The following is a 143863-nucleotide window of genomic DNA, read 5'->3' as shown; positions in this document are numbered from 1 at the left end:
TATAACTGATTGTTGGTTTTGGATCAATGTTGACCTAAGTCTCAGTAGGCTTGTAGAGGATTATATATTTAAAAGTATTTGTTGTTACTGTTGACTATAACATGAACATTGTTTTTACAATAGGAGTAGTTATGCTAATGATTATATCCTAAAAGTAATGTTTGCCATTCAAGTGGTCAACAAGAATTTCCATCTCCTGCACAATCTCACACTTGGCTGCAGTATCCATGACAACTATTTGAGCACACTTGGCACTTCAGATGCCTTGCTGGATATTCTCTCCACTGGAGAAGCCAATGTCCCCAACTACGGCTGTGGAAGGAAGGAGAACCTCCTGGCTCTTCTTGATCAAGCTGGAAGGGACATCTCCATCCAAATGTCAACATTAGCAGGTACCTACAAAGTCCCACAGGTTTGTGTGTGTTATTTTCTATCTGGTAAAGTGAGTTGGGTGGTAGGGGGTGAGCAACAGATCCAACCATGTCTTCTCCATCGAATTCAAGAGCTGTTTTTCAGAATATTGGTGAACATGTCAACTATGTTTTAGTCAATTATGTTCACGTTCAGATTCACCATTAAAGGCCTGAAGAGCCATAAGGTCCCTGTAGAGGATATTCTACTGAATATTCAACTATTGAAAATATACCCAAGTTTTGAGGCCTTCCATTACAATCTGCCTTATCTAATTGGATTGAAGTTGGCAATAGTATGGTCTGTGTATATATAAAATGGAATCAAAAGGTCTCTAGCAATTACAGACCAGTTACTCTAATAGATACTGGGGCTACAATATATGCTACATTCCTCTTAGGTAAATTTGAGATAGAGTAGAAGAAAAGTGCATTACTTGCAGTGGAATAAAAGGTTTTAGGTACAATTAAAAGTTATATAAATTTGTATAATAAATAATGCCTAAATGAATACTATGACAACAGATTTGGCTTGAAATATCTAATCACAAAGTATGTCAGTTGGGTAAACCATGGTTTGTTTCCTTTATAGTTGTTAGTGCAACATTTGACACAGTGAAAGGAGAAATATTATGGGGGAAATTGATTGCCCTTAAAATGGAGCTCAGGCTGTTGGCGCTGATCCAAGCTCTTTCTCCAAGCCCTTGTTTGAGAGGGAGGTTTGGGCTCAATGGAGCCATGACAAGAAGGAAAAATACTTACCAAGGAGGAAGGGAAGGGTGCATAGTTATTCAGTCTAGACATTAATGACTTACCTGCACTAATGAAGGATCCTGAAGGATCTATGTCTATGGTAATAAATATATATGGAAACACCTTGATTTACGCTGATAATAAGGCATTATTATCATACTCATAAGTTGGACTGTATAGGCTATTAAGAAAACGTGGTGCCTACTGTCATAGTAATTGTCTGATTATTAATAAATCAAATTCAAAAGTTATGGTCTTTGGAAAACAACATCATAGCCATAGATGCCTATTTGATGGTAATCCAGTAGAGCAAGTAACACCTTTCCTTACCTGGGTTAGTTTTCCCTGAGACTGAATCTTGGATCCCTCATCATCAAAGGAGCTCAGTTAGAGCATGGACAAGAGTGAATCTAGTGCTTAAAAAGAAATCATAACTCTCTAGCTTCCTTTATCCCCAATTATTAAAGAATGTAAGGCCAAGGTAACCCATGAATTCTTATATCAAACTGATATTTGGCATTTAACGAATGCCACTACTGGAAAAACCCAATCACAGCATCGGAGGAGAATCTTTGGGGTGGATAAAAGAATTTCAGTTTCTGCCCCTGAGAGATGAATTGTGGATTTACACAATTTCTGCTTTGTATTAATTCAGGATGTATAAATATTGGTTTAAAATTAAAGTTATTGAAACTGGCCGACTCCCAAAATTGTGTCTGTTAAAACAGACAAAATTTAAATTAAAGACCAACCTTGGATTACACAACTGACAAATCGTATTAGGAACTGAAGTATCCCTGTTTCTTGTACAACTGGAGAAGCTGAAAAAATGGTTCCACAAGGAATCTGTGATATAGAAGCAGAGAAAGAGGTTTCAGTCCTCAAAAATAACTTATAATACCACCCTGCATTAGATCAAAACACTTTATCTGACATTTGCAAATTTGAATCTAATTGCAGTAAATTGTAGGAATGATACATTATTGGGTTTTTTTTTACTTAATTTGCTTTTTTCTTTCCATTTTTATATACAATCTTGTTAATATTGTTTTAAATATTTTAAACAATGACTAAGGAATAAACTATTCTAATACGTTCATCAGAACAAAGTTGGATTTGTCAATATCTAGTATTTTGGAGTTGATCTGACCCAGATTATAACACAGCATTCTTCATTACTTTTTTAGATCAGTACTAAAATTGCCTCAGAGGTTCTGACTGATAAAAGTCAATTCCCCTTTTTCCACCAGATGTTCCCCAAAGAAGGATTCCACTACCCAGCAATTGTCCAAATGCTCCTCCATTTCAGATGGACCTTCATTGGCCTCTTTGCTTCAGACACAGAGAATGGAGAGAATTTCATGAGGATTTTCACTCCTATGCTTGTCAGGAGTGGAATTTGTGCTGTTATATCACAACGATTTTCAACAACTGGACATACAGCCCCCCTCAGGGATGCCCTCTCTGAGTGGAGACAAGTCAATGTCTTTGTTCACTTCATGGAATTTGTTTCCCCTTTCGACAGAATCCTTGCTTTCCATGAAACACTTAAGAATTTGCCAGGAACTTTTGAAGGGAAAGTCTGGATCTTCACAAGTATTTTAGTGTATAAAATAAAGAAGAGCCAACTTCTCAAATACATCCATAGTATTTGGAACTTTAGGATTGGAAAAAATGTAAGGCCAAATGATGATGCCTTTGAACCCTATTTCTTTGTAGAAAATCAGTTTCAAGATCAGTATTTTCGCTGTTCTCTTTCAAAGCACGTCTTTTCTGTCAAAGGCAGGAGAAGATGCACCCAGAAAGCCCCACTGGAGACCCAGGAGAAAAGGAACACGATCCGGATCACAAGTGACTACCATGATTATAGTCTCATGAAGACTCTGGCCCAGGCCTTGAATGCAGCATATTCCTCCAGAAAGAGGAGGGGCAGGAAGGAGAGTGAAAAGATGTCGGGGTCTCCAAGGCTGCAGCCTTGGCAGGTATGGGATCCCGATATGGATCCATTAATCTTAGATCTTTTGAAGAAGGAATCCAGAGGAAAAGGAGGGGAACCATCTCAACCTTTTTATGCTGCAAAAGGTCAACTGATTTGGACCATCTAATTGCTCATGTCTGACACTCTGGAATAACAAGGAGCAGATCTTAAGTTTCTGCCTAACCTCTTTCAGTTGTTGGAAGAGTGTTGTATCGTCCCTTGTCCAACTGGGAGATTTTGTAAGTTGGAGAATCTGCTCTCAAAATCTCCTCCTTGTCTTTCCTGAAGACTCACTTTCCATTTGCTGTCTAATACAATTTTGGGATCATATTCATAAATATGTTTTTTTTTTAAATTTTGAATATCTCATGGCAAATGTATCCAACACAGTTTCCTCCTTCAATCAATCAATTTTTATCACAGTCATAGACCAGCATTGCAAACAGAAACATTAAAAACAGTAAAAATAGAGAAAAATAAAAATAAGATATATTGGAGGTGGTGACCCTTTGAGATTCAATGAAATTTCATTTTAATATACAGTATGCTGATGTACATTTAAAGTGACAATAAAGTTATTCTATGTTCTATGTAATAATAGAGAAAAATAAAAATAAAGAAAGTCAATAGGCAGTTAGAGCCTGCCTAATTTTGCATACAGCATAACAGAATTTGGCCCCATTCAGAGAATCTGATAACAGTAGTTGCATGTAAAAGAGGTCAGTATTTCCCGGATATTTGATTAGGAGAGGTGAGTCCGTGAGTCCTGATAGAAGATGCAGCCTAGGAGGAGGCCATGAGCTGCAGTTCCAGTGGCCCCTTGTCCACAGGGACCCAGTCTCAGTTCATGTGCTATTTCCTTGTATCGGCCCTCTAAGACTGCTGTGGGAACTCAGTTGCAGCACACTGTTTAATGTCCTTTGGATTTTTGGCATGGTTATTTGATATAAATATCTCACTGCTTTAAAAGGGGGAGCTTGGCTGCTCAAATAAACATTCTTGGGAAGAGCAACCCAATCTTGTTCAGAATTTCAGAATAACAGATTTGGAAGGTACTTTGTAGGTCACTTAGTCCAACCCCCCCCACCCTGCCCAAGCAGGAGACCCTACACCATTTCTGACAGAGGGCAGTCCAGTCTCTTCTGGAAAGCTTCCAGTGATGAAGCTCCCACAACTTCCGAAGGCAACTTCTGTTCCATTGGTTGATTGATCTCATTGTCAGAAAATTTCTCCTTATTTCCAGATTGAATCTCTCCTCCTTTAGTTTCCATCCATTATTCCTTCTCTGGTGCTTTGGGTGCTTTGGAAAATAGCTTGACCCCTTCCTCTTGGTGGCAGCCCCTCAAATATTGGAACACTGCTATCATGTGTCCCCTGGTCCTTCTCTTCACTAGGCTAGTCATGCCCACTTCCTGCAACCGTTCATTAGGTGTTTTAGCCTCCAGTCCCCTAATCCTCTTGGTTGCTCTTCTCTGCACTTTTTCTAGAGTCTCAACATCTTTTTATAGTGTGGTGACCAAAACCGGATGCAGTAATTGGTTGCCCACTAAGATTCCAAGATCCCTCTCACAGTTAGTGTTATTAAGCCTGGTTTCTCACAATCTATATGTGTACTTTTGGTTTTTCTTGCCTAAGTGTAAGACTTTACCTTTCTCTACATTGAATTTCATTTTGTTAGACAGGGCCCAGTGTTCAAGTCTGTAAAGATCCATCTGGATCTTGAGCCTACCATCTAGGGGTGTTAGCTATTCCTGCCAGCTTAGTATCATCTGCAAATTTGATATGATCCCCTTCTATTCCCTCATCTAAGTCATTTATGAAGATATTGAAGAGTCCTGGACCTAAGACGGAACCTGCTTATTTCCCTCCATGTAGACGTAGTACTGTTAAGGAATACTCATTGAGTACGTTTTGTCAGTCAGGTACAAATCCATTTGATGATGATGCTATCTATCCCACTTTTTTCTAGTTTACCAAGAAGTTGTGGTCTACCTTGTTGAATGCCTTGCTGAAGTCTAAATATACTATGTCCACAGCATTTCACTGGTCTACTAATGTATATCAAAGAATGTAATGGCAGCTGGGCCCCTTAATCATGACCCACGGATTAGCTGAGCTGATTGGGAGCTGCCTTTCTGTTCTATCCCTCCCCACTGTTCTTGGTGCTTGCCCGCCTCCCATCCATCCCCCTCGCCTGAAAATTCCCGCCCCAATCGCAAGAGAGCAGCTGCCCAGCACCTCTTGCCACGTGGTGCCCACCCAGTGGACACCCCCCCTCTGGCCAGGCAGACCGCCACTCACCAACCGAGCAGTATCCCAGAATCATGATGTGGACGAAGCCAGTGAGCACCAGATCCTTGAGGAGTCCACACCGCCGCCATCCCAGCACTGAGGATGGCTTCTTCTGTGGCTTCCAAACCCCGGCTGGAAGCCGCTGGAAGCAGAGAAGAGGCCAGTTGGGCCAGCCGCCTGCTGCTGAGTCTTCTGGGAGCTGGGGCAGCCGCATGGAACTGGAACCATAGAGCGGGAAGCACATTCCCAGAGCGGCCGCTGTCAACAAAGAGAGTCTTCTGGCAGCAGCCACTCTGGGAGTGCACTTCCCATGGGGCTGCCCTGGCTCCCAGAAGACTCAGCAGCAGGCGGCTGGCCAGATCGGCCTCTTCTCTGCTTCCAGTGGCTTCTAGCTGGGGTTTGGAAGCCGCAGAGGAAGCCATCCTCAGTGCTGGGATGGCAGCAGCATAGATTCCCCATGCGGGGCTGTGGCTCCCTTCACCCTTCGCCACCTCTCTGCCCCAGCTACCAGAAGACTCTCTGCCCCGGCTCCTGGAAGCCTTGGCAGCAGGCAGCTGGCCCAACCGGCTTCTTCTCTGCTTCCAGCTGGGTGCTCACTGGCTTCGCCCACATCGACATGGTGAGGCCTGGGAGGCGTGCAAGTGGGGGGAGGGGAGACAGGGACTCATGCAGCTTGGCACCTTCGTGCTGCTCGCATTCTACCACCCCCTGTGGGAAGAGACGGGCTTGATGGCGGCGTGCGGAGGGAGCCTCTCTCTGCTGGACTCCTGGCTATGAGTGTGCAGGCTGCCCGGTGGGCACCACATGGCAAGAGATGCCGGGTGGCTGGTCTCTTGCGAGCAGGCTGACAAAGAGCAGGGTGCAGGGACGTGATGACATTGGCATAGCCTCGGGAGAACAACTGACAAGTGGCTGTGTTACCCTGCCCGGCACAGCAGCGCAACACAGTAGCAGCCATGAGCACTCCCAAAATAATAAGACCCCCCAATAATAAGGCCAAGCCCTTAGTTCAGGGTTCAAAAGAAAATAAGAACCTAACTTATTTTTGGGGAAACACAGTACACACACACACACACACACACACACACTTTTTAAAAATTATCTTTGACTTTTATTGCCAGTCTTTGTTCATTCTGAGCCTTTGCTTTCCTGACTTTGTCTTTGCAGATTCTGGCTATCTGCTGATATTCTGCCTTAGTTATGTGTCCCTCTTTCCATTTTTTGTACCTGTCCTTTTTGTCTTTCACCCTTTCCAGAGGAGTAAAAGAGGAGCAGCTGAGCACCAAAAATTAGTTGTGTTCACTTTCCCCACCACAACAACCCTGTGAGGTGAGTTGGGTTGAGAAAGTGACCGGATCCAAATCACCCAGCTGGATTCCATGACAAAGGTGGGGCTTGAACTCACAGCCTCTTGCTTCCTAGCCCGGTGCCTTAACCACTAGACCAAACTGGCTCCCTTACATACTTATCAAGCTTGGCACCAACCTTCATCCAGAATTATCCATCATAAGAATTAAAATTCTTATATGAGATACTATAATTTATCAAATCCTAAAACTCAGGTTTTTTCTACTGCTTTTCCTTTATGCAGTTGTTTCTATGAGGAAATCATAAATATTCTTCTGGAAACTTGGAAATATGTAAATAAGATCAAGTTATATTTGTCTGAGAGTTGATATAACTGAGATTTATCAACTCTATTAATAACAACATAGAAAAATTGATAACTTAGGACAAATTGTTTTTCATAACTTCCTACTGTTATGATAAAGATGAAAAAGATTAAAAATTATTTGAGTACCATTTTTAAGACAGTTTTTATCTATTTATCATACCATCCACCCCTCACCTAACTAGGTTTCTAATCACATCACAAAATTGTTTGTTACATTTCCTGAGATCAAGTTATATCAGCAGTATTTTCATAATATATTTCAGAAATGTAATAATAAGTGAGAATGACACATAAATATCACATACATTTTATACCACCTTTCCTATCATCTATTTAGGAAGTGTAATGGTTTGTGAGGAAACCTTTTGGGAGAAGAGATGCTGCCTGGGGAAGGGTCAGAGAAGGGGGGGGGGAATCCTGCAGCTGCATAAAGGGGCAGAAACTGAAGCTCAGAAAGGCCCCTCCCTCACTTCTCAGGATAAGAAAAGAGATGGTGGGAGATTTACACTTTCAGACTTACAACATTCATTATAAACATTCATTACTTACAAATTAGCAGTACAATAAAGTAGAATTAGCACATCTAGTTGTGTTTCCCATCTGGATTACCAGGGAGAAGATCAACCTGGCAACTTTGTTCTTGACCAATCCATGCTTTCTGGTCGTCAAATTGTTGCTTGCAAGGACTTTAAAAATAATCTCGTTTTTCTGTTCTTCAATTTATGTGTCACCTGCTCTAGAATGTGAATAATAATAGACCAATTGTGTCTATTATATTCTTCTCAATATATACAGTATATGATTGATTTTTTAAAATCGTTTTTGTTCACTTATGAAGATAGTGGCAATACTTGTTTTCCGAATTAAGCATATGTGTAAATTGGCAAAGTGTAGAAGAAAGATTAAAATGTGGGATAAGAAATGAAGTTTTGTGCTTTTAAAAGTCCTGAATGTTTCGATCCTAGTTTCATCCATTTCTGAAGAAAAATGAGTTTTTCAATTTTTCTGAGATCAAACTGTACTTGGACCCAAACAGAGAGATAGCAGCAGATCTGTTGATTGACAGCTTGTTGGTTCTCCCCAAGGAGGATCCCAGGAAGGAGACTCTGGGGTATCTTAAAAGACACAGACTTATTATCAACGAAGTTGCTCTTTCACAGCTAAGGTTGCTCAACAAGGTGAAATAAATTTTAATGTCTTTTCTCCATTTCCCAAAACCTGTGGACCCATTTCACGTGGGCTCAGCCTAGTCCCCAAAGGTGGTTGACCATCACTGAGAACTGAATCTGGGGAATAGAAACCAGATTGTCTCCTGAGACTGCTTGGGAGGCTCTATGAAGAAGGGAGGAATATGTGTTTATAAGACCATGAAGAGGTTGTCACTGGTTGTCATGGAATTCTTAAATCTCTTCTCAGTTCCATCTCTCCAGATTTTATTAAGTAGAACAATCCTTTATTGCAATGTTACATGCCAAAAGCAAAAGGGAAGAAATAAATGAAGAATCTGCCACTAGTTATATCTTCTACATCTGTTTGGAATGAGCCAGAAATTTCATATTTACCTCAATGAAGACCAGAAGCTACTTGTCTAATGTCCATGTCTATCTCCATTTTCCATGGACGGAGAGTTCTAACACATTTTCTTTGCCATTCCTTGTTTTTCTGCTCAGTCCCTGCCTGAGTCCAAATGTGTGGAAAGTTGTCATCCTGGATTTGTCAAGAGGGCTCGAGAAGGAGAGCCAGTTTGCTGCTATGACTGCGTTCCTTGTCCGGAGGGGACCTTCTCCACTCAGGAAGGTGGGTGATACCAAAGGAAAGGAAGCCCTGGTGGAAATTGAAGCATCTAGAGCTGTGATGGTGAACCTATGGCATGTATGCCACAGGTGGCACGCGAGCATTGCCCTACCTCAGCTCCAGCACGTGCCAGCTGATTTTTGGGCCTTCTGGGCCCACCGGAAGTCAGGAAATGGGCTGTTTCCACCTCCGGAGGGCCCCCGGGTAAGTGAAGAAGGCCATTTTCACCCTCCCCAGGCTCCAAGAAAGCCTCTGGAGCATGGGGAGGGTGAAAAATGGGACTACCAGGACCACCGGGCCATTGTGTGCTAAAAGTGTGTGTGTGGGGGTGCGGGCAGAGCACACGCATGCACAGGGGGATGAGGCGCATTGAATTATGGGTGTGGGCACGTGAGTGCGCTCTCCCCCCCCCCCGCAGCTTCCCCCCGCTTTTGGCACGTGACAGCAAAAAGGTTAGCCTTCACTGATCTAGAATGTCTTCCTGACAGTGCAAGTTGAAGAATAGATTGAAGCTAACCTATTTTATTGTTTATTTTCAACCTGCACAATTTCTTATCTAAAAGGAAGTAAACCAAAAAGACTTTGAAGAGGGAAGAGATGGGAGGAAGGGGTGGCAGAGTGGGAAAGCTTTACTGATAGCAGAGGAAATATTTCTCCTGCTTTATATTGTGGATGTGTCTTGCTAGGTTTACCTTTCTAGAAACATCTGAGTTCTTTTAATTGTCTTAGGTCCACCTCATGAAAGGATTGCAAATGGGTTCTACATGGGCCTCCTCTTGAGGATCCCTGAGAAAGTGTTGCGGGTCCACAATGAGGTGATTTGGATTGTGGTGGGTGCACATCATTGCATCCATATTACCTTTTCTTCTCAGCTTGGTCAATTAGGAAAAAAGAACCCCAACCCATGATTAGCCAAAATTACACTTTACTAAAGCCAAAGTGGTTACAGAAGAGGCATAGCTGGATCTGAGATTTTTATGCACAAAAGGTACAGCTAACTTCTCCTTGTTCCCAGCCAACCTCCTGGTTATCAGTCAGTCTCCAATTAGGTGTTAACCAATTGTTTGAGAAATGGTCCCTGTCTTTGTGAGCTCACTGGCTCTGCATTCTTTCGGTGTGACCTTGAGATGGCTGGTACGTCTCATGGGATGGGACTGCTTGGTTTCCATTCCTCCTGGTTCCCTCCCTGCATCCCCATCCACACTGCTCTCCCCCACCCCCGTTATTGATGTCAGGATGTCAGCTTGGAATGCGTAGCTTAGCAGAAAGGCAATCATGACAATTTCTCAAAATAGGTATCCTCCAAGACCATAATATTAAAACATGTCATGTAGCAGGACTCAGAATGTTTGCCTAGAAAGAGGATCTGATTCATTATTTATCTCTAATAATGTACCTTCCTATGAAGATTCTGCAAATAACACAAGAAATAATTAAACTAGGATTATAATATGAAATATTATAAAATAAATATTACTTTTTGTTTTTCTCAGATACAGAAAAATGCACCAAGTGTCCAGATGAAAAATATCCAAATGACAAACGAGTCCAATGTATCCCCAAAATTATAACCTTCCTGTCTTATGAAGAACATCTGGGCATCATCCTGGTCTCTTTTACCCTACTCTTGTTCTTAATCACAGACCTTGTTTTAATCATCTTCATTAAATACCGAGAAACTCCCATTGTCAAAGCCAACAACCGGGACCTCTCCTACATCCTCCTGGTTTCCCTCCTCCTTTGCTTCTTGTCTCCTTTTCTCTTCATTGGTCAACCAAGGAAAGCCACCTGCCTTCTCCGACAGACGGTTTTCAGCATCATCTTCTCAGTTGCTGTTTCTTCTCTCTTGGCCAAAACCATCACGGTGGTGCTGGCTTTCCTGGCCACAAAACCAGGAAACCGAGTGAAGAGATGGTTGGGGAAGAGCTTGGCCAACTCCATCATCCTGTCTTGTTCTGCTGTCCAAATTGTCATCTGCTCCATCTGGCTGGGAGCTTCTCCCCCATTCCCTGACTCTGACCTCCACTCCCAGCCTGGAGAGATCATCCTGCAATGCAACGAAGGGGCCGTTGTCATGTTCTACGTCACCCTCAGCTACATGGGCTTCCTGGCTGCCATCTGCTTCACGGTGGCTTTCCTGGCCAGGAATCTGCCTGGGGCCTTCAACGAAGCCAAGCTGATCACCTTCAGCATGCTGGTCTTCTGCAGTGTCTGGGTGACTTTTGTGCCCACCTACCTGAGCACCAAAGGGAAATCCATGGTGGCTGTGCAGGTCTTCTCCATCCTGGCCTCCAGTGCTGGTCTGCTGGTCTGCATCTTCATCCCCAAGTGCTACATTATCCTCCTGAGGCCAGACCTCAACACAAAGGAGCAGCTTACGGCCAGAACAAATGTGGAAATGTGAGACAAAGGTATTTCAACTCCAAGCTATTCTCCATGCATGAATGAGGCAACAATTTTTCTTCAAATAAATAGTGTGTCTGGAAAATTGTGAGGAAACCAATTTCTTGGAGGAATGAGAATGTGTAACAAGATAGAAATAAAGAGTTAATGGACATGCAACCTTTATATGCTCCTTTCTTAATACATTTTATCCAAAATGCTTTGGCAATACAATTGATATTTTCCTTTTTATTTAAACAATATCTTTTTCTTGAGGATAGTAACAGTGGGTGGGCATGAAGGTACGTTGGTGCATGCTAGTTATGAATATTCATGATTATATCATCTATTAGATATTCATATTGATGGTTATCATTTTGTCCTCCTTTCCAGAAATGTATAAATATGAATGCATCCTTTGGTCTGTGGGAATCTTTCCTGCTATGCTGTGGAGGGAAATTCCTCCAATTCCTCCTGAATAAATAATAACTGCAGTGAGCCTGGATTATTGGGTTTTTCAGCTCCTTTGTTTCTTTCCAAAGAAACTGGTGTCAGAAGTGGGATTCACAATCTTTGCTCTGCAACCAGGGACAACAGCTAGGGCATCCCATGCCCCTTCTTGACGCCACATAAAGGCACCATTGAGGAGTCTGTGTCTAAGAGTCTGTTGTGGGCCTCTCTCCATTGCTTGGAAGACCGGAAACAGGGCAGGGCCAGGAGACTTGCGGGACCCCCCTCTCTTTGAAGACCCTGCCGGTCTCTCCAAGCCAGAGAGCATGGAAGCATCCTGGTCCTCTCCTTACGATATTGTCATCCAGGGAGATGAAGCTGCCCCTCCCCCTTTTCCATAGCAGTCCCGTCACTGAATCCAAGGGATTCAGCAGCCCCCCCCCTCACCCCATCATTATTTGGAGATCTGTTCCCTGTTGGGAGGCAGTTGTGCCTTGATGGCATTATTAAGAGAAACCTTATTCCCATTCCGCCCCAGCGAGGCTCCCTCTGCTGCCCCCGCAGCCAAAGGGCTCTGCAGCCCCGGAGACGCTCCAGTTCCCCCACCCTTCGGACTTCAGCCCCGCCGTTTGCGGACAGAGCCAGGCCAAGCTGAAGGGCCAGAAGGAATCTGGGCATGTGCAGAGGGCCTTTCCGTGACAGCCGTTCAAACAGCTCCGTCGTCCCAGGAGATTCTTTCTCCCTCCGGCCAAACGCCTCCGACTGGCTCTCCCTCTGGAAGCCTCTCCTCCACGGTGGCTGCCTGTCGTTGAGGGGAGGAAGGAGGAACGGCTGAGCTTTCTCCACCAACACTTCCACGTACCCAGAGGTCGGGTGGGGGGCATGGGGGCAATTGGGCAGCTCCTGGCCAGTAGCCCACCAGCGGTTGAGAGAGATGGAGGCAGAAGAAAGTGGGCTTTCCTGGCGTTGAGGGGCAACGGCCCTTGACTCGTCCAGGGGCTTCTCGGCAAGCAGCTTCCAGGCAGAAGCACCGCCGCCCTGGGAGTGCGGTCGGAGGAAGGTCGGGGTAGAGACTAACGGGGGGAGGCAAAGAAAGCCGGGGTGTGTTGAGATCATGGGGGGGGAGTTGGGAGAGGTCAATTCTGTAGCTCCATTAAAAGCTCCGCCTTGATGCTCTTACAACCTCACTTGGAAGCAGGTAAAAAAGGGGGAGGAATGTTGACAAACCGCCCCCCCTCCTCCAGCCAGGGAAGGTTTCCCTGCTGCTCCTCGCCTCCCAGAAGTGCCGGCAGTCAAGCACAGAGCTGGGCGCGTTTTTGCCTCAGCCCGAAGCAGGGCAGCCTGGAAGGGAGAAACATTTGCGAGGCTTCGTGGACTCCGGTGGTGGCCGATCCTCCTCCTCCTCCATCCTTGCAGAGTTCTGTGAGAAGAAGCCAAGGAGGCTCCCCCTCCAGCCGCCTTTGGGGTTCGCATCGACTCAAGGTCGAGGCCGCCCACCTGCTGCTGTTCCCCGTGTGGGTCTCCTCGGCGGGGGCGGCCGCAGCCTCTGGAGACGGAGCCCCGACGTGGCCCGGGAGGGAAGAGGCGCAAAGCTGCCCATGCCTTTCATCCCCGCAGCCGGGCTGGGAGGAAGCCCGTCCAGGTGCCCCCAACTCCAGTCCCCTCCCACCTGCTGTTCTCTGCCCGGGCTTCTGGCAGGGTCTGGGGCAGCCCCGAGGGAGGGGGGAGCCGGGGGGGCTCAACAGCCCACTGCAGCCTCCGCCTGAGCTGAACCGCTGGGCTGCTGTGAAGCCCCTGCTAACTCCCAGCAGAAGGAGCGTTGGATGCTTGGCGAGGGGCGGTGTGCTTGGAGAGTGGGTGGGTGGGCCTGGATCTGGGGCTTTGGCGTGAGGGGAATATTGTTTGGGCGGTGTTGTGTTGTGGTTGCGTGTTGTCTGTGGGTGAAAGGGGAGCATTTGAGGAGGGGGGGGCTTAAAGCCAGGGAAGGAACGAGAGCAAGGGCAGCGGGTGAGGAGTGGGCAAAGCGGAAGAGGAGCCGCAAGAGGAAGCCAGTTGAAGTGGTCCAAGAACCGCGGTTCTCGCGGAGCAGCTTCAACGGCTCGGCATCTCCTCTGGATGGGCGACCAAGGCGAGCATTGGGAAAAAGCCAAACCCCAGGTAAGTATCACCCTCCCTCTTGCACAAAACCCTTCTCCAAATCGCAGCTCCTCCTTTCACTTCGCTCCGAGACCTCTTGCCGCCCCCTGCTGGTCTATTCTATTCTAGGCAGACCGCTGCGTCTCATATAGGGGGCGCACTTCCCATTAGCTGAAGGTTTCGGCTCCACCGAGGCTCGCTCTGCCGCCCCGCTGCCACTGCTGCCTCCCCCCAAGGACTCCGCAGCCCCGGAGACACTCCGCTTCCAGCGCCCTTTGTAGCCAAGCAGCCCGGGGGGAGCTGAAGGACCCCTCGGGGAGTCTGCAGGTGGCCCCTTCTTGGCTACAATTCAAAGAGCTCCGTCCTCACAGGAGGCTCTTCCTTCCTCCTGCCAAACTTCTCCACCTGGCCATCCCTCTGCATCCCTCTCTCTTCCACCGTGGCTGGGACTCCATCTTCCCGGGGCTGATGGATGCTCCTGGGGATTTGGGGTTGGTTGAGTTAAACTGACAGGGTGGGTTTTTCTCTGCTGTGTAAGAGCTGCATAATAAGAGGACGTCAGACAGTTTGTGGCAGCTGATCAGGGAGGAAAACTCAGTGGAAGGGAAGGGAGGGAGAGGGAGAGGGCCGGCAAGACCCAGCTGTGTGAGTCCCTTCTGAAGAGGCATTCTGATTGGTTTGCTTTCTGAAATTGTGAGTGGGTCAGGCTGATTCTTTTTCAGTTATTTGTAGTTACAAAATAATCCAAAGGGAAGGAAAGGTGAAGGGATTTGTTTCAGTTACCATTCCTCTCCTCCTCCTCCTTTTCCCTTTCTCTTCTTCCAATTCCCCTTCTGCTACCTTTTCCCTTTCTCTTTCTGTTTGCTTCCATTTTACTCCCTACTTCCCTTTCTCTTCCGATGCCTCTACTCTTTGCCTTCTCCTTCCAATTTCCCTTCCCTTCCCCCTTTCGAAGTTCAAAGCCAGAGAAAGCATAAAAACCCGGGGACTCGCTGTATCTGCCCCTTTTCTGTTCAGGAACTCAAGCCATGTGATCCTGTCCACCATTAAACCCTCTTTCCAAGCAGACTCCATGTTTCCAGTGTCTTTTTCTCCACTTGGAGCAGAACCCAGAAGGATATTTCTTCCTACATTAGGATAACCTTGATTATTTCCTTGGACAGGAGATCACTCACCTTCACTTTTATTTCTTTAACAGAGTGATATGGACATCCATCATAATTTTAGACATAAAAATATGTATCAGAGATATAAAAAAGGAGCAGAGAAACGCCCAACATGGGCCCCCACTACCATTTCCACATTATTATTTGTCCAGGGCTCCCATTCAGAAGATCTCCCAGTGCCCGAAGTGTTATGTCCTTATAAGGGCATCCGCCGGGGATTGGCTAATCCTCCGGCGGGAAATTCAAAGAGCTGTCATTGGGCGGCTGAGCTTATTACTGAGTACGCATCAAGGCAGGAGATGAATGGAAAACAGCATTCAACTGCCCCCTGGGTAGTTTCCAGTTCAAGGTAATGCCCTTTGGATTGCAAGGAGCCCCGGCAGTGTTCATGCAGTTGATAAATGAAGTCCTACATGAGCACCTTTACAAAGGGGTCCTCGTCTACCTGGACGATATTCTCATCTACACGGAGACCATAGACGAACATATACCCCTCGTCCGCCAAGTACTGAAAAAACTGCTGAGGGCAAACCTGTATGTCAAACTGTCAAAATGCGATTTCCACCAATCATGGCTAGACTACCTAGGCTACCGAGTATCAAACGAGGGGATAGAGGACTTCCGGTTTCCCTGTCTTCGGCGACGGCGGCGCCCTTTGAAGCTCCGCCAGCCCCGCCGCCCGTAGAGCCGCTCCGAGACAAGGAAGCGGCTCGAAAACTTCTAAATCCGTAGGATTGGAGAAGGAGAGATCGCAGGGCACAGGTCGAGCCCCTGTAACCCCCCAGGGAAGTTTCTGGGGAGAGAACAGGCGTGTCTCCCTCCCAACCTGCTGAAACTCCGGGCGACGTGGGACAATTCTGCCTTTGCAGAACAAGCCGGCTGCAGGAAACTTAAAGCGAAAGAACCAGCTTTAATCAACAGTGAAACTATTTGAATCCTGAATTTTGGAAACGCAAGTATCAGCGCTTTGTTGACTTTTCAACCTGAGAAAATGCGAATGAGTGAAAGTGCTTAGAAAAAACATGGCGTTTAGTCTCAGAGTTAACGAGCCAGCGAGTGTGGATTGGTGAAGTTATTTTGCTTTGTTACAAAGTTTCCAAGTTGCTACAAAGTTGCTTTGCTTGTTATAAGAGAAACAATTGGAAAATTTCTCCCTTTCAAAATTTGACTTTGCTTTACTTCAACCTTTATTTGATTAAATCTGGGGGACTTTTTTAGAAGTCTTTGTGCAGGAGGGAAAGGAAAAGGAACTTCCCTCTTTAGAAAACCTAGATCACGTGGCAGGATGGCTTCAAAGAAGCAGGAAGGGAAGGCAACGGGGGGGGGATCCCCCACACATAAACATGAAACGCAACTTCCCCCTGCTCAGCAGTTACAGACCCAGAAAAAAGAATTTGATGTGGGAGATTTAAAAGAATTTATTTCTAAAACTTTGGATGATAAATTTCAAAAATCTCAACAGGAGATAGATGATAAACTTCAAAAATCACATCAGGGGATAGATGATAAACTTCAAAAATCACATCAGGGGATAGATGACAAACTTCAAAAATCACATCAGGAATTTATGCAGGAAATTAATGAAGTTAAAGATATGGTGAAAGATAAGGTGACCAAAAAAATATCAGAAGTGGCATCTGGCCTGGCAGAATTTATTGGGAAAGTTGATTTTAAAGTTGAAGAATTTAAATCAGAAGTTAATGTTAAGATGAAAGACAATGATTATAAAATTGCTGATGTTGACAATAAAATGCAGAGAGTTGAAGACGAGATTGTCATGATACAATTCAGGGCAATGGAGTTTGCTATACGGATTCGAGGAATTCGAGAGGAGGAAAGACAGGATTTGAGACAAGTCTGTTCTGAGGCCCTGGCTAAGATTTTACAAGTTAATCCAGATGTGGTTTTTCACAAAATAGACAAAATTTACAGAGTGAACTCTTGGGTGGCCAGACAAAGACAACTACCTAGAGATGTAGTCATATATTTTACAGATAGAGAAATAAGAAATGATATCCTGCAAAAATCCTTTTACACTTCCGTACAAGTGGGGGGCTCACGAATTGGAATTTATAAAGAATTACCTCCTAAAATGCTGAAAGCTAGAAAAGAATATGGTTTTCTCGTTAAGGAATTGCAAAATTTACAGATACCTTTCCGGTGGGACGCACCAGTTGGCATAATTTTCAGATACAAGGGACAAAGATACCGTTTGAATACCGTGGAGAAGGCACAGCATTTCTACACTACTATTCTCAAGGAAAGAACACCATCCCCACGTACATCTACAGTTTTGGAGATTAAAGAGAGTGAAGAGAAGCAACCTCAACGAGAACTGCAAGAACAGTCTAAGCAGGAATTAGAAGAAGTGCAAGGTGCAGAAGGAGGTTTCCTGGATGAGCCATTGCTGGAATCTTCTCCAATCTTGGACCCGGCTCGGATGATTGAAGTTAAGGATCAACGTATAACTCGAGCTCAAGCTAAGTTACTTAAACAAAAGCAACAACAACAACAGGAAAGACAAGACAAGGAGGCAGATAAGAGTACTGCACAAGAGATTGGATCTATGGGAGGAGCGAGATCGAAGCTTTCGGATGATCTTCAATTATTTTGCTCTTTGCTCCAGAAAGAGGCTGATGATGCTTAAGTGTTTATCTTGGAATGTTAATGGGTTGAATTCAGCACAGAAAAGGAAGAAATTATTTACATATTTGAAACAATTTAATAATGATATAATTTGTTTACAAGAAACGCATATCACAACGCAAGATCAAAAATATTTGATAAACTCCAAACTAGGAACACATTTTATATCTTCAACTTCGCAAAAAAAGAATGGAGTGGTAATTTATGTAAATAAAAAGTTAACAGTTAAAGTTATAGAAACAGATGAAGATGGTAGGTTTGTAGCAATTGAATTGTCTACCGCAAATGGCCAAATTCTTCTGATGGGGATTTATGCTCCCAATCAACAACAGGACTATTTCTATAAGATGTTACATACTAAAATATTGCAATGGGATTACAGATCTATTTTAATTATGGGAGACTGGAATGGAGTAATTGATTCTAAATTAGATAAAAAGAGTTTGGCAAAGTCTAGAATCAGATTACCACAGACCTTTTTTGACATGAAAGAAGATATGGAACTAAAAGATGTTTGGAGAATACATAACCCAAAAGAATTGGACTATACTTTTTTTTCTGACAGACACAGATCCTTCTCTAGGATTGATTTTATTTTGTTGACAGATGATTTACTTGTTAAGACAAAAAGAACAAAGATTTTTCCAAGAACTTTGACTGACCATAGCTCAGTATGGATAGAAATTGAGATGGACAAGGTTGAGAGACGTTCTTGGAGATTAAATGAGAATTTGTTTAGATATGAAAAAAATATAACAGAACTTAAAAAGCACTTGAAAGAATTTTTTGAAATAAATTTGAATAAAGGTACCCCAATTGAAATTGTGTGGGATGCAAGTAAAGCTTATATGAGAGGGGTACTTATCTACATGAACTCTAAACATAGACTGTTCTGACAAAAGAAAAGATCTGAACTGGAAATAGAAATAAAGAATAAAGAACAGATACTTATTAAAAATCCAACAGATGAAAGAATATGTAGTGCTATAAAACTTCTGAAAGACCAATTTCAAATGTTTATGGCGGAACAAGTTGCAACAAATTTACAATATGCAAAGCATAACACATTTTGTAACGCTAATAAACCGGGCAGATGGCTGGCTTACACATTGAGGAAAAAACAAAGTATACGGACTATTGATAGTATTGATATTGGAGGGAAAGAAATCTTTCAACAAAAATTAATTAAAGAAGCTTTTGTGGACTATTATACTAAATTATATGCTAAAGAGGAGGTGCAGAATGGACTTATAGAAAAATATTTAAACGATAAAAGAGTTACAAAAATTACTGATCAACAAAAGGAAAGAATGAATTATCCTATAACAGAGGAGGAGATAATAGTAGCAATTAAACAGTTAAAAACAGCCAAAGCTCCTGGCACGGATGGCTTGACTGCAGTGTATTACAAAACTTTGCAAGCTGAAATGGTGGAACAACTTAGAGATTTATTTTGCAATATTCAGCAAGGGGGTAAAATACCCCCATCATGGACAACAGCTTACATATCTTTGATACTAAAAGAACAAATCGGTCCTAAAAAACCAGAGAACTATAGACCAATATCTCTTTTGAATACAGATTATAAAATTTTTGCGAAAGTACTAGCCAACAGGTTGATGCCAGTAATTCAGAAGGTGATTCATGATGATCAAGCGGGATTTATCGAGGCCAGATATATGAAGGATAATGTAAGGCAAGTAATAGATTTATTGGAATATCTTGAGAAGAATAAACAGATCCCTGCAGTGCTGGTCTTTTTGGATGCAGAGAAGGCCTTTGATAGAGTGGATTGGAATTTTCTATTAAAGACTTTGAAAAAGATGGACTTTGGGGATCAATTTATACAGGCGATTTCGGCAATTTACCAAGAGCAAAAGGCACAGATCATAATTAATGGAAGTCTGACAACAGAGTTTAAAATTGAAAAAGGAACAAGACAGGGATGTCTGTTGTCCCCACTTTTATTTATTTTAACACTAGAAGTCTTGCTAAATACAATACGGGATTCTAATATTTTGAAAGGTATAATGATTAGGCAAGAGGATTACAGAATAAAGGCATTTGCAGATGATCTGGTTGTTACCCTATCACAACCAATGGAATCAATAATCCTGATGAAGGACATTATACAAGACTATGGTAAAGTTTCAGGTTTTAGACTGAATCCAAAAAAGACTAAAATGATAGTTAAAAACATGACACAAGATCGTAAACATGAGCTTGAAAGGAGGGCAGGTTTTGAGACTGTACCTAAGGTAAAATATCTAGGAGTTCAGGTTGCAGAATCAAACATGAAATTGTTTCAAAATAACTATGAGGTGTTATGGCGAGAGGTGCAGAAAGATATGGAGACTTGGAAAAAACTGCAGCTGTCTTTACTTGGAAGAATAGCAGCAGTTAAGATGAACATTTTGCCAAGATTTCTTTTTTTGTTTCAAATGATTCCGGTGCTTAAAAGTGATAAACAATTGAAAGTTTGGCAATCTGGAGTGAATAAGTTTGTCTGGAACGAGAAGAAGCCGAGAGTGAAATTGAAAATTATGCAAGATGTTCCAGAAAGAGGAGGTCTTAAACTTCCAAACCTACAGCTATATTATGATGCAGCAGCCTTAACTTTAACAAGTGATTGGTTTGGAAGGAAAAAGACTGGAATATTGAATGCAGAAAGTTTTGATCTTGAATTTGGATGACATGCTTACTTATTTTACGACGACAAAGTAGATAAAGTATTTAAAAGTCATATACTTAGAGATTCTTTGATGAGAGTTTGGAAGAAGCACCAACTCAAATGGGATTATAAAATACCGCTATGGTTGGATCTTGGTCATACTTTGTGGAATACAAATATAATGTCACTCGGGGGGTTTTTATATAAAGAGGTTCTTTTTACAGATGCGGGCAGATGGCAGCTGAAGACATTGCAGACACTGTTGGACGAAGGGATTAATTTAACTTGGCTACAATATAATCAATTACAATTGAGATGGAAAGAGGACCAAAAAACTGGTATTATGTTGCATGAGGAAGAATTGGTTAGACATATAAGAGAGAAAGGTCCAATGCATATCAAAAGGCTTTATAATGTTTTGCTAGAAAGAGATTCAGAAACCGAATTAGTTAAAGACTGTATGATTAAGTGGGCACAGAATTTTGAAGAACCAGTGATGCTGGAAACATGGGAAAAAATTTGGGTTCAGAATGTTAAATTTACACAGTCGCAGAATCTGAGGGAAAATTTCTACAAAATGTTTTATAGATGGCATTTAGATCCCAAAAAGTTGTCATGTATGTACCCTAATGTTCAGCCAAAATGTTGGAGATGTGAATGTTTGGATGCTACGTATTATCATGTTTGGTGGACCTGTAGGAAAGTTAAGGCTTTTTGGATAAAAATTTGGTGGGTCATGCAGAATGTTTTGAAGAAAAAAATTCAATTTTCTCCACAACTGTTTTTATTGGGTATAGTTAAGGGTTTTACATTGGGTGAAACAAAATTGATATTGTATATGATAACAGCAGCAAGATTGTTGATAGGTAAATACTGGAAGAATGAAGCTTTGCCCACTATCGAGGAATGGACTTTGAAGATGGCCAGTTTTGCAGAGATGGCCAAGATTTCAGCATATTTAAAAGATTGTTCACAAGAGACTTATGAATGGGAATGGAAAAAGTGGATAGAATATGTTCAGAACAAATATCAAACTAGAAAGTATCAAATAGCTTTTATTTGAAAATAATGTATTGGAAATTTTTTAATGTAATGAGGTAAAGAGAAAAATTATACAGGGGAGGGAGGGGTTCAAGTTTATATATAAGTGTTATATTAGGGTTCTTTATGAGTATGAGTATATTATAGGGAAGTCTGGGGGGAGGGGAGGGTTAGGGAGGGTTAGGGAGGTTGGGAAGTTTGGGGGGGTGAGAAAAGGGGTGAAAATGTAATTGTAAAACTTTTGCAATAAAAAAAAAAAACGAGGGGATAGAAATGGACCCAGCCAAGGTCCAATCAGTTCTACAATGGCAGCCCCCTTGCACCCGCAGACAACTGCAAAGCTTCCTAGGCTTCGCAAACTTTTACAGACAATTCATCCCCTCGTTCGCAAAAATTGCCAAACCTTTGACAGACCTCCTAAAGACAGGAAGCCCAGCGACGAAACCCTGCCCGGGACAACCCCTGCAGTGGGACCTGACCTGCCAACAGGCATTCGAGATGCTAAAAGGAATGTTTGCGAAAGAACCTGTCTTAAAACACCCTGATCCTGAACAGCCTTTCGTCATCCAAGCAGATGCAAGTGATATGGCAATAGGAGCCATGTTACTCCAAAAGAACAGCCAAGGTGATCTACAACCCTGCGCCTACACCTCCCACAAACTCACCGACACAGATAGGCGATGGGCGGCGTGGGAGAAGGAAGCGTTCGCAGTAAGATGGGTGTTGTTGACCTGGTGGCACCTACTAGAGGGAGGCCAGAAACCATTTGTAGTCTGGACTGATCATAAAAACCTGGAGGCTCTAAAAACCCCACGGAAACTGTTGCCCAGGCAAGTCCGGTGGGCTCAATACTTCAATCGTTTCAATTTTGAGCTTAAGCACATCCCAGGAGGGAGGAATTTCCTGGCTGATGCCCTCTCCCAGATGCCCCAATACAACAGTGAGCGGGAGCAGGTAGTGAATGCCATCGTCCCCTCCACCCAAGCAGCAGCTCAAATGATCACCAGACGGTAACAACATGACCAGCAGGGCCAACTTGCAAGTGTCTTAACTGCAAAATTAAAAAAATGAAACACTGACAGACCCCTGGTTCCGAGACAATCAACATCTCTTGACAAAAAGAGATGACCTACCATGGAAGGGGACAAAGCTCTATGTCCCACAGACTTTACGCACCCTGATTCTCAAGAGGAGCCACAACGTTAAACCAGCGGGACACTTCGGGTTCCTAAAGACTCTGCACCTAGTACGAAGGCAGTTCTGGTGGCCCCACATGAGAAAGGACGTGGACAGTTATGTAAAAAGCTGCACCATTTGTGCCATGATGAAAACAAGATGAGGTTGCCTGCCTGGACTGTTGCAACCAGTAGCTGAGCCGTCAAGACCATGGGAGGAGATTGCGATGGACTTCATAGTAGACCTACCGAGGAGCAGTGGAAATACAGTGATCTGGACTGTAATAGACTTATTCTCCAAACAGGCACACTTCATTCCTTGTAGCGGACTGCCTTCAGCCCGTCAGTTATCCAAACTATTCCTGAAACACATCTACCACCTGCATGGAGTCCCCAGGAGAATCATCTCCGACCGAGGGGTCCAGTTCACAGCAAAGTTCTGGAGGGAGTTTCTACGATCCATAGGTTCATCCCAAGGGCTCAGCTCAGCATTTCACCCGAGCACCAATGGGGGGGCAGAAAGACTGAACACTATGATAGAACAGTATTTAAGATGCTACGTCGACTACCAGCAGTCCAATTGGGCAGACCTCCTATCTTTTGCGGAGGTCGCATATAATAATGCTGTCCACAGCAGCACGGGGCTAACCCCGTTCAAAATAGTGAGTGGCATGGATTTTGTTCCCATGCCAGAATACCCGAGGGAGCCCCCTTCCTCAGTCAGTTTGACCGACTGGATGGCAATGTTGAGAGAAACTTGGGAGAATGTCAAGAGGGCGTTGGCCAAGGTGGCTCAATCTTATAAGAAACAAGCAGACAAGCACCGAACTCCCCAAAGACCATTTCAATTGGGAGAGAAAGTCTACCTTTCCACCAAGTACTTGAGACTTAGACTCCTGAGCAAGAAATTAGGCCCAAAATTTATAGGACCGTTCCCTATAGTAAAAATAATCAACCCCGTTACAGTACAACTGCAGTTGCCACGGCTCTTGGGGAAGATTCACCCCGTTTTTCACAGTAGCCTTCTGAAACCTGTAGTGGGGTCTACCTTAAGGCCGACGCCACGTGAGCCCCCTGGGCCCCTGGTTGTTGGGGGCCAAACTCACTACGAAGTGCAGTGAATTCTTGACTCAAGATGGCACAGGGGGCACCTCCAATCCTTAATTAAATGGAAGGGCTACCCGTTATCAGAGGCTTCCTGAGTGAAGAGTTCAAACATCCAAGCTGACCGCCTTATAGCAAAATTCCATGCAGACCACCCGGGAAAGCCGGGAGGGGGGGTTCGCAGCAAAGAAGGGGACAATGATACTTATCTTGTTGTGTTTTTCCTATGGGGCAGGTTATGTCGGAGAAGTGAAGGGAGAGAGGCCGGATGTCAGCGTTCCAAATTGTGATCTCTTTCAGCGCTGACATAAAAGACACAGAAAGACTTGCTTAATGCTGGGATGAACTTTCACCTAGTTCCTGGTTCTTCAGCAGATAGTGTTACTTGGGCAACAGAGGGAGGGGGGAATTCCTGTGAAAAGAAAGTGTATGGGACGAAGAGATTGATCTGCATGGTGGCCAATGAGACATTGGGGTTGAAGAACGGAAAGGGAGGGGTTTGGAAGGAGGTGCCAATCTTGGCTGCATCAGAGTTCAGGCATGTCATTTTTCCTATTCTTAAATAAATCAGAAGATTCATTAGAGACTTTGCATTTGAGAATGAAGTTTGTTTAAGATAGCAACGAAACCTCCCCAAAGATAATGGGGAAATTTATATGGCAAGGGAAAAAAGCAAGAATAAGTTTGAAATTATTACAAGATATGAGGTTGCAAGGGGGATTTGGTTTACCAAATTGGGAATTATATTATCAAGCAGCAACATTGACATGGTTAAAAGAATGGATTGAACTAAAAAATATAAGGTTGTTAACATTGGAAGGACATGATCTGCAACTGGGTTGGCATGCCTTTTTGTGGTATGGTAGAAATAAAATACATACATACTTTCATAGACATTATATAAAAAATGCTTTGTTATTGGTCTGGGAGAAGGTTAGAGATAAATATTATGTGAAAATACCGATATGGTTATCAACGATGGAAACTTTAATACACCCAAATGTTTTTAATTTTGGAAATTTTGTTAGATTTGTTAACAGATAAGGGGGAATTGAAAGAGAAACGAGAACTGGAAGAACAGGGGATTGAGATAGATTGGTATATGTATATGCAGATAAGAACAAGATATGGAAAAGATGCAAAGTTACATGGTTTTTATTTGGAAAAGACTGAGTTAGATAGGATACTCACAGGAACAGAAGAAAATTTAATTTAAAATTTTTATAATGTTTTGTTAAATATTGAATTGGAGGAAGAACAGGTGAAGGGAACAATGATAGCTTGGGGAAGAAATTTTGGACATCCAATTGATCTTGAAAAATGGCAACAATTATGGGAGAGGAATTATAAATTAATGATGTCCATCACATATAAGGAAAATCAATATAAAATGTTTTTATATAGCATATGCCACCGGAGAAGTTAGCAAAAATGTTTAAAGATAAATCAGCGAAATGCTTCATCATTTCAAGTAGACATGGATTGGGATTTTTGCTGATGATAACACCGATAGAGAAAATTTCTTACAGAAAATGCAGCCCTTACTTTCAGAGAACAGAATCTGCTCAGCATTCATAGAAAGGCTTGCTTAACATCTCCACTTGGAAAACTTCCCAGAAGTAATTCAAAGAATCTGAATTATTGCCATGCATTGGATAAATAGCCGAGCCAATGCATTTCTTGTCTATGGAGAATCAATGACAATTATGTGATTGAGAATTGTCACATTTATGACAGATCCTGAAAGCAAGGAAATTGCATTATTTAGAAGGGTATGGATCATGACTGCACAGATTGATTTCATATTATCAGGATTTCAAATCAGTAGGGTATTTAAGATTTATTCATATTTAAGCCCATCCCAGCATCCATGTTGCTGTATTTCCATCATTTTCCAAAATTCTTTAACCTAATCCATTCTCCCTTTCAACACTCTTGTTGAACTTGACTTTGATCTAGTTTTGTTATTTGCTATTAGGATATTTCAGATATTGACTCAAATGACATTTGAGTCAATATCTGAAGTGACATTTTCCTGGGTTTTACACTTTCAATTCCTAAAGCATCATACAAATATAGTAAGAAGCTGACTACCATTTTATGAATATATATTTAATACAGTGTTATAGGATATTAGGTAGGATTTGTTGAGGTTCTTTGAAATGTGATATACATTGAGTTTGTGAATCCTGAATATTTAACTGTATTGAAAGAAATTGGCTTTCATACTGGGTCATATCCATTCACTCTCTACCCATAAATCTATTTCCACTGTAAACTGTTATCAAGTTTAGTTTAGTTTAGTTTATTGGATTTATATACCGCCCTACTCCTGAAGGACTCAGGGCGGTGAACAGCCACAGAATAAAACACAAAAATACAAAAATTTAAAATAGAATAAAAATGAATTAAATAATTACAAATATGAGAAATTTATTGAAATAAAATTTTCCCAGGCAAAAAACCATACAATCCTAGAAAGCCTTAATAGAGGGATAGAATCAAGATCACATGAAGTTCAAGTATTACTTTAGAAAGCCTTAGTAAAACCACACTCAGAAAATTGTATCCAGTTCTGCTCACCGTAGTATAAAAAAAGAGTGTAGAAAGCAGCAACAAAAATGATTAGGAGCTGGAGGCTAAAACATATAAACAACACTTAGAGGAACTGGGTATGACTAGTCTTATTTATTTATTTATTTATTTATTTATTTATTTATTTATTTATTTAATTAATTAATTAATTTGTATACCGCCCTTCTCCCAGAGGGGACTCAGGGCGGTGAACAGCCAAAATTAAAAAACATACAAATACAAAAGTTAAGATAATTAAAAAAGAATTAAATCATTAGCTTCCCAATTTAAAGCCCCCAAATCCATAAAATTTAAAATCCCAATTAAAAACCATTTAGGCTAGGCCAGCTTGATGGAATAAAAACGTCTTCAGGGCTTTACGGAAGGTCCGGAGGTCCGGGATCAGTCGTATTCCAGGAGGCAGCTCATTCCACAGGGCGGGTGCCCCCACAGAGAAGGCTCGCCCCCTGGGGGCCACCAGCCGACATTGCCTGACCGACGGCACCCTGAGGAGGCCCTCTCTGTGAGAGCATATTGGCCAGTGGGAGGTTATCGGTAATCTAGAGAAAAGAAGAAGTGGAGTGACATGATAGCACTTTCCCAACATTTGAGGTACTCCTACAAAGACAAGGGGGTCAAACTATTTTTAAAACCCCCAAAAGGCAAGACAAGAAACAATGAATGGAAATTAGCAAGGAGGGAAGCAACCTAGGACTAAGGAGAAATTTCCTAACAGTGAGAGCAATCAACTCATGGCTTGCCTTCAGAAGTTGGGGGTGCTTCATCACTGGAAGCTTTGAAAAAAAGACTGGACAACCAATTGTTTGAAATGGTATAGGATCTCCTGCTCAGTGGGGAGGGGTGTGTGGACCAGAAGACCTCCAAGTTCCTTTCCAACCCTATTGTTTTATGTTCACCCGTTATTCAAAATGTATACTGACTAATGAACATAATAAAGAGCCTGGCATTTTTCAAGAAAATCAAATATGAATTTCAGGCCAAATTCTAGAACAAATGTGCATGGCTATCTGAATGAAGGAGACATCACAAACATGAAACTTGTTTCACGTGAAACTACCTGGGTGGGGTGGGGGTGGGGGTTGGAAAGGTCTTCCTGCGGACTGGAGGACTGTAGTTTCATGTATCCCACGGACAGGGCATCTCTTGTTTGCATGGCTTGGTTTCTGGCATGGCCAGGGTTGGGGATCTCTGCTTTAGGTTATGTTAAAGTGTTCGCAATAGAATGTATGAAACTTCGATTCAGGGAATCTTCTGAAGGTTTTTACCTTTAGCTTAAGGTAATTAAAAAAAAAGTTCTGCATTGTTACTCTGTGAAAAAAAAAACATACAATAAATGACTGATACCTACTGGATCTGTTCATATTTTATTTTGTGAAAAATTGGTAGAAAATAAGTGTGGTACTTTGAAAAAAGCATTATTTTAAACCATTAAATTTATATTCAATTGCAAATCTTCCATAGGCTACTTTCATTGTCATTGCTCATATATGTATTTTAGAAAAGTTGAATTATCAGCTACTTATTATCTCATCCAAACAAAATAATTACATCCCAGAGGAATAGGCCAAAACATTAAAGGCTGCACAGAAGGCTATTGAAATTCAACGACAAATCACAGGGAGTTTGGTACAAGGGGTAATAAGATCTCTGTCAGATTCATTGCTTCAAGTTTCTATCCTCTGTTCTTTTCTGCCAGAATATCTGTTCAAATCCTGGCGGCATTCAAGATACCAATTTGCACTCACATCAATCTTCAAATAGAAAATAATAGATTTTCTCATTAGGTGCATTCTCAGATACAAACCTTGGATCAATCTCTAGATGAAGTATTGGATTATATGTACTTTCTGATCGGCAGGATGGGAGGGAAAACATTTTCACGATAACAAAAGCATGAAGATGTTTTTGGTGATGCTTTTGGTGCATAAAGTAGTTACTCTGAGCTGCCCTGCAAGGGATGCTTTCCTTATTCCACATGAGTGGTACCAGCCTGGAGACTTCATCATTGGTGGCATGGCATCTCACTTTGGTTACCACCTTTATGAAATTAAATTTAGTGAAAATCCTTCTAAGAAACCTTATGACATACCAGTGTAAGAATTTTTTCCTCTAACATGGCTTACTCAGATTTTCAAAAATACTTTATATGAATAAAAGCTATTTGCGCATAAATGCAGAGTTTTTAATGTAATCTATGCCTCATTTTTCTTTCAATTGTATCTGGTTATGAAAGAAGAAGTAGCCTTCTTTACATTATTTTTAAAGCCTTTCACATGAAATGTACCAAATTTCAGACCAAGAAGCCTCTGTTTGAAGATTTACTGGGATAAAGTTAATTTTTAGAAAGATTTGGCATTATCTCTCCTCAGAAACCACACATATGGTAAATAAGTGATACCTCCTGAATCTGTTCATAAACCATTTTTTGAAAATGTCATAGAAAATATAGTACTTTGAAAAAAGTCACTACTTGTTGCAGTGCATATTTCTTGGAAGTCAGGGAAATGCTTTGTAAAATAAATTTGAGTTCTGAGAAATTACCAATAAAGGAGAAAATTTTTAGTTCAGGATGAAAATGAGGGGTCCTCTGACGTGGATCGTTTTCTTGCAGATAACATCATCAGTGTTGGGATGTGATGATGTTACCTATTTTGGGTAGTGAAATTTCTGCAGGAAAGCAACCAAGCTCAGAGAACACCAAGGACCCCTCTGTAGAAATTTTAGAAAGGCTATTTTCTTTGTATTACCGTCACAGAAAGAAAACTTTGTTATTTATACAGAAATGTTGTCACCTTATGAGAATTGTCAATTTACACTTTCAACTATTGAAATTGTTTGCAGTCTAATCACCAAATTTCATCAACATGTCCTTGCTTTGGTGTTTGCTGTGAAGGAGATCAATGAAGACTCCCAAATCTTACTTAACATCACTCTTGGGTTCCACATCTATGACAGTTACAAGAATCCGAGGATGACCTATCGCACCACTCTGGACCTACTTTTCAAATCCCAGGAATTTGTCCCTAACTACAAGTGTGACAACCAGAAGAATCTCATGGCTATCATTGGAGGACTGGATTTTGATACATCATCTTATATTGCTGAAATTACAGGATCTTTCAAAATTCCACAAGTAAGTTGTGAAAGGGCTAAAGAGAACAATTCTTTATTATGTTCTTGATTTTGTTATGGATTAATCAAGGAGCAATAAACATTAGCACTAGCTTTGTATTAAGATGTTCTGCCTGGCTTAGGGACTATTAATTAGCATAATTTTGAAACTACAAGAAGTGAGTATCTAGAGAGATTCCATACCTAAGGAAAGATTTGAACATAGTGTTCTTTGCTCCTATCAAGATAATTGATCAATCGTATGTATTTGAAATAATTCCAATAAATTCATTTCCATATTAATACCTAGAAGAATTTCAGGAAAACATTTCCTTCCTTGCATATATTTTGTATGAAAACTAGATCAGGATAATTGCACTTGATCTTACAGCTCAAGAGAACATTACTCTACTTTCTTGCAGATGACATATGGCTCATTACCCCAAGAGGAATTTGAGACCAGTAAACTCTCTTCACTTTATTTCATGGTCCCCAAAGAGGACCATCAGTACATTGGGATTATCCAACTGCTTCATCATTTCAGGTGGACATGGATTGGGATATTTGCTGTTGACAACAACGATGGAGAAAATTTCTTACAGAAAATGCAGCCCTTACTTTCAGAGAACAGAATCTGCTCATCATTCATAGAAAGGGTTGCACAACTAATCCACTTTGAAGACTACCGAGAACTAATTCAAAGAATCTTAATTATTTCCATGAATTGGGTAAATAGCCGAGCCAATGCATTTCTTGTCTATGGAGAGTCATTGACAATTATGGGGCTAAGAGCTGTCACATTTATAACAGATCCTGAAAACAAGGAAACTGCATTATTTGGAAAGGTGTGGATCATGACTGCACAGATTGATTTCATATTATCTGGATTTCAAATCAGTTGGGATCTCCACATGTTCCATGGGGCTCTTTCCTTCACTGTTCATTCAAGAGCAGTTGCAGGTTTCAAGGAGTTTCTTCAGACTGTAAATCCTCTTTCAGTCTACAAAGATGGGTTTCTGCAGGAAGTTTGGGAACAAGCATTTGATTGTTCATTTCCAAAAGCAGAATTACAAGAAATGCATAGTGGGCAGTGCACAGGGGAGATGAACCTGGAGGATCTTCCTGGACCTGCCTTTGAAATGGAGATGACGGGCCAAAGCTACAGCATCTACAATGCTGTTTATGCTGTAGCTCACGCTTTGCAAGCTCTATACACATTGCATTTCAATGGAAAAAAACCTATGATCTGTAAAAATCCTGACCTTTCACAACTCCAGGCTTGGCAGGTATTCCCTTTGCCTTGGACCCTTCTTTTATTTCAATAAGCAGTTTGATGTAGAATTATGTTTTGATCCCATTGTGGAAAGTCTTAATATTTTTTGAATGTGGAATCAAGCATGAGAAAGCAGCCTAGAAGTAAGGAGGAATTACCTGATGGTGAGAACAATGAACAAATCATTAGTGCCTTCAGAAGTTTCGGATGCTCCAACATTGGAGATTTTTACCAAGAGAAGGACAGCCACTTACCTGAAATATCACAGGGTCTCCTCCTTGAGTAGGGTGTTGGATTAGAAGACCTCCAGCCTCCTCTTGACCCCAACATCGTGTTCTGTCTGAAATAGATATAGAAAAAATAGTTTCTGTTGTTATTCTGATCATTCAGAAGCTACTATGTATAAATTTTGGTTTAGGTGTCAGTAGAGGTTGTTTTCTATATCACCATACATTGCATCATAAGAGATAGTTAAAATGGTAATTTAGATTACTTTTCACTGACTCCTCCAAAAATAACCAATTCTCCAATAATTTTCTATGTGGCTCATGAACTTTTCATGGGTAACAAGCTCAGCTTTCTGTCTCTATCAGAGTTTTAGACGAATGAAATAAAAGTGGCATCCATAGTATGAAACATGAAACATATTTGCCAGAATCTCTATCTTGCATCTCTCTATGGAGGAATGCTTGAGTCTCAGATTCTAAAGTTTGAGTAAAGGACATTAGTCAGACCTTCAACTGTCAAACAGGTGAATCTAAATAATAATTTTAAAAAGTTTCAAAATTCCAAAATCCTTTTAAAATTCTTCTTCAGTTCATTCTTTCCTTTCCTTATATTAATATCAAATTAGTGTGGATATTTACAGTATCATGCAATATTGATTATCAAATTTCTAAGCATACATACTTAATAGTAGTTATTGGAATGGGAAGAATGAGTGAATGAAACTTCAATATGATGTTCTCTTCTCCATTATTAGCCTTTCAAGTCCCTGTCTTTTTTATTCCCTTTCAAGTAGCTCCATTCAAGTCTTCAAGGCATTTCATTCAACAACTCAGCTGGGGAGAGAGTGTTCCTGAATGAGAACGGGGAAGCAACAGGTGGATTCGACATCACCAACTTGATCACTTTTCCAAACAGATCCTTTCAGAGAGTCAACGTTGGAAAGATGGATCTACAGGCTCCAAAAGGGCAGGAACTATTCATCAGTGAAGATGTGATTGTCTGGAATCCAGTTTTTAACCAGGTATTGAATTAGTGAATCCACCATGCCTTAATCCATTATGATCCATATTGAACATAGTCTCTTTAGAAATCTGATTTCTTTTTTTAAATAAACAATACCATATTCTTTCAAATGTTTTTTTTTTTGAAAAATTTTTCAGTTTTATTTCTTATACACATAAAATAAAATATACATTTTCTTATACATAATTAATCATACATATACATATTTTCCTTAAAGAAAGCATTAAAATAAAGCATTTTAATTACATTCGGAATTGCTCTTCTACCCTTTCTTCCCTCATTTCGCAACAACCCTTCTTCTTCTCCTCCTCTTTCCCTTCCCTCCCTCCTCTCCTCTCCTACTTTCTCCTTCCTCCTCTCCTACCTCATCCTACTTCCTTTTCCTTTCCCCCACTCCTCTCTTCTTTCCCCCCTCTCACCTTCTCTCCTACTCCTGTCCCCTCCCCTCCCCTTCCTCTCCTTTTCCCTTTCTCCCCCCCCCCCTCTCCTCTTCCTCTCCTCTTCCTCCCCTCTCCTTTCTATCTTCTTTGCTGTGGAATAGTCGCCTTCTTTGGTATCCAAGCAACTCCTGTGTTCTAATAGTATATACTTTCTTTCAAATTCTTTTCAGATTTATTCTATCAGTATTTATCATCATAATTGTACACTTATTCTTATTATCTTGTTTCTTTCCCCCCCTCCCCCCCCCCTTTTTCATTTACTCTGGTGTCATCTGGGTTTCTATTTCTTTTTTTATCCTCTCCCTCGTTTAACTTTCTATTATCTAAATCATTCATCCTCTTATCTTCATATTTCTTTTCTAACCATATATAAAATCTTCCCCATGTCTTGAAATACACTGATTCCTCTTTATCTCTTATTCTTAGTTAATCTATTCATTTCTGCACCGTCGAAAATCTTTTTTATTACTTCACCTTCTGACGGAATTTTTTCTGTCTTCCAATTTTGTGCAAACACAATTCTTGCTGCTGTTATTATATGTATAGTTAAATACACATCTTCCTTACTATATCTCTCTGGGAGAATACCCAATAAAAAACCTCTGCTTTTAATTCTATAGATTTATGTAATATTTCTTCCAACCATTTCTGTATTCTAGACCACCAATTTTTGCTTCTAAACATGACCACCACATATGATCCCGGCAAATGCAAACATTTCCAACATTTGGCTGAATTATCCTTAAACATCTTTGCTAATCTTTCTGGTGAAGTATGCCACGTATAAAACATTTTATATAGATTTTCTTTACATGCAGTTGCCATTGTCAATTTATAATTCCTTTCCCATAGTTGTTGCCATTTCTCTAACTCTATTGCATATCCAAAATTTTTCGCCCATGTTATCATTGTCATTTTTACCTCTTCATCTTCCAATCTAATTTGCAACAAATAATTATGCAGTCTTTTAATCATTTTTTCATCTTTTCCAGTCATTATCTGCTCCAACTCTGATTCCCCCAAATTAAAACCATATTCTTTCAAGTTTTTATCATATCTTGATTGTATCTGCAGGCGTGTATACCAGTCAGTCTCAATCCCTTGTTTTTCTAAGTCGTGTTTCTGTTTTAATTCTCTCTTCTCTGTTAAAATGCCTTTATACCTTACAATCTTGTCCATGTTAATTACAGTATATTTGGGTGTGTCAATGCTTCTATTGTTGAAAGCCACATTGGTACTTCAATACAGTGGTGGGATTCAATTTTTTTAACAACTGGTTCTGTGGGCGTGGCTTAGTTGGGGGTGTGGCTTGGTGGTCACGTGACTGGGTGGGCGTGGCTATGTGCATAGGGACTACTCAGAGGGCTGAAAAAAGTCATTTCTGACCGGTTCTCGCACTTATGACCATCCTCACATTTATGCCCATTGCGGCATTCTTAACAACCGTGTCAGTCATTTCACCACTACTTCTCTTCACCACGGTGACAAGATAGGGTGCAAAACGTAAAATGTGAGGACAGTCGTAAGTTTGAGGACTGGTCAAAAGTGCGAGGACTGGTCAAAAATAACATTTTCAGCCTTCTGACTAGTCCATATGCACATAGGGACTATTCAGAGGGCTGAAAAAAGTCATTTCTGACTGGTCCTCACATTTTTGACCGGTCCTCGCACTTATGACCTTCCTCACATTTATGCCCGTTGCGGCATTCTTAACAACTGTGTCAGTCATTTCACCACTACTTCTCTTCACTACGGTGACAAGATAGGGCGCAAAAAGTAAAATGTGAGGACAGTCGTAAGTTCGAGTCAAAAGTGCGAGGACCAGTCAAAAATAATTTTTTCAGCCCTCTGAGTAGTCCATATGCACAAAAGGATACAGCAATAGAGAGGGATGAAGGAAGGAGAAGAGAGATGGAAGAAGGAAGGAGAGAGAGGGAAGGAAGAGAAGGGAGGAAGGAAGGGAAGCGAAATTAGAGTAGGAGGGAGGGTAAGAGAGGGAGAAAGAGAGGAGGAGAAGGACAAAGGAAGAGGAAGTAGGGAGGAGAAGAAGAGGGGGGAAGAGAAAGTAAGAAGGAAAGAAAAGAGAGAGGTGGTAGGTTTGAGGAGAAAGATTGCTGTACAATAAAAAAGATGAAAGGGAAGAAAGTCAACCCCAAACAAATATAAAGATATTAAGATAAAGAATGAATTGTGAAACTTTAAAGAATAAAAGAGAACAAATATGAATAAATAACAATAATTAGAAACACACATACAAACATACAATGTATTTTCTTTGAACAGAGTATTTGGCCGGTTCACAAATTTAAACAGTGTTTAGTCATTTCAATTAAATTTACAATTTCTATATTTCCTTTTTGCCATATTTATTCCTCATCTATTTTTTAAAAAAACCAATATTACCCTTCATCCTCATCTCTAATCTTAATCAAATTCAATTTTTCCCTTCTATTCAATTTTTCCCTTCTATTCTATATTATACCCCTTCCCATTGTCATCTATTTTTATATCCATCCTCACATTGGTTAATTATGTAATATTACAGTTGTTTAATACAAATTCAACATTTTAATATAAATCAATTAGTTATATAACTATCTTTTTTGTATACTAATCAATATGAACATGAATATTCCAATTATTTCTATGCAAACCAATTTCTTACAAATCAATTAATTATATTTACCAATAATAATAAACCAAATAATTTCCCCCATATATTCCTCCAAACCACAACTTAACCATTTCTGCTTTCAACACAATATACAATTAATAGTATCTCAATTATTACAATTCCTTAGTTAAATAGAGCTTTTTTTCTTTTGTGTTTTAAAATCTTGAACTCTCCTCTTTTGCCCTAAAGAGGAACTACCTCTTTAGGGAAAATTACCTTTTCACTAAAGGTAGCTTTTTTGGTGAGGAAAAGGAAAAGAAATCTTCCTGCCTAATTTTCCAACGTTGCAGCAACAGCAAAGCCAACAGCCTACTTTACTTTCAGTTTCATTTTTCAGCCTCGCTAGGGGAAAAAAAATCTGCTCAAGCAAGCAAGCAAGCAGCAGAGCCCTGAGCAAAACAGCTGAGAGCAAAACAGCTGAGAGCAAATCAGCTGAGAGTCGGGAGGCCCATCTAATCAAGGGCTAATTAGCCTATGCTGAAGCTCCGCGGGCCAATAAAATTACAAAAAAACACCGAACCGTTTGTTAAATTGCTGGCTCGCCCACCCCTCGCTCACCACTATTTATTGGCAATAAATAGTGGTGCAGAGGGGCGGGGCAAGGGGCGGGGCGAGCCAGCAATTTAACAAACGGTTCGGCCGAACCGCCTAGAACCGGCAGAATCCCACCACTGCTTCAATATAATGTTCATTTCTTATTTATTTGTTTATTTTGTCAATCTAGTCATTCTTATCTCCCTTAGTTCCTTAATGTCTTTTGACTTTGCTCCTTCTATTAATGCTTTTTCTTCTTGTTCTTTCGTTGTCTCTCTTGGTTGTTCTTTCTTCTCCTCCTATTGTTCATCCCCCTTTTCTTCCCTCAACCTTCCTTCCTCTTGGACATATATGAATTGTTTATAAAATAACTCTGCTTTCTCTACTGAATCTAATCTGTATCTTTGTTCTTGCCAGTTCACCAATATTCCTTCTGGAATCAACCATCTAAAATGTATTCCTCTCTTTATCAAACATTTCATAAGAAATTGATATTCTTTTCTCAGATCTCTCACTCTTCTTGGAATTTGTTTCAGTGCCACTACTTCTCTCCCTTTGTGCTTTATCGCCTTGTTTCTCATCAAATGCAATATCTCTGTTCTCAGTGTTTTCTTGGTGAATCTGACATGAATTTCTCTAGGTAGATTATGTCTCATCACATATCTTGTATGCACTCTGTATATCTCATCGATTCCACTTAATATCCTTTCCTTACTTTCTTCCATTGCTTCTGCTAGTATCTCTGCAATTACTCTGCTAATTTTTTTCCCTTTTCTTCTTCAATGTTTTGAAATCTTAAATAAAAATCAGCTTTATCCATCTCCAGGATTATAATTGTTTTTTCCTGATTTTTATCAGTAATTGTAAGTCTATAGTCCATCTCTTCAACTTTTTTCTCAGGTGCTTCTGCTTTTTCTTCCATTTGCTGCAATCATTCATTTTTCCCTATCATTTCTTTAACTTCTTTCAATTCTCCTTCCATTTTTTCCATTCTCCCATCTATCTTGTCTAATCTTGTCTTAAGATCTTCATATATAGTTTGTAGCATATTTTTAAATTCTGCATTGACTTTCTCTTGCTGTGATGCAGTTTCTGTTGTCTTTTGCCCTGTAGTACCAAGGCATTGTTGATATTGAGGTGATAAGAGATGTTGTGTTTTTTTCTTCATCTTTTTTTTTTCCAAATCTTACTACCCAATTTTATAATCCAAATACTCAATTTCTTTAAATTCAAAATGCCCAGTCAGACTCTTCAGGTTCTTGATACCCTAAATCCACATAGATTTGATCCATAAACCATACAAAAAGCCAAGAACAATCAAACAGCCCAAAAGGGCAAAAATAGAGGGAAAAAATAGAAAGAAAGAGAAAGAAAAAAAGAAAAAAAAAGGAAAGAAAGAGAAAAGAGATAAAACCAGATCAGTGCAAAAATAAAAATTCACTAGACCAAAACACAGGTGTTTGCCCAAAGTATCCAATCAGGCAATAAAAAGATGGAGAAAAAAAATCTCCCCCCCCCAAAAAATATTTAAAAATAGCAAAATCAGAAACCCTGCCAATGAACTCTTTTAAGTCCAGGAAAAGGGAATTTCTACAAGGAAAAGGGAAAAGGAAAAGGCACAAAAAGAGAAAAACCAGAAAGAAAAAATAATATTCCAAAATACCACTATTCCAAAATCTTACAAAATTTATAACTCCATCAAGCGAAAGGAAAAAAACAAACAGCTTTCTTTCTTCTTTCTACTTCTTCTATATCTTCCCCCTTCTGTTACAAAATCACAAGACCACTTCTTATCAAAATCTTCTTGCCAGTTTCCAAAACATCCCAAGGTCACTCCCTTCTCATCTTTTCCTTTGTCCAATATAACTCTTTAATTTCCTCTGCAATCCAAAATAGTCTTAAAAGAGAGAAGAAGAAAAAAGAAGGAACCCCCAGCTTCAAAACTTCAAATTCAACTTTTCAAATTACAGTTCTTTAGCCCAAAATGCCTCTTTTCCGAATCTGCTTTCAATTTGTTAAATTACTTTTTCAGCTTTTGTTAATTAGCGTTTATTAATGGCTTCCGCTTCTTCGCAGCTGTTCCAGAGGTGGGGAGGTAGCCTTTTTCCACTCCCTCCCCTCTCTCTTTGCCAATTTTCTCAAGTAAAATAGTTTTAAAAGTTCAGGAGTTAAATATATAAAGGAATCTTGTTTCCAAGACCACAGTTACTCACCTAGATGATCACCTCGTTCTTTTTTCCTTATCTTCTTGCATGTGGCTGCCTGGTTTTTGACAGCTCCTAATGACTGTCTTTCCTTGCTGCTGGGTCGGAGGCTGATGCAGACTTCCCTGTTCATGCCTGCCTGTGCTCCATTCTTCACTGTCCCTACAGGACAGCTATAATCCCTGGGGATCCCCTAAAGCAGCTGAGATATCAACATTTTCCAGGAGCCCTGGAATTTGCTGTACCACCACTGGCACTGGCCACACACCCCTCCCATATTCTTTCAAATGTTGTTGATGATCAAACATTCCTCAAATTGAAAAATATGATATTACAATGTTTAAGCCATGGTTGCATATTTGGTGGGCATTTCCATTTGAAATCACAAGAGTGGTCAGGTTTCCTTAAGATTTTCACCCTGCGCAATTATTTACTCACCCTGCCCTTCAAACAGGCCCTTTTGTAAAACATTGTAATTTCTACATCTTTTAACTTGTTGATGAATTTGTAAAATTCCCTATCCATTTTAGAAGGCGATAATCATGTCATTGCATTAAGGAGAAAATTCAGAAACTGTTTTAAAAATCCTTCTTTTCAAAACATTTTCATGTTTATTATAAGGTTCTTCCACTCTCTCTGTGCAATGACCCTTGTTTCGCTGGATCCTGGAAGAAAGGGATCGAGGGGGATCAATTCTGCTGCTATGACTGTGCTCCATGCCCAGAAGGGAAGATTTCAGATCAAAATGGTAGGGTGGAAATTCTACCAGTTTTCAGTAGACTTAAGCAAACTTTAACATACAACTTTAGTGTGCATAAAATTAATAATTGAAATGCTTATATGACAAATTTCTTGACTTTCCTTCCAGATATGGATGACTGTTTTGAATGTTCAGAAGATCATTATCCAAATAAAGGAAAGAAAGGCTGTATCCTGAAACTGCCGGGTTTTCTAACCTTTGAAGAAACCTTAGGAATTGGATTCGTCTCGGCGGCTCTTTGTTTCTTCTTCTTGACCTCTTGGGTACTTGGAACTTTTATTAAACACAGGGATACGCCCATTGTCAGAGCCAACAACAGGTCCCTCACCTACACCCTCCTGGTCTCTCTTCTGCTCTGTTTTCTCTCCTCTTTGTTCTTCCTCAGCCAACCTGGCAAGGTCACCTGCCTTCTCCGACAACCAACTTTTGGCATCACCTTCTCAGTGGCCATTTCTAGTGTCCTGGCCAAAACCATCACTGTGGTTGTGGCTTTCATGGCCACTAAACCAGGATCTCAGATGAGGAGATGGGTGGGGAAAAGATTGGCCTTTTCTATTGTCCTTTCATGCTCTCTATTCCAAGTATGGATTTGTATTCTTTGGTTGTCGACATCTCCCCCATTCCCTGAGTTGGACATGCACTCAGCGCTCCAAGAAATGATTTTACAGTGCAACGAGGGGTCAGCTTTCTTCTTCTACTGTGTCTTGGGCTACATGGGAATCTTGGCCATCGCCAGCTTTATTGTGGCTTTTCTTGCCCGTAAATTGCCTGACAGCTTTAATGAAGCCAAGTTCATCACCTTCAGCATGTTGGCCTTTTGCAGCGTGTGGATCTCCTTCTTTCCAGCCCATCTGAGCACAAAAGGAAAAGCCATGGTAGCTGTGGAGGTCTTCTCCATCCTGTCCTCCAGTGCTGCATTACTGGGATGCATATTCTTGCCAAAGTGCTACATTGTTGTTTTCCGGCCTGACCTCAACCACAGGGAGCAACTCACAAAGAGAAATTAGTATGTCATACAATCTTTCTTGCACACCAGAACAACTAGACACAAGGACAGTTTTCCTCCAAACGCCATCACTCTGCTAAACAAATAATTCCCTCAACACTGTCAAACTATTTACTAAGTCTGCACTACTCTTAATCTTCTCATCTTCTCATCGTTCCCATCACCCATCTCCTCCCACTTATGATTGTATGACTATAACCTTGTTGCTGGTATTCTTACGATTTATATTGATATTGTTTCCTGATTGCTTATTTGTAACCTATGACTATCATTAAGTGTTGTACCTTATGATTCTTGATGAACATATCTTTTCTTTTTATGTACACTGAGAGCATATGGTATAGAGCCTTGGTGGTGAAGCAGACTAAAGTGCTGTTAAGTAACACCAGCTGCCTGTAATTACTGCAAGTTCAAATCTCACCAGGCTCAAGGTTGACTCAGCCTTCCATCCTTCCGAGGTAGGTAAAATGAGGACCTGGTTTGTGGGGGCAATAAGCTGACTTGTATAAAAAAGAACACTCCTGGGGGGGGGGAACGAAAGCCCTACTAAGCAGGTATATACAAAAGTATGAAGGCTGTGGCTTAATGCATTGTAAGCCGCCCTGAGTCTCCGAAGAAAGGGCGGCATATAAATCGAACAAATACATACATACATACATACATACATACATACATGCATACATACATACATACATATGCACCAAAGACAAATTCCTTGTGTGTCCAATCACACTTGGCCAATAAAAAATTCTATTCTATTGTAGAAATTGCTGACAAAAGAGAATAGAAAGACTGCTTGTTGCCTATGAAAAATATGTATAGAAATTTTATTTCTATCAAAGGAGGATTCTGGAAGATTATTCTTAAGAGCAAGATTTATTGTAGTTGCCCATTCCAAAAGAAGTAGTTGTGGTGCTGCATTTTCAACCATTTTCCAGGATTGTTTATTCTAACCCTTTGTTCCTTTAAACAGTCGACTTCAAGAGACTTTTTAGAAAATCGATATCTCATGTTCTGTTAGGACTTTTCAGATATTGACTCAAAGCCTGTCCAATGTTTGATGTACTATTTTCATGATATTTATACTCTCTATTTATAAATCACTACATAAATGTGCAAAAAAATCTGAATATCATTTTTAGACATAAATTCAAACAAAGTATCATTTCACCTTGTTTTTAAAAATGTCATCCTGGATCATAACTCTTCACTCTTTATCTGTAAATCAGTAACTGATGATCAGATCATCATAATATGGAAAACTAATAAGATAAAATTAAACGTATTCTTGCTTCTGCCTGATCATTTATTCAAAGTGTAGTGCTGCCCAATAACTATAATGAAGAGTGATTTTATTTGTGTAGTGGAATACTGGTAGAACCAGGGAGAATAATGAAATGTGTTTAGAGACGTCACATAGCCACAAGTGCAGCCCCCACTTGAATGCCTTTGACCCTTATCTCTTTCTAACCATATGCTGACCATTCACTGAGTGTATTCCTCTGCGTAGACAATTTAAGCAATAAATCAATTTACTTGAACCTTCATGTCTGGACCTGTTTTTTCTGTGCCTGACATGAACCTCCATTCCCAAAAATGTTTACTGAGGAGCAATGGAAACCACCGCTGATGCCCATGTGCATGTGGCCACTCCTCCACTGCCCGAATGGCAGCCCCGGGCCATCTGGTGCTCCGGGGCTGACCCTGGAGTGGCAAGGTTGAGCAGAGCAGAACGGCTGAAGGAGAAGTGACTGGATGAGCAGCCAGCTAAGTTAAGGGACAGGAGAGGTGCAACTGCAGATGGCCAGCAGAGATCAGGAAGAATTGCCTCCTCTTCCTCCTCCTGATCTGAGAATGCAAAAGCCTGAGGGGAGGCAGGCACAACGAAGGTCAACCAGGCTATTTGTGAGGCAGCATTCTCTCTCACACACACCCCAGTGGTGGGTTGCTCCCGATTCACACCGGTTCACAAGAACCGGTAGTAAAAATTTGTAGTAGTTCGGAGAACCAGTAATAACATTGGCTGGCCACGCCCCCGAACTGGTCCCTGGCCCAGTCGCCGCTCGCTTACCCCGCCCACCTCATCAGAGGCTTTTTGTTTTTTTAAAAAGCATTTTTTTCTACAACCTCTTCGGCCGAAAAAATGCTTTTAAAAGTAAAAAAAAAAAGTCTCTGATGATCACACGGCTCAGCTGGGATCTTCAGAGGCTTCTGAAAGCATTTTTTTCTGCAATCTCTTTTTTATTTTTTTTATTTTTTAAGACAGACAAATGTTTAATACATCAATCCTCCCTTCCCTGTGACCCCTCGGTGTTATCTTCTAGGCTTCTTTTCCATCTTCCATAAGTTTCTTCTATCTTCATATTCATCCAAACTATTCTAACATTTCATTTCTAAATAAATATTACAATCATCATTTGTATACAATTATAGTATCAATCATTTATATCTCTTTTCCAACCAACTATAAAAATAATTCCATGTTTTAAAATATTCTGATTCCTCCTTATCTTTAATCATCAAAGTTAATCTATTCATTTCTGCACAGTCTAATTTTTTTTATTACTTCTTCTTCCAAAGGTATTTTCTCTGATTTCCAATTTTGAGCATATACAATTCTTGCAGCTGTTATTACATGTATAATCAAATATACATTTTCCTTACTAATTTTTTCTGGAAAGATACCCAGTAGGAACAACTCTGGTTTAAATTCAATACGTTGTTGTATCACTTCTTCCAGCCAGATTTTAATCTTGTACCAATAATTTTTTGCTTCAGGACAAGTCTACCACATACGGTAGTAAGATCCTGGTGTTTGATGACATTTCCAGCATTTAGCTGATTTATCTTTAAACATTTTTGCTAACTTCTCTGGTGGCATATGCCATCTATTAAACATCTTACATTGATTTTCCTTATATGCTGTGGACATTGTTAAGTTATAGTTCCTTTCCCATAGTTGTTGCCATTTTTCAAATTCAATTGGATAACCAAAATTTCTATCCCAGGCTATCATCATTTCTTTTACTTGCTCCTCCTCCAATTCAATATACAACAAAAAATTATAAAATTTCCTTATTAAGTTTTCCTCTGTTCCCATGAGTATCTTATCTAGTTTAGTCTTCTCCATGTAAAAACCATATAGTTTAGCATCTTTTTCGTAACTTGCTCTTATTTGCATATACATGTAGCAATCTATCTCAATTCCCTGTTGTTCCAATTCTCGTTTCTCTTTCAGTTCCCCCTTATCTGTTAATAACTCATTATATCTGACAATATTTCCAGAATTAAAGACATTTGGGTGTATCAAAGCTTCCCTTATTGATAGCCATGTTGGTATTTTCACATAAAATTTATCTCTAACCTTGTCCCAGACCAAAAACAATGCATTTCTTATATAATGTCTATGAAAGTATGTGTGTATCTTACTTCTACCATGCCATAAAAAGGCATGCCATCCCAGTTGTAAATCATACCCTTCCAGTGTTAACAACCTTGTGTTTCTTAATTCAATCCCTTCTTTCAACCATGTCAATGTTGCTGCTTGATAATATAATTTCCAATTTGGTAAACCAAATCCCACTTGTAATCTCATGTCTTGCAACATTCTTAAACTTATTCTTACTTTTTTCCTTTGCCATATAAATTTCCTCATGATCTTATTAACATATTGTAAGTAAGTCTTTTCAATTTTTATTGGCACAGTTTGGAATAAAAATAATAGTCTTGGTAATATATTCATCTTTATCAATGCGATCTGACCCAAAAGTGATAGTTGAAGATTCTTCCATTTTTTCAAGTCTTTTTCAATTTGTTGCTTTAATTTATAGTAGTTTTCTTCTGTTATTGTTGCACATTTTATGAAGTTAAGTATTTCACTTTTTTCACCACTTGTATGCCTAGATTTTCTTTTATCTCTCTATTTTGTTTTTCTGTTGTATTCTTCACCAATTTTTTTTATTTTATTTTTTAATTTGATTTATATGCCGCCCTTCTCCGGAGACTCAGGGCGGCTTACAATGCGTTAAGCAATAGCCTTCATTCTTTTGTATATATATATATATATATATATATATATATATATTTAATTTGATTTATATGCCGCTCTTCTCCGGAGACTCAGGGCGGCTTACAGTGCATTCAGCAATAGCCTTCATACTTTTGTATATTTATACAAAGTCAGCTTATTGCCCCCACAAACTGGGTCCTCATTTCACCTACCTTAGAAAGGATGGAAGGCTGAGTCAACCTTGAGCCTTGGAGAGATTCGAACCAGCAGAAATTGCAGGCAGCTGTGTTAATAACAGGGTGCATTAAACCACTGTACTATCAAGGCTTTGTTTTATCTTTGTTTATTTTCAAACCAGATACTTTTCCATAACCTTCTATCTAGTCCTAGTAATTTAGGACCTGTTATTTGCGGTTCCTCTATAATAAAAACTAAGTCATCAGCGAATGCTTGTTTGCCGATGACTTTGTTTTAGAACGCTTGTCTTTTTTGACTTTTATTCCTTTTATCTCATCACTCCGTCTAATGTTTCTGTTTAAATCTTCTAGAGTCAAAATAAACAATAATGGTGATAAAGGGCATCCTTGCCTCTTAAGGTTGTAGAAAAAATGCTTTTAAAAGTTAAAAAAAAAGTAGGCCATGCCCACTGGAACGATTTGCCCCCGGAGATAAGAAGGATATCGGATCTCTGGGTCTTTCGCCGTGCCCTGAAAACTCTTCTTTTCCAGCAAGCAGGGCTGGCATGAACCCCGCCCCCCCTTTTTAGTTTTTAATTGTTTTTAATTGTTTAGTTTTAATCTGTTAATGGGTTTTAATTCGCATTGTTTTAATTCGGGCCAAAGTATATAATTCTTTTAATTAATTTTAAATTTTGTATTGTTATGTATTTTAGTTCTGGCTGTGCCTGAGTCCACTAGGAGAAGGGCGGTATATAAATTGAATAAATAAATAAATAAATAAATAAAAAACAATTAAATAATTTCGGCCCAAGATTTAAAACAACCCAATTAAAACCGAATTCAATTAAAACTGAGAGGATGGGGTCAAGCCAGCCCGGCTAGATGGAATAAGTGTGAGGTGAGATCACACTTGTGAGATGTAGGTGAGATCTCAGTTGTTGGCCTTGACAATCGGTGTATCGTGATGCTTAAAGAAAATCACCAGGACTGCAGATGTGATCACAGATAGAGAAAGAGCTAGAGATGCTAAAGAATATCCCAGGGTGTCTTGATAGGAAAGGAAGTGAAGTCTCTTGGCAATGCAGTGGTCCTTGTGCTTGTTGGGATATTGGTCTTCTGGGCAGGGGTCACAATGAGCTGCATCTGAAATCAAGAGTCAGTGTGCATTTCATGGTGAATCAACAAAGGCAAATCATCCCATTCATATTGGCGATGTTCTCTGACTCAACTTCTCTGCTTTATGCTTCAAATCCACTTGTTCAAACTTTTTTGCAGGGAAGGGTTAACAGACATAGATCGATGGATCTGCTCTACCTCCAACAGGTCTATGAATTTCCTGGGAGATTGAATGTTCTGATAGAAGAATCCTTAATAAAAACTAAGGGTTGAATCTTACATCCCATTCTTTCACAAAAAGATTGATAGCTGATTTTCCTGATGGGATGTAAAAGTGGGAGTAGAAAGCCTAGTAGGGAGCCTATGAATTGTGCCCCAAAACTATCCCATATTAAATTTCTGAGGAGCATGAAAAGTAGCCTGTGGGATAGTACAGTTTAAATTCATGAACTGAGAGGGTCAGCTGAAAAATATGAATATATTGAAGCATGTAAAGCATCCTATCAAAACTTATGCCAAAATTAACACTGAATGACTTCCTGGAAGAGCTCTGCCCTACCTGTCTGATCAGAAATGGTCCCTTCTGGACAAGGGTCATGTTGGTAGCAGCACACCTGCTCGCCCTCTGGAACTCTCCTCCTCTCTCCTGCCTGGCACCTCTTCATGCCACACCTGGCAAAGGGAACCGTGTAAAAGACAAAAAAGAAATGTTTGAGATGGCCTAAGTAATAAATACACTTCATTTGTCTATTTCTACATTTCTGTTTCCATCTTTGAAGGTCTTCATAAGAAATGGTTTACCAGGGCCAACTAGGGGAATAAGCTCCAGGGGGATTCAGGCCAGTGGCAATCCTGACCCATGAATGGATGCCGGAGATTGGAACTGTGACATCAGAATGCAAAGGAAGGCTTGTGACATTAAAAAAAGCTACAGCTTTTCTGAAAGAAAGAATTGTGAGGATCCAACTGAATGGGAATGGTCCATGGAAATAATTCTTGCCTGTTTTAATGGTGTCCTGGAAATAATAAAAGGAAATACTAAAAAGGGCAAGAGATACTCCAGCGCGAACTTAGTGGCTTTGAGGAATGCCCACCGTTCCTGGAAGTGGCCTATTGGCCTAGCAAAGGCCTATCTTAATGACGGGTCTTGGGACCCCAAGAGGTGGCATACAGGCTTTAAGGGTTTTTTTAAGGGAACACTGTATTGTTTTTTAACTAAATTTTTAAGGGGACAGGGGAGGGGGGATGGATATTGCCGGCGGGTGACTGGGGGGGGTCCATCGGGCCAGCAGCAGTCCAGGCTTTGGGGGAAGAACGGTGGAGGGGGGCAGGATAGGGGGCCCCGGGGGCCCTAAGGGAAAGGGTGGGAGTTCATATTCCGGTTGTGATTGGGAATGGAGGCAGGTGGATGAACGGAGGGCTGTATCAAAACTCAGGAGCTCGCCCCGCTGTCTTCGAGTGGTGGCGTGCTCCGATCCTCCAGGTTCTATCCGACTTCCTGGGGGTTTGAGAGATGACGACACTGGGCTCTGATTGGTTTATTTTAATGCCAGGTCTGTGATTCACAAAGCTCCCCTCATTCAGGATTTGATTGAGGAGGAAAACGCAGACCTGGCTTGCATTACGGAAACCTGGTTGGGCTCAGAGGGAGGTGTCCCTCTGACTGAACTTTGTCCACCTGGTTTCTGGGTGCTGCACCAACCGAGGGCCCAGGGAAGGGGAGGTGGGGTAGTGGTTGTTATCAGGGAAGCCCTTAGTCCACGGGAGGCCACTGTTCCACAGACAGACAGATGTGAAACCCTCCTCATGAGATGGGGTCTCATCTGAGCTAGATGAGCTCGGGAGGTGACACATAGTTGGATCCAGGCAGTGATAACGGCATCCTTGGATGGAGGGAGTTTTCCCGCCGCCTTGAAGGAGGCGGTGGTTAGGCCCCTCCTTAAGAAACCTGCCTTGATCAGGTTGCAACTAATTTGCAATATGCTAAACATAATATTTTTTGTAATGCTAATAAACCAGGGAGGTAGTTAACATATTTGTTAAAGAAAAAACAAAAGTCACGGACCATAGAGAAAATAGAATATAAAGGTAAAGAGGTTTATCAGCAAAATATGATTAAAAAAGCATTTTTAGAATTTTATACAAGGTTGTATGCTAGTGATAAAATTCAAAGTATAGATATAGATAGATACTTACAGAAAGAGAATATTCCTATAATTACAAAAGAGCAAAGGGGGGGGGTTAAATCAACCAATAACTTCCGAGGAAATTATGTTTGCAATTAAGCAGTTGAAAGTGGGCAAAGCCCCTGGGACGGATGGTTTGACAGCTGCTTATTAGACACACTTGCAGTTAGAAATGGTGGGATCACTTAAAGAGTTATTTACCAACATACAATCTGGAGGAGATGTACCCTCATCCTGGAGGACAGCTTTTATTTCTCTGATTCCAAAGGAGGATCAAGTCCACACCCAGCCAAAAAATTATAGGCCCATATCACTCTTAAATACAGATTACAAGATTTTTACTAAAATATTAGCAAATAGGTTAATGACAGTCATGCAATAAATGATTCATAATGATCAAACTGGTTTTATAAATGGTAGACAAATAAAAAGTAATGTAAGGCAAGTTGTTAACCTATTGGAGTATTTGGGGAAGAACAACCACATCCCTGCGGTGCTGATATTTCTTGATGCAGAGAAAGCATTTGATCGATTGAATTGGCAATTTTTATTGAAAATAATAGAAAAGATGCAGTTTGGAGAACATTTCACAAAATCTATTAAGGCAATATATCAGAAACAAACAGCGCAAATAATAATTAATGGTAGTTTAACAGACACTTTTAATATAGAAAAAGGAACAAGACAAGGATGCCCTTTGTCTCCATTATTGTTTATCTTGACTTTGGAATTTTTGTTAAGTAAGATACGTGGGTCGGACAAAATAAATGGAATTAAGATTAGGCAGTATGACTATAGATTACGAGCATTCGCAGACGACTTGATTGTTATTTTAACCCAACCATTACAGTCGGTTGTAGGTCTAATGGATATAATTAATCAATATGGACAAGTATCTGGATTTAAAATAAATGCAGGGAAAACGAAGATAATAACTAAAAATATGACTATAAATCAAAAAGAAGAATTAGAAAGACTAACAGGATTTGAAATTGTAAAAAAAGTTAAGTATTTAGGGGGTCTATATTATGACATCAAATGCGAAATTATTTAAGTATAATTATGATCCATTGTGGCAAAAAATACAGAGAGAGATGGAAAACTGGAAAAAATTACAATTATCCTTGTTAGGAAGAATAGCAGCAGTAAAAATGAATGTTTTGCCTAAGTTTTTGTTTCTTTTTCAAATGATACCAATACTTAAAAAAGATGAGAATTTGAAGATATGGAAGAAGGGTATTAATAACTTTGTTTGGGCAGGGAAGAGACTGAGAATCAAACAAAAAATAATGCAGGATATACGTGAAAGAGGAGGTCTCAAAATGCCTAACTTAAGACTATATTATGAGGCAGCTGTTCTATCAGCAATGAGTGATTGGATGAATTTAACAGAAGAAAGAATATTGAATATTGAGGGATATGATTTGGTTTACAGGTGGCATGCTTATTTATTATATGATAAGAAAGTGGACAAGAAAGTCACATATTAAGAAATGCTCTATTGCGTGTCTGGAAAAAGTACAAGTATAAACTAAACGAGAAGTTACCATTGTGGGCAATACCCAGACACGCAATAGAGAATATAAGTGTAGAGCAAAGGCAGGATGTGATTACATATAAAGATCTTCTTAACAAGGAAAGAGGTATACTGCAATTAAAATCGCTGAATCAACTAAGAGAAGAAAGGACAATTCGAACCTGGTTTCAATATGTACAGTTGCAAGCTAGATGGAGAGAAGATCAGAAAATTGGTTTTCTGCAAAATGAGGAGAACTTGGTAAAACAGATTAGAGATCAAAGTCAAATGCACATTAAAAGGTTGTATAATGCGTTGGTAGAAATAGATTCAGAAACGGAGTTAGTTAAGGACTGTATGATAAAGTGGGCACAAAATATTGAAGAACCAATAATGATGGAAACATGGGAAAAAATATGGGTTAGAAATGTGAAGTTCATGCAAGCCCAAAATTTAAGAGAGAATTTTTATAAAATGTTAAAATAGGGGGGAAATTGTTGTAATGATTGTTAAAACTTTTTAAATTAAAAAAAAAAAAACCTGCCTTGGATCCAACCATTTTGGGCAACTTTCGTCCGGTCTCCAACTTTCGCTTTTTGGCGAAAGTTGTTGAGAGTATGGTGGTATGTCAGTTTCTGGTGGCCCTGGATGAAGCAGATTACCTAGATCTGTGCCAATCGGGTTACAGGCCCGGTTACAGCACGGAGATGGCATTGGTCGCGCTGGTGAATGTTCTCTGGAGGGCTCAGGTCAGGGGTCATTCCTCGGTCCTGGTCCTATTAGATCTCTTGGCAGCTTTTGATACCATCGACCATGGTATCATGCTGTGATGCCTCGAGGAGTTGGGAGTGGGGGGCACTGTTTTACGATGGTTCGCCTCCTACCTCTCGGGTCATACGCAAGCAGTGTTGGCAGGGGGGCAGAGGTCGGCCATGAGATCCCTCACTTGTGGGGTGCCCCAGGGGTCGGTCCTCTTGCCCCTTCTGTTCAACATTTACATGAAGCTGCTGGGAGAGATCATCCGTGGTTTTGGGGTGGGGTATCATCAGTACGCTGATGATACCCAGCTTTTTATATCCACCCCGAACCAGCCCAGTGATGCCCTCAACGTGATGTCCCGGTGCCTGGAAGCGGTACGGATCTGGATGGGGAGTAACAGGCTTCGACTCAACCCAGCCAAAACAGAGTGGCTGTGGATACCAGCATCTCGGGCCGAGCAAGAAGTTCCAATGCTGTCTATTGGGGGTGAGGTGTTGCCCCCCGTAGACAGGGCGTGCAACTTGGGCGTCCTCTTGGATTCACAGCTGAGTTTGGAGGGTCATATCATGGCCGTGACAAGGGGGGCATTTGCCCAGGTTCGCCTGGTGCGCCAGTTGCGCCCATACTTGGACCGAGATGCCCTACACACAGTCACTCATGCGCTAGTCACCTCCCGGATTGACTACTGCAATGCTCTCTACCTGGGGCTGTCCTTGAGGACCACCTGGAGGCTTCAGCTGGTGCAGAATGCGGCCGTGCGGGTTGTTGCAGGAGGGACCCGATACTCCCATATTACATCATTCCTGCGCGGCTTGCATTGGTTGCCGGTTGCCCTCCGGGTGAGATTCAAGGTGCTGGTGTTAACCTATAAAGCCCTTCATGGCTTAGCCTCAGGCTATTTGTTGCACCACCTGCAACCAGCATCAACTTCCCATCGCCCGGTGCGCTCTCACAGAGGGGGCCTACTCAGGGTGCCGTCGGCTAGACAATGTCGGCTGGCGACCCCCAGGGGTAGAGCTTTCTCTGTGAGCGCCCCCACCCTTTGGAATCAACTTCCCTTGGTGCTCCGGTTGGCTCCTGACCTTCGCACCTTCCGCCGTGAATTGAAAACCTGGCTATTTATGTCCCCCAGCCTGGACTGATGGGGTAGTATATTTTAAAATTTTAAAAAACTTTTTTATTTTTTGTGTATATTTGTTGTTTTTAACATTCGCTTGGTCGATTGTCGTTGTGAGCTTCCCTGAGTCCTTGGAGATAGGGTGGCATACAAATTTTATTAAATAAATAAATAAATAAATAAATAAATAAATAAATAAATAAATAAATAAATGATGGATAGATATAGAATCCATCTTAATACAGGATTTGTTTTATTAAAGACTAAAAAATAGAGCTAGAAACTAAACATTGAGAAAATGTTATTATGCATACTGTTATATGATAGAAGCTATTATAGTTAATATGTATAAGTAAATGTTAGAAGTTAAAAGTACTATTATGGAGGCTTAAAAAGTAAAAAATAAGAGATGATGGAGAGATACATAATACCTCTTAATATGGGAATCTTTGTATCAGTGGCTAGTAATAAGAGAGAGAAAGTAGAAATTGGACAAACACTACTTTGTATACTGCTACAAAATAGAATACATTATAATTGCAATGTATATGTATATCTGAGAAGCTGAAAGATAATTATTATGTATATTTAATTAATACTATCATTGTTACCAAGATTTTGTATAAAGTAAATTGACCCAGACAATGTACTGTTCGCTAAGTATCTTGAAGGAAAATCAATAAAAATAAAGGAAATCTGTGTTTCAAACAGGAGTTCTTCCCCATCCTACCCTCATCTTGGACTTTTCAGAAATCAAATCTCAAATGTGTTAAGCTTGAATGCAGTTTTTACATCAAATTCCTGAAATATTTTCTGATTCAATAGAGCTTTTTTTCCAGTTAGAAGGATGTTCTGCCCCTCCAGGGGGAGAATGAAGCCTTCCCTGAATTTATAAGATTTCCTTTCAACTCACCTTTGTGGCCCAGGTGATCCCATCAGAGTTAATGGTGAAATGCTGGCCTGGGGGAGCCCTGGGATCTATTTGCCCAACCTTCATGGGGACAAATGATAGATTGGGGAGGAAAAGCCAGTTGAGAAGATCATAACGAGCAGACCCCAGTCCGCTTTCTGAGAAGGAGACTTCCTCTCCAGCACTGTTGTTGAACTGGACCTTCCTCAGATAGGGAAGAATCTGAAAGAGACCTACAGACATCAGAGTCAGTGCCAGAAAGCCAAAATCATAATGTGATGACCATCATCCTGAGAAGTGGGATTGTAACTGAGAAGCTAGAGAATTTCCCTTGTTGCAGATCTGAGCATCAAGGAGTAACATCATATACTGAACTCCATTCCCAAAATGACAACACATTCTCTTGATCATTGGACACTTGTATCGTGGCTTCTTCAATTCCAGTTTTACTAGACTGATTCCTACTGCACAAACATAGTTTTTATGCAATACCACAAATTTCATTACATAGTTTTGTTCCTGTAATATTTGGCTATATCATCATCTTCTTTTAACAACCCCATAATCTGTTGCGGTGTGGATCCTGGGCAACTGAATGGAGCTGAGTGTTTCAATGGCCAGGTGCACTTCCTGTCACCAATGCAGCAGATATATTCTCATTGTGCCCAGAGAGAGAAATATCTGCCTCTACCTAGGATCGAACTCACAGCCTCCTGATTGTGAGGTGAGAACTCCACCTCTAGGCCACTGCACCACTCTAATATTTGGCTCTATACGCATTCAATTTTTATTTTGGGCCAAGGCCTTGTCAATGCCAGATGCATTTTAAGGATGATTCATTTCTATCACAACCTCACACAATTCCACTGGCTTTCTCCAGCAGATAGTCAAAGAGAGCAGAATGAAGGAAGCAGATCTTTCCATGGTGTGTGTGTGTGTGTGTGTGTGTGTGTGTGTGTGTGTGTGTGTGTGTGTGTGATATGGAAGGAAGTGCCTGCCTGGTTTGTCACTTCATTTTCCAGAGGTCTAACATTTAGCTGAAAGGGCAGATGAATTTCAAACCAGGAGACTAGTAGGTCCACACTGAGTCCTGCTGAATATGCTGAAGTTGACAGAAGCTGTTTTAACACAAGAAGCCTCAATTTCCTCAAAGGAAATTGAAATTTATTTATTTATTTATTTATTCAATTTATATACCGCCCTTCTCCTGCGAGACTCAGGGCGGTGTACAGACAAGATAAAACATTGCATATAAAATTTAAAACAATTTTAAAAAAACAATTAAATAATTTCGACCCAAGATTTAAAAACAACCCAATTAAAACCAAATTCAATTAAAACTGAGAGGATGGGATCAAGCCAGCCTGGCTAGATGGAATAGGTGTGTTTTCAGGGCCCGATGAAAAGTCCGGAGGTCTGATATCGTGCGTATCTCAGGGGGCAGGTCGTTCCAGAGGGCGGGTGCTGCCACAGAGAAGGCTCTCCCCCTGGGGGTCACCAGCTGGCACTGTCTGGCCGACGGCACCCTGAGGAGGCCCTCTCTGTGCGAGTGAACCGGTCGGTGGGAGGCTATTGGCGGCAGAAGGCGGTCTCACAGATACCCCGGCCCTAAGCCATGGAGAGCTTTAAAGGTGGTCACCAACACCTTGAAGCACACCCAGAAGACCACAGGAAGCCAGTGCAGCTCACGCAGGAGAGGTGTCATATGTGAGCGCCCCGTCGCTCCCATAATCCCCCGCGCGGCCGCGTTCTGGACTAACTGTAGCCTCCGGGTGCACCCCAAGGGGAGCCCCATGTAGAGAGCATTGCAGTAGAGAAGTCATATTGGCACATCTGGGAAAACCCGAATCTGATTTCCCATGTTTTCCCAACCCCTAAACTAACCTCAATCCCTGCCCCTGTCCAGTCTCAGCCTGTCACTTGCACCAATCAGTCCCCTGGTCCCCAAGTCACCCAGAGTTCAGGAACGCCTGTCCAGGTGCTCGCAAGTGTCCTTGGTCCCATGGGGTGGAATGTTGTTGTGACTATCTTCAGGCTTCACCCCCTTCTCCCTCCCCCCATTTCCAAAGCAGCCCTGAGGATCAAAATGGATCCGGGGCTGACAGGGCCACCACTGTTCCTGAAAGCCAAAAGAAGTGGAGTAGGAGGTCTGGAAACTGCGGAGGGCTCCTTGGTGGAAAGGGATGCTGTCATGGGAGCTTTGAGAAGTGAGGTGAGCAATTGACTGGATGAGAAGTGCCTTTGCAAGCAGAAGAGAGAGAGGTCAATGAGGCCCAGTGGCAGTGGGTCAGTTCTGGTGAGGAACAGCTGTTGTCCCCTCCTGATCCATGGATGAGGAGAGCAGAACGCTGAGAAGCACAGTGGGGATCAGCAAGGTGACTCCCTAAGAAGCAGCCTTGTTCTTCCTGATGAAAAGCTCTGGTTAGGAAAGATTTAAGTGAGTAGAGGGGGTTATCATTTTTCAGTGTGGCGATTTTGGATTTTTGCTTCTTTGCTCCTACTTGGCGTCTTCCTCCCATGCTGTGAAACATGATTTTTTTTTTTCAAGGAGGACTTTGCTGCCTTGACTTCCTTCCTGGGACTCAAACTTTCTTGTGGAGATTTGCTCCTTGGTCCATTCTGAACCATTCGGCCACACTATTGATATCCTTTCCGGTTTGCTCACTTTCGATTCTCTCTTCTCTGCTTCGCCCTTTAGCCTCACTACTTTGTGGCTAGCTGGCCGCTTCCTTGTTGCTTGTGCTTCAGATGTCAGTGTCAGACCTGCCCCAACTCAGTCTGTTAGCAAAAAAACCCCCTCAACTCCATGGTGTAGTGAAATATATACTTTTACTAAAAGCCAAGTGGATTACAGTAAAGCAATACCAGAATTAACATTCATGTGCCAAATTTCCCCCATTAACATTTCCCCAGTCAGACCCTTCCCAGTTCCTCCCCTTTGCAGGCCCATTCTGTCCAATAAACTTTTAATAAATTGTTTTGGGTGGTTAGTTGGTGAGCTATTAGCTGTTACATTTTGACCTCCATAATTTGACCTTAATTTGTTGTCTATGGAAGGTACGATGATCTGTCGGTTTTTACTCTCCTATCCAGCTCTCTCCCCCCCCCCTTTAGTCTACAGCAGACTGGCAGCTAACTTTTGTGAACCTCAGTGTAAGATGGCAGTTCTGACAGTTAGACTGCCTCTATTAGCCATGCTCCATTGGGGAACGCCTGTTGCCCTTGTTGGAAGACATCCGGTCACTGAGGTCACTACTTTTGAGCTCCTACAAAGTGTGAGAAATTGACCTGGAGTTTTGGGGAATGCTCCGGGAGAGTTAGTTCTGAAATAAAATTACTAAGTCCCTCATTAGTGCTATTTGCATAAACTGGGAGAGGATAGGTGGGTTTGGAAGCAGTAGTGCTTCAGACAGGAAGACAATGCAGAAAGTGGTGAGGATGGCAGAAAAGGCCATTGGTAGTTCACTTCCTCCTGTCTAGGACAAAGCACATACGTGATGCTTGAGCAGAGTTCACAGGATTGTCTGGGACCCTACACATCCTGTCCATGACCCGTTTTCCTTGTTACCTTTGGGGAGTGAGCTTCATGGTATCCAAAGGAGAACATCCAGATTCAGTCACAGTTTTGTTCCATATGGCATCAACCTTGTGAACTCTCAGGTTTCCTCTTTCTGCTTTGTATTCAATCTCTCTCCCTCTCTCTCTCTCTCTCTCTCTCTCTCTCTCTCTCTCTCTCTCTCCCTCTCCCTCTCCCTCTCCCTCTCCCTCTCCCTCTCTCTCTCTCCCTCCCTCCCTCCCTCCCTCCCTCCCTCCCCCCTCTCTCTCCGTCCATCCCAAAGGTGATTTTTTTTTCCAAGAGCCAACTGGACTTTCTGGTTTTTCTTTGAAGACATTTCCATTTATTTCAACTAGCTGGGCTGGCTTGAGTCAAATTTTAAACGGATTTTAAATTGGAATGTTTTAATTACGGCCAAAATTATTTAATTATTTTAAACAGATTTTAGATTTTGTATGTTTTGTATGTATGTCTTGTTTTTACTTTGGCTGTTCACCACCCTGAGTCCTACATTGGAGAAGGGCGGTATAGAAATTTAAACAAATAAATAAATAAAATAAATAAATTTCGCTTCTCATCCAAGAAGCTTCTTCAGCTCTGACTGGATGGTGGGGAATGGAGGGATTTGAATGGAAGTGGATAGTGGGGAATGAAATCCTTCCATTCCCCACCAACCAGTCAGAACTGAAGAAGCTTCTTGGATGAGAAGCGAAACATCTTCAAAGAAAAACCAGAAAGTCCAGTTGTCTTTGAAAAGAAAGCACCTTTGGGACAACCATGACCTGGAGGACTGAGAATCTCCATAGACATGCAGTACATATGTATGGTGCAGGTATATATTTGTGTCTGTATATAGCATGTGTATATGTGTGTTATGTACGTGTTTGGGTAGATATACACTTTCTCTTGAGAGCAGGCAACAGAATTTCTTTTTTAATGTGGGCCGGTGTGCCAACAGTGAAAAAAAATGCCAATAAAGTTATCTTATCTATCTATCTTTGCAAATATGTCCACTAAGACTTTACCTGACCTGCAAGTTTTGTGTATCTTGCACAAAAACACCCAGATTGTCATCTTGCTCTGGGCTGAAACCTCCTTCCTGGAATGGTCACCCTTGAACCTCAGGCAACCACTGAAGTCCTTTCAAGAATTTAGAGGAAAATCTTTCCTCTGTGGATTTTAGGGACAATTGGACTGGTTTACTTCTCCTTTCTCCTTCTACCATAAAGATATTTAATCCGTAATTCAAGAAATTAATACGGGAAGCATCCTCTCTAAAGATCTGTGGGCTAGATAAGAAGGCACAGAAATTACCTGCCATGACTGGACATTGGAGACCCTCTTTCCAAGCCCCATCATGGCTAGTTGTACTCTTGATCCATATATTGCATGCAATGCATGTGCCACAGCATAAATGGCATTGTAGATGTTGTAACTTTCACCTTCTGTGCTTGTTTCAAAAATGTAAGAAAGTAGATTCTACAAATTCTCCTTTCCTGTACATGGTTTTTCCCCCTGTGGAAGCATTTTGCCTGGATTGTGGATCTTGCAGCCAAACAACCTTTCCCAACATAGAGGGAGAAAGAGGTCCCCTTGTGGCTTCCAGGGATCTAAAGACAAGAGGAAATGGCTGAATTCTGAGACATCCCCAATGTGGTGCCTAAAATGCAAAGCCCCATGGAAAGGCTTTACTACTTTCAATATGTCTTGATTCCTCACCACACTAAGTTTCCAATGGGAAGTTAAGATCCAAACTTTCTGAAATGATGTCTTTCTCAAATGTTCATGGATACTCATTGCCAACTGTACATTTGTAATACTATTGGGGTCTCCAAACAGAACAATCACTTCAGTTTTAGCCCAGTATCCATAATATGAAGTAATTTCAACATTGTAGTATGAAGAAAATTCGATTTCAATATTTCAGTGAAAGCCAAACAGATCTCCTTCTCCTTGAGCATTGGCATCAGAGATGACATGAAACGTTCTCCATCATCACTTTCAGGGGCCAGAAGCCCAACTCAGTTCCACTGGAAATACAGGAGCAGCTGGACTAAATCCTCATACTGAGAAAATTCATTGGGATTAATCCGGAAGAAGGAAGGGTAAACTCTTCTGTCTCCCTGAGTTGACTCAAAGCCAACACCAAGCTGGAGAAAATGAGATTCTTGATAGATTAACATTTTATGGTGACTTTAGGGGCCACTATGACATGGATTATTGTCCCACCAGTTAGACTGTCTCACTTTGAATGGGAAGCTTAATTTTCTTGCCTTCTTAGGAAGAGCCACCATTTATAAGAGCACAATTCATCAGCTGTATACAGAGAATAGACTACACTCAAAGGATGGTTATATTTTTATGAAGAATAGGTTAGGAAGGAAGGAATTCCTCTTGGAAAGTGCAGCATTTCATTATTATCTCATTGGGTCAATAAAAACATATCTTGACACATAAAGTATAAAAACAAAGTCAACTATAGTGTAGATACCCTAGGTCATATACTGCTCATTTGCCCCCCAAAAGACTTATGTTATCATCTTAGGCTTCTTTGTGTGCTTCTGTTGTTTGTCTACCTCATATTGTCTCCAGTGGAGCCCTCTTACCTGTGGGACCTTGAAGATGCTGAAGATGGAGGCCATCTGCCTTGAGGATTTGGTCTTGAGCCCTCCGATGACAGAGAGCAGAGGGTTCTGCCTGTCACATTTGCAACCTGGAACCATTTGGCCTCGTGTGGAGAGCAGGGAGAGGCTGATTGTGGAAATCTCCATCTCAGTCTGAGAATTGCTATAGATGTGGAAGCCGAGGGTGATGTTGGAGAGGAGAACGAGATCCTTGTTGACCTCTCTGACTGCAAACACCAAGCCCATGAACTGCTGGTAGTTCTTGGGCAGGACTCTACAGGGAAAAAATCATTGGGGAAATTTTAAGGAAATCTTGTGTGTGTTGATGTAGTTTATCCTGCTTTTTTCCCCCAAGGTCCTTTGTAATTTGATTACAACAATCAACAAGTGGAGATTGAGTTTTCTACCATATTGTAAATCAACTTCTTCACTTGCAGAATTTCTAAGGTGTTGTCTTTCCTCACTTTTTTGGTGGTTTATGATCTTCCTGATCAAGAGTTCTGGAAAGATTGATAATTCTAGCCTGTTTTATGAGTTTGGTTCTTTATTGAGAAAAACACAAAGATCTGAACTATGAAAGCACATTGCAAACAGCACTACAACAAATATTTCTGAAAGCAATCCCAGAATGCAAAGCAAACCAAATAATTATTTACATCTTTCCCCTCTGGGTGAAACTTACAGAACGCTCTCTTGAAGCAGAGATGGGTTTTTTCTATAGGATTGGCTACTGAAGGCATGTATGGGTCCTATGGGAAAATTCCCACCAATAATGAGATCACCAGGTCTGTAAAACTCTCTCTTAGTCTGTGAAGTTGGAGGCAGGAGCCAGAAGAGCAGCAGCAACAGCAGGAGAGGCAGCCCAGCTGTTATGTATTGATACATTTCAGCGGGAGTTTCAAACCTGCCTTAGTTGCCGATTGGCTGACAGCCTCTCCGGGATTGTATATAAGGAGGGCTGCAGCCTCAGAGTTTTTGCTGAAGTCTCACTGTATATTAAAGAGCTGTTGTCACTAGTTTGCTTGTGCCTCTCGTTATTCCCGAACCACAACATTGGCGACGAGGATGGGATTGAGGCCACAAGAAGCGAACCAGTGAGACCACGAGCTTCAGCTAGGCGACGAGGCGAACTGCTGGAGGCATACCGAACATGTCTGCCTACGTTCCGCCCAAGCCTTTTGATCTGGCCCGCGAAAAATGGGTCTCGTACCTAACGAGGTTTGAGTGCTCGCTAGAAGCCAGCGACATGCAAGGACTCTCCGCAAATCGGAAGAGAGCCCTCTTTCTAAGCCACTGCGGACCAGACGTGTTTGAGATGGCGGAGTCACTTTGTGAGCCAACGCTGGTCCAGACCGTTTCCTGGAACACCCTGATGGCAACTCTTTGGGCTCACTATGCTCCCGTGCCCTCCAAATTCGTGCAACGATACCAATTAAGACAACGCGTGCAACGAGAGGGGGAACCGGTCAGTGCTTACATGGCAAGCCTGCGTAAAGCCACAACGCATTGCGACTATAGGGACTTGGACGATGCGTTGCTTGAGCAGCTAATCTGTGGCGTTCGTGACATAAGACTACAAAGGCGACTACTCGCTAAGCCTGATCTAATGCTTGCCGGAGCCCTAGACAAGGCCAGGGCTCATGAAGCCTCCACAAAAGCCGCAGAAACGCTACAGCGCCCGCTGACCAGCAAGGACAACCCCAAGTCTACACCAGTGCATAGGGAAGACGCCGGATCCAGCTCGGAGTCCGAGTCTGATGAGGACGTCTTCCGCACAGAGCACCAAAGAAAAGACGCAGGCAGCCCCCGGCATAATTGCCCCAGCTGTGGCGGAAATCACGATAGACTGTCTTGCAAATACAGAGAGGCTATTTGCAGGCGTTGCGAGAAAAAAGGGCACTTGGCGCGAGTCTGTAGAGCCATACTGCCCAGAAAGCACCAACCACGTGAGCGCCGCAGCCAACCAGAATCAGCGCGCCAGAAGCATCCAATGAGAGAGGGCGGCGCTAGAAAACGGCGCAAATTTGAACCGCGAGATGGCCGCAGCATACACGTCGACCAGGCGAGCATGGCAATCGAAGACAAGGTCAGCACGGTGGTCGAAATCAACGGCAAACCATGCATGATGGAGATCGACACCGGATCAGCTTTCTCCATAATGTCGTGGGCAACCCTGAAGACCATCCTGCCATCATTCCGGAAGGACCAGCTATCCAAACAGAGACTGCGCATCCTAGACTACCAGGGGAACCGGGTCCCCATCGAAGGAGTAGGCACGTTCCGAATCACCTATGGAGACTTCGAAAAAGACCTGCCGCTAACAGTTGTAACAAAGCAGCTGCCCAGCCTTCTGGGCATGGGATGGTTCCGAGCCCTTGGCATGGGTTTCACCGGCGCCCATCGAATGTCCGAGCCGTCATTGAAGGACAGCCTCCTGACTGAGTTCCAGGACGTCTTCGGGAACACGTTGGGCAAGTATGTGGGGACCCCTATCTCCCTAAACTTAGACCCCAACGTAGCCCAAATAAGACTTAAAGCCAGACGGGTGCCTTTCGCATTAAAACCAAAGATCGATGCAGAACTGGACAAACTAATTAAACAAGGGGTGTTGGTCCCCGTTGACCATGCAAAATGGGAAACCCCCATAGTGACCCCAGTTAAATCTGACGGCTCAATCAGAATTTGCGCCGACTACAAGTGCACGATCAACAAGGCTTTGCAGCCGAGCGCCTATCCGGTGCCGATCGTGCATCATCTACTACACTCCCTGGGGCCAGGAAAATTTTTTGCCAAATTAAACCTAGCACAGGCCTATCAACAATTACCCGTCGACGACGCCACGGCAGAGGCGCAAACAATTGTGACTCACAGGGGTGCATTCAAATGCACCAGGCTCCAGTTTGGGGTGAGCGTCGCACCTGGCCTATTTCAAAGCACCATGGAGCGCCTCTTGCAAGGGCTCCCTGGGGTGGTGCCCTATTTTGACGACGTTTTAATCAGCGCCCAGGATGAACGTCAACTAGGGGACAGAGTGAGAAACGTCCTAACCAGATTTAGGGAAGCGGGACTCAAACTTAAAAAGAACAAGTGCATGATCGCTGTTCCCTCTGTCGAATTTTTGGGGTACAAGGTGGATGGCACAGGCATCCACCCCACCGAAAGCAAAGTTAAAGCCATCAAGAGCGCACCTGCCCCCAAATCCAAATCAGAGCTCCAAGCCTTCCTTGGACTCCTTAACTTTTACTCGATGTTTTTGAAAGGCAAGGCTACCGTCGCAGATCCCCTGCACAAACTGTTAGGGAAGAATGTTCCGTGGGTTTGGGGTAAAGCAGAGGCGGCCGCATTTGAGGCTGTAAAGAAACTGTTATCTGAGGACAGCTTCCTCATTCAATACAACTCAGCGCTACCGCTTGTATTGGTTTGTGACGCCTCCCCCTTCGGAGTTGGTGCCGTCCTAGGCCATAGACTGCCAAACGGCCTAAAGGTGCCCATTGCGTTTTACTCTCGCACTCTGTCCAGTGCTGAGCGAAACTATAGTCAATTGGACAGAGAGGCTCTGGCTGCGATTGCGGGGGTTAAAAAATTCCATGACTATCTCTATGGCCGTCAGTTCGAACTTGTGACAGACCACCGGCCCTTGCTGGGACTTTTGGCCGGTGACAAGCCCACCCCCGCTGCCCTGTCCCCACGCTTAACCAGGTGGGCCATCTTCCTGTCGGCCTATTCATACCAGCTTGTCCATCGACCCGGACGGACCTTGGGCCATGCAGACGCCCTCAGCCGCTGTCCCCTCCCTGAACTGCTTGTCAACCCCATGCCAGAAGCCCCCGTCCTTTTGATCGACGCTATGACTTTGGGACCTATCTCCTCTTGCGAGGTGGCTAAAGCCTCTGCTAGGGACCCTGTGATTTGCACTGTGATGGGGTGGGTCCTTAAGGGGTGGCCTGTCAAGGTGGACGGTGGGGAATACCAGGGTTATGTTAACAAACGTAACGAATTGTTTACGCAAGGGGGTTGCTTGTTGTGGGGTGACAGAGTGGTGGTACCAACAAAACTGAGAACAAGGGTCTTGGAGTTACTGCACAAGGGGCACCCAGGCATAGTTCAGATGAAAAGCTTAGCCCGCAGTTACGTTTGGTGGCCCAACATGGACCAAGTCATCTCCGAGTGGGTGGGGAAGTGCAGGCCCTGCCAGGAATCTCGCCCCGATCCCCCGATAGCACCTATCCGAGAGTGGGAGAAACCAAAGGGGCCATGGGGGAGGGTCCACATTGATTTAGCCAGGCCCTTCCACGGGCAAACATTTTTGATTGTAGTCAATGCCTTTTCAAAATGGCTCGAAATCATACTCATGTCTTCAACCACAGCCGAAGCAGTCATTAAGGCTCTTCGGAAATTATTTGCCACCAACGGCCTACCGGATACCCTTGTATCTGATAATGGCCCTCAATTTACAGCGACTCTGTTCGAAAGCTACCTGGCTGGACTGGGCATTCGCCATGCCCTGTCGGCCCCTTTCCAACCGGCTTCTAATGGCCTTGCTGAACATTTTGTAAGAACGGCCAAAGAAGCATTGTCCAGGCTAGACGACGGGGACTGGCAGGCCAGGATAGACCAATTTTTAGCAGTCCAGCATGCCACACCATGCACGGCTACAGGGAGAAGCCCAGCCGAACTCCTCATGGGCAGGAAGCTTCGGTGCGTGTTAGACAGGCTTTACCCTAACTACTCACATGAGAACTTTAAGGGAGAGACCACCGGACTAAGGCAGTTCCAGGTAGGGTCCCCGGTGTTCGCTCGCAATTATGCTAGCGGACCCCTATGGGTTGCAGGAACCATAGTGGGCATAACGGGCCCAAAATCTTACACGGTAGACGTAGGGGTAGACAGAATCTGGAAACGCCACATAGACCAACTAAGGAAGAGAATAGTCAGCGAGGCAAACATCAACTTAGAAATCTCCGAACCTAACTATAACAATTTTCCCAAAACAGCTAACTCAAGCCCGGGTTCGAGGGAATACTTAGCTGACAAGCCCTGGTTCCAGCGCCGCCCCAGCGAGTCGCCACTCCCAGCCGGGGATAACCACGCCCCGGACAAAATCCAGGAGGTTCCATTGGCAGAGCCGGGAGAGACAGAGAGTCCCTCCGACCAGCTCGACGCCCCACCAAACACTGATCTGTGCAGGTCGACCAGAACGAGAACTCGCCCAGGTCACCTGCGAGATTTTGTGTGTACTTATGTAAATTTTTGAATGTTAGTGCCTTCTGGGAAGGGAGGGGTGTTATGTATTGATACATTTCAGCGGGAGTTTCAAACCTGCCTTAGTTGCCGATTGGCTGACAGCCTCTCCGGGATTGTATATAAGGAGGGCTGCAGCCTCTGAGTTTTTGCTGAAGTCTCACTGTATATTAAAGAGCTGTTGTCACTAGCTTGCTTGTGCCTCTCGTTATTCCCGAACCACAACACCAGCCATTCTTCTCACCTTCCCTCCTAGGTCAGAAATCCATGTTTGTGAAGAAGATGAATTTGTAGGTAGCACTTGAAATATCACCAGGACTTTAAAGAAAGTCTGTGCCACTTGGATGCCCCCAGTACCAATGAATGTCAACCATGCTTCCCCTTATTTCTATTTGGGCTGTGACCAAAGAGGAAAATAAGCCCAGCTGAATCGCAGCAAACTCCGGAGTTCACTCTTTGCAAGACGAGGCAAGGTGACATGTCCTGCCCCCACCGGGAGAACTCTGAGCATATAATCAAAACAGGTTTTATCTCGGAAGATTTTTGTAGGTAGAAATCCATAGGGGACACATTAGAAATTACTGTTCTTCTGGTAATTGCATGGAATTTTCCTATTTGCTTAGCAATAGTTACTCTTCATACACCAAATGGAGAAAAATGAAAAATGAATTTGGGTCTCTTTTTGTTAATCCATAGATCAGATCCAGTTGAGAGTCAAGGTGAAGTCTGGTATTTGAGTTGAGTGAAACTGAGCATGTCCACACAAGATGGAGTCTTGCATAGTTTGTTTGGATGGTATAAGTGTTCATGGGGCATGGTGGTGGCACGTGACAATCAGTTGTACCCTAGGCAATCATACCAATGATCCAATGGCATAAGTGGTTTATATATACAAACATGGCAGATGATGAAATTAAACACTTACTTCTACAGAACTTAAAAATCAGCAAGAAGATTTTTTCAATATAATATATGTGGGTATAATTTTATTTATTTATTTATTTATTTATTTATATTTTTGTAATGTTTCTGTAGTGTATATTGGAGGTGATGACCTTTTGAGAGCTGTATGCAAAGACATTTCATTTTAATGTATGCCAATTAGTGTTCATTCAAAGTGACAATCAAGCTATTCTATTCTATTCTATTCTATTCTATTTCTATTCTATTCTATTCTATTCTATTCTATTCTATTCTATTCCATTCCATTCCATTCCATTCCATTCCATTTAGAATATGACCTTTCAAGACCCCATGAAATTTTGATGAAGGGGTCAGGTTTTAAGGTGGAGAAGAAAGTCAAATACAAATAGAAACCCTATGTTGTTTCAAAGTAGTAACTCTGTGCCTGTTTGGAATGAAATAAAAAAAGATTTGCTAAAATGGAATAAACTGCAATTATCTTTGCTAGGTAGAAAAATGTTTTTAGTTTGGACATGCCAGACATTCCTCATAATGACAATCCATTTAAGCAATAGGAAGGGGATATTTCTAAATTTATAAGGCAAGTAAAAATGGGAATTAAATATAAATTGTTGCTAAAGATGCTAAAGAAAGAAGTGGTTTAGGTGTACTAGACTTAAAACTATATTTCAATGATCTGGGTGAAGGATCGGGTGATCCTTAAGAATGGTTTAAAATTTACGTTGAACTTCAATTTGAAAGAAAATTCTTACAAAATGATGTATCATTGGTACTTAATACTTGAAAAATGGTTGAAAATGTATAAAGGTCTTTCAAATATATGTTGGAAATGTTATTCTAAAGAAGGTACTTTTTAGCATCTTTGATGGACTTGTGATAGAGCCCAGAAATATTAGGCTCAAATTCATGTTATAATGCAGAAAATTCTTTAGGCTAATATAAAATTGAAAGTGGAAGTTTTTCCCTTAGAGTTATGAGACAGGGATGTTTTTTATTGTGTTGGAAGAAATATCCTTCTGGGTTCGGCTCCAAGTGGGGAAAAAGACACTGGAGACATGGAGACTGCTTGGAAAGATGGTTTAATGGTGGACAGGATCACATGGCTTGAGTTCCTGAACAGAAAAGGGACGAAATACAGCATGTCCCCGGGTTTTATGCTCTCTCTGGCTTTGAACTTCCTGGGCCCCCGAAAGAGTATCCTGATTGGTTGTCAGACTCCCAGGGGGTGGGGGGTCTTAGCTAGCCTTGCTGGCTGATGTAATCTTCCCAGGTGCCATGTGGTGAGTTTCTGTTGCTATTGTGTTGCAGATGGGCCCTATTGTCAAAGATTGAGTTTCTGCCTCTGGCCCATTAACAAAGGGGGGGGAGGCGGGAAGGTGGGAGTTGTTTGGTCTTTAAAACATGCTTCTCCATTTCTCATCCAGGGAAACATAATATTCTGCCTTTTTAATATTTCCCAAAATATTTCATTCTTCTAGGAAAGGGGTGGGTGCTAACTTCCTACAATTGTATATGCTAACTGTGGTGAGAATTCTTTATGTGCAAAAATGGAAAGATATATCGATTTCCTCAACAGAAGAACATGTGAAAAAATGGCAAATGTAGCAGAATGGCAAAATTGACTGCTTAAATTAGAGAAAAGAACATATCCAACTTTGCTTCTGCTTGGAAACTGCTTCTGGAGACAGGAAAATAAAAGAACTTTTGATATTGGCTTTTCCTGATTAATACATGTTCTTGTAGAAATGGCTGCCCTGAAAAATGTTGGAAATTGATGCTTTTTTGAAGAGGGATGTATGTTATAAAAGATTGTGTTTATCACGGGACAATTGTATTATGCCTTTTAAATTCCAGGTTTACCAAAAGATTGTACATACAAGGAAATTAACACCACAATCCTAATTTCAATGTGTAGTTTTACTCCTATGTATTTTAAAATGTTTTTTTTGTTTTGGAACAAGGTCTTCTAAATGACAAGTGCATTTTTGAATCAATGAAATAATTTCTATCCCAACAGTGTAGAATTCCACCGACTTTGTCTAGATGATAGTTAAAAAGTGCAGAATGCAGAAATCAGATTTGTTATGTGCTCCTGCCTACTTTCCTTCATGATTAGAGGCAAGCTCTCCTGACCAATAACCAACCAAGACACAGTGAAGGCCTTTGTTTCGTTTATCACAACAAATAGGGAAAGAAGTTTTTCTCCAAAGTTCCAACCCAACATATCCCTTTCTTTATAAAACCCTGTTCTGTCTGCCACATCAGTGGTGGGTTGCTACCGGTTCGCCCTGGTTCGGGTAAACCGGTAGCAGCGGCAGCAGGAGGAGGCTCTGCCCACCCGCCCGGATGTCATCAAATACTTTCTGCACATGTGCGAGCGAACCGGTAGCAAAGGTAAGTGAAACCCACCACTGCGCCACATCCCTCTTCATTCTGAGGTACTACAAGGTTCTGCTCTTCCCGACTGACTCCTACATATTTCTGCTACATACTAAATCATACATCACATGTACATCAAAATTAGGAGAGAATTTATGGAAAGTGTGTCAAATAATATTCATCAGCTAATTAGACATGCTCAGTTGCTGTTTTGAGTTCTGGGCTTTTTTAATGGATTTTTAGAACAATAGATTTTTCCTGTTTTTCCATTTTAGCCATGCCTTTCCTGTTATCTCATTCAGTTAATTTCCCCTGGCTAACCATTTCCTCTTTACACCTTGTATTCCTCCTTTCCCCACTCTGAAGACCTGGCTAATTTTTGCCTAATTGGCTGGCTAATTTGTGTCTATCCTACATCCTGCCTTTCTACTACCATTTCCTCACTCTCATCCATTGTAGTTTCTTTGACAGGCTTGTTTCTCCACTCAGTAAGTTTCCACTACACTACACAGCAGATTCGATTTTAATTTTTTCTTTCAATATTAAATTTTGAAGACCATTCACTTAATCCGATTAAGATTTGACCAAGTGGGGCTATGTGGAAGGAAGTGGCTGCCCTGGTTTGTCGCTTCCTTATCCAGAGAGATCCAATGTTTAGCTTTTGGTGCAGAAATGATGGATTTTAGGCCAGGAACCCATTAGGAGCACTGAGTCCTCCTGCAGGAGTTAGGAGTGTAGACAGAAACTACTTTCATACAAGATTAATGTATCGGGACTTTTCCCCGCTTTGCTAAACCAGGAATGTGGTGCATCTGGTCTGCAGGCCAGGAGTTTGACAGCCCTGACCTACAGTATACCATTTCAGATAACTGACTGTCTAGTCTCTTCTTAAAAGCATCCAGTGACAGAGTGCCCATAATTTCTGAAGGGAAGCTGTTCCACTGTCCTCACCGTTATTTCTCCTTAATTCTAGGTTGCTTCTCTCTTTGATTAGTTTCCAATTATTGTCCTCTGGTGCTTTGGAGAATAATTTCACCTCCTCTTCTTTGTGGCAGCCCCTCAAATACTGGAATATTGCTATCCTATCACCCCTAATTCTTTTTTTCTTTAGACTAGACAGACCCAAATCCTGTTTTAGTCTCCAGGCCTTTGATCATCTTAGTTGCTCTTCTCTGCACTTTTCCAGTCTCAACATCTTTCTTGTAGTATAGTTACCAAAATTGGTTGCAGTATTCCAGGTGTGGTCTTACTAGGGTTTTATAAAGTGGCACTAATAGTTCATGTGATTTTTATTTTTATTCTATGCCTCTGTTGATACAACCCAGGATTGTATTAGGTTTTTTGGCTGATGCTGGCACACTCTTGGCTCATATTCAAGTGATCATCCATTAGGACTCCAAGGTCCCTCTCACAGTTACTGTTTTTGAGCCAGGTCTCGCCTAATCTGTACTTATTTTCTGGGCACGTCCGGACAGGAAGGACCATAACCATTACAGAATAATGTCCCTAGGTGTGTATCTGTGACTTTGATGCTTTTCTCTAGACAACCCTCCTCACATGGAGCCCTGGAAAAACTTCAGGGTTCCCAGAGGAGAAGTTGCTTCACAGTGTAATTATCGCCACCCTGTTCTCTGTGACCTCTTCTGTCACTTCTCCAGCAACTACCTTGATGTAAACATCAGACTGAAGCAGCATGGAAGGAATCGTGCATCAGAAAAGGATAAATGCCTCAGGTCATCTCTGTGTGGCCCAAGTTTTGGGGCAGGTAGGAGCTCTGCTCTTGAATGTACTTTCTCTCCTTTCCAGATGAAGCTTGGCTTGTCTCTGTCTGAATCAGGAGAACCGCTGGCATTTCCATCTTGTGGGAAGCCTGGAATTCTACTATATCTTCTTGGTGTCCTTGTTTAGAAAGGGATTGATTCAGCCCAAGGAATGATGGACCTCCTGATTCTGCTCCTGGTGTTTCTGATGCTGCCGTTGTTCCAGCCAGTCTCTGGAAAGCTTAGGAGGAAGTGCCCGATGAATTTGGAGCACCGGGATGGAAAAACTCCACCAAGCTATTACAGGCCAGGAGACCATCTCATTAGCATAGTCACCACAGCAACATTAAGCTCAAATATAACGTTGCCTTTCAACATGGCTCCTTCTAGTCAGTCTCACTCGTAAGTCACTCAGAATGATGGATTTGCACTCCTTCCATTTTCAGATGTAATATTCTCCTTTTTTCCTCCTTATTTCACTTACTCCTATATGGAAGGACCCACCTAATTTCCTGGAAGAGACTCAAATCCAAAGATGGAGAAACAGCTAAAAGAACTCCAGATTATTTCTTCCTCCCCATCCAGTCCTGAGTTCATCTGTTTGAAAACTGACTTTTGTTTAAAGTAACTATTGAAAAGGTTGCAATTTCCTATGTCAAGCCCATCCCTGGAAGCTTTCAAGAAGAGACTGAACTGCCATCTGTTAGGAATGGTTTAGGGTCTGCTTGGGTGAGGGTGAGGGGGTTGGACTAGATGACCTACAAGGTCCCTTCCAACTCTCTTAATCTGTATCTGTATCTATCTATAAGTGCTCATTGAATGGTTTAATTTTTGCCTCTAGTTTTGGATCAGTATTGGCTTAAAATTCAATAGGGCTGTGTGACAAAGAGTAAATACATTAAACAATATCCTGTTATTGTTTTCGATGGTGGTGTTGATAATATGAATATTTTTCCACAGGTGGGCACCTTCAGGTAGGTTATCTCCTGATAAGTTTAGAATTGTCCGATTCATTTTTGCCATTCATGTGGCTAACAAGAATCTACAGCTCCTGCACAATCTCACACTTGGCTACAACATCCATGACAACTCATTGAGCACACTTGCCACTTCAGATGCTTTGCTGGACATGCTCTCTACTGGAGAAGCCAATGTTCCCAACTACGGCTGTGGGAAGAAGGACAGTCTTTTGACTCTTCTCGATGCAGCAAGAAGGGACATCTCTATCCAGATATCAACTTTAGTAGGCACCTACAAAGTCCCACAGGTGTGTGTGTGTGTGTGTGTGTGTGTGTGTGTGTGTGTGTGTGTGTTTCTGTATCTGGTAAAGTGAGTGCAGAGGTGGTGGGTGATCAATGTATCCACTTACATCTTCTCAATGGCATTCAGGAGCTGTTTTTCACCATAGCCATTTTAGGTCTCATGGCTGGTGATTGGGATCCATATTGAGAAGGAGGCAACCATCAAAGCAGCCCTGTCCTCTCATGACACCATCCTCATTGCTGGACACTTGTAGTAAATAGGACCAAAACTCATGAAGGGTGCATACCTGTACCATTATTATTCAGTCTAGACATGAATGACTTACCAGGACTCATAAAGGACCCTCCGGTACACATGCCTAAGACACCAGATACATATATTATCATCTTGTTATACACTGAGAATGGTATTATTATTATTATTATTATTATTATTATTATTATTATTATTATTAGTTAATCTTTAGTGAGATTCACAGCCTTTGAGGCTGGTTAATAGCTCAGCAGCTCGAGTCCTAACCAAGGACCTAGGAACTGTTAAGGTATCGTCGGAGGATGTAAGTTGTTCCGAGTAAGGTGGTTTTTTGTAGAGTCAATATGTTCAAGTCCGGCAAATTTAGAATTTCTAAATAGCGGGGTAGCCCTTTGGGTATTGCTCCGAGGGCTCCAATTACAATCGGGACAACACACAATTTCTTTTTCCACAGTCGCTCAACTTCAATTTGCAAATCCCGGTACGTTGTGATTTTTTTCTCGCTGCTTATCTTCAATTTGTGCATCACCAGGTATTGCAATGTCAATGAACCATACTTTTTTCTTTTCAACTATTGTTATGTCAGGTGTGTTGTGGACCAAGTGCCTGTCAGTCTGAATCCTAAAGTCCCACAAGATCTTGAGTTTCTCATTCTCTAAAACTTTCTCAACCTGATGTTCCCAGTGGTTTTTGCTGTACTCAAATCCAAACTTCTGGCACAATTTCCAGTGAATGATCTTAGCAACACGGTCATGGCATTGTAGGTAGTCAGTTTGTGAAATTTTGCTGCACCCACTGATCAGGTGGTCGACTGTCTCCTCTTTCTCATTGCAGAGGCGGCATTTGCTGTTGGTGGTAACATGTTGAATTTTTGCCTTTATGCAGTTTGTGGCTAGGGCTTGTTCTTGAGCTGCCAAAATAAAGCTTTCTCTTTCTTTTTTCAGTACTCCTGATCTTAACCAGTTCCAAGTTAGTTTCTGGTCAGCTTTGCCTTCAATACTTTTCAAGTATTGGCCATGCAGAGCTTTGTGTTTCCAATTTTCAGCTCGCTGCTCAATTACTTCTTTCTTATATTCTGCTTTTGTTTTAGTTGTCAAAGTCAAAAGTTATGCATTTTAAAATGACATCATATCCATAGAGGGCTATTCAGTGGTGAGCCATAGAGCAAGTAACACCTTTCTTTATCTAGCAGTAGTTTTCTTGGAGACTGGATCTTTGCTCACTCTACATCAAAAGAGCCCAGAGCAAGGACATAAGTGAATCTATTACTTAAATTTAAAAAAATAAATAAATCATAGCTATCCAACTTCCTTAGCCCCATTTATTAAAGTATATAATACCGAGAAGACCCCTAAGGTCTTATATGGAGCTGTGATTTGAAGCATAAGACATATATCCAGTGGTGGGCTGATGCCGGTTCGGGTGAACCAGTAGTTCTCATAATCAGCTGGCCCCACCCATCCGCCCCCACCCTATATTTCCTTCTTTCTGGCTCATCTGATTCACACAGATCCACTGTTCTACTTACCGGGGCTGCCTTAGAAGGTAAGCAGCTGAGCTTCAAATGGCTGTATTTTGAACTCCGTGTGCAAGTGCATTAGGTGTGTGCGTGTGTGCAAAGCCTGTGTGAGCGTGAAGCCCGCATGTGCGCGTGAAGTGCGCGCCAGTGGTGGGATTCAAATTTTTTTTTACTACCAGTTCTGTGGGCATGGCTTATTGGGCGTGGCAGGGGGAGAATACTGCAAAATCCCCATTTCCTCCCGATCAGCTGGGACTCGGGAGGCAGAGAATAGAAGGGGGCAGGGCCAGTGAGAGGTGGTATTTACCTGTTCTCCGAACTACTCAAAAATTCCACTACTGGTTCTCCAGAATTTGTCAGAACCTGCTGAATACCACCTCTGGCGCACACACTCACTGAACCGTTTGTTTAAACTGGTTGCAGCCCACCACTGCATATATCATCACTAAAATAAGCACAATCGCATTAGAAGGATCTTGGGGGTAGATAAATTCTTCCACCCTCAGGGCTGAATTGGTAATGTATACAACTTGTTCCCTGTCTAAAATTGGGGTATACATTTTATATATTGATATAAAATTAAGCTGTAGAAACTGAGATTTCCAAACTTCTGTCTTTTTTAATAGGCAAACATTCCATTAAAAAGCAAGTATTTAAACACAAAGGTGCCTTCGGGCAATATTTATTTTAATGTGAGTGTGCTGGACACAATGGTTAAATGTAGACGATTTAACCAAGTTCCAACAAACTTGTCTTTCTGGAGCTCCAGAGAGACATAACACATTCATTGTTTCAATCTCAATTATATAAGAAAGAAAACATTCAGTAGCTTGGACTGCACCTTATAAAAACAACCTATTGTGATCCTTATATTAAAACAACTTATTTCCTATGATATCAGAATTCAAAAATTATATATAATATGGCACTTTATTAGAACAAAACAGTTCACCTAAAATCTGTATATCTGGGTCTGATTGTGGGAAATTATAAGGGTAATGCAGAAGTATGATTTTCATTCTTTGTGTTCTTGTTTCCTTAATTTTTTTATTCTGTGTTTATATATTGTGTTCTTAATGTTCTGTGTTTTATATTCTGTATTTTTGTAGGCCTCATGACTAATCAACAATAAACTATTCTAACAAGTTCAAGAGAATGAAGTTAGATTTATTAAAAGCTAATGTTTTGGACTTGATCTGAACCCAAATATAAGCATTCTTCGTTGTCTTTTCAGATCAGTTATCAAACTGCTTCAGAGGCTCTGAGTGATAAAAGTCAATTCCCTTTTTACCACCGGATGCTCCCCAAAGGAGGGTTCCAGGACCCAGCAATTGTCCATCTGCTTCTCCATTTCAGATGGACCTTGATTGGTCTCTTTGCTTCAGACACAGAGAGGGGAGAGAATTTCATGAGGATTTTGACTCCTATGCTTGTCAGGAATGGAATTTGTGTGGTTATATCGCAACGAATCTCAATGACTAGACATCTGGCACCCTTCAGAGAGGCCCTCTCTAAGTGGAGACAAGTCAATGTCTTTGTTCACTTCTTAGAATACGTTTCCATTGCAGACAGAATCCTTCCTTTCCATTTAACACTTGAAGGTTTGCCAGGACCCATTGAAGGGAAAGTCTGGATCACCACAAATTTGGGAACATATTCATTGAAAAAACATGGACGTCTCAAACATGTCCACAGTATTTGGTCCTTTAGTTTTCAGGGGAAACAATGGCCAAAAGAGGATGTGTTTGAACCCTACTTGTTTGTAGATGTCCAGTATGAAGATCAGTATTTTCGCTGTTCTTTTTTAAACCGTGTCTCTTCTGTCAACGGTCGGAGAAGATGCACCCAGAAAGCATCAATGGAGACCCAAAAGGGAAGGAACACTTTACAGATCTCAAATAACAAACATTATTACAGTATCATTAAGAGTCTGGTGCATTCCTTGAATGCTGCATATTCCTCCAGATACAGGAGGAGAAGGAAGAAAAGCGAAGAGAGTTTGGGAGCTCCAAGGCTGCAACCATGGCAGGTATGGGGCCCTGCCAAGAATCCATTATCCATTAATTAGATTAGATTAGATTAACAGAGTTGGAAGAGCCTTGTAAGTCATCTAGTCCAACCGCCCGCCCTAGCAGGAGATCCTACCCCATTTCTGACAAATGGCAGTCCAATCTCCCCTTGAAAGTCTCAGTGATGAAGCTCCCACAACTTTGAAGGCAACTTTTGTTCCATGGGTTGATTGTTCTCCCTGTCAGGAAATTTCTCCTTATTTCCAGGTTGAATCTCTCCTTGTTCAGTTTCCATCCATTATTCCTTGTCTGGCCTTCAAGTGCCTTATTTATTTATTTATTTATTTATTTATTTATTTGTTTGTTTGTTTGTTTGTTTGTTTGTTTGTTTGATTTATGTGCCACCCTTCTCCAGAGACTCAGGGCAGCTTACAATGCGTTAAGCAATAGCCTTCATACTTTTGTATATACCTGCTTAGTAGGGCTTTTGGCCCCTCCTAAGCGGAGTTTTTTTTTATATATACAAAGTCAGCTTATTTCCCCCACAATCCAGATCCTCATTTTACCTACCTCGGAAGGATGGAAGGCTGAGTCAACCTTGAGCCTGGTGAGATTTGAACTCACAGTAATTGCAGGCAGCTGGCAGCTAAGTGCTATTTAACAGCACTTTAGTCTGCTGCGCCTTGGATAATAGCTTGACCCCCTTCCTCTCTGTGGCAGCCCCTCAAATATTGGAAGATGCTATCGTGTCTCCCCTGGTCCTTCTCCTCACTAGACCAGCCATGCCCAGTTCCTGCAACCGTTCATCGTATGTTCTAGCCTCCAGTCCCCTAATCTCAGTTCTGTTTGAGAAAAGGTCCAATGGAGAAGGACCTAATTATGCTACAAAAGCCCCAACACTTTTGGCCAATCTAATTGACCAGGGCTTAATATTCCAAAGAAGCTACACCATGGTAGATAAATATTAATATTTATTAATATTTGATATTAAACACTGCTAATTTTAAAAGGATGCATGCAATTTTAAATAAATTCCTGTAGTTATATGGTTTGTGATTAGCATCATAGAATTTTACTTTTATAAATTTAATGGAGACCTTGAGGCCTAACCACTCCTTTCTGCATGAATCCCAGCCGAAGCTTCTTTGGCCTATATCTGCTCAGTCTTTGCATTAAGACAAGAGGAGACTGAATTTCTCAGGTTCACTGGCTCAGTGCTAAAACTGCTCCTCCTTTTATGACGTTTTTCTTCTTATTCAGCCAGAATCTCCTCAGTCTTGTGACTGAGTTCATTTTTCCGTATCTATAAACTATGGAATAACAGTAAACAGATAGAGCTTAATCTTCTGTGTAACATTTTTTTAGTAATTGGAAGAGTGCGCTATCCTCCTCCACAAAGAGATTGTGTTATTGAAAATGGTGCTCTAGAAGCATCTTTTGGTTTCCAGCTGCCAAAACCCAACATAGTTCTTTCCCTTGTTGTCTTTCTTTATGGCTAGAGCAGCTCCTTTCATCTCAAGACAGTTTTTCTCCACTTAATTATCACAATTCCGATCTTACGTAAGTAGTTTCCTAATCATAACATCAGGAAGTAATTTGTTAGTACTTTGCTAAAATCATATTTTATTACCGCCATCCCCACATTTCATTAAAGAAGTGTAATGATATGTCAAAATGATCTTGAGGAATGATGGGGAAGATTTCCTGGGAACAACCAGATAAGAGGGTCAGCCCTCAGCTGAATAACAGGCAAAAAAAAAAAAAAGGAATTCAGAAATGATCATCCCTAACTTTTCAGGCTTGTGGTGGCTCAATGGCTAAGATGCTGAGCTTGTCAATCAAAAGGTTGGCAGTTCAGTGGTTCAAATCCGTAGTGCCGTAAACGGGATGCTCTCCCGTGACTTGTCCCAGCTTCTGCCAACCTAGCAGTTCAAAAGCAGGTAAAAAATGCAAGTAGAAAAATAGGGACCACCTTTAGTGGGAAGGTTGTTACCTTCCCACCAAAGGTGGTCCCTATTTTTCTGCTTGCATGCGCCTTTGGCATTGAGTCATGCCGGCCACATGACCACAGAGACATCTTCGGACAGCGCTGGCTCTTCGGCTTTGAAATGGAGATGAGCACCGACCCCTAGAGTTGGGAATGACTAGCATTTATGTGCAAGGGGAACCTTTACCTTTTCAGGCAATCAAAACTGATGGTGGGAGATTTGTACTTTCAATCTTGCAAGGTTCTGTTGATGTGGCTTTACAATAAAGTAGAATTAGCTCATTAGGATGTGTTTTTTCTGTCAACTATCAGAGAGAAAATTAAATTGGCAAGTTTCTTCTTGACAAATCCCTGCTTTCTTGTAATCACCCTGTTGTTTTCAAGGGGTGTATTCATAATCTCTTTGTTTGTTAATTTATTTGTGAGCTGCTCAAGAATGTTCCATAGAATCGACAAACTTTGTCAATTATTTATTTTCTCAATCTATATTTTCTCAATATGTGGTTGACAAATGTTGCTGAATCCTTTTTGGAAGATAGTGGTAACACTTTTTCCCCCGACCAAGCATATTTGCAATTTAGACAACTGTTGAAGAAAGATTCAAATGTTAACAGACCACATGGGATTAAAAAAAAAAAAAGAAGGGTTCTCCTTTTAAAATACGGGAATGAATTCATTCCAGTTTCACCCCTTCCTTGAGAAGAACGAATTTTGGAATTTTTCCCACTTTAAACTCTACTTGGACCAAAATGGAGATATAACAGCAGATCTGGACTTCGGGTGCTTGTTGGTTCTCTCCGAGGAGGATCCCATCCAACTGAAACTTGGGAGCTTAGAAAGACAGAGAGTAATTATCAATCAAGATGCTCTATCAAGGCTAAAGTTGCTCAACAAGGTGGGGAAAATATTGGAGATTTTTCTCTGGTTTCCAAAGCCCTAGAACCCATTTCATGTGGGCTAAACCTAGTCACCAAGATGGAGAATTGAATGTGGGGAGTGGTACTCTTCTAATTTTGTTAGGTGGCTTAGAAAGCTTCAGTGCTATTGACCAAGATGTCCTTCAGATGCTCTAATATGGAACACTGTTTTCAGCTGATTCAGCCATCTCCAACATGGGGCGCTGGGTGACTAAACTTTATGACGTAGGTCATGGCCCTTTTGTCTCCCCTCTGCAATTCAGTATCCTGGTGGGCAGACCTTTCTTTCTTCATCACTGTTTTGTTCTACTTATTTTTTAAAAAAAAATATAATAAAATAAAAATTAATAAACACTTTAGAATAAATTTTATTATTGAATTTAAGGGATAGACCATCATCCTTGAAAATCATGGCTATAGAAAGAACAGAGGAATGCATATTAATATGGCCATAGGAGGAAGCCACTGGTTGTCTGTCACTGAACATTTAAATCTTTTCTCAGTTCCAACATTCCAGACTTTATCAGATAGAAAAGACCTTTAGGATAGGATAGGATAGGATAGGATAGGATAGGATAGGATAGGATAGGATGGGATGGGATGGGATGGGATGGGATGGGATGGGATGGGATGGGATGGGATGGGATGGGATGGGATGGGATAGGATAGGATATAGAATTATAGAATGGAATAGAATTATGGAATGGAATGGAGTAGGTTGTCTGTCATTGATAGGAAGTGGGAAGTCAGGTGATATTTCATATTTATTTAACCAGAGCCTACTTACTTCCCTAAGGTTTATGTCTACCTCCATTTTCCATGGATGGTGAGTTCTGAAGTTTTACTTTGGCATTCCTTCTTTTCTGCTCAGTCTCTGCCTCAGTCCAAATGTGTGGAAAGTTGTCAACCTGGATTTGTCAAGAGGGCTCGCGAAGGAGAGCCAGGTTGCTGCTACGACTGCCTTCCTTGTCCAGAGGGGACCATCTCCGTTCAGGAAGGTGGGTGACACCAAAGAAAAAGACAGGGAATGGATTCATTCAGACTAGAGCATTTTCATGGAAGTCCAAGTTAAAAGATCGAAGCTTGTTTATTTTCAAACTGCACAATTTCTTATTTAAGGGATGACAAACATGAAGGAGTGGCTGGGAACAGAGAGGAGTTGACAGATTGCACAAGCTTCACTACTCTCAGAGAAAATCTCTCTTCTGCTTTTCAATGGGGAGGTGTCCTTGTAGTTTTTAACCTTTCTGGGAACATCTGAATTCTTTGAAACTTGAGGAATTGTCTTAGGTCCATCTCCCGGAAGGATTATTACAATACATTGTCTACAGAGATTCTCAATTGTCCAAGTCACAGTTGTTCCAAAAGGTGTTTTTTTTCAAAAGGGAACTGGTCTTTTTTGTTTTCTTTTCTTTGAAAATGTTTCACTTCTCATCCAAGAAGCTTCTTCGGTTCTAAGCGAAACGTCTTCAAAGAAGAAAAAAAACAAGATAGTCCAGTTGCCTTTTGAAAAAAACATATTTGGGACACAACAGAATAGCAGAGTTGGAAGGGACCTGGTATCATTTCAGAGTTTGAGAGTCAAGATAAAGTTGACTGTATTTGACTGTACATGAAACTGAGCACCTGCACACAAGATGGAGTTTGGCCTGGGCCACAGTTTGTTCACATGGTTTGAGTGCTAAATGGGCCATGTGACAATTTCATGAACCTGCTAAGTGTGAGAAGTCCTACCAATGTTTAAATGGAAGAAGTTAGAATGGAATAGAATAACAGAGAATAACAGAGTTGGAAGTCTTCTAGTCCAACCCCCTGATTAGGCAGGAATCCCTACACCACTTCAGACAAATGGTTATCCAAGCTCTTCTTAAAAACTTCCAATGTTGGAGCATTTACAACTTCTGGAGCTAAATTGTTCAACTGATTAATTGTTCTAACTGTCAGGAAATTTCTCCTTAGTTCTAAATTGCTTCTTTCCTTGATTAGTTTCATGGTTAGACAACTATGACCTGGATGTTTGAAGATCTCCATAGACACCTTGGCTGAGAAATTAAATGTTTTCAAAGAAAAAAACACAGAAAAAAAATCCAGTTGACTTTCTGGAAAAGCATCTTTGGGATTGCAAAGCATTCTATATGGCTCTCCCGTTGAGAATCACTGAGAAGATGTTGCTGGTCCACAATGAGGTGGTGAGGACAGTTATGGGTCCACCTCATGACAAATATATTACCACTGCTCCCAGGAGTCATTCTTGATTATTTGCAGGACTAGGTTTCCCTGCCAGCAAATTAGATTCCAAAGGTTAGCCTCTTCTGAGTCCTGTATATTAAGAAGTGCCATGTGAAGGACTCAGGAAGTGTGTCTAGAAAGAATAACTTATTTAATTATTTATCTTTAATAATGCAGGTTCCTATGAAAATTCTGCACATTACACAGGAAATCATTAATGTCCTAGGACATCCCTCAATTTAATAAACAGTTAGAAATATATATTTTTTTACAAACTGATATTCTTTTTATGAACTTTCTGTAGAGATGGTAAGATGGTAAGAAATGCATCGTGTCCCAAGAATGTATTTCTTCAAAAGTGAAAGGGTAATATGTTAATGAAATATTGCTTTTTGGTTTTCTCAGATACAGAAAAATGCACCAAGTGTCCAGATGATAAATATCCAAATGCAGAGGGAGTGCAATGTATCCCCAAATTTATAACCTTCCTGTCTTATGAAGAACATCTGGGAAACATCCTGGTGTCATTTGCTCTATTCTTTTCCCTAACCACAGGCTTTGTCTTACTCATATTCAGTAAATACCGGGAAACTCCCCTTGTCAAAGCCAACAACCGGGACCTCTCCTACATCCTCCTGGTCTCCCTCCTCCTTTGCTTCTTGTCTCCTTCTCTCTTCATTGGTCAACCAAGGAAAGCCACCTGCCTTCTCCGACAAACGGTTTTCAGCATCATCTTCTCAGTTGCCGTTTCTTCTCTCTTGGCCAAAACCATCACGGTGGTGCTGGCTTTCCTGGCCACAAAACCAGGAAACCGAGTGAAGAGATGGTTGGGGAAGAGCTTGGCCAACTCCATCATCCTGTCTTGTTCTGCTGTCCAAATTATCATCTGTTCCATCTGGCTGGGAGTTTCTGCCCCCTTCCCTGACTCTGACTTCCACTCCCAGCCTGCAGAGATCATCCTGCAATGCAACGAAGGGGCCGTTGTCATGTTCTACGTCACCCTCAGCTACATGGGCTTCCTGGCTGCCATCTGCTTCACGGTGGCTTTCCTGGCCAGGAATCTGCCTGGGGCCTTCAACGAAGCCAAGCTGATCACCTTCAGCATGCTGGTCTTCTGCAGTGTCTGGGTGACTTTTGTGCCCACCTACCTGAGCACCAAAGGGAAATCCATGGTGGCTGTGCAGGTCTTCTCCATCCTGGCCTCCAGCGCTGGTCTGCTGGTCTGCATCTTCATCCCCAAATGCTACATCATCCTTCTGAGGCCAGACCTCAACACAAAGGAGCAGCTTACGGCCAGAACAAATGTAGCTATGTGAGTCGGACATATTTTGACTGCTAATAGGCCAAACCAAGAAAATGGTGCGAAATGATGATCATACGTATAAAAAATACAATAAATGTTGTAAGCACAAATATCCATAAATAACAATCCTCAGGTTACTTTCCCATCCATCTACTGTTAGTAGCCTCGAGAGTTATTGCCTTAATAAAAAGAAATGCAATCAGTTGTTTTGCAGTAGCAGTTTTGAGAAAATGTACTGAGAAGGAAGGAGTTCAGGGTCCCAAAAGCAGATCCTTCTATGTTTCTGTCCTGCTAACAGGCTCCCACTCCTCCAACAACTTGGTTTTTTTCACAGCTCTTCTCCCTTTTCACCTCTTAGGGGGCAAAATCCTGAAAGGACAGGATTTATCCGCTCAGTCTTCTGGAAATGTTTTTCAACATTCCATGTTTTCAAACATGGAATGTTTGAAAAGACCTTAATGCCAGGCAGAAGAGCTGGGCAATCTAGAGCCAAATTTTGCAACCAGCCTGTCCCAGGTACCCACTAGGAAAGCCAATTGCATAGAAGACTGAGGGTTGTTGTGTAGCTCCTTGTTCCTGATCCTTTATATCTTGCATACTGCTTTTTTGTTGTTGTTTAATGACCCCATAATCCCTTCTGGGGTGGAGTCAGGGCAACTGAATGGAGCTGAGTGTTTACTGGCCCTTCCAGTTGCCAATGCAGAGTTCGCAGCAGATATATTCTCATTGTGCCCAGAGAGAGAAATATCTGCCTGTACCTAGGATCGAACTCACAGCCCCTGATTGCTCCATCTATAGGCCACCACATACTGCTTTTACTTGCAAGGAATTGTCAGTAAGGTTGAAGCAACCCAAACCAGGAAATCCCTCACATCCACGGGCCATTTTGGACAGCATCAAGTCCATGGCCTGCCTGTTTTGCAAGATTGCTGTTTTTAGCTATTCCTGCTTCTCATTTAGGAGAGCTTTACCAAGCCTTATTTATATGTTTTGTAACTGTTGAAGACATTTAAACGTACAGGAGGGCTGTCTAACCAGTTAGAGCCAGAAAAGTCTGTCTGCAGTGTTTTCTTCTGAAGAATGTCTCCACCATTGTAAGCTGGTGTGGGAAGGAGAGCATCACTCCCATAAACCTCTGTTCTGGGAGGGATGACAAGACTGGGTGCATGGTGTGGAATCAAACAGAGGACCTGAAGCAAATATCAGAACAACAGAGCTGGAAGGGACCTTGGAGGTCTTCTAGCCCAATCCCCTGCTCAGGCAGGAAACCGCAAACCATTTCAGTCATATGCTTGTCTCTTCTGAAAAACCTTCAGTGATGGAGGACTCACAGCTTCTGGACGCAGCTCATTCCACTGACTAGAACAATTGATCAGTGAATCAACCTCCCTCCAGAGGTTGTGGGTGCTCCAAAACTGGAAGTTAATCAATAGGAGTCTGGTTTAGCTCAACAGACAGAAGCACTGTAATTTAACACCAGCTGTCTGCAATTAAAGTAAGATCGAATCTCGCCAGGCTCAAGGTTGACTCAGCCTTCCATCCTTTCTAAGGTAGGTAAATTGAGGACCCAGTTTGTGGGGGCAATAAGCTGACTTTGTATAAATATACAAAAGTATGAAGGCTATTGCTTAACGCACTGTAAGCCGCCCTGAGTCTCCGGAGAAGGGCGGCATATAAATCAAATTAAAAATAATAATAATAATAATCAAGACTTTTTGCAGGGTTCATGAAGCAGCAAGTGCTGATAGGACTTCTCCAATATTGAGAGAGGTTCAAGAAAAGGATGCTCTCATATTTATACATCTAAGAAAGGCAGGAGATGCTAATGCATAAGCAACAGACAAGATAAGCACAGATATTCATAGGGAAAGGATCTCAAGGTACTGTAAGTAATGGAGCTCAGCCTATTTCTTCTGCAGATTTTCCTCTGGAAACCAAAAGGGAGGAATAAAACAATAAAATAGGACAGAGAAGGAGCCAGAATGCCAGACACCAAAAGAGAAAAATTTCCCATTGCAAATCTATGGGATTGCTCTAATTAGATTACAGACTTTGGCCTTATATCTCTATGCATCGACTTGATTTAATCAATTCCATTCTTCTAAGAACAGATTTTTTCCACATAGGAAATGCATAATTCCAGGAGCCAGTTTTTGCTTCTGTCTCCAGTAAGTTAGTCCCTTTTGAACTTCAGGAAAGTCCTGTCCTGTCCTGTCCTGTCCTGTCTGGAACACGAGGAAGATGTGACCCATGTGACTATTTTCAGACAAATCATATTTTTTTTAACATGAAAAATCTAGTTTTTTCAGCAACTAAACAATAGGGAGCATATTCTGGAAATCATTGAAGTACATTTGCAAGTATATTCAGAAAGGTATGAACTTAACTGGAAAAGAAGATTAATGTAACCCATGAATTTGCCACTTGTGGAATGTTATCTAGGACTAATACTCTCTAGTCTTTAATTCTCATGTCTAAATTATGTCTGATTGTTTGATTTCTAGTTCTAGTACTGATTTACAAAGCCTTAGTAAGGCCTTGGTATATTGCATCCAGTTCTGGTCCCCACAATAAAAGAAAGATGCAGAGGCTCTGGGAAGTGTGCAGAGAAGAGCAACAAGAATGATTAGGAAGATGGAGGCTAAAACATACAAACGGTTACAGGAATTGGGTATATCTATTCTAATTTTAAAAAAGGACTAGAGGGGACATGATAACATTGTTCCAACATTTGAGGGGCTGCCAGAAAGAAGATGGGATCAACCTATTTTCAAAAGCATCTGAAGACAGGACAAAAAGTGAAGGATGGAAGGATGGAAACTAACCAAGGAGAGAAGCAACCTGGAATTAAGGAGAAAACAGGGAGAGCAATCAACCAGTGGAACAGCTTGACACCAGAAATTGTGGGTGTTCCATCACTGGGGGATTTCAAAGGGAGACTGGACAACCATTTGTCTGAAATGGTATAGGGTATCCTGCCTGAGCAGGGGGTTGGACTAGAAGACCTCCAAGGTCCCTTCCAATTCTATTATTCTATTTTCTAAGATTTGTTCCTCGTTGATGTATCAATGAATGTATTTATTTCTGTACCCTATAAAAAGACTTGACATCCCATCCCCAAAAATAATGCTAAAAATGCTTTTGGCTTAGTTTGAATTCCTTGGTGGTTTGTATTTTTGGGCAGGCAAAATGGAAGTGGATGGTGGGGAATGAAATCCTTCCATTTTCTACCATCCAGTCAGAGCTGAAGAAGCATCTTGGATCAGAAGCAAAATATCTTTAAAGAAAAACTAGAAAGTCCAGTTGCCTCTTGAAAAAGCAGCTTTGAGTCCTTCTAGTAATTTCCCTCAGATGGAACCAAGAGTTGGAAGAGGAGAAGAGTAAAGAAGGAGCAAATAAGCAAATTCAAATCTTTATTGTCAGTGCACGACATATGCACAATGAGATTGGTTGAGCTCCCTCAGTGCACCCCCCAACACAATACAACTCACAGTGAAGACAGTAAATCCCTAACCCAATAAATCATATTAACAAAACAACCAGGCCTATTGCATCAGTGTGAACATGTTACACATTGCGCCGACCCTGCAGTCCATCATACTACATAGTTATGATGTTATTTCTCATTGAGGAGTCTGACAGCGCTCCTTGGTCAGTTTCCATCCATTGTTCCTTGTCTGGCCTTCAGGTGCCTTGGAAAATAGCTTGACCCCCTTCCTCTCTGTGGCAGCCCCTCAAATATTGGAAGACTGCTATCATGTCTCCCCTGGTCCTTCTCTTCACTAGACTAGCCAGGCCCACTTCCTGCAACCGTTCTTCGTATGCTTTAGCCTCCAGTTCCCTCATCATCCTTCTTGCTCTTCTCTGCATTTTTTCTAGTGTCTCAACCTCTTTTTTTATAGTGCAGTGACCAAAACTGGATGCAGTACTCTAGGTGTGGTCTTACTAAGGCTTTATAGAGCAGTATGAGTAACTCACTTGATCTTGATTGTATCCCTCTGTTAATGCAATTTAGGATTGCATTGGCTTTTTTGGCTGCCGCTGCACACTGCTGGCTCATGTTTAGCTGATTGTCCACTAAGATTCCAGGATCCCTCTCACAGTCACTGCCACTAAGCCTGGTTTTCCCCAGTCTATAGGTGTGTTTTTGGTTTTTCTTGCCTAAGTGTAAGACTTTATCTTTCTCTACATTGAATTTCATTTTGTTCGATAGGGTCCAGGGTTCAAGTCTGTCAAGATCCATCTGGATCTTCAGCCTGTCATCTATTCCTGCCATCTTAGTATCATCTGCATGTGCACACAAGAAGGAGTCTGACCTCCTCCATAGTTTCTTTGAATAGTATAAGTGTTCATGGGGCATGGTGGCAATTGACAATCAGTTGTACGCCAAAAAGATCAAATATATTTAACAGAAATCTTTCTTTTTACATAGGGCACCAGGACTCCATATGGACAACTGGAAGGCATAGGATGAAATGGTTGCATGATTGTTGCTGATAAAAAGTTTATTTATTGCTGATAAAAGGTTTATTTACTTTACTTCATTTACTTATTCAATTTCTATATCTATCCACCTCAAAAAAGTGACTCTTATTGTAATCAATTATAACATGTAATAAGGCATTATTCAATGGAAATGTTCACTTTCTCTGTTATCAGGTTTTAGAAAAGTCATTAGACATTAAACATGCCTCCCACATGTGCATCTGTTAGAGATTCTTGTTCCGTATCATATTTTCCCTACAGTTAAGATGGGGCCTTAATAGAATAATGAAGCATTTGGGGAAAAAGATACAAGCCAGGAGACCAGCCCCAGAGGCCAAGATGGAGAAGATCTGCACGGCCACCATGGACTTCCCTTTGGTGCTCAGGTAAGTGGGAAGGAATGAGATCCAAACACTGCAAAAGACCAGCATGCTGAAAGTAATGAACTTGGCTTAATTAAAGCTGTCAGGTAATTTCCTAGCCAAAAAGGCCACCATAAAACTGATGAGAGCCAGGAAGCTCAGGTAGGAGGTTTTTTCTTCATATTTTATACATTGATATAACAATAAAAATAGTAAGAATAGCAGGGGCAGGAAAATATCATCAATATCCATATTATTTATTTATTCATAAAATCTTTTTAAATTAATAGAAAAACAATGTGGCTTATCTAGAATTTTTTAAAAAAAAATATTAATCATTTGTATGAAAAAGTAATTCAGCAAAGCCTCAGTGATTGAACGTGCTTAAAAATAATTATACTGAATGCACCCCAACGTATTTTGTTAGATACTATTGATTAAAATAAATAAAGTGGGAAAGTGTCCTTTTGGAGAGTAATATAAATATTTTTTAATATCCACATTTATTTCCAAGGTGATCATTGGATCTGGAGAGAACAGATGTTAAAGAAAAATAAAAGGGTGGGTTATTGTCCCAGATTAACAAAGATATTTTGTGATGGTTCACATCACTATTTTATTTCATAGAAAAACCCTTCTCTCATTTCATCATTTTTTAAAAAATCAGATTAAATACAAAAAAGCCCCAAGTCAAAATCAAAGTTTCCAATTCTGATATAAATCAGAGATTCTTGTGCCTCATTATATTTTCCCTACAATTCAGATGGGGTTTAAGTAGGATAATGAAGCATTTGGGGAAAAAGATGCAAGCCAGGAGACCAGCCCCAGAGGCCAAGATGGAGAAGATCTCCACGGCCACCATGGACTTCCCTTTGGTGCTCAAGTAGGTGGGGAGGAAGGTGATCCAAACACTGCAGAAGACCAGCATGCTAAAAGTAATGAACTTGGCTTCATTAAAGCTGTCAGGCAATTTCCTAGCCAAAAAGGCCACTGTGAAACTCATGAGGGCCAAAAGCCCTAAATAGCCAAGGACAGAATAAAACATTAAAGCTGAGCCTTCCTGGCATTCCAAGATGGTTTCTCCAATTAACGAGTGGAAGTCCAAGTTGGGAAATGGGGGAGAGGTTATCAGCCAGCTGGCACAAAGAACTGTTTGGATTAGGGGACAGGCTAAGACAATGGAGTTGGTCAGAGGTTTTCCTAAGAGTTTCCTTGTCTTGTTTCCTGGCTTACTAGCCATGAAGGCCAGAACCACCATGACAGTTTTTGCCAAGACAGATGAAACTGCAAGGGAAAAGAGAATGGCAAAGACAGTTTGCCGGAAGAGACAGGTGAGCCTCCTGGGTCGACCAATGAAGAGGAAGGAGCAGAGGAAGCAGAGCAGGAGGGAGACCAGGAGGATGTAGCTGAGATCTCGGTTGTTGGCCTTGACGATTGGTGTGTCATGATGTTTAAGAAAAATTGCCAGAATTGTCAGCGTGATCATAGATAGAGAAAGAGTGAGAGAAGCCAAAGTGTATCCCAGGGTGTCTTGATAGGAAAGGAAGTGGAGTTTCTTGGCAATGCAGTTGTCCTTGTCCTTGTTGGGATATTGGTCTTCTGGGCAGGGATCACAGCAAGCTGCATCTGAAATCAAGAGTCAGTTTTCATTTTATGGTGTGTCAAAAAGGGCTAATCATCCTTTAATACTGATAACCTTGAGGACACATTAGCCTTTCAGCTCTTGGGCTCAATTTCTTTGCTTTATATTTTGCATTTGCTCATTCAGTCTTTTTTAGCAGAGAAGGGCAGGCAGACATAGCTAGATCAATCTTCTCTTTCTCCAACTGGTCTATGAATTTCCTGAGAGACTGATAATGCTGACAGAAGAAGCAAAATAATAAAAATTGAACCTCACCCTCCCCTCCTTCATGAAAAGATTGGTAGCTGGATTTTCTGGTGGCTCTTAAGAGAAGGAACCTATGAATTCTGCCATGAAACTACTTTGCATTAAATTACTGAGAAGCAAAAATTGTGGTCAGGGGGGCAGGAAAATTTAGATCCATAAAATCAGAGGTCCTGCTGAAAAGCATGAATATTTTGAAATACGTCTATCTACCAGAATATCAACAAAATTGATATTTGTTTATACTGAATGACTTCTGAGATCCTCATGGATCTACATTTAAATGTGATCTACCTGTCTGATTAGAAATGGTCCCTTCTGGACAAGGGTCACATTGGTAGCAGCATACTTGCTTGCCCTCTGGAACTTTTCTCCTCTCTCCTGCATGGCACCTCTTCATGCCACATCTGGCAAAGACCACCTTCTAAAAGAGAAATGTATGAGATAGCCTAAGCAATAAACATGCTTCCTTTATTTATGTCCACATTCTAAGTCCATCTTCAGAAATGGTTCACCAGGATCTACCAAGAACATCTCCTGGAGAATTTGAGCCAATGGCACTCCTGACCCACCAATAGATGTTGAGATTGGAATTGGGAATGTGGCATACAAAGAAAGGCTAGTGAAACTGGGGTCCACCTTTTCTAAAACAAAGAATCATGGTGATGCAACTGTACATGAATGACCCCTAGAAATTACTGTTGTCTGCTCTAATTGCAGACTTCAGTAGACGTTCTTCCCAATCCCAGTTCTTTGACAACTAACACATATCAGTCCTCAAATGTTTTACGTACAATGCAGGTTTTCCATCAAACAGCTATCTTGTTTTCTGATTTAATAGACCTGTTTTTTTTAATTAGAAAGATGTTCTGCATGTCCAGGAGAAAATGAAACTTCCCCTAGAACAATTCCTTCCAGCTCACCTTTGTGGCCCAGATGATTGCATTTGAGTTAATGATGAAATCCTGGCCTAGGGGAGCCTTAGGATCGATTTGCCCAACTTTCATGGGAACAAAAGATTGATTGGGCAGGAGAACCCAGTTGAGAAGATCATAACCACCAGATCCCAGTCCATTTTCTGAGAAGGAGATTTCATCTCCAGCACTATTGTTGAATTGGACTTTTCTCAAATAGGGGAGAATCTGAAAGAAAAGAGACCATCAAACATTGGAATACTTGTCTGAAAGACACGAATGAGACATCATGGCTTCTATCATTCTGTGATGGCCCTCTTCTTAGGAGATAAGTGCATGTCTGAAAAACTAAACAAGGTGTTATCCTTGATTGCTTGATCCGAGCAATCAAGGATAACACCAAATATTTCATTCATTTCCCAATACCACAAATGATTCTCTTTATCATTGGGCATTTCTATTGTGGCTTCTTCAACTCCAGCTTTACTAAATGATTCCTACATACAAATATTTTAATTCCACATTTAGAATTTCATTGTATTGTTTTATGGAATAGAATATGGAATGGAATAGAATAGAATAGAATAGAATAGAATAGAATAGAATAGAATAGAATAGAATAGAATAGAATAGAATAGAATAGAATAGAATAGAATAGAATAGAATTCTTTATTGGCCAAGTGTGATTGGACAAACAAGGAATTTCTTTGGCGCATAAGCTCTCAAATGTACATCAAAAATACATTCATCAAGAATTTATTTTATTTTATTTATTTTTATTTTATTTTTCAATTTATATACCGCCCTTCTCCCTGAGGACTCAGGGCGGTGCACAGCCAGAATTAAAAACATGAAATACAAATATTAAAAACAATTAAAATCTATATAAATTTGGCCCAAAATTTAAAAAACCACAAACCAATTAAACATTTAAAAATTTTAAAAAATTTCTTCCTAAGCCAGCCCGGCTTGCTGGAAAAAGTGGGTTTTAAGGGCACGGCGGAAGGCACTTAGGTCTTGGATTCTCCTTATCTCTGGGGGCAACTGATTCCAGAGGGTAGGTGCCCCCACAGAGAAGGCTCTCCCCCTGGGGGTCACCAGCCTACATTGTTTGGCTGATGGCACCCTGAGGAGGCCCTCTCTGTGGGAGCGCACGGGTCGCTGGGAGGTCATCGGTAGCAGCAGGCGGTCTCGGAGATAACTAGGCCCTATGCCATGGAGCACTTTAAAGGTGATAACCAACACCTTGAAGCGCACCCGGAAGACCACCGGGAGCCAGTGCAGCTCGCGCAGGAGCGGTGTTACATGGGAGCGCCATGCTGCTCCCATCATTACCCGCGCTGCTGCATTCTGGACCAGCTGGAGCCTCCGGGTGCCCCTCAAGGGGAGCCCCATGTAGAGAGCATTGCAGTAGTCAAGGTGAGAGGTGACGAGGGCGTGAGTGACTGTGCATAGGGAATCCCGATCAAGAAAGGGCCACAACTGGCGAATCAGGCGAACCTGATAAAAGGTCCCCCTGGTTATAGCCGTCAGATGTTCCTCCAAGGACAGCTGCATATCCAGGAGGACTCCCAGATTGCGAGCCCTTTCTGTGGGGGCCAAGGACTCGCCCCCAATAGTCAGTGATGGAGTCAACTGACTATATCGGGATGCCGGGAGCCACAGCCACTCAGTCTTGGAAGGGTTGAGCCTGAGCCTGTTCCTCCCCATCCAGATCCGCACAACCTCCAGGCACTGAGACATCACTTCAAGGGCATCGTTGGGGTGGCCTGGGATGGAGATGTACAGCTGGGTGTCATCAGCGTACTGATGGTATCTCACCCCGAAGCCACGGATAATCTCGCCCAGCGGCTTCACATAAATGTTGAACAGAAGGGGCGAGAGGACCGATCCCTGCGGCACTCCACAGACGAGAGGCCTCGAGGTCGACCTCTGTCCCCCTGCCAACACAAACTGCGACCGGTCAGAGAGAAAGGAGGCAATACGGTGCCTCCCACCCCCAACTCTTCCAGCCAGAAGAATCATAAGATACAACACTTAGTGATAGTCATATGATACTAAATAAGAATTAAATCATACTAGGAAACTAAATAAACTAAATAAAACAATATCAATCTTAAAGATACAAGCAACAAGGTTATAGTCATAAGTAGGAGGAGATAGGTAATAGGAAGGATGAGAAGAATAATAGTAATACAGTCTTAATAAATAGTTTGACAGTGTTGTGAGAATTAGTTGTTTAACAGAGTGATGGCATTCAGCAAGCCGGGTTGGCTTAAGAAGAAATTTTAAAATTTTTAAATCCTTTTAATTAGTCTGCGATTTTTAATTTTTTGGGCCAAATTTTATATATATTTTTAAATGTTTTAATATTTGTATTCTATGTTTTTTATCTTGGCTGTACACCGCCCTGAGTCCTCAGGGAGAAGGGCGGTATATAAATTCGAAATTAAATTAAATTAAAATTAAATTAAATTAAAAACCATCCTTGCGTCTAGTTGTTCTGGTGTGCAATGCTCTATAACAGTGATGGCTAACCTTTTTTCCATCACGTGCCAGGAAGAGGGGGCAGGGGAGGTTCACGCATGCACGTGCCCACACCCATAATTCTATGCACCCCACCCTGCGCATGAGCATGCAAACCCCCTCCTCCCTGCTCCTGGCACACGGTGGCCCGGTAGGCCCGTTTTTCTTTCTCACCTGGCTCCAGATCTTCTCTATGCATCTGGGGAGGGCAAAAACAGCCTTCCCCACCCACTTGGAGGCCCTCTGGAGGCCTGAAATGGCCCATTTCCCAACTCCCAGTTGGACAGGAAGAAATGTTTTTTGCTGTCCCCAGCCTCCAGAGACTCTGGAGGCTGGGGACAGCAAAAAAGTCACTTCCTGTCCCACCGGGAGTTGGGAAATGGGCCATTTCAGGCCTCCAGAGGGCCTCCAAGTGGGTGGGGAAGGCTGTTTTCACCCTCTCCAGATGCATAGAGAGGATCTGGAGCCAGGTGAGAAAGAAAAACGGGCCTTCCCACCACCCCCAGGCCCTCCAGAGGCAGGAAACAGACTGTTTCCCTACTTCTGTTGGGCCCAGAAGGCCTGAAAATCAGCTGGCCAGTGCATGCATGTGCACCAGAGCTGAGCTGGCGTGCCCACTGATATGGCTACGCATGCCACCTGTGGCACACGTGCCATAGGTTCGCCATCCCAGCTCTATAACATTGTTTTAAGGGTAGGACTTGAAACAATTTATGTCCAGGATGTGAGGAGTCTGTAAATATTTTCACAGCCCTCTTTTTGACTCATGCAGTATACAAGTCCTCAGTGGAAGGCAGGCTGGTAGCAATTTTTTTCCCACAGTTCTAATTATTAGTTGAAGTCTGTGTTGGTCTTGTTTGGTTGCAGAGCTAATGATTTATACATTTTAAATATATACATATTAAAACACTTGCTTTAGTCCACCGTGTTATAAATGAGAAATGCATTTTAGGAATGATGAAATAATTTCTATCCCAACAGTTGACAATCCCATTGACTTTCTCCAGCTGATGGTTAAAGAGAGAAGAATGCAGGAATCTTGAGGGGTTTTGTGTAAGGAAAGCCCAGCTCTGGTTTGTCATCTCACTGTCAAGAGAGGCCCAATGTTTGAAATCTTTTGAAAAGTCTGAGGGATTTCAGGCCAGTCATCCATTATGTTCACTTTGAGTGCTACTGGATGTGCTGAGGTTGACAGATTCTGCTTTCACTCAACAAGCAGAGCAATTGAACACATGGCAAATTAAACAAGTGGCACAGAGTCACACAGAATGCTAAGCCACAGAAATATGAACCAAAGTTAAAAGGAATTGGGTTGATGATGACTGACTTTTTACAGGTTGGATTCAGGCTACATACTGAGGGAAACTGAGGCGGTTCTGCAAATGGGCCCACTAGGACATGTCAATTTGTTGAAGCATCCAAATTTTCATCTTGCTCAGAGCTGACACCTCCCGCATGGATTTGTCACCCTCTCAAACTCAGGTAACCATTGAAGAACATTCAGGACCTTATAAGAACATCATTCCTCTAGAGAGCTTATGGACAACTGGTTTTCTCCTTCCCTCCTTTACCCCTTTCCAATAAAATCTCACACTTTACTGATATTATTTTTTAACAACTGCTGTCTTAAACTGTTCTGAAATGCAAGCATATGGTAGCAAACCCATCACAATTACAAATACAAATTCAGTCACATGTTACAATTACAAATCAGTAATTCAGGAAATACATATGGGAAGTTTCCTCTCTAAGGATCTGTGGATTAAATAAAAAGTCCTATAGATTACCTGCCATGATTGGGCATTTGAGATCCTGTTTCCAAGCCTCAACCTAGTTGGTCGCCCTCCTGATCCATCCATTGCATGTAACGCATGGGCCACAGCATAAGCGGCATTGTGGATGTTGTAACTTTCACCTGTCATTCTTGTATCAAAGATGTAAGTTGGCACATTCTGTAAATTCTCCTTTCCTGTACATTGTTTTTTCTGTACGTTCTTATTCTGAGGTACCTGGTGGAACCTGCAGCCAAAGACCCATTGCCACCATAGTGGGAGAAAGGGGTCCCCTTGTGGGTTCAATGGGTCTAAAGACAGGAGGAAATGGCTGAATTCTGGGACACCAGGCGTGTGGTCCCTAAAATGCAGAGCTCCATGGAAGCGCTTGATATCTTTCAGTATCCCCTGAGAACCTATCACGTTAACTTTCCAATGAGAAGTTAAGATCCAAACTTTCAAAAATGGTTTCTTTGTTAAATCTTCATGAAAATACAATGCCACCAGTACATTTGCAATACTATGGGAGTCTCCAAATAGAATAATCACTTCAGTGCTAGACAAAGTTTTGAAAAGACGAAGCATTTTCAATTCTGTAAAAGCATCAGCATCAAACTTGTACTTGTCATTGAAGGCCAGGCAGATCTCCTTCGCCTTCAGCATTGGCAAGATAGATGAGACGAAATGTTCTCCATCATCATTTTCAGAGGCCAGAAGCCCAACCCAGTTCCACTGGAAGTACAGAAGGAGCTGGACTAAACCCTCATACTCAGAAAATTCACTGGGATTAATCCGGAAGAAGGAAGGATAAACTGCTCTTTCTCCTTGAGTGAACTCAAAGCCAACACCAAGCTGGGGAAAGTGAGATTCTTCTTTCAAAAACAAAGTTAAGTTTTATGGTGACTTAACCATAAAGTGGGTTTAAACCCCTTAAACTTTAGGGGTCACCACTGTGTGGTTGATTGCCCTACCAACCAGCTGACTCACTTTAAGAGACAAGCTGAAGCTTCTTCCCATAATTTCATATTTTGCCTGGTTGTAAGAGGTGAGATGCCAAGGGAACAAACTATCAACCTGATACAGAGAATAAAGTGCACAGAAAGGTTTACTAAACTTTAATGAAGAATAAATTAGGAAGACATTTCTCTTGGCAAATATGGCAATTCAGAATTATCTCATTATCTCTTTGGAGATATATAAAGCAAAACATAAAATATACTGCTCACAAAAATAAAGGGAACACAAGCAGAAGACATCCGAGATCTGAATGAATGAATGAAATAGCCTTATTAAATACTTTGTTCTTTACATATAGTAGTTTATACACTGCTCAGACAACTAAAGGGAACACAAAACTACTGTATGTAGCGAACAAAGTATTTAATAAGGCTATGTCATTCATTCAGATCTCGGATGTCTTCTGCTTGTGTTCCCTTTATTTTTGTGAGCAGTGTATAATAATGAATTCAACTGTATCATGAATTCTCTAAATCACAGACCCCTGATGTAACCCTGCTAAAAACCTCTGGTTCCATCTTTGGCTTCAGTTGTGTGTGGTTTTTTTTATTTGTCTACTCCATAAGTCTATCTAAAGGAGCCTCTTTACCTGTGGGACCTTGTAGATGCTGAAGACGGAGGCCATCTGCCTTGAGGATGTGGGGTTGTCAGCTCCAATGACAGAGAGCAGAGGGTTCTTCCAGTCACTTTTGTAACCTGGAACCATTTGGCTTTTTCTGGAGAGCAGGGAGAGACAGATTATGGAAATCTTCAACTCAATCTGGTGATTGTCATAGATGTGGAAGCCAAGGGTGATGTTGGGCAGGAGGACCAGATCCTTGTTGACCTGTTTGACTGCAAACACCAAAGCCATGAAGTGTTGGTAATTCTTGGTTAAGGGTCTATAGGGAGAAAAACATTGGGGAACATTACAGAAAAGATGGTGAGTGTGTGAGATGGAGTTTGCCTTGCCTCCCATTTTTGTATTTTGCATGAAGCAGCAAGTCCAAAGTACAAATGAGATTTCTTTAAAGTTGTCCTTTCATTAAAGTGGAACGCCTTTGTCAGAAAGAAGAAAAACCTGTCCCTCCATTTCATGGATCCTTATGTACTCCTCTATTGTTCTGCCCTTCTACACTTTGCTCGAGTGAATGTCACCCTTCTTAACTTCTCCTCCAGCACCCGAATTAATTCCAGCCTCTCTTTGAGCATCTAGTTCAGCTCTGCTAAGCATTGCTCAGCACAAGACTCCAACTGGGGTCACAGCATCAGTTTCTTGAAGGCCAACAGTCCTGAGCTCTGCTGATTCCGAAACTGAATTTGTTTTTTGGGTTTTTTCTTGTATCCCATACTGGAAAAGTATGAGTTTTCCACTATAATTTTCTGTCCAAATTAATATTATAAATCAACTTCTTCACTAGGCCAGTGCAGTTTCTAAAGCACCAATAAAGGAGAATATTTGTAGCTCAGGGTTGAACTGAAGGGTCTTTGATGCTCTCAGAGCTTGGTTGTTTTCTTGCTGATGTTTCATTACCCAAACTAGTTCACATTATTAGGGTGTTACCTAGTTTTGGTAATGAAAAGTTTGCAAGGAAACAAGCAAGCTCAGAGAACACCAAGGATGCCTCAGTTTCTATCATATTGTCCCTCCTTACATTTTATGTTGTTTATCATCTTCCTGATGAAGAGTTGTGGAAAGACGGAGAAGTTTGCCTCTTCATTGAGAAAAGCAAAAAGCAGGAGATTGTAAGTATCACTAGAACCAATATTCTAGAAGGAGTCCCTGAACCGAAAACAAACCAAAGAATTCTTTACATCTTTCCCACCAGGAGAAACTTACGAAATCCTGAAAGGAAGCTGATATGGGTTTTTTTGAAAGTCTGGGATACCGGATGAAACAATAGTTACCAGGAGCAAATTTCCACCAATAATGAGGTCACCACACTTGCAATAATCCCATTTTTTCTGATTCTGGAAAGGATCTGTGAACACACATTTGGTTGGCATCCTCTTTGCAGAAGTTGGAGGCAGGAGCCAGAAGAGCAGCAGCAGGAGGAGGAGAGGCAGCCCGGCCATTCTTGTCCCCTCCCCTCCTAGATCAGAAATCAGAAGGTTTGTGCAGCAGTTGAACTGCAGGTAGCCCTTGAAATCACTCCAGAGTTTCAGCACGAGAGAGAGAGAGAGAGAGAGAGAGAGAGAGAGAGAGAGAGAGACGATGCCACCTGGATGGTCCCAGGGCAAATTTACATCATCTGTGCTTCCCCTTACCCATCCTTGGTCTGTGACCAAAGAGAAAACCAAGACCAGCTGAGTCTCACCAAAGCCAGGAGTTGCCTTTTCAGGAGGAGGAAACTCAGAGCCTATTTTTAAAAGCTTATTTTGCCTCAGAATATTTTTCTGGGTTGAAATCCATGGGGACACATTTAGAATTACTGTTATTCTGATAACTGTAGGGAAGACTGATATCTTACCCATTCAGCAATAGATTCTCTTCATACGCCAGAAGTCTGTTGTTGATCCAAGGAGCAGATGGACTTGTGGGTCAAGGTTCAGGTGGAATTTGGCCTACCTGAAATGGAGCACCTGAACCCAAAATGGAGTCTGACCCACAGTTTGTTTGGATAGTATGAATGAAATAGGGTGGCACATGGCAATCAGTTGTACCCTAGTAAGAGTGAACAATCGTACCAACATTTGGATAAAATGACTGGTTTATTTAAACCCCCATGGCAGGGGATGAAATAAGAAACTAACTTCTCCCATAGATTTTAAAAAACAGGATGAAGGATCTCAAAGTATTAGTCTAATTTAAACGCTGCAGGAGAGCTGTCTAACAACTCCTTGGAGCCAGAAAAGTTGTTTGGTGGAGGTTACAGGGAGCTCAAACCATTGGTATATTAGGATGTATAAGGAATATGGCCAGGACTGCAGATGTCCTCCTACAGAGAGAAAAAGGACAAGAGAAGCTAAAGTGTATTGCAGAGTGTCTTGATAGACAGGCAAGTGGACCTTCTTGCAATGCTCTGGTCATTGTCCTTGTTGCCTTCTGTATAGAAGTCACAGTGAGTTGCAACTGAAATCAATAGCCTTTTTGAAGTGTTTTGAGGGGCAAAGAATGTGAATAATTCAAAGAGGTTAAGTGGTCAAGATTTCATCTGCTTCCTGTAGGATGTTGAATGGGGAGCTACAATCTCAGTTTGTGTTCTGACCCAAGTCATGCAGACAAGGGAAGTCTTAGTTAATGTCAGTTTATTACTCAGTTACACAACATCCAAGAATTCACCAACAGGGTTGGCAAAGCTCCACTTCATATTCCCTGTCTGTAGTCCCATTCCATCAATCCAACTGGGTTCAGGCTGACCCACCAGGCATAAGGACAAGACACACTGCTCCCAAAATCTGAACCAAAAAACAGAGTCCAAGGTTCCCAAAGCCAAAGCACAATCCAAAATTCCAAAGACAGGAAGGCAAGTCTGAAATCCACAAGGAAAGTCTGAGGTCCAGAGACCAAAACTACAGTAAAAGGTTCAAGAAACAGAGTGTCATGGTCCGGTGGTGGGTTCCTTCCGGTTCGGCCCGATTCCTGCAAGCCGCTAGCGGTGACGATATGACATCACTGAACCGGTTCCCCCCCCACGCATTATTCTTAACTTTTATTTGGCCCCACCCCCAATCTATTGCTGCCTCCTGAGTCCCAGCTGATGGCTAGAGGGAAAAAAACTGTTTAAACTCTTGCCACAGGGCTTCAAAGGGCTGCCCTACAGCTGATCAGTGTTAAAAGAAAACAAATGAGTAGACCGGTGCCTGCAAAAATAAATGGGTAGACCCAGTGGTGGGATTCTACTTCTGTAGAACCGGTTGTTAAGTAGTTAAGTAATTAAGCCAGTGGTTCCCAAAGTGGGCGGTACCATGCCTTAGGGGGGCGGTAAAAGGCAAGGGGGGCGGCAGGGGGGCGCTAGAGGAAAAAAGGGGTGACAGGGGGGTGCTAAGTAGCAAGGAGGCTGGCCCCCGCCCTTTGGCCTGTGCCTCACAGCAGTTACCTCCTTGCAAGCAAACAGCAAGAAAAAACAACTCCTTTCAGCTTCAGCATAGGCTAATTAGCCCGTTGATTAGAGCTGCCTCCTGATTCTCAGCTGATTTGCTCTCAGCTGTTTTGCACAGGGCTCGGCTGCTTGCTGCAAAGAGCTAAATTGCTGGAGCAGATTTTTTTTTTCTCCTTATGCAAATCAAGCTGAAAACGAACTTGAAAGTAAAGCAGGATGTTGGCTATTACGGTGGAAAATTAGGCAGAGGCCGATTTCTTTTCTTTTTCCTCACCAAAAAAGGTAGGTGCAACAATGGGAAATTTAGGACAAAAGAGGAGAGTTCAAGATTTTAAAACACAAAAGAAAAAAAGCTCTATTTAACTAGGGAATTGTAATAATTGAGATACTATTAATTGTATATTGTATTGAAAGCAGAAATGGTTAAGTTGTGGTTTGGAGGAATATATGGGGGAAATTATTTGGTTTATTATTATTGGTAAATATAATTAATTGATTTGTAAGAAATTGGATTGCATGGAAATAATTGGAATATTCATGTTCATATTGATTAATATACAAAAAAGATAGTTATATAACTAATTGATTTATATTAAAATTTGAATTTGTATTAAACAACTGTAATATTACATAATTAACCAATGTGAGGATGGATATAAAAATAGATGACAATGGGAAGGGGTATAATATAGAATAGAAGGGAAAAATTGAATTTGATTAAGATTAGAGATGAGGATGAAGGGTAATATTGGTTTTTTAAAAAAAATAGATGAGGAATAAATATGGCAAAAAGGAAATATAGAAATTGTAAATTTAATTGAAGTGACTAAACACTGTTTAAATTTGTGAACCGGCCAAATACTCTGTTCAAAGGAAATAAATTGTATGTTTGTATGTGTGTTTCTAATTACTGCTATTTATTCATATTTGTTCTCTTTTATTCTTTAAAGTTTAACAATTCATTCTTTATCTTAATATCTTTATATTTGTTTGGGGTTGGCTTTCTTCCCTTTCATCTTTTTTATTGTACAGCAATCTTTCTCCTCAAACCTACCACCTCTCTCTTTCTTTCCGTCTTACTTTCTCTTCCCCCCTCTTCTTCTCCTCCCTACATCCTCTTCCTTTGTCCTTCTCCTCCTCTCTTTCTCCCTCTCTTACCCTCACTCCTACTTTAATTTCCCTTCCATTCCTTCATCCCTCTCTATTGCTGTATCCTTTTATGCATATGGACTACTCAGAGGGCTGAAAAAGTTATTTTTGACTGGTCCTCACACTTTTGACCAGTCCTCGAACTTATGACTGTCCTCACATCTTATGTTTTTGCCCTATCTTGTCACCATGGTGAAGAGAAGCAGTTGTGAAATGAGTGACATGGTTGTTAAGAATACTGCACGGGCATAAATGTGAGGATGGTCATAAGTGTGAGGACCAGTCAAAAGTGTGAGGACCTGTCAGAAATGACTTTTCAGCCCTCTGAGTAGTCCCTATACACTTAGCCATGGCCACCCGGTCACATGACCAGCTAGCCACGCCCACCCAGTCACATGGCCTCCAAGCCACGCCCACACAATAAGTCACGCCCACAATGGTGACCTTCTTACCAATGTTAAAATCTGTTCACCTTATCCTATACACATAGCCATGGCCACCCGGTCACATGACCAGCTAGCCACACCCACCCAGTCACATGACCAGCTAGCCACGCCCACCCAGTCACATGACCAGCTAGCCACGCCCACAAAATAAGCCACGCCCACAATGTCCCTCTTTACCAATGTTAAAATCTGGTCACCTTATCTTCCCCCCCTTCTTTTCCTGCTTACTTCCTCTTCCTTTCTCCTTCTCCTCCTCTCTTCCTCCCTCTCTTACCCTCACTCCTACTCTAATTTCCCTTCCTTCCTCTCTTCTCTTCCTTCCCTCTCTCTCCTTTCTTCTTTCATCTCTCTTCTCCTTCCTTCATCCCTCTCTATTGCTGTATCCTTTTGTGCATATGGACTACTCAGACTACCCTATGCTGAAAAAGTTATTTTTGACTGGTCCTCACACTTTTGACCAGTCCTCGAACTTTTGACTGTCCTCACATTTTACGTTTTTTGCCCTATCTTGTCACCATGATGAAGAGAAGCAGTTGTGAAATGAGTGACATGGTTGTTAAGAATGCTACAATGGGCATAAAGTGCGAGGGCCAGTCAAAAGTGTGAAGACCTGTCAGAAATCACTTTTTTCAGCCCTCTGGGTAGTCCTTTTGTGCATATGGACTACTCAGAGGGCTGAAAAGTTATTTTTGACTGTTCCTCGCACTTTTGACCAGTCCTCAAACTTACGACTGTCCTCACGTTTTACTTTTTTGCCCTATCTTAGCACCACGGTGAAGAGAAGCAGTTGTGAAATGAGTGTCATGGTTGTTAAGAATGCTGCACGGGCAGAAATGTGAGGATGGTCATAAGTGTGAGGAGCAGTCAAAAGTGTGAGGACCTGTCAGAAATGACTTTTTTCAGCCCTCTGAGTAGTCCCTATACACATAGCCATGGCCACCCAGTCACATGACTAGCTAGCCACGCCCACCCAGTCACATGACCTCCAAGCCACACCCACAAAATAAGCCACACCCACAGAACCGGTAGTAAAAAACTTTAGAACCCACCCCTGTCATGGTCAGCTTGCTATGCAAATCCCACTCACAAACAGAAATCAGCAATGGGAGAGGGGGAGGGAAGACATAGGAGTGCAAGGGCGCGGTATCAGGGAGTATGAAAGAATGCAAGTTTGCTGGCTTGAAGCCTGAGACAGATCCACCACCCCAAGGTCATCAGCTGTAAAAGTCCAAGATGAAGTGACTGTTATCAAAACAACACAAATATAACTGATTGGCTAGACAAATGGGCAAATTGGGAAAAGAGGAAGCTTTCCTATGCTGTTTGTGTGCGAAATTGTTAGAATGGGCTTTTCCATTTCTGTATCCACATGGAACTTTCAGTAAAGTTATACTCTTGGCTGTTTTGAATGGCAGCTTCTTCCATGGTGGACATGCTCTTGGCTGCCCCGCTCCAAGCCAGAGGCTCACCCAATTACTTCTTAGCATCGAGTAATCCAGGGGGACAAAAGGGTTAATTTCCAGAGCTTCCCCTTTCCCAGGGAAGTTTCTTCTGACTTGGAAAACGAACAAACAGACAATAAACCCAAGTACCCATTACCTTCTTTTATTCCCTCCTTTTCCCTTGTTTTTCAGGTGTGCATCTCCTTTTTCTAGGAGGGGCAGTATGTCAGGTCCCTATCAGAATGCTGACATTCTGGAAGGGAGGGTGGAAGCATTGTGGGCCACATAGTTTGCATGCTTTTGCTTTGTTGTTGCTGTAACTGTTTGGGAGAGCTCACACCATCTGAAACGACTCCCTCTACACAGGTCTGGGTCAGGAATCCAAGGTCGCAGTGCCCTGAAGATGAACTCTTCTCACCATCTAGCTTCGGAGATTCTCCTAACCCTTTTGCGGCATGTTATTGGTCACTGATGGACATGGGGTATCAAAAGGGGAGGGCTTCAAGGGAAACTTAGCCTAACAATTTGTGCTGGAATTTCAGACTCTGCCTGACTTCTCTGCAATCACTATCTCTCAGTAAAAGTTCCTTTTCAAATGTGAATTGTTTCAAGAGTTTTACTTTCTTGAGAAGGTAGCTGAGGCAGGCCCTTACAAAAGGCCTGGAGACTAAAACATATGAAGAGCAGTTGCAGGATTTGGATTTGTCTACTCTATAGAAATGAACTTTAGAGAAAAAAGTCTAATCTAGAGGAAAAAAGGACTAGGGTGGACATATTAGCTGTATTCCAGTATTTGAGAGTCTGCCACAAAGTATAGAATAGAATAGAATAGAATAGAAATAGAGTAGAGTAGAGTAGAGTAGAGTAGAGTAGAGTAGAGTAGAGTAGAGTAGAGTAGAGTAGAATAGAATAGAATAGAATAGAATAGAATAGAATAGAATAGAATAGAATAGAAAATAGAATAGAATAGAATAGAATAGAATAGAATAGAATAGAATAGAATAGAATAGAGCTGGAAGGGACCTTCCAGTCCAACCTCCTGCTCAAGCAGGAGAACCTTGACCGTTTCAAACAAATGACTGTCCAGTCTCTTCTTTAAAACCTCCAGTGTTGGAGCACCCATAACTTCTGGAGGCAACTTCTGTTCCACTGTTAATTGTCCTCATTGTTATGAAGTTTCTACTTAATTCCAGGTTGCTTTTCTCCTTGCTTAGTTTCCAACCATTGTTTCTTGTCCTGCCTTCTGGTGCTTTATAGAATAATTTTACTCCCTCTTCTTTATAGGAGCCCCTCAAATCCTGGAATACTGCTATCTTGTTTCCCCTAATTCTAAGGATAGAAGCAAACTGAAATTAAGGTAATACTTTGTAACAGTGAGCACAATTAACCAGTGGAACAGTTTGTCTTCAGAAATTGTGGGTGCTTCATCATTGTAGGGTTTTAAAAAAAGACTGGGCAGACACTTGTCTGAGATGATGTAGGGTCTCCTGCTGGAGCTCCAAGGTCCCTTCCAGTTTTATTCTGATTGAAATTGAAAGTTTCCAATTCTGATATAAATCAGAGATTCTTGTGCCCCATTGTACTTTTTCTCTGATTCAGATCAGGCCTGAATAGGACAATGAAGCATTTGGGGAAAAAGATGCAAGCCAGGAGACCAGCCCCAGAGGCCAAGATGGAGAAGATCTCCACGGCCACCATGGACTTCCCTTTGGTGCTCAAGTAGGTGGGAAGGAATGAGATCCAAACACTGCAGAAGACCAGCATGCTGAAAGTAATGAACTTGGCTTCATTAAAACTGTCGGGCAATTTCCTAGCTAGAAATGCCACTGTGAAACTCATGAGGGCCAGAAACCCTAGATAGGCAAGGACAATGTAAAACATTGTAGCTGAGCCTTCATTACATTCCAAGATGGCCTCTCTTACCAAGGAGTGGAAGTCCAAGTTGGGAAAGGGGGAAGGGTTATGAGCCAGGTGGCACATAGAATTGCTTGGACCAGGGGACAGGCTAAGACAATGGAGTTGGTCAGTGGTTTTCCTAAGAGTTTCCTTGTCTTGTTCCCTGGCTTACTAGCCATGAAGGCCAGAACCACCATGACAGTTTTTGCCAAGACAGAGGAAACCGCAAGAGAAAGGAGAACGGCAAAAGCAGTTTGTTGAAAGAGACAAGTGAACTTCCTGGGTCGACCAATGAAGAGGAAGGAGCAGAGGAAGCAGAGCAGGAGGGAGACCAGCAGGATGTAGCTGAGATCTCGGTTGTTGGCCTTGACGATTGGTGTGTCATCATGTTTAAGAAAAATTGCCAGAACTGCCAACGTGATCATAGATAGAGAAAGAGTGAGAGAAGCCAAAGTGTATCCCAGGGTGTCTTGATAGGAAAGGAAGTGGAGTTTCTTGGCAATGCATTGGTCCTTGTCCTTGTTGGGATATTGGTCTTCTGGGCAGGGATCACAGCAAGCTGCATCTGAAATCAAGAGTCTTTGTCTTAGGACTTCAGAGACATCCGCAATGAGCTTTATCCCCCCTCCCTCCTAGGATCCCAGTGTGACTCCTTTCTAGTGTATGAAATTCAAAAAGGATGATTATTTCATTTTCCTTTCACAGCGAGAAATTGGAACATGATCATTTTTCCCACATCATACTGGAAGCCCAAAAAGATGGATGCCTCTGTCAGTTACAATCCCTAACTGATATTCCTATATGGAATGGGAGGTCAGTGAGCTGGAGGAATGAATTTCCTTATTTCAGAACAGTTTCTCCCATCATGCATTCAGGAAGTGGCTATCAGATATAGGTAGATGGATCTATTTCTCTGACATGTCCAAAGATTTATAGAGAGATCAATAGTCCCAACTGAAGAGGCACAGTGAAATTAACACAAACTTTGAACGGACATACCGCTCTATTAATTCATAAAAAATATATCAGTAGTTGATTTTCCATTTCGTATGTGACAAGAGGAGTACAAAAGAAAAGTGAAATGCTGCCTTGAGGCCACCTGTTTGAAATTGGGTCAGGAGAGCAATCCTGCCAATTGTCATTTCTCCGCAGAGGGAAGTTAAACAGTTGGCAGGACAATTTGTATCTATTTCCTGAAGCATGAGAAACCTACAAGTGACCAGAAATACTCTTCATATTTGTTCTACTGAATAGCTTGATTGATCCTGGAATATCTACATTTGAAGTTCGTTCAACCTGTCTGATTAGAAGTGGTTCCTTCTGGACAAGCATCATATTGGTAGCAGCAAACCGGCTTGCCCTCTGAAACTCTTCTCTTCTCTCCTGCCTGGCACCATTTCGTGCCACACCTGGCAAAGGACATCTTCTAAGAGAGAGAAGAGAAATGTTTGAGATGGTCTATTAATTGTTTATGCATCCTATGTTGATTTTCACATGGACATCTCTATGTTCAGAAGGTCTTTAGAAGTGTAACATCAACCCGGAAACCTACTAACCGATTGGTGCTGGGGCTTGTAACTTGGAGTCTGCATGTAAGATCAATTCTAGTCCTGAGCCTCAGTTCCTCCAAGGAAAGGGACTGCCTCCCCCTCAATTCCGTCCCCCCCACACCCATTTCCTCTCCCCATCTCTGCTAATTTGGTCACACTGCACTGCATACAAAGGCCACTGCATTCCACCATGCAGTTATATCCTTGCATTATGTCTTTGAACTACAACTGTTCCCAAAAGAAGAAATCATAATGTTCAAACTAAACAGGAATGATTCAGAGTTCACTGTTGCTTTCTCTAATTGCTCCTTGAGTTTCAACCAGGATTCTTTTTCAATCTTTTTATTTTACAGGGCATAAATCACGTTTGAATCTTTTGCATTAAAAGCAGAATTTTCAAAGCACAACTGCCATATTTTCTCATTCAATACACCTTTTTTTTCCAGTGAGGAAGACATCCAGTATCCCCAGGAGAGAATACATTTTCCCTGAATTCAGACATTTCCCTTCATTCTACCTTTGTGGCCCAGATGACTGAATCAGAGTTAATAGTGAAATCCTGGCCTGCAGAAGCTTCGGGATCTATTAGTCCAATTTTCATGGGGACAAAACTGTTAAATGTGTTCAAGGATCGTGCCCAATAACTCCATAAGCAGGTATTCATTAAATCAGATATTGTTTATTAATTAAGCATCTTATCATTACAGGTACAAGTCTGGAACTGAGGCAGGACCGCATGGCTGACCCTTAAGTACCCCCTGGGCGTGGCTAAGGTAAGGAGGGTTTATTGGGTTAGGGTGGACTTGGGGGCTGGCTTGTCCAGCCCCCCTGCCTCTAGCTCTGGATCAGAGGCAAGGCATTTATACCTGACAAAACCCCCTCTAAATGCCTGGCCGAGGTGTTCTTGTGTGGTGCATACCTGAGGTGCCCTTTTCAGGAGGACACCTAATTTTGATGTTAGATACGTGTGCTGTTTATTTTGCAATGGTTTGGTTAGAATGTCCGCTGTTTGTTCTTCTGTGTCACAATGTATAACTCTTATGAATCCTATGCTTGCGAACTGTCTAACGTGTTTGTATTTTATGTCGATATGCCTCGACCTTTGACCCACTGCTTCAGCCTTAGATATCTCCATAGCGGCTTTATTGTCCTCGTGCATGATGATAGGGTAGTTCGGTTCGGCCCATATGTCTGCGAGCAGGTCATCAAACCAGACCAGGTTGTTGGCGGCCTTGGACAAACAAATATATTCGGCCTCTGTTGTGGATGTGGCTACCAGATCCTGTTTGCCTGTGTACCAATGTACTGGGCTGTTGTTTAGAAAGAATACGTAACCTGAAGTGCTCTTTCTGCATTTCACATGCCCAGCCCAGTCAGCGTCTGCATAGCACATGAGTGTGGCTGTTGTGGTGTTCTCAGGTTCTAGTGATAGGCAAGCATCGGAGCTCTGTTTTAGGTACCTCAGCACCCTTTTGATGGCTTCCCAGTGGTACACGGTGGGTTTACCTACATGTCGTGATAGCAAGTTAACTGGCAGGGCGATGTCTGGCCTAGTCCAGTTCGCAATGTATAATAGGGAGCCTATGGTGGATCTGTATAATGTGTTGTCCTTGAACGCCTCAGCCTCATTAATAATAATAATAATAATAATAATAATAATAATAATAATAATAATAATAATAATAATTTTATTTCTATACCGCCCTTCTCCCGAAGGACTCAGGGCGGTGTACAGCCTATTTAAAAACACAGACAATACAATGATATAAAATTTAAAATAATTAAATAAGTGGCTCAAATTTAAAACCCCAATAAATTTAAATACCCCAATTTAAAACTATTGTGTTGATAGTCCGGCCTGGTGGAACAACAGGGTCTTCAATGCGCAGCGAAACACCCGGAGGTCGGAGATCTTACGAATTTCCGGGGGCAGTTCATTCCACAGGGCTGGGGCTCCCACAGAGAAGGCCCTCCCCCTGGGCGTCGCCAGCCGACATAACTTGGCCGATGGCACCCTGAGGAGGTCCTCTCTGTGGGAACGAACTGGTCGGTGGGAGGCTATTGGTGGTAGAAGACGGTCTCGGAGGTACCCGGGTCCTCTGCCATGGAGTGCTTTAAAGGTGGTAACCAACACCTTGAATCGCACCCGGAAGACCACCGGGAGCCAGTGCAGCTCGCGCAGGAGGGGTGTCACATGTCCTTCAAGAAATCTGGTTGCATTGGTGTTTCACACCCCTTGGCGTTTGTCATGTTGCACTTATGTATTAGTTCCAAAATTTTGTCCTTCTGTGACAGTTGGAAACCTCTGCCTGTTTTTGTGATTTGCACCCCTAAGTATTTATCTACCTTACCCAATATCTTCAGTGTAAAATGTTTTCCCAGCTCACTGGCGAAGTCATTACATTTGCTAGACTGGCCACCGATATACAATATATCGTCCACGTATATCAAAACGTACTCGAGGGAACTGTCTGACTTCTTGGTGAAGAAGCAGTTGTCGGCCGAGGTGGCTGAGAATCCCATGGACTTCAGTGTCTTGGATAGGCATTCGTACCAACGTTTCCCTGACTGTTTGAGTCCATACAAGCTCCAGTTTAGGATCCAGGTTTCTCCCTTCCTGGTGTTTTGGCTAGGTGGCGCTCTCACGTATATCTCTTTATCGAGCTCGGCGTGCAGATAAGCGGTTTGCACGTCGAATTGATGTACTTCTAACCCAAGTAGTGATGCAATAACCAACGCACATTTTACGCTTTCAGCTCTGACTGTGGGGGAATACGTTTCCGTGTAGTCGTCAGGGTATCTTTGGGCGAACCCCTGTGCCACCAGCCTAGCCTTGTAGAGTGCTTTGTTTCCCTCTAGTGTTTTAATTTTGTAGACCCACCTAGTGCCTATGGTTGTCTTTCCTATTGGGACTTTAGAGGGAGTGTATACGTTTAGTTCCCTCAGGCTGTCCATTTCCCTCTCCATGGCTTGTTCCCATTTTTCTCTTTCCTCATCTGGTAACTTCAGTACGTCCTCATATGTGTTGGGGGTTAGTTGGTTAGTGTGGAGGGATAACACATAGTCCCCTAACCTTTCTGGCTTTTTGCCCCTGTTTGCCCTGATTGGCCTGTCAGGGGGTGTCTCTGTGTCATGCATGTACCTAGCTTCTCTCTCAGTGAGTGAGTCCACTTTGATGCATGGGTGGTTTTCCTTCCACCCCTTCACTGGTATTTCCTGTCTCTTGGGTTTGCTCTTTTCCTGCTCTGTACCCTTTCCTGTTTGGTGCTTTATCCCCCTTTGGTCATCCCCTGGTCCGTCCTTGCTAAGGGACACCTCGTTGAGGTGTATCTTGGACCAGTTGGCATTTTCGTGAAAGACAGCTGTTTGTGATATCACAAAATTGTTATTGCTGTCTATGAATCTATATCCCTTCGTCCCTGGTTCATACCCCATGAACCTCAGTCTTCTGGATACCCTGTCTCCCTTATGTCTCAATTGTTTGGGGATGTGCACATCTGCTGTGACCCCGAATATGTGTAAGTGTGACACCTGTGGTTTCCTTTGGTACATTAACTCGTATGGAGTTTTATTCAGTACGCTGGACCATAGCCTGTTTAAAGTATAATTCGAATAAATGAGTGCTTCGGACCAGAAATGCTGCCCTAGGCTGGCATCCTCTAGCGCGCACCTCATCATGGTCTGTAGCGTTCCATTTTTTCATTCTGCAACGCCATTTTGAAAGGCGGAAAAAGGAGAAGTCGTGTAGTGGACTATCCCACGTGTCTTTAGCCATTGCGAGAAGTCACTTGACAAAAATTCAGACCCCCGGTCTGTCATTATTTGCCTGATCTTGGTATCATGTTGTGTCTCCACCCTTGCGTAGAATTCCTTAAATTTTTGGAATACTTCGCTCTTGTGTTTTAGCGTGTATACGAAGCCATAGCGGCTGAAATCATCCACTATGGTCAGGAAGTACGTCTTCCTGTATTTGATGGAGGGTCTTAGTGGTCCCAGTAGGTCCATATGTATGAGTTGGAAGATTGAATTAGTTGTGCGCACTGATTTTTTGAGCCTTGGTTTAGTTTTTAATTTAGAGCTCTTACAAATAGAACACTCGAGATAGTTCTCACAATCCTTTATTTTTACACCTTCAGAGCATTCCATCATTTTCTGCACCACAGGGAAGCTAATGTGTCCTAGCCTTCTGTGTAACAGGTGGGCACAGTTGTCATGCATTGGCTTCCCTATCGCTGGCTTTCCTTCCCTGGGAGTCCCCTGCTCACTTGTATCATCAGTGGTGTGTGCGTGACTAACCCCCTCTACTTCCCCACTTGTGTAGTCTGGGTTGTCGGGTTTAACCTTCTGGTGATTGTTTACCTCTGGCTGCTTGTTCCTGACTGGTTGGAAGAATGGCAGTTCCCCACTGATTACTACTTTCCCTATTCTTTTGCCCCCTCTAGTTACCTGTGCCTTTCCTTCCTTGAATGTCACCTCGACATTGTTGTCCTTGCTTAGTTTTAGGGTGGCAAGGATGTTATAGGGTATATTTGGCACTAATAGTACTCCTTGTATTACTCCTATCCCTGGCACGTATGCGTTACCTTTACCTGTTACTTGCACATTGTTCTGGTTAGCCACTTTTATTATAAAACTTTCTTCTGTAAATGAGGTTAGCAAGTTACGGTCATAAGTGGTATGGTTTGTGGCCCCTGAGTCCAGCAGCCATGTGCCTTCCTCCCTGTCCTGGCCTATGTGTCGTTCTTGATCTCCTATGCCATACAGTGATCCAGTCTGGCTCTCCCTGGAGCTGTCCCTGTGGTTTCTCCTGTCCCTGGGGCTAGGGGAATCCCTACGCCTGTGTCTGTCCTCTGGTGAGCGTCCGCTAGTGTCTCTTGCCCTTTGTTCTGGTCTGTCCCTTCTATGTGACCTGTCCCTGTCCCCTGTGTTTCTAGGACAGTCTCTTTTGTAATGGTTTCTTGACCCGCATATGTAGCACTCTGTGTTACTGTAGTTCCTACCCTGTGGCTCAGCCTTTCTGCTGGGTCTTTGCTCCCTGCGGCTTAGTAAGCAGTCTTTCCTGATGCTATCTTCAGCTATTAGTTTACTTGTTAGTAGTTCCAGTGAGAGTTTCCCTGACCCTAGGTTGTCTATCTGCGTGATAAATGTGTCCCAACTGGGGTCTAAGGAATTTACAATGATGCTTATCATGGTCCTCTCACTTATGACCTCCCCCCTTTGCGTCAGTTGAGCTCTGGTGGTATTTAGTGACAATAAATGCTCGCTCATTGGGGTCCCTGCTTTAAGTTTGGTGGCGTAGAATTCCCTGGATAACCTGGTGGTGCTTGCTACGCTTTGGCAGTAAAATAGTTTGTGCATCCTCTGTATTACCTCCAGAGCAGTCAAGTGGTGGTTAATGCTGGGGTAAATACTGGGGGTAATGCTGGCAATGACAATACAGTATGCTTTATGGTGGATGCAATCTAATTCAAAAGTCCAGGGTTTTTCTGGGGGGTCTATGACTAGGGATAATAGATCTTCCTTTAGCAGGGTGACTTGGAGTTGCTGGTTGCAGTCCAGGAAATTCTCCCCATCTAGTCTCAGTTTGGGAAAGTCACTTGGCAAAGTCCCTGAATTGTAAGTTAAATTACTTACATTATGTCGCTGTCCATGGTTCCTCATGTAAGGGTACTCACAATAAGGCAGAGGAACGACTGTGGCAAGTCTGAACTGACTTGTCTCTATGTGCTTGCGTCGGTGTAGCTCTATGTCTTGTTCCGTTTCTCTTACAGGGATGCATTGCACATGCGTGAGGTTCATTTCTGCCCAGCCGCCGTGGAGTGAGGAGCTCATCCCCGCAGCTCTCAGATGAAGGCCCCAACCTTCCGGATGGGCCTTCGGTTCCTCTTTGGTCGGCCTCGCTTGCTCGGGATCATCGCGGATCGTCGTCTGGAGCCTCGGGAAGTGGTGAGAATCGTCGGTGGAGGTCGGAAGTCCCGTTGGGGCCGCGAATGGTCCCGGATGGCCCGGCCTTGTGTGGGTGTCACCTCCGGGTGTCGGGCCGAGTCTCCTGCCCGCCGATGGACGTCCCCTGCCTGCGGATGGCCCCGTGGGCCATTGATCTGGTCCCGGTCGTCGGTCCGGTGAGTAGTCCCATCGCCTTCGGTGTCCCGTTTTTATGGGGAGGCTCCTTGGGAGCTCTGGGTGGCCCTGGGTCCATGCAGTGGCGGTCAGTTCCCCAGGGTGGGTGCCGGTGTCGGCCCTCTTCACGCTAGGGTCCCCTTTGCGTTTTGGCCTAGCACCGGGGTGCGTGTTCGGTAATTTCATCTTATCCCCTAGGGCCGCGGTGATTAGTTCGATGGCTTTGTTGACCTCGGGCTCGGTAGGCGGGCCTGTAGATTTTGGCTTTGGGCTTTCTTGTTTTTTGTGATAGTTTTGGTCGGCTACTTTTGGGTAGCCCCGATTCCCGCCATGAGATTTAAATCTTGGGAATCTATTGGTGGGTGGTCGGCCATTTTTGATGACGCCGCCTCCCAAGATGGCCACCGTAAAAAGGGCGCGAAGTCTCCTTCGGCCTTTTCGGTGGGTTTCTGGTGGGGGAAGTCCTCCCTTTCCGCATCTTCGTCGCTGTAGTCGGATTCGTCTTCAAAAGCTTCGCAGCCTTTGACCAGTTCCGCAATGAGGTCGGTGTTGCTTTGTGACGAATCTATCAGCTCCAGAGGTTTTACTTTTAGGTTGTGTTTTTCTCCTTTTGAGGTCTCGTGTTTCTTCCACCCCTCGTCGCTTCTGGCCGGGGTGCATGGGTGGTGGAGTAGGCCACTCGTCTCGGGTGCCTCTCCTTGCGTGGTTTCGGGTTGGGCAGGCCGTTCTGCCATCTTCTTGGTGAATGCTCTGGTATTCACCCTGTCTGTCGTGGTCCTTTGCATGCTGTGGAGTATTAGGATTGGGCTGTCAAACCATCCTCTGCTACCATATTGTTAAATGTGTTCAAGGATCGTGCCCAATAACTCCATAAGCAGGTATTCATTAAATCAGATATTGTTTATTAATTAAGCATCTTATCATTACAGGTACAAGTCTGGAACTGAGGCAGGACTGCATGGCTGACCCTTAAGTACCCCCTGGGCGTGGCTAAGGTAAGGAGGGGTTATTGGGTTAGGGTGGACCTTGGGGGCTGGCTTGTCCAGCCCCCCTGCCTCTAGCTCTGGATCAGAGGCAAGGCATTTATTCCTGACAAAAACATTCATTGGGGAAGAGAACCCAGTTGAGAAGATCATAATGAGCAGATCCCAGTCCATTTTCTGAGAAAGAGACTTCATCTCCAGCACTGTTGTTGAACTGGATCTTCCTCAAAAAGGGAAGAAGCTGAAAAAAAGGGGACCTTTAATAATTGGAATAATTGGGACTTCCTATAGAGGGGCAGTATGAACAGCTTCCAGAAACCCCCTGAGGGGCCAGATTCTCCATTGGACTTAATGGGCTTAGTAAGTGACTAAACCTGAACTGACAGATGGATGGAAATGCCAAATCCAATCTGAACATCTGGCTGATTGTACAAGTATCCATAAATTGTGAATCATTAACAGGACCACTAGAAGGACACAATTAGGAGTGGTTCAGGAGAACCCGCCCCCATAAGAAATAGTTTAGAGGAATATTCAAATAAAACCCTTCACACAATTCAGGCAATGGAAGCCAAAATTGAAGTAGGCTGTGAAAGACCAAGACCACACATGAAATTCCAATTGAACTGATTTATTATGCCTATATGCAAGAAACTACTCAACTAACAGTTAGCACTATTTTGGCATGAGATAAGGAAGGGCTGATGGAGTTCAAGAGGGATTGGACTTAGTCCATTTGTGGCTGTGTGGAGACTCTAGGCTGATTCCTCTTTTGACTCTGCCCCCAGGTTCTGCCACTTCTTCTCACACATAGTCTCTCAAAAAACTTTGTGAAGAGATTCATCATTTTAGAGGGAACACCAAGCAGAAAAATGATCAGTTGGACTTTTTGGAGTGTAAAATAGATATGAAGGACATTCAGTATGAGGGTGACCTAGATAATTTGGCCTTTTTTAGAATTATAAGGCAAGGAACTGTTATTACAGTTTCAAGCTGTCCTCAAGGCACCCCACTAGTCCACAGTTAGAAAAGTTCAGAGGGATGAATTTGTCTAATTAGGTATCAAGGAATCAAGTCTCAAATTGCCATTTTAAATCTAAACTGAAGATTGACAACCTGGATATAATTGTTCTAAAGGAAATTTCCATCAGGAGCCTGAGAGAGAAAAAAGTTTATGCCTTCTAACAGACCATCTGATGAAGAGAAAGATTCTATTCTGTTAGAATAAACGTGAAAGAGGATCAAGAATAAATTCTATAAAGAACAAAGATTTAGACTGAATTCTATAGAACAAGGGTCTCCAAGCTTGGCAACTTTAAGACTTGTGGACTTCAATTCTCAGAATTTCCCAGTCAGCATGGTTGACTGAGGAATTCTGAGAGTTGAAGCCCACAGTCTTAAACTTGCCAAGATTGGAAATACCTGGTACACAAAAGATTTCTTGGTTAAACATAATTAATTGTGAAGCAACAAATGCAAGAAGCAATGGATACTGACAATAATTCTGATTCGGATCAACCTCAAACATCAGACACAGATATACAGGAAGAAATTGAGGAACCAACTGGACAGGATTTGAAACATTATTCAAAGATGGGAAGTAAATGTGTAATATAGAATATTAATGGAGTAAATGTCCCATTAAGGACAAAGAAAATATTTCACTCTTTGAGGAAATTAAATGTTGATATAATTTGCTTACTAGTGACACATTTTAAGGCACAAGAGAAGAAATACTGAATGAACAGAAAATTAGGTAAAGAATTTATTACAGTAGGTGCAAAAAGATGAATGTGTTGAGCCACGGTGGCACAGTGGTTAGAGTGTGGTACTGCAGGCTACTTCTGCTAACTGCCAGCTGCCAGCAGTTTGGCTGTTCGAATCTCACCAGTAAATCTCGAATGTCAGTAAAATGAGGAGCCAGATTATTGGGGGCAAGAGGCTGACTCTGTAAAACTGCTTAGAGAGGGCTGTAAAAGCACTGTGAAGTGGTACATAAGTCTAAGTGCTATTGCTATTGTTTTATGGTTCTTTCTCAGTGCTATTGTGTTAAATTGGGTTTTATAATCTCAACTTTCAGAGTTTCCCAAGCTTCTTGAGATGTTTTCCCCTTTAAAATTTCTACCCAGGGAATCTTTCACAAGCTCTTTCTAAGTTTGATGAAATCAACTCTAAAGTCTAAGACATTCATTTGACTTTGTACTATTACTCATGCATTCATGATGTTGAATTCCAGTATGACATGGTCATTCTCCCACAAAGTTCTTGCCAGCTCAACCTTCTCTATCATTTTATCCCTATTAGTAATAATTAAGTCCAGCATAGCTGACTCTTTGGCTCCCTCCTCTATTGTTTGGATGACAAACCTGCCAACCATGAACCTGTTTGATCTCCCACTTGGTGCACAAATTGTCTCCCTATTGATGTCACAGGTGGGGGACAGATAACACAGCATTCATTTACTGAAAGAGCCATTATTATGATTCATGATGAATGATGACGATGATCATGATTTATCATTATATCTTTTATGTACACTGAGAGCTTATGCACAGCAGACAAATTCCTTGTGTGTCCCAGTACTATCTAAAGAAAAAAAAAGATGGGGTGTGTGTATGAGGCTTTGCGTTGATTTTCACGGAATTATTGCCGTGTGCGTGGAGAACAAATACCCTCTCTCCCTCATGAAGGACATGCTAAGCCACTTAGCGAAGGGCAAGGTGTTCACCAAACTGGACTTAAGAGAAGCCTACTATCACAAGAATCAGAGAAGGAGATGAGTGGAAGACAGCCTTTAAGTGTCCGCTTGGCAGCTTCCAATTCAAAGTTATGCCGTTTGGCCTGCAGGGAGCCCAGCAGTCTTCATGCAATTAATTAATGAAGTGCTGCATGAGCACTTGTACAAAGGGGTCCTAGTTTACCTGAATGACAGTCTCAAATTCAGTGAAAATCTCGAGGAGCATGTAAAACTGGTGCGGCAAGTGCAGAAAAAACTCCTCGCTGCAAAACCCTACTGTCAAAATGCAAATTCCATCAGACCTCCCTCGATTATCTAGGCTACTGAATTTCCAGTGGAGGGGTGGAAATGGACCCAGGAAAAGTGAAAGTGGTGCTAGACTGGCAGCTCCCACACACCCACAAACAGCTTCCAAGCTTCCTGGGGTTCGCAAACTTATACAGACAATTTATCCCAGTCTTTGCAGAAGTTGCACTGCCCCTAACAGAACTGTTAAAAATGGGGGCACGATTTGCAAAAAGGCTGGCACACCTATCTTTGGGATAAAGGAAAAGGGGTAGGGGTATATTTCCACCGACATAAAATTAGAGATGTGTTAATGAAGACATGGAAAGAAATTAGGCGTATACATTACACAAAAATCCCAAAATGGACCTCCATAATGGAGGTAATGATCCATCCAAACACGCTAAGCAAGGAAAAAATGTACACTTATCAAGATATTCTAGACAATAGCGGCAATCTTAAAACAAATGAGACCTTAAAGGAGCAAGGGATTCACATCGATTGGTGGCCCTACTTACAAATTCAATCCCGATATAGGAAGGACAAGCAGGAAGATGGTATAGAAGTGGGAACAAATAGCTTTGATAAGATATGGATGGGTGGTGAGAACAAATTATTAGCCAAATTATATTCATACCTGCTTGAATATGATAGAGAAGGGGAAATACTCAAGGACCAGATGATTGCTTGAGGGAGAAACATCGGATCAAATATAAATCTAGATGATTGGGAAGAAGTGTGGAATAATAATCTGAAGCTGACAAGAGCAGTAATTTACAAGGAGAATCAGTATAAAATGCTGTATAGGTGGCATCTAGCACCATCTAGGATTGCAAAGATATACCCAAACGCAAACCCTAAGTGTTGGAAATGCAGTCATTGGCAAGGTACTTTCTACCATATGTGGTGGACGTGTCCTGAAGCGAGGAAATTCTGGAAATTGATACAAAAATGGATCCAAGAAATAATAGAGGAGGATATTGCCCTTATACCAGAAATTTACCTCCTGGGAGTTCTGAAACGAGCATATGGGAAGAAGAAGAAATATCTAATTATCCACATCGTCACATCTGCGAGAATCTCTTATGCACAACATTGGAAGGAGAAAAGCTGTCCAACTGAGGAGCATATAGTTAACAAAATATTGGAATGCACAGAAATGTGTAGATTAACATATGTACTAAATGAAAAGGAAGATTCAGAGTTTTATACGGTATGGGATTTGTGGTATAGGTGGTTGGGAAATAAATGCAAAAGTTAACTACTAAGGGGGACAACGCTTAACTATTAACTTAACTTATGTACTATTATATTATGACTTATAATATATTAATTTCATAAATATCTTACGTTCTAACTGTAAATCATCTATACAACCTATTAGCTACCATATTTATAAGCATATAGTATGACTACACGTTGCCAAACCGAAAAGGTTGAATTGTAATATATTTGTCTATTCAATAAAAAAAATTTTAAAAAAAAAAGCACTTCACAGAAATTACCTGCCATGACTGGACATTTGAGATCCTCTTCCCAAGCCTCATCATGGTTGTTTGTGCTCCTGATCCATGCATTGCGTGTAGTGCGTGTGCCACAGCATAAATGGCATTGTAAATATTGTAACTTTCCCCTGTCATGCTTGTTTCAAACACGTAAGATGGCAGATTCTGTAAATTTTCCTTTCCTGTACAAGGTTTTTCCCCCTTTTGAGGGGTCTTGCCTGGTTTGTGGATCTTGCAGCCAAAGACCTGTTCCCACCATGGAGGGAGAAAGAAGTCCCGTCATGGGACTTCAAAGGGTCTAAAGACATGAGAAAACGGCTGAATTCTGAGACATCCCCGGTGTGGTGCCTAAAATGCAAAGCCCCATGGAAGGGCTTTATAAGTGACAATATATATTGAGAGTTCATCACATTAAATTTCCAACTGGATGTAAAGATCCAAACTTTGCAAAATGATGCATTTCTCCATTTTTCATAAACAAACACAACTGCCTGTACATTTGAAATAGTACTGGAATCTGCAAACAAAATAATCACTTCACCTATAGACCAAGTGTTCAAAATATGGTTTAATTTCGAATCTGAAATAGCATAAAAATCAAGTTTCATCATTTGCGTGAAGGCCAGGCAGATCTCCTTCTCCTTAAACATTAGCATCAGGGATGAGATGAAAAGTTCTCCATCGTCATTTTCAGGAGCCACCAGCCCAACCCAGTTCCACTGGAAATACAGGAGCAGCTGGACTATACCTACGTACTGAGGAAATTCCTTGGGATTAATCCTGAAGGAAGAAAGGATAAACTCTTCTGCCTTCCTGTGCGAACTCAAAGCCAACTCCGAGCTGGAGAAAATGAGAAGTACATTTTAATGCTGATTTTAAGGGTCCCCACTGTGTAGTTTATTGCCCCACCAGTCAGGTTCATCCACTTTGAGTGGCAGGCTTCACCTTCCTCCCTTCTTAGGAAGAGCCACCAGTTACAGTACCTGTTTTGCTTGGTTGTGATAGATCAGAAGTCAAGGGAACAAACCTGATACAGAGAATAAACTGCACTGAAAGGTGAAAAAAGATGATAATCTTCTATAAAATTCTTTCAGAATTATATCAATATTGCTTTGTGGTTATATAAAAATGTATCTTGACATGTGCAATCCAGAAATCAATTCAAAAATAGGATGGATTATTTACCGTATTTTCCGGCGTATAAGACGACTGGGTGTATAAGACGACCCCCTATTTTTCCTGTTAAAATATAGGGTTTGGGCTATACTCACCGTATAAGACTACCCCTCTTCCAACGCACACCAAATAAAAATTAAAAAAACATCAACTGGCTCACCCACAATGTAAAAGCAGCTGTGCTAGACCCAAAATGGCCCCTGCAACAAGCAGGAACCTCACACAGCCACAAAAAGCCCCAAAAAACAACTTTCACACTTTACACACACAAAATTCCACATACAGCTTTGTGAGATTTTGTGTGTTTGTGTAGTTAGAGTGAAACACTACAGAAACACACTAAATCTCAGAAAGCTGCACAAATATTATTTTATTTTATTTTATTTTTATTTTTATATGAAAACTAAATTTAAAACTTCCTAAACTTTAAATGGCTAGGTCTAAAAAAGAACAACTAAAAAAAACCCCAATTAACTATTTTTTTTAAAGCTCCCAAAGGGGAAAAAAACTTACCCAATAGAACAGGGGTCTCCAACCTTGGCAACTTAAAGACTTGTAGACTTCAGCTCCCAGAATTCCTCAGCCAGCTTTGCTTTGCTGGCTGAGGAATTTTGGGAGTTGAAGTCCACAACTCCCTACCTGCTTGATTGCAGGAAGGGAGTGGCTTGCTGATGGAATGGATTCAGGCAAGCGAAGCAAGGCAAGCAGCTAAGGTAAGCAAGCTGGAGGGGGAAAACTTTTTTCCTTTTACATGGCTCTGACGATCCCAGCTGCGTTGCCTGATTAGCAGGCAACTCAGCTGGGATCGTCAGAGCTTGGATTGCCAGAGCCATTTAAGGCTCGTCAGAGCCTTTCGGGCTGGTCTGCCTGGTTACAGGAGAACGACACCTGGCGTATAAGACGACCCCCGACTTTTGAGAAGATTTTCATGTGTTAAAAAGTCATCTTATACGCCAGAAAATACGGTAAGTCGTGTATCCCTGATATCCCCCACCCCACCCTGGCAACAACTTTGCTTTCATCCTTGGCTTCTGTGTGTTTGTCTACTCCATACTGTATCCATTGAGGCCCCTTACCTGTGGGACCCTGAAGATGCTGAAGATGGAGGCCATCTGCCTTGAGGATTTGGGGTTGTCACCCCCAATGACAGAGAGCAGGGGGTCCATCCTGTCACATTCATAACCTGGAACCATTCAGCCTCGTCTGGAGAGCAGGAAGAGGCTGTATAAGGAAAACTCCCTCTGAATCTGGCTATTCTGATAGATACGGAAGCCAAGGATGATGTTGGGCAGGAGAACCAGATCCTTGTTGACCTCTCTGACTGCAAACATCAAGGCCAGGAACTGCTGGTAATTCTTGGGTATGAATCTATAGTGAGAAAAATAATGGGGAACATTATATTTTGTGTGCTTTGCCTTTTTTGTGTGTCCTTGGAACAGAAAGTCACAAGTTTCACTGAGCTGTTTTGGCATTTTTTAAAGGATGCTCCTTGATTCAATTTGGATGGATTTCTGAGAAAGGAGAAAAGCCTGGCTGTCCTTATCCCAAATCCTTTTATCCCCCTCCGTTCTCCTTCATTTGGCTGAAATCCTCCCCACTTGCTCCTCTTCCTCCCCAATCATTTGGGGGATTAGAGCCAGAGGAGCAGCAGCAGGAGAGGCAGCCCAGCCATTCTTCTTCTCACCTTCCCTCCTAGATCAGAAATCAAGGTTTCTGTGCAGAAGCAGAACTGCAGGCAGCCCTTGGAAATCTCACCAGATTTACACAGTTGAGGCTGCCTGGATGTCCTCAGAGTAAATTTATCTGATGCCTCTTTTCATTAACACATTTGTATTTTATCACTTTATTCCCTCCTATCTATCTCATTCTGAAATTAGACTATATGCTGTATTTTATTCTATTTTAATGATAAGACTAAGCTGCAAGATGAATCAATCAATAAACTACTCTAAAATCAATCATGCTTTCTCTTGCTTGTGTTTGGCTCTGAGACAAAGACCAGCTGAATCTCACCGAACCCTGGAGTTAGCTCTTTGGAAGACAAAGTAAAGTCCTTCACCACTGGGAGAAGCCATTTTTTTTAGCTTGGAAGATTTTTGTGGGTCGAAATCCACAGGGAGAATAACTAATTCTTTACATTAAGAATTACTGTTCTTCTGATAATTGCAAGGAAAAGCTACTGTCCTACCCACTGAGCAATAGATGTTGTTTGCACATCAGATAGGGGAAAACATGCTTGTGTCCCTAGTAGCTAATCCAAAGAACACATGGTCTTGAGAGTCAAAGTCAACTTAAGTTTTTGACCTACCTGAAAGTGAACACCTGCACACAATATGGAGTTTGGCCTGTGTGCTACTACGTATAACATCCCAGTAAAAGGTGCAAATAAAGAAGGCAATCATTGCTTAAAAGCTTCATGTAATAATTACTAAAAAGATTTAGAAAGTTGAAGTTTCTGGATGGTCTTCAAGGGCGGCCCCATATAGAATGCATTACAGTAGTCCAACCAGAGGGTGACCAGAGCATCCTTCATCCAGGAAATGGGTGCAATTGACACATGAACAAAGTTGTGAAAATCGGGCAGTGCAACCCCATCTAGCACCAAAGATGGTGGTGTGGTCCTAGAACTAGAGGACCTCCAAACTCAAAGTCACTCAGTCTTGCGAAGAAGTTGAAGAAGCTCCTTGGGTGAGAATTGAAACATCTTCAAAGAAAAACCAGAAAGTCCAGTTGCCTCTTGAAAAAAGCATCTCTGGGTCAGTCTTACTGAGGTTCAACTGAAACCTGTTTTTTCCCCCATACAGATTCTCATAGACTCCAGACAGCCGGACAGGACATGCACAGCATCACTTAATTTACCAGAAGCAAAGATCTGCAATTGGGTGTCATTAGCATATTAAAGATACCTCACCACATGGTGATGGATGAGCTTACCTGGGGTCTCATGTAGATGTCAAACAAGGGAGGGGGCAGCACTGACCCCTGTGGCATCTCACATAAAAAAGGATCTCCCCTCCCCAATCACCATTGAGTCAAGGAAGACAAGGATGGAAGCACTGCCATAATCCCACCCATGCCAAAAAAACTAATTTCTCCCATAGATCTTAAAAATAGGTAGGAGGTTCTCTCAGGATGTTAGGGTAATTTCAACTCTACAGGAGGGTTGTCTGACAACTAGTTGAAGCCAGCAAATTTTGTCTTCTGCGTTTGTCTTGTGAATTATGTGTTCACGCTTCTCAGCTGGTGTGGGAAGGATGCCATCACCCATGGTAAACCCTTGACTGGCTGGGGTAATAAGAATGGGCACAATGTGTTATGTGCTTCTCTCCTTTCTCTGAAGGTGGCTCCAATCCATGTTGGTTGGAAGGGAGCAATTGAACCCAAACTCCTATTTCTTTAGGTGCCTTCTAGAACTGAGGTGAGACCTTCTCAGTTCTAGCTCAGATGTCAACTATATGCTGATTACATTCAGTTCTACAAGCATTGATTGACCAAGCAATAGTCTCAAGATTTTGTCCCAGTGCCTGAAGGCTGTTGGATGGGGAGGAACAATCTCAGTTTGAATCCTAGCAAAACTAAGCAACTGTGGATGATTGGTCCATTCAGTACTGAGGTCTTTCTCGCTTTGGTCCTGCATGAGATTGCACTGCCATGCTTGAGACTACTTGCAATGTGGTGTCTTCTTGGACTCTCAGTTCCTATTCAAATAGCAGATAGTAGCTATGGCCAGGAAGGCCATGAAGCTTCAGTTTGTTAGATGGGATAATACTGAACTGTGGGAAGTCTAAATGTGCATGAGAGAAGCAGAGGGGAGAGAGAGAAGAGTGGGGGCAGGAAGTCTGCATTTACTGGGGCCTGACCCAGCAGTGAAGATGGAGCTAGAAGAAGTCCATCTGTGTGTGAGAGAATCATTGCTATATCTCTTAAGGAGGCCTTGGTTTTCCCCCTCTTTAAGAAGCAACTGTTAGACCCCATCATAAAGGCAAATTCCATTTAGTATCCAATCTCTTATTTTTGTAGGGAAGGTTGTGGAGAAGGTGGTCACTCACCAGTTTCAGAGGACCCTGTTTAAAGTGGATTGTCTGGTCCCCATTTGGTTGGGATTCAGGCCTGGGTATGGGATGGAAAGGGCAATGGTTGGGATTTGGGGTGAACTTTGATAAGAGTCTTCTTCTCCACATTCACCCAAAGTGTCTTCTATAGGGAAGGCCCATTTTCTTAGATCTTCCTATCCAATAAAAAAAAAAAGTCAGGAATTTTCCCCAAATTGAGTTTAGAGCTGGTTCACCCCATTGGTTTTCTTCTGACTTACTTTCAATCAGTTTCCATTTCCTCCTCTTGTACAGCCCATCCCCAAATCTCCTTTCCAAATCTCCTCCTTACCCAAGCTATGCCTCTAAATGCAACTATTTGCCTCTGAATCAGTTTTCTGGAGAAATCAGGGATTCCTTCAAGGAGAGAGATGGCCCAATTCCTCACTGCCATGGTACACAAAAAGATCCAATGGGAACTATTAGAAAAACTGAAGCTGGCTACTAAGTACTCAGGCATCTAGGAAAGAGTGGTTGGGAAATCCTGGATCATTTCAAAGTGTTTATTCCTGTCCCTACATTCACCCTGGACATTGTGAAGTCAGAGTGATGTCACTGCAGGAGGCAAGGATCAAGGAGCACATCAGCAATGACCATTGAGAGCTAAGCCAGGGAGGAAAGGAAGCATCCAGTCCTTCTCCTGACCACTCACTTCCCTGGTGGCCAATCTTCCCTTCCACAGAAGCAGGAAGAAGCTTTCATTTGGGCAGTAGATGACCTCTTTATTCTTGAGTAAAGTTTTCCCGAGTGGTCAAAAGTTAGCAATCCTCGCTCCGTTCCAGGAGTGCAGGAAGAAGGAGCTGATTAACCCACATAGCTGTCAATGTTTTTCAGCCTTCTTCATTGCTGAAGTGCTAGAAAGTCAAAGTTTTATATCAGGGAGGAGATACATGAATTGAAAAGTTCCAACTTCAGGTGGTCAGTTTCTCTATCCATGCAGGAGATGGTTAGACCAGCTGGCCTTAAAAGGGAAGGGTTCCTGGTTTTGTGTCCTTCTCTCCTTTCATTGCAGCTGCTTCCAATCAGTGTTGGTTGGAGGGGAGAAACTGAGTCAAAACCCTTAGTTGTTTTTTTTTCTTTTTTAGAGTTTTACTGAAAGTTATTATAACGTAAAATACAGTGAAAACAAGGATTAAGAATGGAGGGGGGATTGGAGAGCGTGCAGGATGAAAAAAAATGGAAAAATGAGAAAGAAAAGATGTTGCCTTCCAACTTTTTCTAACACTGTAAATACATTTATGACTTCAACTTCTTACATTACATTTAATTACTACACGCCATTTCTATAATTTCCGGTTAAAGAATCTGGAAGAGTATTTTGAACTTTTTCATTATAGAAGGAGATGAGTAAATTATCACTAATGTTTGCAAAATATAATTGGAAGTGTGAATTTGAATGTATGTATGTATGTTAAAAGTGATGTATATATACATTTATAAAACGTATTTTATAAACATGAACATTTTAAAGAAATATTTAGAGGTTTAAAAAGCAGATGAAATAGCTTTCTCTTTAAGGTTAAAATGTTGGTGTGAAACATTAAGTTCACACATGAAGGTTCAGTTAAGCTGATTCAGTGCTAAGAGCCTATGCACAGGAATCTTCTCAACTGATGCTCAACACCTTCTTTCAGTTAGGTAAGAATTAACTTCACTCAAGGGGAGGGTTGGACTTAGTTCACTTGTGGCTACGTAGAGATTCTAGGCTGATCCCTTTTTTCACGCTGCCCTTAATTTCTCCCATTTCTTCTCCTACATAAAGAATTTGAAAGAGTACCATGGTTTTTGATAATATAGATGATGGTAGTCTATAAAAATTAACAAGTGCAAACTGGAGTTCATAACATTCCCACAATAGGGAAATACATCAGTCTGGTTAAGAGGGCAATGTAAACTGTTTGAAACAAAGAGATTTTAATTGGCCCTATTTCTATTGGAAAATTACTTCTTGTTTTTATGTTTGAAATAGAAAAAAAAAGAAACTTTGAATTGTTTCAAGATTTAATAATTAACCCCACTGATTTTCAGCAATGCTCCTTTCCTCCTAGAGCAGTTTTGTGTGAATGCTTTAAGATTGATGTGTGTTAAGATTTACCTCCCTTTCAGAAGGAATTTCTTTTCATTTCCTTTTTTTCAATACACTTTATTAAGCTTTTATTACATTAAAAACATAAAAAATTATTTCACTCAACAACAGCTATTTGTGCTGTTTTTCTTGTGACGATAATTCATGCATTATTTACAAAAAATAAATTGTTCGTATTTACATTCTTATTTTATCTATTACTTATACTTAATAACTATCGATCTTTAATCTATCTCCGTTCTATCCAGTTATACCACTGTTCCCACACATTGTAAAATATCGATGCCTCTTTATCTTTTAGACTCAGCGTTAATTTGTCCATTTCTGCACAGTTCATGACCTTTTGTATGACCACTTTCTCTGTGGGTGTGCATGGCTGTTTCCAACATTGAGCGTAGGCAATCCTGGCAGTGGTTAATATGTGTAGTAATATTTTGTGCCCTTCACATTTTTTTTTTAAAGATCCCCAATAGGAAGAGTTCCAGTTCTAAGTCTAATTGTTCGTTAGTCTAACTTCCTGTAGCCAATTTTTAGCCAATATTTTTAGCCTCAGGACAGGGTTAAATCTTGGCTTGGGGAAGCTCTGGATTTATTCAGACAACTTTCACAGGGATAAAAGATTCATTGGGGAGGAAAACCCAGTTGAGAAGATCATAACAAGCAGATCCCAGTCCATTTTCTGAGAAGGAGACTTCCTCTCCAGCACTGTTGTTGAACTGGACTTTCCTCAAATAGGGAAGAAGCTGAAAGAAAAGAGACCTTCAGAAATTGGAGTCATTGGCTGGAAAGCCACCATGGCTTCCATCATTCTGGGATCTTAGGAGATAGGTGTATATCTGACAAGGTGGAGGAGTTCCATTGGTGGAGATCTCAATTTTTTAGAAAAAAAATACTACTGGAGAACAATGAAGGAGAGAGTTATAAAGAACTCTAAAAAGAAATTACATAAATATTTGATAATAATTTGGATAAAGGAATAGATTTAATGACTGTCTGTAATTCACACAAATGAATTCCAAAATTTTACATTAAATTAAGTTGATATACCAGCAGTTATCTATGTTCACTATCCAAGAAGTAGAGACTAAATTGAACTATGGCAAAGAAAGGCATTCTGAGTTTGCAAATAAACCAGGAAGATGGATGACATATAAATTTGAGAAAAGGAAGAGAAAACAAAATGATAGAAAAATTCAAGAAGATGAAGCACCTGTCCTGGTTTGTCACTTCCCTATCCAGAGAGGTATGACATTTAGCTTTTGATGCAGAAAAGTCGGATGAATTTCAGAGCAGTTTGAATCCTGCTGAACGTGCTGAAGTTGACAGAGGCTGCTTTCATACAAGATCAGCGATACAACATATGGCAAGCTAAACTAATAGAGGGTGCTAACCAGAGGTGGTATTCAGCAGGTTCTGACCAGTTCTGGAGAACCGGTAGTGGATATTTTGAGTAGTTCTGAGAACCGGTAAATACCACCTCTGACGCATACAACCATCCAGTAAAAATTGTAAATCATCTTCTTGTGCCATATTTGTCATCGGATGTTGGCGATCATGTTGCCGATCCTATTTTTATCAACAGCCGCATGAAAAAGTGCTGTTGAGTTTTGTCCAAACTGGTCCCTTAGATTTGGAAGCCATGATGATCTGCATGGACCTTGTTTGCCTTTCCTTGGAGGATTAAGTGAAGGATGCTGTATTTTTCCAGGTGTCGCATCAGATGTCCAAAATATTATAACTTTTGCTTTTTTATGGTTTTGATGATTTCCCTTGGCTTTCCCAGGTGGCTTATCGCCACCTAGTTTTGTAAATTGTAAATAAAGAAGAGAATCATTGCTTAAAACCTTTATTCACTAATAATAGAGTCCCTGAGTCTGCTGCAATGAGACCAACCAATGCAGCTCAGCAAGCAAAGAGATAATGTGCCCTACCAGAAACATGCATAACTTTTCTTGCTACTGCAATTTGCACCAGCTGAAGTTTCTGGATACTCTTCAAGGGAAGGCCCATATGGAGCATATTGCAATAATCCAAGCAGGAGGTCTTTTGCCCAGGAATGGGTGCAACTGGCACATAATCAAAGTTGTGAAAAGGCCCTTCTAGCCATAACTGCCCCTTGAACTTCAAGCAGGAGTTGTGAACCCAGGAGGACCCAAAATTTCTCACAGGGTCTGTTTGGGGCAATGCAGCCCAACCCAGCACCATAGATGGTGTAGTCCTTGAACTAGAGGACTCTGAAACCCTAAGCCACTCAGCCTTGCTGGGGTTCAATTGAAGTCTGTTTTTCCCCATGCAGACAATCATAGCCTTTAGACAGGAGGACATATGTTTAATATGTTATTCTAATTAGTTAAGCATATCACATCACAACACTGAGACCTATGGAGAAATATTTTAATACTTTAAATTGTATTGCACCACATCTGAAATGCAAAAAGAAGGAATTTCAAACATGAACTAAAAATCATATGTCTTTGAACAGAGAAGATTATAAAATAGCAATAGCACTTAGACTTATATATCACTTCACAGTGCTTTGCAGGCCCGTTCTATACAGTTTACAGAGTCAGCCTCTTGCCCCCAACAATCTGGGTCCTCATTTAACTGACCTCAGAAGGATGGAAGGCTGAGTCAACCTTGAGCTGGTGAGGATCAAACCCTGGTAATCAGCAGAATTAGCTTACAAAACTGTATTCTAACACTGCACCACCAAATATTTCCATGATTTCCAACTATTTGAAGGACAAGCCACTCTCTTATTTCATCATTGTTAAGAAACCACATCAAATTTAAAAAGGGACCAAAGACAAAATAAATGTTACTGCTTTACATGTAAATCAGAGATTCTTGTGCCCCATTATACTTTTTCTCTGATTCAGATCAGGCCTGAATAGGATGATGTAGCATTTGGGGAAAAAGATGCAAGCCAAGAGCCCAGCCCCAGAGGCCAAGATGGAGAAGATCTCCACGGCCACCATGGACTTCCCTTTGGTGCTCAGGTAAGTGGGAAGGAATGAGATCCAAACACTGCAAAAGACCAGCATGCTAAAAGTAATGAACTTGGCTTCATTAAAGCTGTCAGGCAATTTCCTAGCCAGAAAAGCCACTGTGAAACTCACAAGGGCCAGGAAACCCAGGTAGCTGAGGACAGCATAAAACATCGAAGCTGAACCTTCATTACATTCCAAGATAGTCTCTCCAGTCAAGGAATGGAAATCCATGCTGGGAAATGGGGGAGAGGTTATCAGCCAGGTGGCACAAATAATTGCTTGTATCAGGGGACAGGCTAAAACAATGGAGTTTGCCAGAGGTTTTCCTAAGAGTTTCCTTGTCTTGTTTCCTGGCTTGGTGGCCATGAAGGCCAGAACCACCATGACAGTTTTTGCCAAGACAGAGGAAACTACAAGGGCAAAGAGAATGGCAAAGGCAGTTTGTCGAAAGAGACAAGTGAACTTCCTGGGTCGACCAATGAAGAGGAAGGAGCAGAGGAAGCAGAAGAGGAGGGAGATCAGGAGGAGGTAGGTGAGATCTTGGTTGTTGGCCTTGACGATTGGTGTGTCACGATGTTTAAGGAAAATTGCCAGAACTGCCAACGTGATCAGAGAGAGAGAAACAGTGAGAGAAACTAAAGTGCATCCCAGGGGGTCTTGATAGGAGAGGAAGTGGATCTTCTTGGCAATGCAGTGGTCCTTGTCCTTGTTGGGATATTGGTCTTCTGGGCAGGGATCACAGCGAGCTGCATCTGAAATCAAGAAACCAAATCTTTGCCTGAGGATTCCAGGGATATCTGCCATAAGCCTTATTTCCCCTTCATTATTCCTCCTTTCCTCTGCTGTGGCATGAATTCCCCTTCCTGCTATGGTCAGTCCACAAAGGAAGTGATGGAATTATCTTTTGTGCATTTCATGGTGGTTGAAACAAGTTCACTCTTTGTATATTGTTGATGATGCTTTGGCTAAGTTAGTCCCAGACAAGGAGGAGTTCAGCTCCAGATGGTCTGGTTTGTTTGCTCCTGAAGAAAAGGCTGTCTCCAGCCACTGGCTTCTTCCATGACTATTGTGGCTTTAAGTCTGAGAGAGATTGCCAGTTCTTCCCCGCTTTTTACTGGAATCGCAAAAAGACTGTCAGCTAGAAATCCTACTCTTTTGTGTGTTTGTGCATTATTTCTGTGTTTGTGCTGAAGGGATCCTAACGGCAACAGGGAAGGTCATGAAAATATCTACTTAACTTTGGGAGAGGGAAAAGTCTCTTTTCCTGATCCAAAGTGGGTTATAAAGAAATTGATTACAAGAGGAAAAAATGAAAGTTTGATTCAGAAGCACCACAGCACTGAGAATTCTTTGGCTCAGGTTCTCCGCTATGTACTTAAAATCTATTGATTTATATATTTTTTTATTGTTGTTGTAGCTGATTGTTAGCAGACATGGATAGCTGGATCGGACATAGACCTCTGACAGGTCTCTCAACTGATCCTGGAAGATCTGCTTCTGGCATTTGCTCTACCTGTCTGATTAGAAATGGTTCCTTCTGGACAAGGGTCACACTGATAGCAGCAGATCTCTTCGCCCTCTGGAACTCTTCTCCTCTCTCCTGCCTGGCACCTCTTCATGCCACACCTGGCAAAGGGCACCTTCTGAAAGAGAAAAGAGAAATGCTTGAGATGGCATAAGCAAATAACCTGCTTCATTCATTCTTCTCCACATTCCTATTTCAATCAAAAGAAAGTCTTCAAAAGAAATGGTTCACCAGAAACCAAAAACTTCTTCTAGGTGAATTAGGCAAGCACCATTAGGCAAGTCCCTTCAATGGATGCTGGAAATGGGAGATGGGACCTCAGCATGCAAAGGTGACATTGAGCTACAGCTTTGATGAAACAGTAAATGATGAGGGTTCAACTGAAGAGGTTGGGAGGGAAGTGAGTTTTTGGAGGAGTGGGAGGAGGTGAGTAAAATAGAAAAATATGCTTTTATTAAAATTTCTATGGCAATGTAACAGATGTCCTTCTTTTTATTAAGGCAATTATTCTTTCTTGAGGTTAGTAACAGTAGAAACAGGGAGAGATATTTTGAAGTTTGCTTATTATGAATATCTGTGGTTTTATATCATCAATGATCTATGTATACATACATGGTATGAATTAAGTGTAGTGTTTGATTGAAAAAGGGGCAGACGGGGGAAATAGAAATAAATCAAAGCAATCATCTATAAGATCCATAGAGGAAACATCTTCACAGAAGGCCCCTAAAGATCTTCAATGGTTGCCTGAGTTTCAGGGGGTGACCATTTCATGGAGGAGGAATCAGTCCAGAGCAAGATGACAATCTGGGTGTGGTTCACTGTATCATTTTCTTCTCCTTTCCTGAAATATATGACTGAGTCCTTGTTCTGTAAGAGTCCCTCCCATTCTTGACTCCAGTGTGAACTGCTAAATCCTGCATGAGATTTGGTTCTTGGTTTTGGAGTCCTGCATTCGATTCTACACTGGGAGTAGCCCATAGAAATCACAGTTGCCTCACCTAATGGCATCCTGGCTTTCAAGACATTCTTCCCACTCCCAATCCTTTCTGGACCTGCCAAAATTAGACCTGACATGTGTTACATGCAAATCAGCTTTTTCACCAAATAGCTGCCATATTTTATGACTCAACAGACCTTTTTCCAGTTCCGCATCTCCAGAAGAGAACAAATCTTTCCCTGAATTTACATCAATGCCTTTCAACTCACCTTTGAGGGCCAGATGATCTCATCAGAGTTAATGGTGAAATCCTGACCTGGGGGAGCCCAGGGATCGATTTGCCCGACTTCCACAAGGACAATTGATCGATTGGGGAAGAAAACCCAGTTGAGAAGATCGTAACGAACAGATCTCAGTCTATTTTCTGAGAAGGAGATTTCATCTCCAGCACTGTTGTTGAACTTGACATTCCTCAAATAAGGAAGAATCTGAAAGAAAAGAGACCTTCAGAAATTGTCATAATTGGCTGAAAACCACAAACGAGACAACATGGCTTCTACCATTCTATCATGGCCGTCATTTTAGCAGAAGGGATTATGTCTGAGAAGTTCTACGGCACCATTGGTGGAGATTTGAACAATCAGGGGTAACACTGAGTCTACTTCCCCAGCACAACAAAATTTTGCCTTTGTTCTTGGGCATTTGTATCATGGCTTCTTCAACTCTAGTTTTAACAAATGATACTTACATATAAAGATTTTAATGCCGCATTTAAAATATCAATGATTTTCCTCATGCTTTATGTGGCTATATATATTTAAAAATCTTTGCTTGTAAATTTGTCTTGTAAATTCATTAATTGGATTGATTACATAATTTCTTTCAAAATGGTGTACAATTCCACTGACTGCCTTTAGCTGATAGACAAAGAGAGCAGAAGGCAGGAACCAGCTGTGACTACGTGGGGCCATACAAAAGGAAGTGCCTGCCCAAGGTTGTCCCTTCACTGTCCAGAGGGGTCCAACATTTATCTTTTGATGCAGAAAATCCGGATGAATTTTAGACCAGGAACAAGTTGGATTCAGGCTACATACAGAGAGAGACTGAGGTGGTTCTGGAAATGTGCCCACAAGGACATCAACTGCCCAATTGAAGCCTCTGGCACAAACACATCCAGATTGTCATCTTGTTCTGGGCTGACATCTCCTCTATGAAACGGTCACCTCCTGAAACTCAGGGAACCATTGAAGTTCTTGCAGGACTTTCTATGAAGATGTTTCCTCTATGGACCTTATGGATAATTGATTTCATTTATTTCTGTTTCCACCCCTCTCCCTTTTCAATTAAACACTACAGTTAATTCATGTCACTGTTTATAATAATTGCTGTTTTTTTAACCTGTTCTGGTATTCACTGATATTGTAGCATAAAGATATTTCATGAGTAACTCAAGAAGTACATATGGGAAACTTTCACTCTAAGGATCTGTGGACTGAAGAAAAAGCCACAGAGATTACCTGCCACGACTGGACATTTGAGATCCTCCTTCCAAGCCTCATCATGGCTGGTCGTCCTCCAGATCCATACATTGCATGTAAAGCATGTGCCAGAGCATGAACCGCATTGTAGATGTTGAAACCTTCACCAGTCATTCTTCTTTCAAACAAGGAAGTCGGTAAATCTTGTAATTTTTCCTTCCCTGTACAGTTTTTCATCCCCTCTGGATGAAATTTACCTGGTTTGCGGAACCGGCACCCAAATACCTGTTCCCACCAGAACGGGAGAAACATATCGCCTTGTGGGTTCAAAGGGTCTAAAGACCGGAGGAAGTGGCTGAATTCTGAGATATCAACAGTGTGGTCCCTAAAATGCAAAGCCCCATGCAAAGGCTTTAGGGCTTCCCAGATATCTATACGATACATTACAGTAAGTTTCCAAGAGGAAGTTAGGATCCAAACATTCCGATGTGATCCAGTTTCATAATTTACATAAATATAAAGACCAGACTGAAGAGCGGCAACAGTTCCAGTCTCTCCAAAGAAAACAATGATGTCAGCTTTAAGCCACATTTTGGAATATAAAAGTACCTGGACCATATGATGTACAGAATCACCTTTCACCGTTTCAATGAAGGCCAGGCAGATCTCCTTCTCCTTCAGCATTGGCCTCAGAGTTGAGATGAAATGTGCCCCACTGTCACTTCCAGCGGCCAGAAGCCCAACCCAGTTCCACTGGAAATACAGGAGCAGCTGCACTAAAGCCACATACTGAATAGATTCCTTGGGATTAATCCGGAAGAAGGAAGGATAAAGTCTTCTGTCTACGCAAGTGGACTCAAAGCCAACACTGAGCTGGAGAAAGGGAGAATCTTCTTTAAAAGATAACACAAAATTTGATGGTCCCCATTGTGTGGTTTATTGACCCCATCAGTCAAATTGAATCATTTTGAGAGATAAGTTTCTTCCCTTCTTAGGAGGAACCACCAATTACCGTATTTGCAGAGTTGTGACATGTTAGAATCCAAGGGAAGAAACCAACAACTAATGTGAACCAAGGTGAACCAAGGTGAAGCTAGGCAAAATCACATCAGATACCTACACAATTAGCACAGGAGCTGCATACAGACGGGAGGTGCATGTGGTGCAACCAGAACTATCTTGAACTAAGTACCCTCAAAACTATATAAATATATGGTGGGTTTTAGAAGAAACCCTCCTATACTACCACCTCTTACAATACTAGACAACACAGTATCAACAGTAGAGTCAGTGGTGAAATCCAAATTTTCAAATTTGAATCTGTCATCTGCACCTCCATAACTGTCTGCAACCCAACAGGACAGACCCAGACTTCAACAGATAATTAGAACTGTAGAAAAAACAATGGCTGCCAAACTGCCTTCCATTGAGGACCTGTATACTGCACGAGTCAAAAGGAGGGCTGTGAAAATATCTACAGACTTCTCACATCCTGGACACAAATTGTTTCAACTTCTACCCTCAAAAAGATGCTACAGAGCACTGCACACCAGAACAACTAGACACAAGGCCAGGTTTTTCGCGAATGCCATCACTCTGCTTAACAACTAATTCCCACAACATTGTCAAATAATTTACTAAGACTGTATTACTATTATTCTTATCTTCCTTACTAGTATCTATCTCTTCCCACTTATTACTATAACCATGTTCCTTGTATCTTTCAATTTATATTGTTTTTATTTGTTTCCTAGTACGATTTGATAGCTTATTAGTAACCTTGACTATCACTAAGTGTATCTTTTTATTCTTGAAGAATGTATTTTATTCTCCTTATGTACACTGAGAGCATATGCACCAAAGACAGATTCCTTGTGTCACTTTGCCAATAAAGAATTCTATTTATATCATATGAAACATATCACTGACCCGTGGTGGCGCAGTGATTAGAGTGCAGTATTGCAGGCTACTTCTGCTGACTGCCGGCTGCCTGAAATTTGGCAGTTCAAAACTCACCAGGCTGAAGATTGACTCAACCTTCCCTGCTTCCGAAGTCAGTAAAGTGAGGACCCAGATTGTTGGGAGCAATATGCTGACTCTGTAAACTGCTTAGAGAGGACTCTAAAGCACTGTAAAGCAGTACATAAGTCTAAGTGCTATTACTATTGCTATCTTTACACATAAAATATTTAAATGAATCCCCTCCCCAGAACCTTTGGGGCCATCTTGTGCTTCTGTGAGTTCATCTTTTGTTTGTCTAGCCCATCACTTTATCTAAAGGAGCCCCCTTACCTGTGGGACCTTGAAGAGGCTGAAGATGGAGGCCATCAGCCTTGAGGATTTGGCATTGTCACCTCCAACGACAGAGAGCAGAGGGTCCTGCCTGTCACATTTATAACCTGGAACCATTTGGTCACGTGTGGAGAGCAGGAAGAGGCTGATTAAAGAAATACTCCATTCCCACTGGTTATTGTCATACATGTGGAAGCCCAGGGAGATGTTGGGGAGGAGAACCAGATCCTTGTTGATCTCTGTCATTGCAAACACCAAGGCCAGGAACTGGTGGTAGTTGTTAGGTGTGGGTCTATAGGGAGAGAAACATTGTGAGGTATTACATGAAAGCTTGTGTGTGCTGGTGGAGTTTGCCTTGTCTTTGATCTTGGTGGGGTTTCTTTGGAGCAGGATGTCCCAAATATTAATAGATTTTTTTTAAAAAAAATTTTTTTATCAACCTGCATAGATTTGTGAGAAAGGAGAAGTAGGTATGTGTCCCTATCACACAGCATTTTAAATCCTTCCGTCCTTCCTCCCATATTCACTTTTCTCCAGTGGCTGTAATCCTACTTAATTTCTCCTCTAGTACCCTAATCACTTTTGTTCTCTCTTCTTCAGTCTGGTGATCATTGTTGGGCACAAGATTCCAGTGGGGGCCACAGCAAAGATTTGCTGAGGGCCATTATTTATAAGCACTGCTGATTCCAAAACTGAGTTTTGTATGGGGTGGGGTGGGGGTGGGGCTTATAGTACCCCATGCAAGAACAGTTTTGAGCTTTTCCTTGAATGTTCCCTCTCGACATACTTTCCAAATTAACAATCTTGCAAGTCATCTACTTAACTAGGGCAGCAACATTCCTACTAAGTTGTCCCTCATCCCTCTGTACGTGATTTATCATCTTCCTGATGAAGAATTCTGGAAAGATTGGGAATCTAGTCTGTTCTATGAGCTTGGCTCCTTATTGAGAAAAACACAGAGAGCTGAACTACACTAGGACATGGAAATATCACCAGAACAAATATGTCTGAGCAAACAAAGCAAACATTTTTCCTCCAGATGAAACTTACATAAGCCCAAAAGAAAATCGTAATGGATCTCTTTTAAAGTCTTTGATGGCATCGCCATAATAGGTGCCAAGGGGCAAATTCCCACCAATAATGAGATCACCAGGCCTGTAATAATATTTCTGAATACTGAAATGTTTTGGCAGAACACATCTGGTTTGCATCCTCCTAGCAGATGTTGGAGACGTTGGAGGCAGGAGCCAGAAGAGCAGCAGCAGCAGCAGGAGAGACAGCCCAATCATTCTTGTCACCTTCCCTACTGCATAAAAATAAAATAAAATCAAGGTCTGTGCAGAAGCTGATTTACAGGTATCGCTTGAAATCTCAGAGGTGTCTTAGCACATAGTCTGCTCATTCCACCTGGATGGCCCCAATGCAAATTTATATGAAATGTGTTTCCTCTTACCTGTGTTTGGGCTGCGACCAAAGAGGAAACTGAGTCAGCTGAGTCTCACCAAAGCTAGAAGTTGGCTCTTTGCAAGACACGAAAAGGTCTCCCTCCCTCCACTTGGAGAAATCAAAGAATATTTGCAAATCAGATTTTATCTTGGAAGGTTTTCTTAGGTGGAAATTCATAGGGGATACGTTAAAAATGACTGTTCTTCTGGTAATTGCAAGGAAAAGCAATTGTCCTACCCACTTGGCACTAGATTTTTGTTTGTGCATCAGAAAAGGAAAAACATGTTTGTGTCTCTTGCTGCTATTCCACAGGGCAGATAGACTTGAGAGTCAAGAGAAAATTGGATGTTTGACCTACATGAAGCAGCCCATGGAAACAAGATGGCATTTGACCTTTGCCATAGCTTGTTCAGGTAGAATGAGTGCAAATGGGACAGGGTGGCACATGGCAATCACTTATACACTACTAAGTGTGAGCAATAATACCAATGCAGATTGAAATAATTGATTTATTGATACTCAAATGGAATGAGGCAAAAGTAGAACCTTTCTTCTCCCATAGTTCTTTAAAATAGGGAAGTTGTCAGGCTAATTTAAACTCTACAGCAGGTTATCTAAGAACTTGATGTTTGTCTGCTGTATTTGTCTTATGACGTAGGTCATCCGAATACCTCTCTGCCATCAGGCAATTCAGCTGGGATCGTCAGAGACTTTTCAAAGCATTTTTTTTACCACCTCTTCGGCCAAGAGGTTGCAGAAAAAAATGCTTTGAAAAGCCTCTGATGATCCCAGCTGAGCCACGCGATTATCAGAGGCTTTTTTTGTTTACTTTTAAAAGCATTTTTTCGTTGGAAGAGGTTGTAGAAAAAATGCTTTTAAAAGTAAAAAAAAAAAGCCTCTGATGATTGGGCGGCTCAGCTGGGCATGGGGGGGTGCAGGGATTTTTGCTACCGGTTCTCCGAACCACCTGCTGCCATCGCTACCGGATTGGGCGATCCGGTCCGAACCAGGAGCATTTCACCCCTGGTTTGGGGAAGAAACCACAGAGTCAGGTAGTGCATTCCAGGCATTGACCACTCTGTTACTGAAGTCGTATTTTCTGCAATCGAGTTTGGAGCAGTTTAAGTTTGTATCTATTGTGTGCTTGTGTATTATTGCAGTTGAAGCTGAAGTAGTCATTGAAAGGAAGGACATTGTAGCAGATAATTTTATGTACTATGCTTAGGTCGGACTGAAGATGGAGTAGTTTTAAATTGTCTAAGCCCAAAATTTCAAGTCTGGTGGCATAAGGTATTCTGAGATTTGGAGTTGCCAATTGTTTGACCATTCTGACATACAGTCGAGGTCTTTTTGTAGGGTAGCAGCATTGTCGGTGGTGTTGAATAGTTTTACATCATCAGCGAAGAGAACTCTGTTGCTTATAATATGATCTCAAAGGTCATTGATGTAAAGTATAAAAAGTGTAGGTCCTAAAACAGTACTTTGGGGGACACCGCTGTTAACATGTGCAGGGTTTGATAGGGCGTTCCCTATTTTGACTACTTGTTGCCTGTTTGATAGGAACGCAGCTATCCACTTATGCAGGGATCCGGAAATATCATAAGATGTTAGTTTTAGAAGTAGTTTGTTGTGTACCACTGAATCAAAGGTTTTACAGAAGTCTATATAAATTGCGTCTATTGCTTTACCCTGGTCGAGTTGTGTAGTCCATATGTTTTTGCAGTGTACATGTTGCAGATTGCAGGAGAAAAATATATTTCTTGTTTCCTCCCTACGTCCTTATATGAATGGTTATCTTGTGGTTTTTGTTTGAAATTAAGTTACAAAGGTCATGAAAATTGTTCCCGTATCCACTCAATTTTAGTTTAAAGCCCTTCTGATAAAATGAACCAGACATTTTCGAATATAGTCTTTCCAGTTCTTGTGTGATGCATTCCAGGACTCAACATGGTCTAAAATTGTGTTTTTTTTCTGCATCAAAGCATAAAGAATGGACCTCTATGTCCATTGAAGTCACAAATCAGGGAAGGCACTGTGAGGAAAACAAATTCTTAGAGGTGTGGGAAAGTGTTAGCAATTTCTGAAGGTCTCTTTTCATTCAGCTTCTTCCCTATTTGAGGAACATCCAGTTCAACAACAGTGCTGGAGATGAAATCTCCTTCTCAGAAAATGGACTGGGATCTGATCGTTATGATCTTGTCAACTGGGTTCTCCTCTCCAATGGATCAATTGTCCCTGTGAAAGTTGGACAAATAGACCCAGGGGCTCCTGCAGGACAGGATTTCACCATTAACTCCGATGCAATTGTCTGGGCAGAAAAGGTGAGTTGGAAGATCAAATAAATCCAGCAAAACAGTCATTCTCTTCTGGGGATTCAAAACATCTCCCTTACTGGAGAAAAGGTTACGGAATCAAAAATTAGGCAACCATTTTATGAAAAAGCTGTTTTGCATGTAACATATTTGAGATCTGATTTATGACAAATCAAAAAGGGTTGAGATCAGAAAGAAATTCTGCTTGAAACCCAGGATGCAGATGGAGTAGCCAAGAGTGGTTTCCATGGACCATTCCTGTTCAGTTGGATCTCCATCACTATTTGATCCCCAATTCCAAACTCCAGAAACCATTGGTGGTTTAGAGTGGCACTAGCCTTATTCCCCTAGGAGCTTTTCCTGGTTTATGCTATACTTGAGATAATAATAATAATAATAATAATAATAATAATAATAATAATAATAATAATAATAATAATAATAATAATTTTATTTCTATACCGCCCTTCTCCCGAAGGACTCAGGGCGGTGTACAGCCAATTTAAAAACACAAGACACAACAATGATTAAAAATTAAAATAATTAAATAGATTTGGCCGATTTAAAACCCCAAAAATTTAAAATACCCCAATTTAAAATTATTATGTTGATAGCCCGGCCTGGCGGAACAACAGGGTCTTCAATGCGCAACGAAACACCCAGAGGTCAGAGATCTTACGTATTTCCGGGGGCAGTTCATTCCACAGGGCTGGGGCTCCCACAGAGAAGGCCCTCCCCCTGGGTGTCGCCAGCCGACATAACTTGGCTGATGGCATCCTGAGGAGACCCTCTCTGTTGGAGCGGACTGGTCGGTGGGAGGCTATTGGTGGCAGAAGACGGTCTCGAAGGTACCCGGGTCCTATGCCATGGAGTGCTTTAAAGGTGGTAACCAACACCTTGAATCTCACCCGGAAGACCACTGGGAGCCAGTGCAGCTCACGAAGGAGGGGTGTCACGCGGGCACAATGAGTTGCGCCCATAACCACCTGTGCGGCCGCATTCTGGACCAGTTGGAGCCTCCGAGTGCTCTTCAAGGGGAGCCCCATGTAGAGAGCATTACAATAGTCCAGCCGGGAGGTGACAAGGGCATGAGTGACCGTGCGCAAGGCATCCCGGTCCAGAAAGGGCTGCAACTGGCGGATCAGGCGAACCTGATAAAAGGCCCCCCTGGCCACGGCCGTCATATGCTCTTCTAAAGACAGCCGTGCGTCCAGGAGGACACCCAGATTGCGAGCCCTCTCTGTGGGGGGCAAAGATTCACCCCCAATAGTCAGCAATGGCACCTGCTGACGATATCGGGACGTCGGCAGCCACAGCCACTCGGTCTTGGACGGGTTGAGTCTGAGCCTGTTCCTCCCCATCCAGACCCGCACGGCCTCCAGGCAGCGAGACATCACATCAAGGGCATCGTTGGGGTGGTCTGGGGTGGAGATGTACAGCTGAGTATCATCAGCGTACAGATGACACTTCACCCCAAAACCACGGATGATCTCACCCAGCGGCTTCACATAAGTGTTGAACAGAAGGGGCAAGAGGACCAACCCTTGTGGCACTCCCCATGCAAGACGCCTCGAGGTCGACCTCTGCCCCCCTGCCAACACGAACTGCGAGCGGTCGGAGAGGAAGGAGGAGAACCACCGCAGAACGGTGCTCCCTATTCCTAACCCTCTCAACCGCCGCAGCATGATACCATGGTCGATGGTATCAAAAGCCGCTGAGAGATCTAATAGGACTAGGACAGAGGAGCAACCCCTGTCCCGAGCCCTCCAGAGATCATCCACCAACGCGACCAATGCCGTTTCTGTGCTGTGCCCCTGCCTGAAGCCCGACTGGCACGGGTCTAGATAGATAGCTTCATCCAGGTGCCCGGGCAGTTATCGTGCCACCACACTCTCAACAACCTTCACCACAAAATGAAGGTTGGAGACCGGACGGTAGTTAGCTAATTCAGCCGGGTCCAGGGAAGGCTTCTTGAGGAGGGGCCTCACCACTGCCTCTTTCAAGGAGGCGGGAAAGGCACCCTCACTCAGAGAAGCAGTTATAATCCCCTGGATCCAGCCTCGTGTAACCTCCCGGGAGGCCAGTACCAACCAGGAGGGACACGGGTCCAATAAACATGTGGCGGCACTAATCCTACCCAGAACCCTGTCCACATCCTCGGGAGCCACAGGATCAAACTCCTCCCAGATAATATTCTCAAGACCTGCCCCTATCTCCTCCCCTGGACTCATCCAGTCAGAGTCCAATCCATCCTGAATCCGAGCGACTTTATCATGCAGAAATTGCACAAAATCCTCAGCGCGGCCCTGCAAGGGATCTTCCCGCACTCCCCCCCGAAGAAGGGAGTGGGTCACCCTAAACAGGGCGGCTGGGCGGTTCTCTGCAGATAAGATGCGATAAGTTCTCTGCAGATAAGATGCGATAAGAGCGGAGAAATGGTTAATTTCGCAGCTATTATCGCCACTAGGTAGGTCTTGATATAAGACCTCACCTGTGTCCGGTCGGAATCAGATTGACTAGTCCTTCAAATGCTCTCTAGGCATCTTTTCCGACGCTTCATCTCTCTCAGTTCCTTGGAGAACCAAGGAGCCAATTGAGATCGGCATCGGGTCAGAGGCCGCAAAGGCACGACGCGATCCAAAGCTCCGGCAGCCGCACTCTCCAAGGCGGCCACCAGCTCTTCAGTCGAGTCGTGTGCCAGAGTCTCAGGAAACGGCCCAAGCTCCGTCAGGAACCTTTCGGGATCCATCAAGCGCCTGGGACGGAACCATTTGGTCGGTTCCGTCTCCCTGCAGCAGGGGAAAGCAGTAGGAAAGTCTAAGTGAAGGAGTGAATGATCTGTCCATGACAAGGGTTTGATATCTAGGTCCCCTCTACCAAGATCATTCAACCACTGACCAGAGACAAAAATCAGGTCCAGAGTGTGTCCCCCTATGTGAGTTGGGCCTTGAACTAACTGGGTCAGGTCCATGGCCATCATGGAAGCCATGAACTCCTGAGCCGCCTCTGACGCCTCACCCGCAGACGGAAGGTTGAAATCCCCCATGACAATAAGTCTGGGGGTGTCAACCGCCACCCCAGCAATGACGTCGAGTAGCTCGGGCAGGGTCGCTGCCACGTGGCAGGGAGCCAGGTACGCAGTCAGCAAACCCATCTGCACCCCACAGCCCCACTTCACAAAGAGGGACTCACATCCGGCTATCTGAGGAACAGTGGTCTCCCTCGGACAAAGACTCTCCCTAATAATCACCGCCACTCCCCCACCCCTCCCCTGGGCCCTTGGCTGATGAAATGCACGGAAACCTGGTGGGCACATTTCAACGAGGGGAACCCCCCCTCTTGGCCCAACCAGGTCTCCGTAATACCTGCCAGGTCCGCACCCCCCTCTAAAATAAGATCACAAATGAGGGGGGCTTTATTAACGACCGACCTGGCATTACACAACATCAGCGGCGGGCCCTGGGCCTGAGACTCTGCACAACCCAGGACACGAGTCGCGCATTGGGGGCCGGGGTGCGTAATTGCTCGTAAACAGCGTGTGCGCATCCCCAGCACATGATATGGCCCCCTGCGCCCGTCATACCTGCCCCTCCCACTCATTGTTTCGATTACACAGCCCTTCCTATCGTCCCCCTGCTCCCCGGTTAAATTTCCTTTCACGACCCCTCTGTTGCAGCCAATCGACCCATCACCCCGCTCAGTTGCTATCTGAACCCCCCCGGGTCCACTTTTACACCCCCCTCCCTTCCTCCCGGGTCCCCTTAAAATTTTGGTTAAAAATTTAGCTAAAAAACCCCTCAACCCCCTTCTCGCACCATGCCACCTCTCGGGGTTCCAAAGCCCGTCATTAAGGTAGGCCCTCGATAGAGTGGAGGGCCAAACCTGCGAGAGGGGGGAGTCTTGCAGTGCACATAGCTCCGCCGCCGAGTACATCAAGTAAGATCAGAATGGGAAAGCAGTTTGGTAGGGTCCACAGAGTCCTAGGACAGAAGGTCTTTAACCCGGAATCCCCTGCTCTCTCACAGCAGCAGAAGGAATTGGTTTATACAGTCAGTGGGAGAAAAGTTTTTGCCAGCCACCCTCTCACAGTGGCCGGCCAGATGTCCAAAGGCAAGGAATGTGATGATATCATCCCTTCTGATAAAAGATGGTTCAAACAGCCAACTTCCCTCAGGGTCCACAAAATACTGTCCAAGTCCCCATCTGCCGGGAGTTTTGATGGAAATGATTAATATGATTTGATTTGAAGCGGGGTACAAATAAAGCTGCCCAGTAGTTGCCCAGTAATTCCGTAGGAGGATAGATGTATACACAAGGGAGAGGAGAGGGTGGGGGGGGAAGGAAGGCTTACTCCCAGGCCGATAACAGGGCCAGAAAGGGGGGGAGGAGGGGGAGGAGAGGCCACCCATGGAGGCCCCATCCCAGAGCCATCCACCAGACTCTCCAACCCCAGATCTTTCCATCCCCTCTCGTCATTTCAGCCATATCATGCCTCCGTTGGCGACCTCCACTTCGCCTCTCCGCCAGCATCGAACGTCCAACAACTTCCACCTCACCCTTTTTTGCAGCCATCTTTATCCAGCTAAACATCCCCTCCCAATCGCTGCGCAGTGGCTGCCATTGCCGCCGCAACTCCGCAACTCCACCGCCAGTGCCAGAATGCCCTCAGTCCACCGTCGGCACCATTGGTCCTGCCACGTCGTCGCCGCTGTTCTGACAGCCGCCAATCAGCGAGCGGGGAAGAAGCCGGCATCGCTGCAGCCAATTTCCCTAATCCTCCTCACGGGGTGCCTCGCGGCATCCTGCAGCCTCCCGTGGCGTTCTTCTTTGCCTTCCCCTCACCCAAGCATTCCAGAGGGCGAAAAAGCCCTCAACGGGTTGAGGGGAAACTCTCCCAGGCGGGGGTGGGGCTGCCGATGGTCCTGACAGCCCCAGGAGACCCCGAAACCCCAAAAATGCTGCCCGTCCTGACAGCGACTCAGGCCGGCATCGCCATGTTGGGGCATGCGCAGAAGTTCTAATCATTACTAAGTTAAGCATTGCTTTTGAAGATATTCTAATGATGAAAAGAGAAATAGACAAAATAATAAGTAAAGTAGATGTCATTGCTGAAGACATCTACAGTATTTGTCTTTTCTCTTCTAGAAGGTGCCCTTGGCCAGATATGGCATGAAGAGGTGCCATGCAGGAGAGAGGAGAAGAGTTACAGAGGGCAAAGAGGTTTGCTGCTACCAATGTGCCCATTGCCCAGAAGGAACCATTTCTAATCAGACAGGTAGAGTACACTTTCAATATAGATCTTCCAGGATCAAGGAAATCATTCAGTAGAAACAAGTAACAATTTTGTTATCATTTTTTGTAGATTGACATTCTTCAATGTATTCATCAGAGGTGCGTTTCAGCAGGTTCTGACCAGTTCTGGAGAACCAGTAGCAGAAATTTTGAGTAGTTTGGAGAACCGGTAAATACCACCTCTGACTGGCCCCGCCCCCATCTATTCTCTGTCTCCCGAGTCCCAGCTGATCGGGAGGAAATGGAGATTTTACAGTATGCCTACCAAACCACACCCACCAAGCCATGCCACGCCCACCAGCCACACCCACAGAACCAGTAGTAAAAAAAAATTGAAACCCACCACTGGTATTCATGGATCTAAATTGGCCTGCCTCCCCCTGGCCATCTTTCTTGCTCCTCAGCAATTTACTGCAGGGTAGTTTTGGGGCACAATTCATGAGTTCCCTACTAAACTTTCAAGTCCTATTCTTACATCCAACTACATCCAGGAAAACCAGCTACCAAACATTTCATGAATGCAGTGGGTTTGAGTTTGAAGCTTTGATTTTAATTATTTAGGGTGTGTTTTTCTGTCAGCACTATCAGTCTCCCAGGAGATTGACAGACCTGCTGGAGAAGAGGAAGATACATCTAACTATTTCTGCCTGCCCTTCCCTGCAAAAAGATTTTGAAATACAAAGTAGAGAACTTCATCCCAAAAGGTGCAAACTTCGTTGTCTCAGGCTAACCTGTCCTGAGAATAATCAATATTGAAGGATAATTTATTCTTTTTGGTATTCCATAAAATCCAAAGTACTCTTGATTTCAGGTGCAGCTCTCTATGACCCCTGCCCAGAAGACCAATATCCCAACAAGGACAAGGACCACTGCATTGCCAAGAAAATCCACTTCCTTTCCTATGAAGACTCCCTGGGATATCCTTTAAGTTCTCTCGCTCTTTCTCTCTCCACGATCACATTGGCAGTTCTGGCAATTTTCCTTAAACATCACGATACACCAATCATCCAGGCCAATAATCGAGAACTCACCTACATCCACCCGGTCTCCCTCCTGCTCTGCTTCCTCTGCTCCTTCCTCTTCATTGGTTGACCTGGGAAGTTCACCTGTCTCTTCTGACAAACTGCCTTTGTCATTCTCTTTTCCCTGGCAGTTTCCTCTGTGTTGGCAAAAACTGTCATGGTGGTTCTGGCCTTCATGGCTACCAAACCAAGGAACTGGACAAGAAAACCACTGACCAACTCCATTATCACAGCCTGTCCCTTGGTCCAAGCAGTTCTTTGTGCCACCTGGCTGATAACCTCTCCCCCATTTCCCAACATGGATTTCCATTCCTTGACTGGAGAGACTATCTTGGAATGTAATTAAGGTTCAGCTGTTTTATGCTGTCCTCACCTACCTGGGTTTCCTGGCCCTTGTGAGTTTCACAGTGGCTTTTTTGGCTCAGAAATTGCCTGACAGCTTTAATGAAGCCAAATTCATTACTTTTAGTATGCTGGTCTTTTGCAATATTTGGATCGCCTTCCTCCCCACTTACTTGAGCACCAAAGGGAAGTCCATGGTGGCTGTGGAGATCTTCTCCATCTCGGCCTCTGGGGCTGGTCTCTTGGCTTGTATCTTTTCCCCCAAATGCTACATTATCCTACTGAGAACCCATCTGAATTGTAGAGAGAATATAATGAGGAACAAAAATATCTGATTTGTCCTGGGATTGGGAAATTTTACTTGGATTGGGGCATTTTGGCAGTTGTCTCTGGTAAGATCCCAATGATCATCTGAGTGATATACATTGATATCAAAGATGTGGAAATTTATTAATTAAACATATTTATGTAGCCACCCAACTCACACTTAGGTGACTCTGGGCAGCTAAAATAATTTTTTTTAATTTTTTTTTTAAAAATAATATTTTTTAAAAAATAATCCATCATAACCCCCCCACCCCCCATTTACAGCAGGAAATATTCCCACTTTAATCAGAGTCTCTAAAATGGATTGTGTTGGGTCAGTGGCAAGCATGGAAGCTGGTATTTAACTGGTCCCCCAAATGCTCCATTTCCTGCTGTGGCCCAAACTGAGTCACAGAGAAAAACATAACAAAGAACAAGAATCTCTGACTAATGAAGGGATTGGGAATTTTTATTTTGACTTTGGGGTTTGCTTAGAATTTAAAACATTTCAAAAAAAAGTCAAGAAAAGAGGGTGGGAGTTGTCCATTTAACAACCGATATTCAGATGATGTGACTGATCTCAATATATTTGTTAGCTGTTCAGAGTCACCTTGTATAGGGGAGATGGGCAGCCTAATAACCCTAAAAAGACAAATTCCTTGTGTTTCCAATCACACTTGGCCAATAAAGAATTCTCTTCTCTTCCCTTCTCTTCTCTTCTCTTCTCTTCTCTTCTCTTCTCTTCTCTTCTCTTCTCTTCTATAAAATTAATAAATTAATATTAATATTAATAATAAAATTAATAAAATTAATAATAAAATTAATAAAAATAATATTTATTAAAATTAATAAATAAAAGTCTGCAAGATTCGCCTGCCCATTGTTTTTTGAAAATTGTTTTTTCAACAATTAAATAAATTAATTTCCAAATTTATATGGCAAGGGAAAAAGCCCAGGAGTAAATTAAAACTTTTGCACGACACAAAGGATAGAGAGGGATTGGCATTACCAGAATGAGAAATTTATCACCAAGCGGCGAGTCTAGCATGGTTAAAAGATTGGATGGAGCTGAAAAATAACAGAGTGTTAACAATAGAAGGCCATGATTTGCAAGCAGGGTGGTATGCATTCCTGTGGGATGAGAAATATAAATCACATAAATATTTTCAAACACATTTGATCAGGAATGCATTGCTACAGATTCGGGAAAAAAACAAAACAAAAACACTATACTAGAATCCAGGGGTGAAATCTAAAAATTTTCCCTACCACTTCTGTGGGCGTGTCTTACTTGGTGGGCGTGGCTTGGTGGTCAGGTGACCTGGTGGGTATGGCTTGGTGGTCAGGTCACTGGGTAGGCATGGCCAATAATAATAAATAATAAAAATAATAAACAAAGTACACAAAACAATAAGAGGTACCAAAAACCAACTTTCACACTTTATACACACACATCACAACACAACACAACTGACTCACACACAATGTAAAAGCAGCTGCACTTCACCCAAAATGGCCCCTGCAACAAGCAGTAACCTCACAGAGGCACAAAAAGCTCAGAAACCAACTTTTACACTTTTTCCACAAAAAATGCCCCATACAGCTTTGTGAGATTTTGTGTGTTTGTGTAGTTAGAGTGAAACCCTACAGAAACACACCAAATCTCAGAAAGCTGCACAAATTAAATAAATACATTTATTATTTTATTTTATTTTATTTATATTTTTAGATAAAAGCAGCTAAATTTAAAACTTCCTTAACTTTAAATTGCTATGTCTAAAAAGAAAATACAACTCCTTAAAAAAAAAACCAATTAACTTTTTTTTAAAGCTCCCAGTTACTAACCAAATTGAAGGCACGAGGCAGGCAGGCAGGCAGATTAAGCTGCTCACCGATTGCATTGATTGCAGGCAGGCAGATTGAGTTGCTAGCGGATGCAATTGATTGCAGCAGCCAAAACAAGACAGGAAAAGAGAGTGAGCCTGAAAGAAGCAGCAAGCTGCCAAATAGGCAAGTGGGGACCAGGCGATTGGTTGGGCATGGGGGGCGGGCAGGGATTTTTGCTACCAGTTCTCCGAACTTCCCACTGCCATTGCTAATGGATTGCCCAATCCGGTCCAAACCAGGAGCATTTCACCCCTGCTAGAATTCCAATGTGGTTATCATCAACAGAAGCACTGATATACCCAAATT

At 42.2% G+C, this 143863-nt stretch overlaps 5 protein-coding genes and 2 long non-coding RNA genes across 10 annotated transcripts in view; 3 read left to right on the top strand and 4 right to left on the bottom strand.

Moving 5' to 3' along the window:
* The window catches only part of LOC132710078 (vomeronasal type-2 receptor 1-like), a 17685-nt gene extending 12942 nt beyond the window's left edge, over positions 1–4743 (top strand). Inside the window, exons 3-4 of one of the 4 annotated variants that reach the window (XR_015728390.1) lie at positions 174–392; positions 2414–4743. Coding sequence is in view for 1 of the 4 variants with exons in the window: in XM_087871947.1 (XP_087728073.1) it covers positions 124–412; positions 2414–3268 (1144 nt within the window). In the remaining 3 variants the exon portion in view is untranslated. Of the gene's footprint in view, positions 1–123; positions 413–2350 lie in introns of all 4 variants that reach the window. The other 3 variants (XR_015728392.1, XR_015728391.1, XM_087871947.1) reach the window with 3 other exon arrangements.
* A 1147-nt stretch (positions 4744–5890) lies between these two features.
* Positions 5891–11464, top strand: LOC148113218 (vomeronasal type-2 receptor 26-like). The gene is made up of 3 exons (XM_087872373.1): positions 5891–6052; positions 8779–8905; positions 10396–11464. Exons 1-3 carry the CDS (start codon positions 5891–5893, stop codon positions 11304–11306), a joined length of 1200 nt encoding a protein of 399 aa, XP_087728499.1. The 3' UTR covers positions 11307–11464.
* A 30292-nt stretch (positions 11465–41756) lies between these two features.
* LOC132710082 (uncharacterized) lies at positions 41757–45628 on the bottom strand. Its single transcript, XR_009620865.2, has 2 exons — positions 45385–45628; positions 41757–41914 (listed from the first exon to the last, which is right to left on the bottom strand). It is a non-coding gene; the product is annotated as an uncharacterized LOC132710082 (long non-coding RNA).
* A 22344-nt stretch (positions 45629–67972) lies between these two features.
* Positions 67973–79289, top strand: LOC148113217 (vomeronasal type-2 receptor 26-like). Its single transcript, XM_087872372.1, has 6 exons — positions 67973–68199; positions 68758–69064; positions 72066–72860; positions 75510–75722; positions 76616–76742; positions 78379–79289. The coding sequence occupies exons 1-6, from the start codon at positions 67973–67975 to the stop codon at positions 79287–79289; spliced, it is 2580 nt and encodes an 859-aa protein (XP_087728498.1).
* A 5555-nt stretch (positions 79290–84844) lies between these two features.
* Positions 84845–93566, bottom strand: LOC148113216 (vomeronasal type-2 receptor 26-like). Its single transcript, XM_087872371.1, has 5 exons — positions 93481–93566; positions 92827–92953; positions 91843–91952; positions 91364–91467; positions 84845–85749 (listed from the first exon to the last, which is right to left on the bottom strand). Exons 1-5 carry the CDS (start codon positions 93564–93566, stop codon positions 84845–84847), a joined length of 1332 nt encoding a protein of 443 aa, XP_087728497.1.
* Positions 93567–114922: 21356 nt separating this feature from the next.
* Positions 114923–116914, bottom strand: LOC117667819 (uncharacterized). The gene is made up of 2 exons (XR_004592152.3): positions 116625–116914; positions 114923–115212 (listed from the first exon to the last, which is right to left on the bottom strand). It is a non-coding gene; the product is annotated as an uncharacterized LOC117667819 (long non-coding RNA).
* Positions 116915–124562: 7648 nt separating this feature from the next.
* Positions 124563–132239, bottom strand: LOC132711226 (vomeronasal type-2 receptor 26-like). Its single transcript, XM_087872369.1, has 6 exons — positions 132001–132239; positions 131123–131242; positions 128944–129043; positions 127450–127668; positions 126229–126358; positions 124563–125467 (listed from the first exon to the last, which is right to left on the bottom strand). Exons 1-6 carry the CDS (start codon positions 132237–132239, stop codon positions 124563–124565), a joined length of 1713 nt encoding a protein of 570 aa, XP_087728495.1.
* Between the last annotated feature and the right edge of the window lie 11624 nt (positions 132240–143863).

Source organism: Pantherophis guttatus, chromosome 6, assembly GCF_059756535.1.
Source record: "Pantherophis guttatus breed Tessera chromosome 6, ASM5975653v1, whole genome shotgun sequence".
NCBI classification, from domain to species: Eukaryota; Metazoa; Chordata; class Lepidosauria; order Squamata; family Colubridae; genus Pantherophis; species Pantherophis guttatus.
Note: the sequence above shows the minus strand (reverse complement) of the source record. Positions and strands in the feature narration are given on the sequence as shown.

Excerpts from the sequence above, each read along its gene's own strand:
- LOC148113218 (XM_087872373.1), top strand. The coding sequence starts at position 5,891 with ATGCGGGGCTGTGGCTCCCTTCACCCTTCGCCACCTCTCTGCCCCAGC. Across the intron at positions 6,053-8,778 it reads GCTTCGCCCACATCGACATG|TCCCTGCCTGAGTCCAAATG; the intron begins GTGAGGCCTGGG and ends TTTTCTGCTCAG. Across the intron at positions 8,906-10,395 it reads GACCTTCTCCACTCAGGAAG|ATACAGAAAAATGCACCAAG; the intron begins GTGGGTGATACC and ends TGTTTTTCTCAG.
- LOC132711226 (XM_087872369.1), bottom strand. The coding sequence starts at position 132,239 with ATGATTGGGCTGTCTCTCCTGCTGCTGCTGCTGCTCTTCTGGCTCCTG. Across the intron at positions 131,243-132,000 it reads CGATTTTCTTTTGGGCTTAT|ACCCACACCTAACAACTACC; the intron begins GTAAGTTTCATC and ends CTCTCCCTATAG. Across the intron at positions 126,359-127,449 it reads AGATCATCTGGCCCTCAAAG|AAGGTGCCCTTTGCCAGGTG; the intron begins GTGAGTTGAAAG and ends TTTCTCTTTCAG.
- LOC148113216 (XM_087872371.1), bottom strand. The coding sequence starts at position 93,566 with ATGGGATACAAGAAAAAACCCAAAAAACAAATTCAGTTTCGGAATCAG. Across the intron at positions 92,954-93,480 it reads GCCTTCAAGAAACTGATGCT|AAAAAGCCAAATGGTTCCAG; the intron begins GTGACCCCAGTT and ends CCTGCTCTCCAG. Across the intron at positions 91,468-91,842 it reads TGCCTGGCCTTCAATGACAA|GTTCCACCAGGTACCTCAGA; the intron begins GTACAAGTTTGA and ends CTTTGGCTGCAG.
- LOC148113217 (XM_087872372.1), top strand. The coding sequence starts at position 67,973 with ATGGACCTCCTGATTCTGCTCCTGGTGTTTCTGATGCTGCCGTTGTTC. Across the intron at positions 68,200-68,757 it reads CCTTCTAGTCAGTCTCACTC|GTGGGCACCTTCAGGTAGGT; the intron begins GTAAGTCACTCA and ends ATTTTTCCACAG. Across the intron at positions 75,723-76,615 it reads GGCTAAAGTTGCTCAACAAG|TCTCTGCCTCAGTCCAAATG; the intron begins GTGGGGAAAATA and ends TTTTCTGCTCAG.